At 43.6% G+C, this 142,642-nt stretch overlaps 12 protein-coding genes across 14 annotated transcripts in view; 6 read left to right on the forward strand and 6 right to left on the reverse strand.

Annotated features, from left to right (window-relative positions):
* Positions 1–19,037: 19,037 nt before the first annotated feature.
* On the reverse strand, positions 19,038–23,280 carry LOC133920468 (NAC domain-containing protein 100-like). Its single transcript, XM_062365086.1, has 3 exons — positions 22,891–23,280; positions 22,429–22,697; positions 19,038–19,645 (listed from the first exon to the last, which is right to left on the reverse strand). Exons 1-3 carry the CDS (start codon positions 23,057–23,059, stop codon positions 19,253–19,255), a joined length of 831 nt encoding a protein of 276 aa, XP_062221070.1. The 5' UTR covers positions 23,060–23,280; the 3' UTR covers positions 19,038–19,252.
* A 51,189-nt stretch (positions 23,281–74,469) lies between these two features.
* Positions 74,470–75,687, reverse strand: LOC133922967 (uncharacterized). The gene is made up of 2 exons (XM_062368466.1): positions 75,578–75,687; positions 74,470–75,505 (listed from the first exon to the last, which is right to left on the reverse strand). The coding sequence occupies exons 1-2, from the start codon at positions 75,685–75,687 to the stop codon at positions 74,470–74,472; spliced, it is 1,146 nt and encodes a 381-aa protein (XP_062224450.1).
* Positions 75,688–78,064: 2,377 nt separating this feature from the next.
* On the forward strand, positions 78,065–81,696 carry LOC133921742 (uncharacterized). Its single transcript, XM_062366744.1, has 6 exons — positions 78,065–78,478; positions 79,259–79,436; positions 80,733–80,830; positions 80,941–81,037; positions 81,121–81,206; positions 81,302–81,696. Exons 1-6 carry the CDS (start codon positions 78,287–78,289, stop codon positions 81,353–81,355), a joined length of 705 nt encoding a protein of 234 aa, XP_062222728.1. The 5' UTR covers positions 78,065–78,286; the 3' UTR covers positions 81,356–81,696.
* Positions 81,697–82,383: 687 nt separating this feature from the next.
* LOC133921743 (glycolipid transfer protein 1-like) lies at positions 82,384–86,792 on the reverse strand. Its single transcript, XM_062366745.1, has 7 exons — positions 86,612–86,792; positions 86,108–86,233; positions 84,473–84,528; positions 83,957–84,087; positions 83,724–83,859; positions 82,807–82,938; positions 82,384–82,713 (listed from the first exon to the last, which is right to left on the reverse strand). Exons 2-7 carry the CDS (start codon positions 86,223–86,225, stop codon positions 82,678–82,680), a joined length of 609 nt encoding a protein of 202 aa, XP_062222729.1. The 5' UTR covers positions 86,226–86,233; positions 86,612–86,792; the 3' UTR covers positions 82,384–82,677.
* Positions 86,793–87,455: 663 nt separating this feature from the next.
* Positions 87,456–89,180, forward strand: LOC133921745 (large ribosomal subunit protein eL14-like). The gene is made up of 5 exons (XM_062366747.1): positions 87,456–87,616; positions 87,705–87,806; positions 88,522–88,651; positions 88,748–88,860; positions 88,942–89,180. Exons 1-5 carry the CDS (start codon positions 87,614–87,616, stop codon positions 88,996–88,998), a joined length of 405 nt encoding a protein of 134 aa, XP_062222731.1. The 5' UTR covers positions 87,456–87,613; the 3' UTR covers positions 88,999–89,180.
* Positions 89,181–89,336: 156 nt separating this feature from the next.
* LOC133921744 (phosphatidylinositol N-acetylglucosaminyltransferase subunit C-like) lies at positions 89,337–91,001 on the forward strand. Its single transcript, XM_062366746.1, has 2 exons — positions 89,337–90,556; positions 90,755–91,001. The coding sequence occupies exons 1-2, from the start codon at positions 89,960–89,962 to the stop codon at positions 90,818–90,820; spliced, it is 663 nt and encodes a 220-aa protein (XP_062222730.1). The 5' UTR covers positions 89,337–89,959; the 3' UTR covers positions 90,821–91,001.
* A 1,135-nt stretch (positions 91,002–92,136) lies between these two features.
* LOC133921747 (casein kinase 1) lies at positions 92,137–98,091 on the reverse strand. Its single transcript, XM_062366748.1, has 14 exons — positions 97,581–98,091; positions 97,424–97,464; positions 96,646–96,715; positions 96,416–96,564; positions 96,162–96,257; positions 95,320–95,390; positions 94,463–94,524; positions 94,082–94,145; positions 93,917–94,001; positions 93,683–93,809; positions 93,538–93,605; positions 93,392–93,452; positions 93,160–93,293; positions 92,137–92,773 (listed from the first exon to the last, which is right to left on the reverse strand). Exons 1-14 carry the CDS (start codon positions 97,654–97,656, stop codon positions 92,480–92,482), a joined length of 1,398 nt encoding a protein of 465 aa, XP_062222732.1. The 5' UTR covers positions 97,657–98,091; the 3' UTR covers positions 92,137–92,479.
* A 2,614-nt stretch (positions 98,092–100,705) lies between these two features.
* On the forward strand, positions 100,706–104,625 carry LOC133921748 (long-chain-alcohol oxidase FAO2-like). Of its 2 annotated transcripts, XR_009910317.1 has the most exons (3): positions 100,706–101,405; positions 102,303–104,162; positions 104,291–104,625. XR_009910317.1 is itself a non-coding variant. In XM_062366749.1 (2 exons), exons 1-2 carry the CDS (start codon positions 100,842–100,844, stop codon positions 104,049–104,051), a joined length of 2,313 nt encoding a protein of 770 aa, XP_062222733.1. In that variant the 5' UTR covers positions 100,706–100,841; the 3' UTR covers positions 104,052–104,192. The 2 variants fall into 2 exon arrangements, 1 of the variants encoding a protein (XP_062222733.1); XM_062366749.1 differs by lacking the exon at positions 104,291–104,625 and having other exon boundaries at positions 102,303–104,192.
* A 1,669-nt stretch (positions 104,626–106,294) lies between these two features.
* On the reverse strand, positions 106,295–112,214 carry LOC133921749 (succinate--CoA ligase [ADP-forming] subunit beta, mitochondrial). The gene is made up of 12 exons (XM_062366751.1): positions 111,960–112,214; positions 111,719–111,829; positions 111,014–111,125; positions 110,321–110,385; positions 109,619–109,696; positions 108,732–108,806; positions 108,445–108,597; positions 108,213–108,347; positions 107,874–108,038; positions 107,547–107,669; positions 106,834–106,905; positions 106,295–106,707 (listed from the first exon to the last, which is right to left on the reverse strand). Exons 1-12 carry the CDS (start codon positions 112,059–112,061, stop codon positions 106,630–106,632), a joined length of 1,269 nt encoding a protein of 422 aa, XP_062222735.1. The 5' UTR covers positions 112,062–112,214; the 3' UTR covers positions 106,295–106,629.
* A 3,787-nt stretch (positions 112,215–116,001) lies between these two features.
* LOC133922968 (uncharacterized) lies at positions 116,002–118,279 on the reverse strand. Its single transcript, XM_062368467.1, has 3 exons — positions 118,020–118,279; positions 117,208–117,954; positions 116,002–116,026 (listed from the first exon to the last, which is right to left on the reverse strand). Exons 1-3 carry the CDS (start codon positions 118,277–118,279, stop codon positions 116,002–116,004), a joined length of 1,032 nt encoding a protein of 343 aa, XP_062224451.1.
* Positions 118,280–131,287: 13,008 nt separating this feature from the next.
* LOC133921750 (uncharacterized) lies at positions 131,288–134,196 on the forward strand. Of its 2 annotated transcripts, none has more exons than XM_062366753.1 (2): positions 131,288–132,864; positions 132,959–134,196. In XM_062366753.1, the coding sequence occupies exon 1, from the start codon at positions 131,542–131,544 to the stop codon at positions 131,992–131,994; it is 453 nt and encodes a 150-aa protein (XP_062222737.1). In that variant the 5' UTR covers positions 131,288–131,541; the 3' UTR covers positions 131,995–132,864; positions 132,959–134,196. The 2 variants fall into 2 exon arrangements, with proteins under 2 accessions (XP_062222737.1, XP_062222736.1); XM_062366752.1 differs by having other exon boundaries at positions 131,415–132,130.
* Positions 134,197–138,550: 4,354 nt separating this feature from the next.
* The window catches only part of LOC133920469 (E3 ubiquitin-protein ligase PRT1-like), a 9,646-nt gene continuing 5,554 nt past the window's right edge, over positions 138,551–142,642 (forward strand). The window contains exons 1-6 of the mRNA XM_062365087.1: positions 138,551–138,672; positions 139,928–139,956; positions 140,041–140,220; positions 140,628–140,693; positions 140,788–140,964; positions 141,044–141,247. Of these exons, the coding sequence (XP_062221071.1) occupies positions 138,551–138,672; positions 139,928–139,956; positions 140,041–140,220; positions 140,628–140,693; positions 140,788–140,964; positions 141,044–141,247 (778 nt within the window). The remainder of the gene's footprint in view (positions 138,673–139,927; positions 139,957–140,040; positions 140,221–140,627; positions 140,694–140,787; positions 140,965–141,043; positions 141,248–142,642) is intronic.

Consider the following 142,642-nt stretch of genomic DNA (forward strand, 5'->3'; position numbering starts at 1 on the left):
ATATGCTTTGATACTATAGTGCCTCAATTGTCATGTGACCGGTGATGGTCATAACTGATCTACCTAGCTAGTTCCTCTTTGGTGGAAGATGGGCCAAAAGGCAATCCTTATGACACATGTCGAACCTATTTGTTAGACCTAATTTGCTTCTCTATTTCTACCAAAAGTCACGGGGCTTGCCTTACACCAGTTGGACCCAACATGTCATTAATTCCTCAATTTGGATAGGTTTTTTTCTGATTTTTTCTAAAAAAAGTCAAAACCTACCCAAATGGCTAGCTTTTAGCTCTGATTTTTTTATAGTTTTTGGCTAGTTGAGGAAGTGACTGTGACCAAAATAAACTAGAAGCTGAGAAACAGGTTAAGTGAAGTTTTTCTAGCTAGCTTTTGATATATTGGTACGCTAAAAGTTTATTATAAAAAATAACAATTAAAATTCAACAACTATAATTACTTTCTTAACTGACAGAAACTCTAGAGATATAGTCTATCCAAACAAGACCATAGAGTTATATGATAGAACTATTGCCCTATTCCAGTTGGAGTAGTATGCTATAGAAAATCCAATGAATCGAGCCTATATAGCAGACATCATTACATGTTCCCCTTCTTATCCTCCCCGTAAGAGGGTGGGACTCGTATAAGAGCGTTTTTGGTTGCCTATATTAGGGGTATCTTGATTCTGTTCATGCATATTTTTACAAAGAATGTCTTTGATTGTCTGCATATATTGTTACTCTATGTATCTGCAGATGTAATTATACGGTTGGAGCCTAGCCTGATGGATATGTCTGAATCGAGCTTCTATATGGAGCTTAGTTCGATGGATGTATTTTATCTACTACAGTGCTGTGACAAACATACTCGTTAGTCTCAAATACAGGATCATTATATTCGTAGGTGTATGAATATTGCATTCATCTATATAGACGACCAAATACTCTTCCTTTTAGAATCACTACATACGATCAACCTGTTTCTACTCGCTCAAAGATATATACTACATCTCTACGAAAACTCATACGACCAACCAAACACGTCCTAAAGTTACTACCTCCGTTTCAAAAACTTACACTTTTGACTTTCAAGTTTTAAATTCAACCATCAATTTTAAACCAATACATATGCATACACTTAGAAGTATATAACATTTTGAAAGTATCTTTGATGAAAAATCTAACAATAATATCATCACATTAACTAACTTAATATTATAAAAATTATTGTTATCCAAAGTTTGAACCAAAAAAGTAAAAATTGCCAAGTACGAATACTGTGAAACGAACGTATGGGGTAAAACAGTAGTCCACAGGAAATCATTATTGAATCGGATTTACACTGGACACCATTACATGTTTCCCTTCCGCTCCTCCCAAGTAATATGGCTGGGACTAATAGAATAATTTTGTGATAACAAACAACCTCATGTTTCGGATGCCAATTTCCCCCAAGAGATACGAAAAGATCGTACAATGCGCACATGCCAGCAGCAGCAGGTTTGCAAAGTTCTGTGCGGCGGGCGGCCGCTGTCCCTCGCCCTCTTCCCAGCTCTCACTGAGCGCGTTTGACCGCGTGCGTGTTTGAACGGGACGGGCCCGCGGCGGCGGCAGGGCCGCGTGGGTCGCCGACTCGCCGTCCTTTGTGTCGGGCCTCGGCGACGAGGTCCGGGCGCGTTCCCAAGGGCCAACGTGCAGGCAGCCGCGGGGTGTGGGCTCCGGCTCCTCGTACGGCACGGTCGACGCTGCCGTGCTGTGTGGGTGTGTGTGGCTCCCCCCTCGGCGAGGGGCCGAGCGGCGCCGGCACCGGCACCGGCACGTGTGACGTGCCGGAGGGCAAAACTGGTCCGTTCTTTTGGCGCTTGCTGGCGCTGCAGTGGCTCCGTGGGGTGGAGTCATCGTTGTCTAACCTGCAAGGCTGCAGCTGCGAGCTGGCCGTACGTAGCAGGCTCGCATCAGAAGCTAAGCACTGCACAGCTCGTGCGCAAATGGATTTTTTTTATTTTTATTTTTTAATATTTATAAAATTACAAATTCATTTTAAAATATTGTACACCTATGTTACTGTTGCCTATTGAAAAAACGACAGTAAGGTATTACCCATCTAATGGATAATACCTTATAGGACTCATAACACAACAGTTAGAAATTAAATATTTTGACCCACGTGATATCAACATCAACATATCACCCCACCAATACAACACCTTTGATTATTGGTGCCTACTGAAAAATGTGTCGCTCGAGATTGGGGCTCACAGAAAAAAGTGTCGTCTGTTGTTTTTCATATACATATGTGGCTGTACGTATCTGTATCATGTCACGTAACATAGGTGAGCGCAACGGACAAGCCCGGCAATGCGGAACACCCCCTGATGTACAGCTCATTGAGGTATGAGGAGTACTCCAACATCTGCCACCTATGTTCCATGATAGGATGCATATGCGTAACGAACGATGCTTTTTTCAATGGACTCCAACCATTAAAGGTGTCGCTTGTTGGTGATATGACATGTTAACGTAAACGTCACGTTGTTAGGGTAAATTTTTGACCATTGCATCATGGGTCTCGCAAGGTGTTGCCCGTTAGATAGTCGACACTTTGCCGTCGCACTTTCAACAGACAATGATAGCTTATATGTGCAATATTTTGAAATATACATGTATTTTGGCAAATATTGAAAAATAAAAATATATATAAAAAACTCTGCGCAACTGGAACTGCGAAGCAGGGTGTGAGGCCCAAGAAGATGTGGGCTTCGTGGGTCGCAGACACCGTACTTTCTGATCAATAGTGAGTGATACCGAATCCCTCGTGATGACAGTGCAGAAGGCGACGACGAATAGGAAGCAGATCGCGTGAATACTTGATGGCGACGAGGAAGCAGATCATGTGTAGTCGCGCAGAGCGCTTCCCAAAAACCTTATTCGTCCTCTCGTGTTGCAGGATCTCAAGGATGACGGGTTTAGAAGACTTGCTCTTCCGATCACCAGTGCATATCGGTGTAGCAGGATGGAATAGTCTACTTGTAGCGGTGCAACATAGAGAGAGGGGCAAAAATCCTAACGTGATGTATCCTCATATGGCAGCGGCGGTTGATAGGTATATGTAGAGACAACAGATCAGCACAAATGTGCCACGATTGGCTTATATATATATATATATAACCGTATTGACCATTATCCCAAGCATCAAAAGAATAAAACCGTAAAAGTAGGTTGCATATGTGCAAGCAATTGGATCCGATTTTGGCGAACTATTCACGTATGTGTCGTGCGCCCACGCCTTTGCCCTGGCCTTGGCCACGATGATGCGAGGCAAGCGAGCACGTGCACGTGCTCTCCTAGTCCTCTCTTCCAGACATGCTAAGTGGGTGGAGGAGACAATTCTTTTTAAGTTGATCTCCCTCCACCTCCCTAGCAACGTGGGACTAAAAAAGTACAACATCCTCTCACTTGTTTGGCCTTCGAGATTTATTTAGAATTTTACAAACATAATGGGTCAAACCCATATATTCTAACAATCTCCCACTAGATCTCAAAGTCTCACAAGCTGGTTGTATAGTATTCTCTTTCAGTTAACCAGTAGCTTATTCTTCTCGTGTCCTAATTCACGGGATCTCTGATCGTATTGGTTGGGTTACCACTATGGTATAACTCACATTGGTCTCATACCCATCTCCTTTGATGTGTTATCTATCACATCCTGTGATAATCCCTTTGTAAATTGATTTGCCAGGTTTTAGCCATTTGGATATAATCAATCAAGAGCTCACGCAACCATTCTGCCTCGATAATGGTGATAATGGAATCCATCTTGCTACAAACTGCCTCCTTCTAGTAGTCTATATCTAGAGATGCAAATGCTTCTGAAATAGACTTGTAAGTGTCATTCACAAGGTACACAGTGAAATCATCCCCAAACTTTTTTATGGTCCTTTATCTCTTACTCCTCCTTGGAGTCTCACTGTCATCCTCCTTAAGAACTATCTCATGTGTTTGTTCAAAATACTCGAGTAGTGTGATATGTTCAGAAATTATCTAAGATGTTTAACTAGAAGTGTTATGTATATCCTTCATAGGAAAAATGTTCTAAAAAAAGTAGCATCTCTAGACTCTATAATAGTATTAACAAGTATGTTAGGTGCACCAGTTTAACTACTAAAAACTTATAGGCAATGCTATGATGGGCATATCCCAAAAAGACATAATCTACTGTTTTAGTCACAGTTTGCAGTTGCATCCCCAAGTGCGCAAATAATAAAATGATTGCTTTCTCCTTTCTCATTCTTCATACGGGGTTTTCTCCTTATTCTTAGTAAGAAATGTATTTGGAATATGACACGAAGTCAATAATATCTCCCCCACCATACCTTAGATAATCTTGTAGTGTCCAACATGACATTAATCAAGTTAGTCAGGGTGCGATTCTTCCTTTCAGCTACTCCGTTTGATGGGGCAAATATGGATGAGTTCTCTTATGAATAATTTCTTGTTCCTTACAGAACAAGTCAAAATCATTAGAGAAATACTCCCCACCACGACCTGACCTAAGCCTTTTCATTTTTCTTTCATTTTTATTTTCAACTTCTAGCTTATAGATTTTAATGTAGTCTAGAGTCTCATCTTTTGTTTTCAATAGATACACATAATAGAATATAGACTCATTATCAATTAAAGTCGTGGAATATCTTTTTCCATCATTCGTCAACACATCATTCATTTTGCAAAGATCTGAATGTATGAGTTCTAACGGTGTCAAATTTCTCTCTTGGCAGCCTTGTGAGACTTACAAGGTTGCTTAGATTGCACACAACTTTGACACTTAGAACCTTTGCCAATAGAAAGTTTGAAATTAAACTCATACTGTAAAGCCGAGAAATGCAATTGAAATTTATGTGACATAATTGTGAGTGCCAAACACTAGCCTCATCTCTATTAACATTACCACAAATATGTTTCACATATTTATTATATAAATCATAAAGGAAAAAGCGAAACAAGCCTCCGCACTCATAGTCGTTACCAATAAAGAGTCAATGTTTCAACACGACTACTTTGTTGGACTCAAACACCAATCTAAACCTGTCTCTACAAAGAAGAGAACCGCTAATTAGATTCTTATTTATTGATAGGACGTGTTGCATGTTTCTCCGTTGCACGATCTTTTATGAAGTAAAGTTCAGATCTACTATGCCAACACCATGACCCGAAGCATGTGACCGATTCCACATTAGGATAGAAGAATCCATAGCAGTCTGATAAGAAGAGAACATTGAGATATTGGTACACACGTGTATATTGGCCCCAGTATCAACCCACCAATCCGTAGATTGACTCACTAAAGAATAGTAGGTAAATTACCATACCCTATGGTTCCATCTTAAGTGTTGCGAATGGTTACGTTGACATCCTTTGAAGTCTGTCCATGATTAACCTTTCTTCATTTGCGGTTTGCATATTTCTTGTCCTAATGTCCAATCTTATTGCACACAAAGCAAGGTTTATCATTAGTATTCATCTTTTTCTTCTTGAAATTTATGGTTTGTTTGGCCTTACAATTTTTCCATTGAACTTGCCATGAGAGAGCTGGTTCACCACATTGGCGCTAGATTATCTCTCGCCCCCTTTTGCATGCGCATCCTCAGCTGAGCTTTCTCCTCAATATCAAGAGACATGATCAGACTCTTAACAGAAATTCTTGTCTCTTATGTTTTCATGTAGCGGAAAAATTCCTCCATGAAGGAGATAATTTGGCAATAATGCCTCCAGCCACAAATATGTTGGGTAATGTACATTTAAGGAGATCGAGTTCCTTTACAATGTATCGTATCTCAAGAGCATACTCGACTACATGACGATTATTATCCATCTTGTAGTCATGATATTGCTCCATATATATGTCGTGATTAGTCTCTGACAATATATTCGGGATATTCCAAACGATGAATGCGTGATCAGCGTTTCCAATGGTTATTGGTGAGTATGTGTGTGTGTGTGTGTCGAAGGAACTAAAAAACACCAAGGTTTATCTAGGTTCAGGACTCCCTCAGGATAATAACCCTACGTCATGTGTATTTTTTTATGAGTTGGATGATGAACTTCTCCAGAGTCCTGGTTACAAGCTTGATTCTCTTCCTTTATATAGTAGGAGGCGAAGTGTACATACAAGTAGACTGTATACGATGGATGCCCTATACCTGACAAAGATAGCTACTCCTAGGTCATTATTACGGAGTGTGAGCACACCTGACCTAGCCTGGTTGTCCTGCATACCCTGTCTCATCTGCCAAACACTGTCATGCCTGCTGCGTGCTCGTCTTGCACGTCTGCCAGGTTGTCACGCGCGCCTACCAGGTCGTCCCGTAGCATTAAACGCTACGGGATGGGTCACACTGCCACTGTGCCGGTCCATGACTTCGCTCGATGAAGGGTGCCTGGGGAAAGAAAACACACAAGTGGATGATATTAAATGCGATTAAATTGGTTATGTGAGTATTTGTCCCTGCTGGTCACGAGATTTCCATCTACGTCCAGTGGATAGGTCGCATGAGCCCCGTCTGGTCGTGCGGGGGGGGGGGGGGGTTGAAAATATCAACTACCAGCTAACATCTACTGACTTGGGCCCTCCTGACAGGGGACCCCCTTATTTTTTACATCAATAGTAGCTCCCAAGATCTACTGCGGATGGGGTGGGCTGAGTGGTTCACCGTATGGTCCTGAGGTCGTTGGACTCCATTTTGGCCGTGGTCGGCTTGGTCGGATCACTTGGGCCCCGTGTGAACATAAATTCACCGCGGGAGTGGTTGTTGATGTGGCCTGCTTTTGTGGTCGACTCAGGAAACCCATGCTGAGTGGAGGTTTAAATGTCTGGAGAGAGAGAGAGAGAGAGAGAATGTGGGGGTGGGAGAAAAATGTGAGCGGGAGAAAATCATGAGAGAGAGAAACATTAATTGCCATTGGACCCGAGGGAATTTTGGTTCCTCACACGCATCCTTTTGAAATTTGTGGCGGCTGGACTCCGCAATAGTTGGGATATCGTGTCAACCATATAAATTAGAAAGTCCAAGGCTCCCCATCCTTTCACCACCTCACATAGCCTCCATGATTTTTGTGCTCAGATCCCTTCGTCTCTGTCCCTGTTCTTGCACCTACAATGGTGCCGTGCACCGGCAACGAGCCAGATTTCCCCAAGTCCAAGTGCAATATGGCGAGGCTGAAACATATGCGCGACGCCTGCTTGCTTCCTCATCATCTTCTGGGTACCATTCTGAGGAAAGCGTGCCTGCTCCTCTCTTGTGGGAGGTCATCATGTTTGTTTCCATCTTACCGGCCAGCCTCATGCCGACCTTCTTCGAGTTCTTTAGCACCATCATTACTTTCTATGACATCTGCCACATCTATCTGAACCCCAATTCCATTATCATGATGAGCATATTTACTCACATCTCTAAGAATTTCATTGGGGCCGAGTCGTGTCTCGATCTCTTCTGATTTTTCTACTAGGCCCGGTCGATGACCGGACTGGCCACATGAAGCTACGGGTTCTGTCTCCGTGATGGCATCATGAATTCCTACCTCGAGATAGGCCTCAAATTGTCTTGGTCAGGCTGGAGGGAGGATTGGTTCTACTTATCAGCAGACAATGCCTAGGACAACCTACGCGCACCAAATGCACTGTCATTGGTCATCAAAAATTGGGGGAGCGCCTCAAAGACAACTCCAGAGTTATTGACCCTCACCACTTGGATCAAGCGGCATAGGGAAGCAAGGCTAACGAGATCAGACGTCATTCATGATTTCATCAAGAGCCAGTTGTGCCTCTTGCAAAGGAGGGCTCATCTGGCATTCCTGTACACTGTGAGTGACGACGACACCTGGGAGAGCTCCAAGGGTAACATCACAGTTGCTTCTTTGGCATTTCTCTCTCTCTCTCTCTCTCTCTCTCTCTCTCTCTCTCTCTATTTTGCTAGGTGCATGACCCTTTACATACTCCTACTGTCCAGATCTTATCGATGAGGCTGTCGATTCGTGGGTCTGAATCCTAATGTCGGCTACCCCGAGAAAAGATGGCTCTCTGTGCGGCACCCCTCCGCTATGTGACCTTCCTTTGTTAGAGAGGGTTCGACTCAGACTAGTAAGTTTAGCTTCTGTCGTAACCCTCATCCTAAATCCTTGTATCGGGAAAAGGGGGTTTGTAGCAGGGTCTTCCTAAGGTGATGTCTTACGTCCGATAATAGACGAGGTCATGGAGGTTGTTCAAGACATCAATCCAATTACCCAAACGACCACCCCATCGCCCTGCACCACCCCGGCCGACCACTAATTTGGTTGTGGCACAGAACAACCTTGTCGTGGCCATAATCAGACTGCTCAGAGCCAGCCAGTGGCCACTACTGGAGATTCTACAATCAATGTCAGACGATAGAGGGTTGACCGACCCTCCCCTGACTAGGCCAACTCCGACCCGACATGCTCTGACTAGGCTGGCACCAGCCACACCCCCTCTGACCAGGCTGGGGACGGTCAGGATGCTGCTAGCCAAGGCCTTACGCCAGCAGGGAAGAGAGCGGCAGAGGATTTGGCTTTTGTGAAAGCTTCCAAACATGCCTGTGGGACACCGGCCACCTGTGGCTTCACGAGGACAAGGCTCGTGCTCACCCGTCTGCCCACGTAGTATGTTTTTCCTAGTGAGGTGTAGATGTTTTTTGGAAGTTTTCTTTCTTTCTTGACTCTGTAGTCTATTTCCACTAGAGGTCCTCGACTCCACCATAGGCCCCTGTTACAACTCCTTCGGCGCCTCAACAAGATGCTCTAGCCCCCTAGCTTCCATTGGCTCTGACATTGGGAGCACTAGTCATGACCTCCACATTTGTAGAGCCGGTCATGGAGCCTGCTCCGGACTTCGATCTGCTTTCCTTGGTAACCAGCCTCCCGCCTTTGTCTGAAGATTGATCACCGAGAGGGAGGCGATGGACAGCAGATGTGCCGAGCTGTAGGGGTTGGTGGCCAAAGAGAATGAGGCAAGACACCTACTTTAGTGGGAGAATGCCAAGCTTCAATAGGAAAATGCCACGCTTACTGTTGTACATTCTCAGCTGAAGGAGGATGAGCAAAATACCTATGGTATTCTTAAGGAAGCCTTTAAAGCAATCCGGTGACCCCTAAGGAGCGTCGGACTGGATGTCGTCGACTCAAAGGATGACAAGGTCACCCTGCGCTAGGCCTACGCCGTCCACATCTTGACGAAGAGGTTTGCCCAGCTCTCGGGCATCCTGGCGATGAGGACCTCAGAGGACGTGATGACGATGGGGAAAGCCATGACAGCATACGTTCTCAAGTGCTACCGTTGTCGCGACCCCAACTTCAACCTCAATACTGTCTAGGAGGGGGTCATGCCCACTAGTCTCGCAGCCATGGAGAGGCTGGAGGCAAAGTGTCAAAGGTCGATGGATTTTGTAGGGCCTATGTTCCAAGTGGAGACCATCGAGGATGCCGTAGAAGAAGAGTAAAACTCGAACTATAATTTAGGATTGTATTATGCATGAATGAAGCTTTTAATTTCTCCGATGAGCTGTGTCGCTCTGTGGTCATAAAGTTCCTGAACTGAAAACCTCTCCTGCCCGCTCTGAGCCCTTGACCATGCCTCCTATTCGCTCTGAGGCCTCGACCACACATGTTGATAACACCGACAACCAGCGTAGTCTGGAAGCTGTGGCCAAGTGCGAGCTTATGTTTGCGGTCGAGCGAGAGATCCTGCAAAGTGATCTTCAAGGTGCATTGTCCCTACCATCATTAAGCCACGTGTAGTCCCAGGCTAGCCAAGTGAGACTTGACCAGCTGACTCCAACATGTTTTGCAACCTGTTTCTATGACCAGCTTGTCAAGAGGAGCTGTTGACGGTGAAGAGAGATTTAGAGTGAGTGATGAGGGAGGATGACCAGCGGTGGGAACGTTTCTACGATTGTCTTAGTCAGGTGTTCACCTAATATTCAGATTCATCCCACTCCTGGAGACACCGTTGCTGGTCATATCGACTGGTTCTTGGTAGCCTCCGAGGAGGCAGGTGCACTCGAGCAGAGGCTACGCGGGAACATCACCAACCACTTGTTTACGATTGTACTCCACGACGCTTGCCTTGCCTTCTCTTGTGTCAGCGAGCACCGCCCTGACCTAGACCTTGTTCCAGTAATCACCGAAGGCTTCGTCGACGTCCGGAAGACCACATAGGAACTTCACATCCTTACAGGGTCATTTTATTTTGCAGCTCAATCTTTGCTCTCGTTTGTCCTGTTTGACACGGAGAAGGGTACCTTCATATCCTAGGAATACTGAGTAAAAACTGTTAGAAATAGCCCCCAGATATTACCCGAGCAGTTGTTTTGGACCTTCTTTTACGTAAACTTTCCCTATGTCCATGTGCCGAGCAAGATCTGAGTGCACGTTACCTTTAGTGAGGACCAAAACTATCTGTGCCACTCACTAGTTAGGTTGCCGAGCAGGTGGTCAAGCCTTTGAATCGAAAAATCTTACAAGCCAGTGGGAGACTATTCCTTTCCGAAAAATCCTGCAAACAGAGAGTCTGGTAATTGGAAAACTAACAAGTCATGTTCCACGCTCATCTGGAAGATTCTGCAAAATAGAGAAACATGCTTATCTTTGCGTAACCCTAGACATAGAACTTGCGCAATTGAGCTATGTTCTAAGAGTTGTGTAATTCACGGTCGTCCTCCATGGCTAACTTGATGGCACCAAGTCGGGTAGCTTCAACCACCTTGCAGGGCTCCTCCCACTTGGAGGAGAGCTTATTCCAACCTGCCTTATTTTTTATTTGCCTAAGGGCGAGGTCGCCTACGACTAATGTCCACTCCCGCACCTTGCAGCTGTGATAGTGTCTGAGGCTTTGCTGATATCGGGTTGCTCAAAGTAGACAACGATCGCGGAACTCTTCGATGAGGTTTATGTCATCCTCTTGTTGTGCCATCTAGTTGTCGTCCGAGTAGCTGGTCACTCAAGGAGGCTAAAGGGTGATCTCGAAGGGGAGCATTGCTTCCTTCCAAAGACTAGGAAGAAAGGAGTTTTGACTGTGGCCTTGCTGGGGTCATTTGTAGCGACCAGAGTACTGTGGGGAGCTTGTCCACCCAACGTCTTGAATAGCTCTTAAACTGATCAAGGGCCCAGGTTTTGACCCCTTGCAATATCATCTCGTTTTCCCTTTTGACCTATCCGTTCCTTTCGGGGTGTGCCACCGACACGTAGCAAACCTTGGTTCAAATCTCTTCGCAGTAGTCCCAGAAGGCACTACTGGTAAATTGAGTCATGTTGTCTGTAATTATGTGGTTTGGATTGCCAAACCGCTCCACTAGCCCCCATATGAACTTAATCACTGTTGTGGCAGTAATTTTCCTGACGGGCTCGGCTTCGATCCACTTAGTGGATTTTTTGACTGCCACGAACAGGAATTCAAAACCGTATGGGCTTTAGGGAACAGTCCCACAATATCAAGCCCCTAGACAGCAAAAGGACAAGAGAGTGGTATGGTTTGTAGTGCTTGGGCTGGTAGATTGGTATGTCGGCCATGGTACTGATATGACTCGCACAGTTTCACCGGCTTGTAATCATCCTAGAGGGTAGTGGGCTAATAGAATACTTCTCGGAATGCTTTTCCGACCAGGATGCAGTATGAAGCGTGGCTAACACATATGCCTCCGTGGATATCACAGAGCACCCCCTACCTAGCGCGCCAACTTGTGTGGGTTAATACCTAATAATATATTCAGGATATGCTGCACGATGGGTGTGTGATCAACATTTCTAGTGGTTGTTGGTGAGCATGTATTTGTTTATGTGTCGAAGGAACTCAAGAATAACACGGTTTATCTAGGTTCAGACCTCCCTTAGGATAATAGCCCTACATTTGGCGTATTTTCTTATGGGTTAGATGATAAACTTCTCTAGAGTCTTGAATACATGCCCGATCCTCCCCCCTTTATATAGTAGGAGACGAAGTGTACATACAAACAGATTGTGCCAAAATATGGTGGTTGTCCTATATCTGATAAAGATAGCTACTCCTAGGTCACTTTTATAGAGGGCGGGCATGCCTGGCCCAGCCTGGTCATCCTACACGCCTTGTCCCATAAGCCAACCACCATCATGCCCGCTGCACGCTCGTCATGCCCGTCTGCCAGGCCGTCACGTGCGCCTGCCAGGCCATCCCGTAGCATTAAATGCTATGGGATTGGTCATACTGCCTCTATGCTAGCTCATGACTTTGCTCACCGAAAGGGTCCTTAGGGAAGAAAAACACATGAGTGGATGACATTAAACACGGTTAGATTGGTTAGGTGAGTACCTACCTCGCGACCAGCAAGGGCTGGTCATGGGATTTTCATCTGCGACCAGGGCACTAGTTGCACGGGGGGGGATGCTTTTGAAAATATCAACTGTCAGCTGGCATCGGCTGGCTTGGGCCTTCCTGACAGGGGACCCCTTATTCTTTACATTGACAATATACAGTTCACTACCTGCATCTAATGCATCAAATTTAGTATCGAGTGCACCCCACAACTTCTTTGCGTCTTTTATGTGCATGTACACATATCAAAGACAATCAGCAAGAATACTAAGAATGCATCCTACAAAAAATATGTTGGCATTCTCGAACACCTTTTCCTTTTCAGGAGTAAGGGTTCCTTCAGGTTTGCTAGACACAACCTAGTAGACATTCGTAGCTATAAGCCATATAGTGTCTTTGATCTACTATCTTTTAAAGTGCACACTGGTAAATTTTTCTGGACTCAAGTGCATCGGCAAAACCAATCATAGTTAAACCAATGTGCCTAACATAAGGTTTTGGATATTTGGAAAATGCACAATTTTATGTTTAATTTAATTCCTAGAAAAATCATGAACAAGAATTGATATATCATCATTATTACGCAACAAGAGTATAATCTAGACAGGCATGTAACAAAACTTGCCATGTCTGAAATAACAGAGTGAACATACCAATCAATAGCGAGCGACGCCAAAGCCCTCGTGATGATGATGAAAAAGGCAACGACGAACATGAATCAGATCGCACGAACAATTGATTGCGATGGGGAAGCAGAACATAAGCAGTCGCACAGAGTGCTTTTCAAAAACCTTATTCGCCCTCTCTCAGTGCATGATCTCAAAGATGACAAGTTCTGGAGACTTGCTCTCCTCATCATCAGTGCAGACTGGCACAGCGGGAAGGAATAATGTACATACGGCGACGAGAGAGAGAGAGAGAGAGAGAGAGAGAGAGAGAGAGAGAGAGAGAGAGAGAGAAACCCTAACGTGTTGTATCCTCATGGGGTGGGAGTGACTGACAAGTATACGTAGAGAACTGATTAACACAGATGTGTCACGATTGGTTCATATATATATATATAACCGTGTTGACCATTATCCCACGCATCAAAAGAATACAACCGCAAAAGAAGGCCGCTGTCAGTGAATCAGGAACCGGGGGTCCCCGAGTCCCGAGGCTAGGCCAGCAATCCGCCACGTGGCACCTTCCCGCGGGTTTCATCTCCGCGAGGGACGAAAAAGACTAAGTCCCAGGAGAGGGCGCTCAGGTCCATAAACAGTGGTCCCCGAGTACCCGAGTTCCCTGATGATCTGCGAAGACTAAGTGACCGGGAAGAGAGTGCTCGGAGAGGTGAATAGTGACCCCCGAGCACTTAAGTCCCCCGACAACCAGGAGAACCGAGTACTGGGAAGGGTGTGCCTGGGGCTGCGAACAGTGGCCCCCCGGGCACCCAGGTACCCCGAGGACCCAAGGAAGGTAGTTCCGGGAGATAGTGCTCGGGGTTGCGAGCAGCGGCCCCTGAGCACGGTTCCCCGAGGACCCGAACAGTCAATTCCGGGAGAGAGTGCTCGGGGTCATGAACAGTGGCCCCCGAGCACTCGGTTCCCCGTAGATGAAGAGAGGATGTTCCCGGGAGAGAGTGCTCGGGGAGGTAAACAGTGATCCCCGAGCACATGGTTCCCTGATGGCCCAAGAAGTCTCCCATCGGTGGTCCCCACAGAGGCCAGCAATGAGGTGTCAGCCTGTGAAAGGCCCGATGCCGCATTTAAGAGCGTGCGTGGCCTGACACCTCCAACTGCTCCCGCCACGCTCGGTGTCAGTCCCTGCCACATTCTGGCAGAAGGGCGTGGGGGATATTTAATGCACGGGTCCCATCCCGTGTCATCTGGCTCGCCTCGGGATAGTGTCGCAAGGCCCGAGGCGCCCCGTCTGCCGCCCTGCTGCGGTAGGCGTACAAGGTAGAACGGGCACGCCGGGCCGCTCTGCGGCTGCCCGGTGGGCCCTCTCCACGGCGCCCGTTGCCATCGCCATTATGGCGACCAAAGATTGGGCGGGGGGGGGGGGGGGGGGGTTTCAACCCCCGTCACTTCGCGCAGGGGCCATGATGACTCTCTTTCCATTTATGGCGCCTTGGAACTCATGCCCTCCCTTTCGGGGCACGCTATCGTCGACGGGTGTTTAAAGCAGCCGGCAGGCACGGACAAAGACAATCGAGATAGACAAGTTGAAGCAAGACAAGGTGAATCTCAGTGAACCAAGAACAGAGAAGAACATCTTCGTACAAGCATAGAAGCTGAGACCACCGAAGAACAAGAAGCCCGAAGCTCTAGGATAGACAAATATTCTTGTAACCAGCACATTCCTGAGAGACATTCTCAGGGCATTTATAGCATCCACACAAGAGTAAGGTGTTACGCGCAGTGCGGTCCAAACCTGTCTAAAATCCCTCCAGTGCATTTACTGCGTTCTGCATTAGATCATTTCACACCACCTGTCATTGCATTCATACCCATTTATTTCTCCAGCAAACATATTCAGAATCATCCTCGGTCGAATCTCTAAAAAGGGGTCCCTCAGGATCCCTGCGATAGGAGTTAACCCTCCGACAGCCGCACTTGCGCAAACAATTGGACTTGATTTCAATGGACCATTCATGCAGGTGTCATACACCCTCTTCCAAGCGAGCGAGCTCGCGCGTGTTCTCATAGTCCTCTCAGTGGCACATGCTAAGTGGGTGGAGGAGACAATTCCTTTTAAGTTTGTCTCCATCCACCTCCACTAGAAAGGTGGGACTAAAGAACTACAATCTCCTCTCACATGTGATGGGGACGGGGTGCCTGATCTTCTGAATGTAATATGATAAGTTAATTTGGTAGAGTTTCAACGTTGATGATCCAAAGGCTCTGACCAAAATAGATCAAGAACCCTCGCAACCACTATACCAATACTTTGTGGTTATCAACCGTGTCAAGACACGGTTAGCCTCGTCAAGAAGGCTTTTTCTACAAGTGAATTGAGAATACAAGCAAAAATAGGTAGATGCAACCTGAATATTACTGATTACCAATGAAGTGCTCAAATTTGGGGTTCTACAAATTGATATACGGTGAAATTGTCTAAAACAGAATAATCTAAGCAAAATTCAAACCTAAACAATGATAACTAATGTATATTTATAGGGGGGAATATGATGAGGTCAGCCTAAGGGTTGTGTAATCGTGGGAAGATGTGTACACAACCTGAACTCTGACCTCAATACGCTTGCAAGACCCAACAAGGCCCAAAACAGTGACACAACACCTTATTTCATCAACTATGACTAAACTATAAGAGATTTTTGGTTTAGGCTTGATCCATTAGAAGGGTCTCGTTATAAGCTTTCCAACAAGTTCAAGATCACATAAGACTTCATATGTGAGAGTTATGTTTGTTTTACTGACGTGCTGTCCTGGGACTCCAATTAGACTTTGGAGTTCGCTTAGGACTTGACTTTGACTTCAAGTAGACTTGACCTTCAAGTGATGACATCTAGATGAGATTGTGGTGTTTCTCCCAGGCTCGTAATCAATAAAACAACACAAAATCTTAATAGTATTATATTCTTTACGAAGAAAATATGAACAATGAGGAACGAATTTATCTTATGTGTATCCAAGTGAGGCATGCCCTTTTCAACATGTTAGGCCTTTGAGATTTATTTGAAATTACACAAATATAATGGGCCAAGCCCACATATTCTAGCATTTTCGAAAATATTGGGATCTAATTAGAATATAAATAAATTTAAAACTTCTCGTACTTCTTATTCAATTATCTGTGTTTTTGAATATTCTTATTCAGTTATTCTTTTTGAAACCGGACATGGATTATATTAAATAATTACATTGATTACAATCCTAGTATCACGAAAAGGATCTCAGAGATTGACAAGTTACACAAACATATGCGACAATCCATCTCCAAGTTGACATGTATCTCCATCACCTCAAGATCTTATCATATCACCGTGAGAGCATATGGAGACGATGAACACTAAGGATGAGGCACACAAGATCTACTAAAACAAAACAAAACAAAAAGGCTCCAAACCTTGGAATGCCAAAAGAGGTGTCTGCATAGGATCACAACCTTAATGTTGGCCAACTCCGACACATGCAAGAGTATATGAAAGCTCATCGGCCACCATCTTCGTTTCTTAGGAAGATCAACAAGCTGGCGACAAAGATCTTAAAGCCGATGCCACCAGTTGAATAATTGACAAACCGAAAGGAGAAACACTCGATCAAATAAGGATAACATATATTCCTAGATGTTCATTGGAGAATTCACATAAATTGTTGTCATTGCCGATGATGAAGGGAAAAAAAGTCACCAAGCTCACTCATCACAATGGGAAAACCAAACCCAAACCTTAGTAGATCAAAACTAACATGAGACTTTATTTGAGGATCAAACTATCCTAATCCAACTAGAATAGGAAGAGCAACATGCCGCCTTCCTTCTTGCCACCTGTGAGGACGCCCGAGATGGAAGAGGAAGGGGACCAAAGGGTGTGGCATTGGTGGAGCACTTTCCGGTGTCCCGTGAGCCCCTGAGTATGTGTCTCTCTTATTCAACTATTCAAACACTCCTTTAAAGAAAAAAAAATAGTACCAATAAGTGCATAGTGGCTATCCAGATGTGATGGTCAACTTCCTAGCTAAAATATTGTTCATATCATAACAAATAGCATAATACACAACCTCTATAATAGACTAACTATGGCATATTCTTCAAAATTAATATGAGTCCACGTGTAATAGGGCTATAGAGTTTACATGTGTCTTGTAATACGTTATAAACTAATTACTTAGTAGCTAGTTTTTATCTCTCATCCCTCATTCTCTCCTCCATCTAGGACAAATGGTGACATTGATGTCTTATAGCTAGCAACCTCACCTTTGTTGGAGACATCCTTACTAATTTTTTACGGCTAACTCTGTTTCCTTTTGTTTTTTCAATTTGGTACCACTACTACAGAAAGGGTCATCCATGTCCTCCTTTCACTGCCAGTTCAGAAATAATCGGTATTGATTAGGTATCACTAATTGTTTATAAGTTGAACCAGTAGATCTAACTGTGAACCCTTAAAAACTGAAGTGAAAATTAATATCGCTGTCGGCTCATAGGTAGAACTGGCAGTGATATGTCATTGTCGATTCGTATTACGAACCGATAGTGATAAAAACTACCAATGCCAGTTCAAAAGCTCATCGATAGCAATAATTAAGCCAATATAAATCGGTAGTAATAATCCTTATCTCTGCTAGCTCATATTCCAAACTGGCAATGATATGGATTATCACTGTCAGTTCATATGTCCACCAACAGAGCGATAATTGAGTGAATATAAATTACCGGTGTTAATTATTATCACTGTCAGTTCGTATTCTAAACTGGTAGTGATAATGCTTCTATAAATCCCGAGCCTGTCTCCCTCAGTCGCTCCACATCCCCTCCCAATCTCCATAAGCCGTTCCCGAGGGGTAGTGGCGGTCGAGGTGGTGTGATGGTCACCATCGCCATTGTGGTCGTCTCTACCCCCTGTGCCCGGCTTCCAAATCCTTCGAGCTAGTTGCCGTCTCTCAAGCTCGAACCACCTTGTGACTCCCTTGTTTCCCTGAGCCACCTCACGATCGTCGTCTACCAAGCCCAAAGTTGCTCCCAAGGGGTAGTGGTGGTCGAAGTGGTCGATGGTCACCGTTGCCACTGTGGCTGCCTCTACCCCTTAGGCCTAGCTTCCACATCTCCCATGCTCATCGTCATCTCGCCAACCTTGCCGTCTTCCATGTCTCGAACCCGTCACTCCATCTCCTGAAGTCGTAGCCCCATCTCCCCATCCGTGGAGCTCATCATCCCGTCTCCCGAGCCTGTCTCCTATCTCCTGAGCCCATCTCCCTGGCTAAATAAGTGGCAATTTAAGTATCTAGATTGTGGCAACAAACAGATCTAAATGAGTGGTAGAAAATACATTTGCTTTAAGATAATTGTATTTTCGTCATTCATTTAGATGTACTATTATCATTCAGATAGCACAGGATGTAAAATGAATGACACAAGGCGGTTGTACCAAGAGCTCTTCGACATATGGTGCAATACTACATGCCTAGATCCCAAGCCGAAGAGCTCATAATACAGCAGCTTTACAACATATGTTCCTATTTATCTAAGTTTAAGATGTAAATACTCTATCTCAAATATTTCGATATGGGGTCTCTGTCTAACAAACTTAGGCAGATCCCTATTCTAAAGAGTTCACGGTAGAGTATTTTTTTTATGTGAATAGATTATCACCGTCGATTCTCGGTTTGAACCGGTAGTGACAGTTGGATTATCACTATCGGTTCTTACCTTGGACCAACAGTGATAATTACTATTACTATCGGTCACAAATCGACTGTAATAATTCATGATTATCACTATCACTATTTCACTATCGGTTCTAAAATCGACAATGATATCAATTTTAAACCTACAATGATAACATATTATCTAGTTGTGTACTTATGATTTTTTTTGCTGAATCCAGGTAGGTGGAACATTTTTTTTCATATGAATTCCAAAGTCCTCGTTACAAACAGGCCCTGAGCCTTAGCAATGACAGTGGGAATCAATCACACATTTATTTTGCCATAAAGGGAGCTTAAAGAATATTGTGCGAAAATCAAGACGGCTCGGTTGCATACATTTACATTAACTAAGAAAGTATTTCCCAAATAATTTACACATGATTTCACGTTCACAATTAATCATCTCAATCGCAACATTTCCAAACCCAGGCTAGTCTATCTTTCAATCCCCATGTGTATATAAACAAATAATAGAATTAATTAATCCAATATCAATAATCTCTTTAAAGAAGGCAGGGCGTGCGCGATCAGTTCCACCCTTGCGGGAACCCCATGCCTCCAAGCCCAAGGCTCGCCGTGTCGTCGAAGCCACCCATGTCGAAGTAATCAAACCCGTACTCGTTTCCACCAAGTCCCCTCGCGCCAAGCCCGAACCCCGGCAGCGCGCTGCCGGCGTCGTCTCGCGGGAAACCGTGGTGATCAACTGCCGTTCCGCCGTAATACTGTGGCGGCATGGCCGTGCTCGTGAGCACTGCCACCTCCTGCTGCGGCGCAGAGCCGGGGCCGTAGTAGTCGCCTGACGCAGGTTGCTGATACGGCATGACGTGCGACGAGCCGGCGAAGGCGGGCGAGGTGGCGCCGTCTTGGCCGTCGCCGTCGCCCTTCGTCTTCTGAAACACTCTGCAGAGCACCCAGTCCTCCTGCACGTACGCAACGCGTTCAGAGTTTCAGACTTGAGAGGAGCGAAAATGCTGACATAATTGGCCAACGTCACAAGCAACTTTATGTGGGAAGCCATCGAATTAATGCACGCTGGCCGTAGCTAGGGGCTGTCTCAACTGTGTAGCCCACGAGGAGAAATGACCGGTCAAGAAATGTATGCACCAATTATTGTCCCATATGGACCAGCCAAATGGTTGGTCCAGTCTCTGCACTACGCATTTAGTACGGTGCATTTAGTTACCTCCAACCTAGCTAACCTTGGATGCAGGGATTAGCTGTGGAGTTGTCTGCATGTAATTTTGGTCTCATGTGAGGTAAAAATGTTTTCTCGGTTTACTGAGTGGAAACGTAGAAATTATCTATTTCTCTGAAGCAAGACTCACGTAGAAATTATCTATTTCTCTGAAGCAAGACTCGCGGATACAGACATATACTTAGTTAATTATGGCATTATTATATGATTAAAATAAAGCTTAATATGATAAATTAAGTACTATATAGTGTATTTATGTAAAATAAATATCATATTAATACTTACTTTTTTACTTCAATTTCATACAATATGTACTCACTACTGCAAAAATGTATATCAGCGCTGGTTGAAAAATGACTTCACTAATAGATTTTTAACCAGCACTGATAGTCACCGACTATCAGTGACAGGTCTGGAACCGGTACAGTAACTCAACATCAATATCGGTTCGAGATTTGAACCGGCACTGCTGGTATTTTCGCAAACATAAAAAAAGAAAAAGATGACCCTCAGGCGCGGCGTTGCCGCACTCGCTCGTCATCGCGGGCACGACGGTGGCTAAAATGCGGCGGCTCGAAGGCCGCCGTCACAGATCCACCACGCCTAGGATCCCGCAGCGAGCTGAGCCTAAGCCCTCGCCAGCCACGGGCTCATTGCGCCAGCCCGAGCTCCCTCCGCTGTCCATGAGCTTGCATGGCACCTCATCCCAGCCGGCAATGGCAGCAGCAAATCAAAGTTTTAGGGTCCTTGAATTTTTTGCAGCATTGAAGCTAGGAAGATCAATTCATTCAGAGAGTAGGCAGTCAAACAAGAAAGAAAATCACCACATTTCAACAGTGGATTAATGAGAATAGCAGCCTAAGCAATGAGGGCTGAGATCAATGAGCCACCGCGAGCTCCACTACTCCAAATCAGCTCCCCGCGCAGAGCAACATATGCCAGCCACCGCGGAGGGAGCTCGATGCCATCGCCACGCGCACTGCAACCCGTCGATACCTTCATGGCTGTGTGAACAGTTGGATTCCCATTACAACTTGGGAAGCTACCGGCCTCTATTGCTTTTCGGAACCTAGGTTGCCGCCGTTGATGAGAGCAAAGAAGAGGAATAGGAGGAGAAAGGCGATGGGAGGGAAACGTCAACTCCACTGGTGGGAACAAGAGAGAGGGGTTGGGAGAGAGAGAGCACCAGTCAGGAAAAGATAAGGTTGTCTTGTGTGGTGTGAACGGGAGAGAGAACACTGGTTAGGAGAAGAGATAAGAATAGCACCAGACGTGAGGACTGATCGGAGAAACAAAATTGCATTGAACGGTGATTTTGGGTCTGGCTATGTTTTAGTGCCGATTGGGAGTTATAACCGGCACGGATGATCGATATCAGTATTGGTTCGTAGTTAGAAACGACACTAATAGTAACTATCAGTATCGGTTTTTAACGTCTCTCTTATTGTTCACGTACGGAAGATTGATAGGATGCTACTTTTGACCTGTTCTGTAGTAGTTACTCATACAGCTAACTAAACACAATCTTTTATTAATCAGACTAAACATATACCATCAACTAAATAAAATAACATTACATACCTACAATCTAACTTAAATGAGTCTAGCTCACTACTACAAATCAAGTTAAGCCATTCAAATAACCAAACATACCCTACGTGCTTACACTCCTCGTTCGTTGGATGCTCCTCGGCCACCTTGTGGTTGCTAAGTAAGTTCTTTACGAGCGACTGTGAAATGCAAACGAGCTTTTTTTTACCGTCACTAAAGAGCACCAATAATGGGAAAAATTCGGCTCAATGCAAAAAAAAAATAAAATCGAAATATGTGGATTAATTAATGATACTACTAGTCTCTTTTGGTGAAACCAACTCGAGACAGTACAGAATTTGGCGTAGCTAGCGTAGCAACGCGAAGTAGCACTTGGTGTGGGGTAAGAGTTAAGACGGAGACAACAGCAGACGTTTCGTCGCGTGCTGGTGTTATGCATGCGAATTAATAAGTTGATGGTGCAATTCATGAATGGTTGTTCGTTAAGAATCTGGCGTCGCTGTCTTTCTTGTGTACTTCCCACAATCCCACGCCTAGTGAAAGGTATTGCTTGCCATCTAGTTTCAGTACGTTCACCCCCCGTGATTCACGAGACCGATCAGCTAGCAACGGGTAAGCTGTCCTTGCCGAATGATCAATTATATTCTGAAGAATGATACTATTTTCTTTGAATTTTTCAGCTTGACAACTAGATCTAGTGCTGTCCCCAGGAAAGCTCTGAACTCGATCTGCCACACACTAGATAAACATTCTCTAGAACGTCGTTTGATAAGAATGAACAGTCAATAATTGAGTAATCAATATGCTGAACTAGGAGTACATGTATGCAGCAAAAAACTAACAAAGTCGTGCGTGGTTATATATCGATCCTTTGAACCCGTTGATTTCTAAGGATGCATCGTGCCAGAAGCAATCAGATAGAGAAATTATGGTGGCATACATGTGTTGGGTACATACCCTTGGGGGAGAATACGGGGTGTCGAGGCGGAACTCATGCATGACCCAGCCGGTCTTGACGCCGTTGGGGGCCCTCCCCTGGTAGAACACGAGCGTTTTCCGCATGCCGACGACGGCGCGCGCGGCACCGGGGCCGCGCACCTCGCGGTCTTTGCCCGTGGCCTTCCAGTAGCCCGTCTTGGTGGCGCGGTTCGTGCGCGACCCCGTGGCGTACTTGCGATCCCGAAAGCTGAAGAAGTACCACTCGCTCGCCGTCAGCTTCGCCACCTCTGCATCCAAACCAAGCACCCATAATACGTAATGTTAGCTAGGCTTCCGGTGGTTATCAGTTATCAGATCGAGGTTGAGCTTCGGTCGAGTATATATATATATATGGCCGCGCGCGCGCGATGCGTCAGAGATGAACAGACAGACATGTATTGGCATGGCGTGACCATGGTGGTAGGACCTGAATCAACTGACCTGGGAGCTCCCACGGCTCGCGCGCGTGTAGATCGACCTCGACGAGCGTCCCCTGCGCGATGCGCTCGTTGGCCACCTTCTTGTGGAGGTAGTGGCACACCAGCTCCTCGTCGCTCGGGTAGAACTTGAACCCCGGGGGCAGCGTCGACTCGATCTCCCTCAATGCCATCGAACCTAACCACGCGAGCTAACTAACTGCTCGACCCAAGTTGCTAGCAACCGATCGATCGAACGAGAACCAATTGTATATCTGGCTATATCAAAGTATTTTTCAGCTAAGGATTCGGACTGTACCAGTACCTTGATCCCCTGGACTCTGGATTGTTGCTGGAGTTCGTTGTGAGACCTCCGTTTTATAGAGAGGTGCGAGACTGAAGAAGGCGTCGTGCGGGGGCGGGGTCCGACCTGTCCGCCTGTGTAACTAACTGTATTGAAACTGATCGACTGGCCGTAGTAAGCTAGATGATGAGCCACCAGGCCGTCCAGTCCCTATCTGCTGAGGCAAATTAAACACGACTGAAACTGATCTAGCTGTAGCTGTAGCTAGCCAGGTGGAAAGATCATTCCAACACCTTGTCATACCTGTGCCGCAAGAGGGAGTAGTACGTAGCAACGAGACCCACCCCAGCAAGTTACCAATGTATATATGTTCACGCTTCCTAATGATGAGACGCCTAACACTTCAGAATCGTTCAGTCGACAATGTGAAAATGTGTCGAATAAGAAAAATGGCTGACAATGAAATTAGGGGAGGGTTAGGGTTCGGGGTGGGTTCATCAGGTGCCGAGCTTAGAGAGATGCTGGGGGAGACGACCAGACCGGTAGCGAGCAGCAGTGTAGTGGTACGGCGAGGAGGCGGTGGCGCTGTCGGAGCCGCGAATGGCCTGAGGGCGGTGCTGATGCTAGAAGAGCGTGAAAATGGATTGGTTTGCACAGTGACAGAGTGATGGGAGAGCCACCGATGGGAGAAGCAAGCGGTGCGAGGGAGCGGGCACCGGTGTCAGTGTGGTGACGAGAGAGAGGGTGTGCCTTGATGGGAGGAAGAAGAAAACACGAGATTCATTGAATCGAGATCTAACAGATTAAATTCGTCACTTAAAAAAAAACAGGTACCCGAAAATAACATCTCTCATATATAAATATATATTTATATATTATGTCCACCGCAATATATATGGGATCATATCACTCGTGAGTTTGAGGATAAGCTAGCTACTCGTGGAAGGTGCATGCGTCCTGCTAGCTAGAGAACTACAGTACCTCAGTCAGCAGTGGCCCAGCGTGACACGCGAGATATATACTAGAGTCCGCGTTTTTCAGTCCCGCCTTGGTGTGAGGTCGTTTTACGTGCGTGCATGCTTAATTCCGGGGGGAGGCAAGGCGGGCGAATTAATGGCGCGGGAAAGGGTCGATCAATCAGCTTATTGATTGAGCTCGTTAACTAGTGGAGTGCTAGCTACCTAGGTCGATCGCGTAGGCCCGATCGTCACGTGAGGTCGTACGCGTCGACGGAGGCGTGCGAGCTCGCCTTCGTTTATGCATGATGTATTGAGGGCGCATATATATATATATATATATATATAATGGATTATGCTAAAGTATTGCTTAACCGAGTTCGGAAGATAATACGATAAAGAGAAGGTCGGAAGAAAGAGAAAGAATTACAGAAATAGACGTCTATGCTCTTCGAAAGAGCTGGTTGTAGTCTTTTAGAGAACGGTAAGTATGTTACGGTGGTACGGATATCCCTTACCGTCCTCTCGTTCTCTGAGAGGGCGGTTAGGGTCCATCCCTGTCTACCGCTATGTGCCCTTTCGGTTAGGGCTTATCGCCCCTTAGAGGGTGGGTAGGTTTCATCCCCGAGCGCACCGCGTCACACCGTCTGTACCTCCCATATCGCTCTCTAAGAGGGCGGTTATGTCCTTTGCTGCCCTCGTAAGAGGCGGTTAGTCCCCTGCCACACCTCCACGCTATAAAAGGCTAAAATTAAACCAAAATAATCATTTTAATCCAAAAAAAGAAAGAGAGGAGGGAAGGAGAGGGAGGAAGAGAGGGGGAGGAGAGGAGAGGGATACAGTACGATGCAATTATACTGTTTTTAGTCTACAAATTTTGGATCCCAGTTTCCGCAATTTTTCTATACTTATGTTTTTATTAGTAATTAAAATACCACTAGATCTTGGGTTTAGCGACATAACAGTAGTTATATTATATGAGATCTAGGGTTTAGCAAGGTAATTAGAAAATAAGGCTTTTCTGTCTTTTGTAGTATATTGTAAAGATCTAGTTCAACATTGTAGGACAATCATCAGATATATAGTTATAATTAGAGTACAATAGTTTCAATTATCTAGATTTTACAAAATAATGATATAGGTAATAATTATAGATAATTAGAAAATTTATTAAGTAGATGGTGGTCTAATTAGTTTAAATTGGTTAGTTTGCTTAGGAGCAATATTGATTTTAGTAAACTAAATGAATAGTTAGGTGACCATCGGTTTTGGTAATTTTGTTAGAGTTTCAATAATCAGAAGTATAGGTTTTCGGTATTAATATTGGACGTATTTTTGGATGTTTCTAGGTATATCCGATAAGCTATATTTTAGATATATTATGATGAATGTCAGATTGGTTATAGTTCTAGCGGTGTAGATCTCTTTGGATTTTAGCATGTCGTCAAGTGACTTAGTAGAACTAATGAGAGGACATAGTAGGTGTGTGCAAGTGGCTAATGCGTCATTTTCAACTGGAGCCCTAGCAACATGAGCTTAAGCTGAGAGCTATGCTAAGTTGTGCTACTCAGGGGTACTTTGGTGAGCTCATCCTGATTAATACGACATCTACTTGGAGGAACTACGTAGATATATCATATGAATATGGTCTAGGCGTACTAGAAGGATCTAACAGAGATAAATATTGAGGAAGCAGTAGTAGAAACAAGTCAGACAGTGGTGGATGAAACTAAGCCGACAGTTGTGGGGGACGAGCAGGACATTAAGGATACGCAGGAGATCCAACTGAGGGGTGTAGCCGATAAGGGGGAGCATATCTCTAGCATAATGGAAGAGGTGGAGAGGGAGGATTAGGATCTCAAGGAAGCCCTTGTCGATGAGGATTAATCCAACGAGTAGGAAAGTGCTCATGTTCCTGCAGAGTGGAGGAATCAAGAATTTTCAAAGCTAGTGGTCAGTGATGGGCATTGGACACCGTAAGAATATCATGAGAACAAGGTGTCCCAGGTACTATGTACCATAATAAGGAGGCTGTTATTGATGCAGTAAAATACTGGTTGTTGTCTCTTCAGAGGCAATTTAAGGTTGTGAAGTCAAGCAAAATGGAGTATGACATTAAGTGTTTGGTGCCTGATTGTCCATGAGGGGTGCACGTATTCAAGGGAAAGTGAGTTGACCACTGGGAGTGCTCAATAGTTAGGGAGTATAACTGTCACATTGAGAAAATAGAGTTCTCCACCGGAATCTGTCATCTACTTTTATTGCCAATATTATGAATGGAGAGATTGTAGACAACCTAAAGTATGAGCTATGATCAATAATCTATGCTATTGAGAAATGTTTCAGTACACAATAAACTACGCGGAGGCTTGAAGGGCGAAACAAAAGGCTATTGAGGTGAGGTTTGAGTCATACGAAGCATCATACGACAACTTACTATGTCAACTAGCCATAATATGTGCGAGAAACTCTGAAAGTTACTTTAATATCAAGCATTACTCATTGAGTGAAAAGCCTAGAAAGCGAGTATTGTAGCGTGCTTTCTTTGTATTTGTGGCAACCATAAAGGCATTTAGACACTATCGACCTATCATTTGTTCGGACGGGACATTCCTCACTAGTAGGTATAAATGAGAGATATTGTCTACAATTGGGGTAGATAGGAACAACCAAGTCATGCCACTAGAGTTTGCCTTTGTGGAGAGCGATAACAGGATAACTGGTATTGGTTCCTTAAGAGGGTGAAGCATGTTATTGTTCTGGATCAACCTAATATATGTTTGATTCATGATAAACATACAGGGATGTTGTAGGCTTTGCTGAATATGCAATACGATAGTGTTCGACGATGTGTATAGCAAAATGGCTCGACTTGAAGAGCAGGTGGTGCATGAGGCATATGGGCACAAACTTTTACATACAATTTTAAAACAAGTACTTGATGAATCTTTTCAAAAAATTATGTAGCCAAAACCAGCAGAGAATGTTCAACGCACTATGGGCAAAGCTAGACGAACTAACCATAAAATAGTCAGTCGAGGTAGAAGACACCGGAGAGGAGCTGGTTGCTCTTGGACCCATCCCAATAGGTACTCCCCAAAATAGTAAGGAGGCAAGCGTCATTTGTTAGGAACTTCCTGCAGTGGATAAAAAATGAGCCAAGAGAGAAATGGGTCTTGATGTACGACAAAGGAGGGGCAAGGTATGGGATAATAACAAATAATATTGCTGATGTCTACAACTGGGTTATGCAGGGTATGAGGTCCCTCCCTCTTGTTGGAATTGTTGAAGGGATTCTACATGGAACTTGTAAATATTTCATTGATCATTACGCAGTTGCCTCGATGGCAATGACATGTAACTGTATGCTCTATGGATCAATGCTATGTGATTACATGGAGAAGCTACAAAGAAGGCACATATGCACCATGCAAAGCAGGAGGGAACTACGGAGCACAAGTTCACTGCCTTGCACCGGAATAAGGGTCGTAAGGGTTGCAAACGTGAATGCCATGTGCAAGAGTGTGTGCTTAGAAATGGAACGTGCATATGTTTGTGCCAGAAGCCACAATTGCTACATAGGCCATGCACACATGTCATAGCTGCATGCAGGGAGTCCAATATGCTACCTGACAATATGTTTCCTGCTACTTTATGAAGGATCAAATAATAAACACATGGAAACATGAGCTTTATACATATGGCATTGTTGATACATTTATAAGTGATCCAAATCGCTCATGAATCTACATGCCAGACTTCGCGAAGATGAAGTATAAACCGGGACATTGACAAACAAGGCAGATTCGGAATGATATGGATGAATCTGAGGCGGGTCTAAGGGTGAAACAATGCAGCAAGTGCAATAAAACTGGTCACACATACAAGAACTATCCGAAAAATGCACATGGTGTGTAGATGGGGTCATGACAGCGGTTAAGTGTGAATGTGTTTGTCGTATTTGGATGTAATATTTGTAATGTTTCCACATAACCTATGTACATTGTATTTGGACCTTACATTTGTATTTGATTATGGACCTTACATTTTTATTTGTAACTGTGTGTACATGTAATCTGTTCATGTATCTGTGTGTACATGTAATCTGTTCATGTATCTGTGTGTACATGTAATCTGTTCATGTATCTGTGTATACATGTATGTTATACGTTGTTCACATAACTATATATATATAGTACGAAGTGCCTATATTTGTTTTTAATGCAGATATGATGGACCCACCGACCTTGATCTTCTTGACCCTGTAGTGGATAAGAAGCACTGCAGCTTCTTGTCTTTCGTTCACTAGACCGAGTTAGAAGCTTTTCGACAACATGGCTCTAGAGAGCTACTTACGATCGACGATCGTTGGAAGCACCAGTATGTCGCGAGTTAGCTACGTACATTCTTGGTTATTTATTTATTGCATGTGCTACATTCACCTAATATTCCAAATTATACAGATTGACAGCATCTGGACTCCTATCGCTGTGTCGTTTGGTGGAGGCTCGAGCAATAGATAACCCTGAGGTAGCTGTGACGCAATTCTTTTTCGATCGCTCATTGATCGTTGCACTGGTCGACAGGTGGAGGCCAGAGACCCATACTTTCCACCTCCCATGCGGCATGATAGCTTTGACGTTGTAGGACGCAACCTACATGTTAGGCTTACCTTACGCTGGAGCTGTCGTTGGAGTCATTGATCTGGATGCAGACTGGAAGAACGTCATGCTCACGTGGTTCGGCTCTGTTCAGCGGAAGGACGACGCACCAACCTATGTACCCGAGTTCCTATCAAATCTGCGTGGGCCCATGAAGAAGTGAATCCTTCAGTTCTAGGTACCTTGCAATTTACCTTCATATTTTCTTTATGATTTCCAATATATTTTACTAATCATGATTTGCATTACTTCAAGCCTGCATACATCCACCCAGACGTCGGTGTGTACGCGGTCGCGAGGCACTTAGAGTGCTACCTGTTTTGGTTGTTCGGCTGGATTATGTTCACCAACGACCAAGGCCACCTGGTGTTGAGGACCCTTCTTCCGTACTCGAGGGGGATCACAGATGCAGAGCCCGATGAGGTCCCCCAGGTCAACTGGGCCTCCGCTGTCCTGGCGGCGATGTATCATGCCTTGTGCGATACGTGCACGAAGAAGGAGCCACTACCCACATTTGCTGGGTGCTCACTACTGCTGCAGTTATGGTCGTACGAGTGGTTTGCGATCGGTCGGCCTGTTGTGGACCAATCCACATACCCTGAGGAATGGTACTGGGAACCCGAGGTGGATGAACCCACCATGGGCTCGTTGTGGTGTTGACATCGGGTACGTAGAAAACATAGCTCTGCTTTACTACCTATATGTTTTTAGGCTAGTTTCTTACTATTTTGCTCCATGATAGCATTGGGCGCACGAGCAAACCCACAACGCGTACGAGCTTTTTAGGTCACAGTTCGACCGTTTGCGTCCAGAGGACATGGTCTAAACCCCTTACAACCACTGAAAGATACAAGACCATGCGCCTATCAGTCTGTCTCCATTGTGCAGCCGCGATGAGGACTACTAGCTTACGAAGAAGCCGCTCATCTTTGACATCTACATCGAGAAGTACTCACCCCACCGCGTCATGAGGCAGTTCAGATGTTTCCAGGTGTTCCCTCTCATCAAAGTTCGCATCGTTCCATCCCACATTCACAGGTAACTAAAATCAAATATATGATCCGTAGCATTCGCCTCATTTATAGTCTATCTAATGTTGTTGACCTATAGGTATACACGTAAGGACCAATTGGGTGGCAACCTCTAGGCAGATCTCTTGACGCCATATGTCTCGGTGTGGGCCTATGCCCTTGAGGATGTCATCGAGGAGCCTTGTCCTTTCCCTGACCTAGCCTACAAGGAGTATCTGCGGTGGTATGTCCCGTGTACACTTACACGGGTCACCTACACCTCAAATACTGTCCAGCTGCACGTCACTTCGACTATAGAGGCCTACCCAAGCCATTGGGACGAGGACGCTGCATTAGTGGTATGTTTAATTAACTTATTATTTTTTAAAAATATAATCCCATACAGGTACAATATTGCATTTTTACTAATACATTCATTTTCATATTTACCATATTTAATAAATTCATCCGTTCACAGGCCCCGCGAGTGATTATGCATGGACGACGGTGGCAACACCATAGTAGTCATACCTGAGCCAGGATGAGCTTGGGTCGGACCTCGCTTTCGACATCGTGAGGGACTTCTTCAGGGGCACACCATACTATAATGTTGTCACACAGAATCAATTGGCCAGTGCTCCACTACCAACGCAACAGACTCAGGAGGAGGCCTCGACACCCGTGATCGCCTACGAGGCCTACCAGGTAGGTTGTTCCACCGAACAACCTGACCGACTCTAGGGGACATATAAGGGCGAACCAGCAGCAGCAGCGATGGGACCATGATGGTGGGAGCAGTTGACGCCAGCAGGAGAGACAGTAATAGGAAGTTATCTTTGCTTTCGTAACTTAGATGTTTGTTTCATGATGTATCTTCGATTCGCAAACTAGTATTACATATTCGGATGTATCTACTTTCTATGTGCTACATGTTCAGACATTACTACTTACTATGTCACTAATGCATTTTTTAATCCCATGTGACCGCATGCTAGTGGCTTTTCAGATTGACAAACCACCTTTTATGAGTGATGTGACCACACGCTACCAACTACTCAGCGTCCACTGACCCCTCGCTGCAGGAAGGCATCCAATGCATTCACAATACGCTTTAGTGCATACAGATCGAGTACTTCATCTCCCCCACAATCTCGATGTAGGTTAATTATCAAACTACAACAACCCATCAACGCTTTGCACTGCAGCATTAAATAATGCACATGTTTTTTTCTTGCCGCTACAGTAACGCACGATGACAAGCCATTCTTCGATTTGCTAACTAGTCTTACATATCCTTACATGTCTACTTTCTATGTATTACATATTTCAGATGTTACTACTTATCATGTCATTAATGCATTTCTTAATCTCATGTGACATCATGTTAACAGCTTCTCAGAGTGAATTTACCTCTCGTTGCCACCTTTTCAGGGAGATGTGACCCCTCGCTGTCAGCATTTCGGATTGACGTAACCGCTTGCTGCCACCTTTTTAGAGCTATGTGACTGCACAGTGCCAACTACTCAGAGTCCAGTGACCGCTCGCTGCTCGAAGGCATCCAATCCATGCACCATCTCCAAATTACATACAACACTTGGTCCATACTCCATCGGTCCCTGCTTATAAAATGTGAGGCGGAAGCAATGAGAAGGTCATGACATCGTAGTTTTTTGAAACAACACTAGCATCTGATAACTAATACCACACCATGGTTGCCTACTAAAGTAGACATTTCTCATGGACATCCAAATTATCAATGATATCCCTACAAACTATGAGAGAGACACATGCAAAAGGTGACGATGTGTTCCAGGAGGAGAACTTGAAGAAAGTGATGTCAAAATGGCAGACCATGACCTGTTGTCCCTGTTTCACCAAGAAGGAATGACGGCGAACGATAAGCTTTGTGACCTCCATGGATCTTAAGATGCACTTATTAGAGTACCGTCAGAAATATATCAAGGTGTGCAAACTAGTTGACATAGCAAAAGTATTTTAGCAAGTGAGCACACACCATATTTATGCATCCTCAGCAGTACGAGGAGCACATTAAGGTACATTCATTGTTATTACATGTCTCGGTTATTTGTTAGGTTGCACTTCTAAGGCATGTTTATATTTTCATATGCTCTTTTTGTATACTAGGTATTCCCTCAGGATGAAAAGTTGTTGAACAACCCCATTGATAACTTTTTTGGGCTGCATCTAATCTTCAGTGATGGCTACCTACCAGGACATAATTGGAGATGTAGAAGTGGTCATTCGAGACCTTCACACCATTGCGAAAGAGGCGGTGGTTTGAGCCATCGTGAAATAGGTGGTTGTTCGACAACCACTACAAGAGGACGTGCTGCTACCACTTCAGCCACAACCGAATGGGTTGGTTCGGACGATGATGACTTCGTGCTTACTCCTCAAAGAACTCTATGTTGTTGCAAATTCTCTAAAGATGGAGCAGATGACTGGGATCCTAACTTTGATTATTTTCCATATACACCAGCACCCATAGACAAAAATCCCTAGAATATGTTTACCATTAGATGGCCCTAGAGATAAGACACAGATAAGTTCAAGGGTCATTTCATCCATAATCTTTATGCTATTAATTGTTGTACTTGTTGAATTCAAAGTGGTTCTATTGTTTTTAATCTATCAACTAAGTTGTGTATGTATCTTAAATGTAGCCTACATACTATTGGTAATGTTTAAATTCCATGTACTCATCTCAAGTACACATTTTATCTTACATTCAATGTGATTTTATCATTTAACTTACATGTATTTATTCTATCTTCACTTAAATATTTTTTAGGATTTTTATTTTTTTATCTTACATAATTTATGGTATTTTTGTTATTTTCATAAAAGAAATAGGACTAACCGTTCTCTAAGAGGGTGGTAAGAGGAGCGTGTGTGGCAAGAGGCTAACCGCCCCTTCAGAGGGCGACAGGGGCGCTAACCGTCCTTTGAGAGGCGGTAAGTGGGTATGGGACGGTAAGATAGGGGTGGGGTCTAACTGCCCTCTCATAGAGCGATAAGGGATATCTGTGCTGCAATGACAAGCTTACTGCTCTCTGAAGTCCTTTCAGAAGGCGGTAGACGTTTATTCTTACAATTCTTTTTATGATGAGTATACTTATTTAAATATTAATGTTAAACAATATAATAAAAAACTCCCGATCGGCAATGTCCGGTAGCCGATAGGCCCAAGAGGCCCAAATCGGCCAAGCCTTCATCTCAAAGGAAGATCTGCACCGACACAAATATCTGGGAATGATTCCTCGGAGTACAAGCCAATCGAGGAGGATTCTTCACAGCTAAGACCATCCCCAACCGATTAGCCGAGAATCCCTTCACGAAAGGATTTTCGTTCCCTTCAGTGCTCCAACGATTTCCATTCACGGTTCTCATCACCAAGAGATTTCTAAGGTCATTCCCTTCAGGACGTGATTCTCTCTTCTTTCCCTTCACGAATCCCTTCGAAGAGAAGCTGTTGGAGATGTCAAAAAATAAATGGAATGAGAATGAGGAGGAGAATCGGAAAGGGAACGAAATGAAAGGAATATGGTTGGGATGGTCTAAGAAAAGACCTCATTGGAGTGTTTTGGTTTATTTGGTTGTTTCTAAGTCACCAACAACCAAATAAACTAAAACACGAGGATAATCTTTTGGAGTAGCAAAGCGCAGAAAAAGGAGCACATTTTGGTCAAATATAATTTCAGAGATGCATAAGATATGCCCGATTAAATCATCATTTTGATTTTTGTGAACAGATATGAACAATACAAAACCAACAATTTTACTGAATATATTTCTAAATTCAACAAAATCCCATCTGAACTTTCAAGTTCAAACTTAGTTTTGTGTTAGAGTGTAAATTTGAAATTTACTACTGCAGAAATCCTCATCAGTGTCGGTTTAAAATCATCATAAGTGGCGGATTTTAAACTGATACTGATTACTTGGCACTAATAGTCATTGATTATTAGTATCGGGTATGGAACCGGCACTGAAAATCACTAATAGTCAGTCCTGATTCAACATTTTTCGGGCTGAAAAAGCTTCAATTTTTTTTTCGACCAAAGGCTGCTCACCCGACCGTGCCCAATATTCGCAAAGTCACGCGATATTCGCTCACATGCGGTAACCAGAACTCGAACTCACAACCTCACAGCAGGTGTGCACATGTGACCTCTCTAACCATCTCAGCTATCGTTCATTCGTGAGTATAGTAGCAAAATAAATTCTTTTGACATCTTCTGATTGAACATTTGAATGGCTATTTGGACATCTAAATAACCTTAAATGAAAAAGTTTTCAACTAAAAAGTTATACATCTCGTCGAGTTCTACAATGTTCATATAAAGTTTGTCTCCATCCAACTCCGTATTTCAAGTTTGTGTCCAATCCATACAGTGTTCAATAAAATAACCATAATTTTTGCATACGGAGTTCAATTTTGATGTTCGACGTCTACTTTCAAAGCTAACGAGGAGACACATCTGAAAAAATATAGGTCTTTATACCTCTACACTTCTTGACTCCAAAAAAGGCTCGAAAGACACTCGACATGACCTCTAAAGTTTTTCATAAAAATTGACATTCTTCGACATGCCACAAATTTTTTTTGAGACATAGTTCTTCATCTGAAAGTTAGTGCTACGCAGATATTTCATCAATCCAATTTACCAAACTCATGATAAAAACCTTTGAATTTGTGGTTTTCATCTTTATGGCCAAATATGTGGCTTTTTCAATGATTTTTACTGGGTTTACACTAGATCCAACACTTTAGTTCGTGACCCTGTGCTGGTTCCTTCGTCAATCTTTATTGGTTTCTTTGTGCATCTATATTGTTTCAAATAAAAACGTGATCAAATACAAAGTTATAGATCTTATCGAGAGCTACAATTTTCATATAAAGTTTTTTCCCATTTGAGCCGTGTGAAAAAGTTATGAATTTTTTAATGTGAGCTATCATCGACCACTACTGCAACTTTGTTATAATTATTTGGGCATTTAAATGACCTCAAATTCAAAATATTTCAACTACAAAGTTGTAGATCTCATCGAGAGCTATAATTTTCATATGAAGTTTTTTCCATTCAACTACGTGTGAAAAAGTTATAAATTTTTAAGAAGAGTTGTGACGGTCGCAATCATCAGTAACGGTTCGTGACTAGAACCAATACTGATACTTACTATCAGTGGTAGTTTATGGCTAGAACCGGTAATGATGCTGATTATCAGCGTTGGTTCATGGCTAGAACCGGCACTAATGTATCCGTGTTAGTTCGTGTGAAGAATCGGCACTGATATAGTTACTATCAGTGCCAGTTTGTGACTCCTCAGTCGTTGTTCATGCGCAGAAGTTTAAGAACCGGTACTGATACATCTTCAGTAACAGTTACTGTTGAACTATTACTGATAGTGCGCTATATATGTGGTGTTGTATAAGTAGTGATTCAATGTAATACTCAATTTGACTTTTTCCTCCTATTTTTTTGGAAAACAGGGATCTAACCCCACCTATATAGAAACTGTAACCAGTGTCAAGGTATAGCTATATCTCCTCTAATTTTATTTAATGATCAAACAAAAAATGTGTTTAAGTACGCATCCAAATGATAGTCACTAGTGGAAACTGGAACTTTACAAACAGCCATAAAAATTTTCCTGATGCATATTTGTTCTTTTTTATTTCTTTCTGTTGCTTGCTTAATTTTTTTTGTCGGTTTTAGTGAATCTGCCAGGGAAATGAATCATTCCTGAATCCTGACAGGTGAACCGTTAATGAATTTCCTTCGTCGAATCTCGCGTGCGTGATTTTTTTGTATTTGTCAGGAATAAACTTTCTTGTCGATTACTCGCCAGACAGTTGGAATTTTTACGTCATTCTCATCCTTTACGGTCAACTGTCAGAAAGTAATTCTCTGAAGGTTTCATAAGTTTTCCTGGAAAGATGCTTAAGATATGTACATCCCCGCATAAATACAAGGCACGCACTCCATCCAAAAATAACTTCTTAGAGCCCGTCTAGGGTACCGCAATCCCCCTATCAAGCATGCCCCTTAAACATATCTTACGTACTCAGAGAAAGTGTGGGTCGGAGTCAAATCTGGAATACTAGTATAATGGATGAATCGTAGCAAACTCGGGGATTATCCAGAATTCCAGAGGTAGTGATCTCATCAATATGCACTGTTGCGATGTGCAGCGTGGACTAAACCTCGTCGTACGATTGATGCAGTAATCTGAACTGGGACGTATCCCTAGCGACTTTCCAGTGATGCATAATTGTCGACATAGTGAGGTCTCGGTTCTTGAAGGCATTGCATCAAAACAGCCGCTGGCGGCCACCTGGAGAGATCAATGATGAACCGTTAAGGGTCAACTTCTCCATGAGAATCTGCGGAAAGATCAAATCCGTATGGCTAGGCTCAATCATGTGATCTGTTCGACGCCAAAAACTTCAATTCCCAGTCAATTTAGGAATCTGGACATTGGATTTTTTTTTCTGAGAAAAGGAGATTATTTGCTTTTATTGGAAACAGACATTCAAATGGTCAATCATAGAGTTAAATCAGATTGAGATCACATGCTTAGTATGTTTTGCTGCCACACTGAAAATGTGAAAGCACATATTCGCACGGTCATGCATGATTAGCTTCGAAGTTATGCGCCTTGAGAGATCAAGCTAGCATAACTATTTTTTGGCGCGCACACAATGCATGCCTTGCGTAGAGCTTCTAGAATCGATGCATGACCTAATATCCTCATATATACTAGCTTATGCTATTGCATTGCATATATAATCATGTTATTTTCTCATTTCTGCCTTGACATTCTGACACGTATTACATGCTACTCCTAACCGGTAATAATTTTCTAGCTAGCATCATAATCACATCAATTTCCTTGAAAGACATATATTCCATCATTGATTAATTAGCCCCATCCAGAACCCTAAATACACACACACGGCACGTATACGCCACCATGAATCGTATCCATGATAGCTCATAGCTCATGGACCCCGTCCCCTGGTTCTCAGGGGCCTGACAACTACTTGCATCGATCGAGATCGACAATTGCTTGCCACCACAGGTCCACTGCAATGCAAATGCGACACAGTGCATGCTGCCAACCACGCTCAAGTATAAGGCCAGATCTTAAGACCACCTTTTGGCTTAGGACCCTTTTTACACACTACGGGTGAAGCATAACCCATTAAATGTACTAGTAGCACGCTTTCACTAAAAAAGTGTTTGCCTACAAGGGTTTGCACTGTTTTAAAACCACCGTATTAATTGTAGGGTCTAGCTATCGGCGAATTAGATGGACATGGATTATACATTTGTCGTTGCGGCAGCTGCTACATGTGCAATTGTTGTCGTCGCCGAAGATCGTCTGCGTGAGGAGAGCGAGCCAGAGCTGATGCTGGCTTCACGCGAGGCTGTCTGGCGCGCACTATAAAAAAGATCTACGAGTATCAGTTGAAAAATAGTTTCAGTATTAATTTTTTAACTGTCACTTTTTATTTGATACTGATACTTAATTAGTATTAGTACTAGTTTTGAAAACAACACTAAAAATTCTTTTTAGTGTCGATTTATACCCCCAACCAACACTGAAAAAGGTTCTCTAGCTAAAATTGAGCCGGCTCGACTGCTGCTCCTTCTGCCGCCACCGTCGTGCTCTTGCCACCGCCGCAGCATGCTCAAATCGACTCATAGATCCTATCCATACAAACACTTCTAACAATCCAATCAACTCATCTCAGACTCAAATCTTCTCATCTCATCCATTGGAACAAATTAACTCGAGAACATCACACAAGAATAAATCAATTTAATGTTATTTTGAACATTTCAGTACTCTATCTTATACATCAGAACAAATCAACACAAGAACTGGATGACTCTATCTCCAGGGCCGACCCTCTCGAACGCATCTCTAGTGCCCCTTCTTCCCTGCACGTCAAACAAGAAGAAGAATCTATGCACAGGAAGCAGTTGTTCGCGCGCTCGTGATGCGCCTGCAACATCAACCACTCATAAACACACAAGTAAGAACAGAGGTACTAGTAACCAAATTGATAGATCATTACTGCACAACAATTGAAACAACAACCAAAAATTATTTCACAGAGCAAGTAACAAAAACACAGAGGCAGCGGTACACTCAAGTACTCAACAGCTCAATATTTTTTTCATAGGAGTAAAAACTCACTAACTTTTCCATTGAAAAAATTAATGTTTTAACAAACTTTTAACTGATAAAGTCAGTACAAGCAAATAAGCAGCAGCAACGACTTCCATTTAGCTAGAAGAGGAGGGGTTTCTCCTTCGGCAGCACCTACGCCTTGAAGAACCAGTAGAAGAGTGCCCTCCCGTGTCGCTCATCGATGGTGATGTAGCCAGAGAACTGTGACACACTTGGGCTCTCCGACTGGCTGGGGAGGCACTCCATCCTATCGGTGTCCTGCTCGTGAGGCAAGCGTGGGAGCCTCGCAGCAGCGGCGAGGCGGGAGTGAGGGAGGGAGAGAGAGGAAGAGATAAGGTGGAGAAAGATAAGGATTTAGGAGTGAGGACGCGAGGTGAGAGACCAAGAGGATAAGGTCAAGCCCAACTGTGATTGAGCCGAGCGGACACCATGATCCAAAATTCTATTGCATAGATATTTTAGGTCCGAATACATCTGTGTCGGTTATGTTTGGAACCGGCACTGAAAATAAACTATTAGTGCCGGATTCAACCACAAATCGGCACTGATAGAGATTATTAGTATCGGTTCTTACATCTTAGCCATTGTTCGTGCACAGAGGTTTAACAACCGGTACTGATATATTTTTAGTCACGATTATTACACAACCGACACTAATATAACACTACTTATAATTTATTCTGTAATCGTGGCGATTTATTAGGACAGAGAGCGTACTATGTTGAGGTCATAAGTGCGGGGTGATCTACTTGTAATTAAAACCTCAGCCGGTTTGCACGACAAAGCGTGCGATCTTGCATTGTGACAGGCCAACACGGATTCGCATTTTGCTTGTAGCCAGCGCACGTCGTGCTGATCTAGATCCACGTCGATGGGCTCTTTTGTATTATCCTAACTCCACTGGACGAATTACGTTGCTGTATGCTCAAGTGTGAATGCCAGCACACACACTCCACATTTCTAAGATATTTATACTTCTTTATAAACGAAGTATATATATATATATATATATATATATATATATATATATATATATATATATATATATATATATATATATCTCTTAAAAAGTGATATATTTATATAAAAAATAGTACATACATCTTTAAAAAATAGTATATACTTTACTTATTAAAAATATATATATCTCAAAAAGTAGTACATATATCTCGAAAAATAGTATATACTTGAATCAACTATAGATTCAGCTGAAAGTATGTACTAGTTTTCTCTCTCTATATATTTCTCTCATCTTGATTTGAAGGGCGAATGCATGTATCTTGGAGCGAAAAAAAATACTGTGTTGCAAGATGCTTGTGATGATTTGTTTTTAGATAGGCATGTACTTAACTGTGACCCAAGTTGGGGATTATACTCACGGGACCAAGAGGATAATTCTGTGGTGCCCCATTGTGGTGCTGAGAATTGGATTTCTTCCCCCCACTTGATCCTATAGGAAACTTGTGGAAAGTACGCCCAGATGCAAATCATACGTGTAACTGATTAACTATAATCGAACAGTTAGTACGTACCAACGGTACTATATATTCTCTATTGGCATATATCATATGCAGGTGTGAAGAGAGAGCCCATGGCCGTTTGAGTGCAACTTCTGGAGAACAAGGACTTGAAATGAAAGCGGATGTTTGGACGGTTGCCAGGACCTGCGCATGCGTACATGTCGGCTTCGAGTTCTGCTACGTCGCCATTGCAGCCGCTAAGCTGTTAAAGTAATAGCGCAGCAAAGCAGGCTGAAAGAAGCTAATCTTTTATGTGCGTGCCAAGTTTGAGTTTAGGGCATCCTCTAATCAGCTAATACATTTTGATTCCATCTCAAACGGTTGATCTTATTCGGCTGGCAGGAAATATGGCGCAGAACGTACCTGTACTATATATGTAACGTTTTGGCACCATTTTGATTAGGAGTTTCAACTTTGAACTGTCTTCTCGATCCACTCTTGTGTACAAGAATTAGCTAGGCTAGTAGATTGAAGGCAGGTCGAAGAGCTACCAAAATTTGGTACACTGATCCGGATGTATTTTTGTTCCAAACGCCAAATTAAGCTTGAGAGGAACACGCATGATATATATTGCTTATAACCTAGTGCTTAAATTAGTCTAGCTACTCATGCATGTGAACTGCAAATGCATGCACTATATAGCCCGCCCACGTGGGCCACGTCGATGGAGTAGTCGATTATAGGGAGCTACGCAAATAGCAAAAGTATTTTTTATAGAACCGTGGAGATCCTCGGTGGGACAATTAATCACAAGGAATTGTGCGCAGGGAAGCCTCCAAGATCGGCACACAGCTTACAAGATTCTCGCTTGCCAAATTGCGAATCTGATTTGACGGGCACTTGAGTTTTTCTGAGTTCCCGGCTGGGCCAATGTTTGTCCGCAGGAGGCCGGACAAGTGAACGGAGGGCGGCTTGGTTTGCACACCGGCGGTTAGGATGGGATAGCTAGCCTAGGGGGCCATAGGGCTGCCAGGTGCCAACGGCCACCCGTGCCGTGACGGGCAACCCGGCGAGACAGGGCTGCTAGCTGAGCTCCCCCTGATGAGCCAACCCGTCTGGATTTGCACGGATCCAGCGTTCTTTCGCGTGGATCTCTGGCACTCTTTGGGCAGATTATTAATTCAATTGTCTCGAACAGCGAACGATGCTTTTGGGCGCAAACAACCGGATCCAGATCCTCTGCGGTTGAGTGCTCAATGCAGATGATAAACAGCCCTGAATTAGGACCCTCCTGCAGCCGTCGAATCTGAAAACAACGCTCCAAAATGACCGCCACAGTGGCATCACTACAGTAATTTCGCTACAGTAAACCAAAATACTGTTATACCAGTAGGTACTAATTAATTAATATAGATGACTGTAGCATCACATTATATTGTTTGCACAGTGAACCTCTATATCTCGGTCATTCCTGCAGAAGATCTGGATCCAAACAATCAGCTATTTCATGGTTATGAATAGAGATGGAAACAGACATAATATCCATAGGTAGAAGCTATACAAACATATACTCACGTCTGCACTCATTACTAGTCATGGGTAAGAACTGACCCATATGGCTGTCGCTAGCGGGCATCACATGCCCACAGGCACACCCGTATACGAGGTGAGGCGAAAGGGGGCACTCACGGTGAGCGTAGTGGGGTGGACAGGAGCAACGGATGTGGGTGCCAGTTTATATATCACCAAATGACTTTGATTATATGTCATATCCTTAGAGCAGATATACGGGCGAAGTGTACACGGGTACGACCATTTCACACTCGTTTCTCTCTATTTGTTGCATTTAATATCAAACCCGCACTCAGACGCACAGGTAAAAAATACATCTCAAACCTGCACCTATTAAAGTTTTTACAACTATGTACACGGATAAACTGTGCACATTGCCATCTCTAGATGTGAATACATGTCAACAGGCAATCTACTCATGGTACACGAGATGCTCCTTGAACAAGGGCTTTGGCGCGACAGGCGGTGGGCTAATGGCTAAGGGTAAGAGTAGACACTGAAAACCTGCTCGTGTCTTGCTTTGCTCCTGCTGAACTTGTGGAGAACGCCAAAACATGGCGAACGACCACTGCAGTAGGCCTACGGGTCCACTAGATCCGTGACGAATATTTTATTTTTTAATATTTGTAAAAATGCACGTTAATTTTAAAACATTACACATCTGGGCTACCGTCGTCTATTAAAAAAGCAGTAGCAAGATATAGCCTATCTAACATGTGACACTTTATAGACCCACGATACTGCAGTTAGAAATTAAATACCTAACCGACTAATGACACTTTTACTGCTGGAATCCATCAAAAAAGTGTCACTGTTGACCGTTCAACCGGCGACACAATTTTGGCTTGCAGTGTCGCATGCATGCACAGCCCTGATCTTTGTCGCATGCATGCATGCAAAGCTAGCCTAGGCCTGATAAAGTCGCATGCATGCATGCAACACTAATCCCGGAACCTTTCCCTGCATCTTCAAGAGCAGGCAAAAATTGCATGCATGCATGCATGCTACAACACTTGCAAAGTCGGTAGAAAGAAGTGTCGTATGTTAACGAGCAACATCTTTTCTACTGGGCTCTAGGAGAGCTGTGTCGCCCTTCTGAAAGGGCAATAATATCATTTAGAGAGGATAAATTGGTGTTTTTTTTTAAAGATTACTAGAAATTTGATCATCTATGATGAAGCAAAAATGTCATAGAAGGCTGTATTTTCACCATAAAATAAATTTTATGATGATTTTTTTTGCGTCATAGCGATCATCACAGAAGTTGCGTCACAAAAGGTACTTTATGACGATTTTATTCTGCATTGTCACAAAACTTAGGGCAGGCTGCTTGGCCAGGCAGCTTGGTTTATGACGAAAATCGTCGTTGATAAATTTTTTGGGCAAAAAAGAGGGTCACTGCAGATAATTAATTATGTGATATTATTATATTTCTCATAGCAAATTCATCATGAAATGCAAAAGGCATCACATAAACCTTCCATGTAACAATTCTCAATTACACAATGTATTAATCTTAACAGATTGTACTCATATACACTTCCATCGACACACATTTTTGCTATCTCTAACAATTTTTTTTTCCTAACATTATGAAGAAATCAGCCTTTTGCAATGAAGAAAACTCATTGCAATTCGTGGTTATAGATGTCTACCACATCAATTATCTACTTACAATGTCTACAAGCTGGGAAAAAATCAATTGCATGATAGTGACCTACAAAAGTCCAACAAAAACACAACATCCAGCAAAACAGAAAACAAAATGCAACTCAGATTAATTCAAGTATCTATATCATAAGAATAACTAAATATTGACTCAAATATTACAATAAATAATAACTAAATTGAGATATTTTATTAATATAGTAATATATCAACACAACAGCCCCTGCAATTTAGTTCAGGAAGTTATATGTGTATCTGACCACAATTGAAGTGATACCAAGCAAGACTAGTCTGTAGCGCTTGCTAGCATCTTCAAATCATGTTTTGCCCGCAAGCCAGACAATTTTTATCACTACATAATGCACATAAGGTAAATTGAAACACATTAATTGAATGTGTTGACAACCTCACTTTAAGAACTGCACTGTAGAGAGAAAAATGCAGCAACCTAAGCTAAAAAGAAAAGCACAATCCACACACATAAACACATCCATCTATCCTTCACCTCAGCTACCATGCACGATACATATTCATTTTAGTTATAAAGGAACCCTCGTCCATGCTTCAAAAAATAAACGGAAATATTCTTTGCATCACACAAATCTTAATCCTAACTACCAAAATAATCCACCCGTGCAGGTCTGGAATAGAAATCGGAACTCAGTGCTCATTTCCATTCTCGTCCATCTCCATTCATCACAAATTACCACTTACTATGAAACTCTCAAGCATCCAGATGTGGATTTGTGAGCACAGGGGCTACGAGAGCTCATCTCACCTTGACCAAGTTGGGGAATGAGAGGACGAAAGGAGCCAGGCCACGGAGAATCTCGTTATGTCAAGAGCCACCGTGCTGGGGTTGGAGGCTGTGCGCATCGAGCGAGGCCACATGTGCTAGATCTGGAGGGCCCACATTGCTGGAGGTGGGTTCTAGGCGGGCAACAGATGGGTAGAGCATCAAGCAGATGGAGGTGGAGGTGGATGTGCAGAGAGATAGAGGTGGGTAGGTGCAAAGGAGATTGGGGAGTGGTGAGGTGGGGACGACAGGCTGAAATATTGAGTATGAGAGAGCACACACGGATGAAGGGAAATTTAGGCTATTTTTGAGCTGGGACGGCGGGATAACAAGCTCGTGAACTTTTGTCTCTAGCGGTTTACGGGAACCGTGGTTTAGTTATCCAGTTTAGGGACACCGCTTGGCAATTTCTGATTTGCAATTTTGCATTAGCCCATTTCATAAAGATTTCATTTCTTTAGGGGCACCGAAAACAAAAACATCAAGCTTCTATTAAAGGGAGGCATCAAATAAGAATTCAAACTCTGGTAGTGCATTACATGTCATGTTAGTTAGAAGGCAAAATCGTGTTAAAGGACTAGCAAGGCTTTGGACGGGGAGACCAAAGGAACCATTGTTTAGGACATGGTAGCATTGCTAGGATATAGGCAACATTGGTGGCTGTAGGGATTGGTGACGTCCTAAGAGGGGGTGAATTAGGACACTTAGAGCTATTTTGGCTCCAAAAACAACACAAGATAAACCTATATCAGTATCTAAATATGCTTTAGATTTATCTAGTGTGTCTACTCTACCGATCAAAGGAGCTTGCAACCTATCTAAGAAAGTAAATTGCAAGAATGTAAATGTGGAAACGCAAATAAGGTAGAGAGAGTAAACTCGGCACAAGGATTTTTTCTGTGGTATTGATGGCATGAATGCCACCCCTAGTCTGTGTTGGAGCTCTACAAAAGATATACTTTCGATCAGCACCCAGTCACGGCTCTTGAGCCACCAAGTCACAAAGACAAGGCCTCCACCCAGATGATCCACCAAACCACCAAGGTAAGGTCTCACCACTAGCCTCTCTTCCAGTTCTTTGCCTCCGTGATCACTTTGGAGCTTGAGCCACCAAGGTAAAGGTCTCCACGTCCCCGTACATGCTTCTCGTCACTGCTCCACACCAAGTCGGAGGGTCAACAAGTTTGTCGGCGAGTCACCAAGACTCCAAAATGCTAACGTACCAAGAGGTACAAGCTTAGATCACTCCTTGATCCACTCTCTAGGCAGCAATCACCTAGCAACACACTCTCTAGGCCTATAAGCACTAATCACTCTCTAATCTTGTGCTTAATTGCCTTGGATGATCACTTTAAGCACTTTGGTGGCTTGGATGTCTTCTCAGATGTATATGAACTTCTCTAGACTCCAGCTGCATATCACACCATCAAATAACTGAATGGATGGGTATTTATAGCCTCAAACCTGCACACTAGCTGTTAACCTAACGGCTCTGAAAAGCTGTTAACACCGGATGATCCGGTAAGAACAGTAGTACTAACACTAGTTCATCCGGTGGGTACACTCTCACAAACTAGCCGTTGGAACCCCACTCAAACCACTGTGAACACCGGACACTCCGGTGTATATTGCAACATCATCACCAGATATTCCAATGAGTATGCCTTAGCCATCCGAGCCAACATCTTCTCCGGTGTTTATCAATTCATCACCAGACTATTCGGTGAGCAATCCTCAGCCGTTCGAGCCAAATGCAACTCTTTCTGAAAAATATGCTTCGGTGTACACATGACTTCATCACCGGACCATCCGATGGCTTGAGCTTCACCTGCCTCTTTGTATTGTTCATTGTCCGATGTATTTATCTGTTATACTCTTGCTTCATCACCGGACTATCTGGTGCCTTCAAAATCTTCTGCCCAGAACCAAATGCTCCGGTGTGTATTGCTTGTTGAACATCGGATCATCTGATCAGTTGATCTTCAACTTCAACTCTTGAAACTACCTCTGCTGGAATTGCTCCGATGCTTTTGCCCATTTGACACCGGACCATCCGGTGAGGCAAAACTGCCTTTGTCTGTTTGCATTGCTCATTGTCCAGTGTGTGCAACACATTCAACACTGGACCATCCGGTGAGAACAAAACTCCTAGGACTTCTCCAATTCAATCAAATTTTGTCTCTACTTTGGTGGCTTCTTCATGTATTGCATTCATGAGACCTACTAACATATATTCTTGACAAACATGTTAGTCACATTGACTATGTTGTCATTAATCACTAAAATCACAAACATGACATAATAGGACCATTTTCCCTACAGTGGCTCCTATGGCAATAGTGAGGCCATGGGTTATGACAATTAGGGTTTGGCATGGAGCAGGGAGGAATTGAGGGAGATTTCAAAGAGGCCCATAATAAGGCAAGGAGAGCGGGTGACTGAGGAAGAGTGAGAGGGTGACAAGAGAGAGGCAGGCAGGCAACAGAGTAATTATCATAAAATGCTCTATCTTCCATGATGAATATATAGAACGTGATAAAATGTTACATCTTTGGTGATGAGAAACTAGGCTTTGTCACAAAAATAGCTACCCAGGCTACACCGTTATAGGGTCATGACGAAAGTGTCAGGATCGTCACTAATGATTGATCATCTATGACATTATAGGTTTTTGTCATGATGGTTTTTGTCACATAATGCCACATTTCTTGTAGTTAAAGCTTCGTCGACTTTTTATATGTGGACTAAATTTGCAGCAAAAATAAAACTAACGAATTTTTCACAAGTGAAAAACCTAAATATGCTAGGCTCAACTATTGAACAATTACCCTAAACAAATAAGAAGGTTACAATCATAGGGTGACAAAGATTATTCAAATCCAGTAAGAGATGCAACAAAATTCAAATTGGAAATTCTGACATTACTGTTCATCGATTTTTTTTTTATTTTACTATTTATCAAAAATTCTACATCTCTGTTGAGGAAGCTCGGTCATACTTGAGCTGGGTCTTTTTCAATCCTTTTCCTCATGAGATTGCACACATGCACTTCTCACCTACACTATGCCCAACTCTTCTTCCACTCCAGAGATGGTGAGTTCCGCAACCATTTCTAGACCTCCTCACAATCTTTACTTGAGGAGATCACCAGCAATCCACCACCAAACTGTCTAGGAGATGGTGGTCTCCAAAAGTAACAAACTTCCAAACTCACGTACGATCAACACCAAGTGCTCAAACACACGCAACTAATGCAACATGTGTGAACAACCCAAGCTCCACACACCTCACTCTACCCTCACTAAGCCACAAATGCTTGATTTTCACAAATTCTTGATAAAGAGGGGAGGGGAGCACTCAAAGGTGGAACACCAAGTTTTAACACCACTCACAAGCATCACAAAGGCAGAAAAACCACTTTCAAAGCTTTGCCCCCACAAGGAGGCAAAGATATATTTATACCTCACTCTGAAAAACTAACCGTTAGACAGATGCTACAATGATCGAAAATTCCGATCCCATGTATCCCAACGGTCGAAGCCTGGCAAAACTCACTCCCAGGTCTGCTAAAACCACACATCGGAACTTCCGATTAAAAACCATCTGAACCCGATAGCACCAGATTTCTAAAAATTAGACTTTCTGACTGACATCGGAACTTCCGATCCCCAGATAGGAACCATCCGAACCCAAGAGCACTAAGTTTCTGGAAATCAGACTTTCCGATAGATCAGAACTTCCAATCCCCGGATCAGAATTTCCAATCAGTACAACCGAGACTCAAAACAACAACGATAACTTTTTGACTCTGATGTCCGATTCAGTGATTTTAGACTCTACGGAAAGCTTTTTCATAGGGCTACACATCCCTACTGAATTCATTATCTCAAACACATTGAATCAAAACTAGAAACACTCTGAAATACGATTCCAACACTTCCTCTCATTGTACAAAGTTTAATCCCCCAAGATTAAACTAGGTACCATATAGATCATGTCAAACACCACTAAGGCTTGGTTACAACTACTTTTCACCATTAAGGCCTAAAACTCAAAGGGTTAAATCTAAAACACATTTTAGATACCCCAAACTCTAAAGTCGAATTCTCAATACAAATCCATCCTGCACTAAGCACATGGTTTGAGCACTCAACATAACAATCGAGCAATGCTTTCGGTAGTTATACCTTTGCCTTGCGCAATACCATCGGACTTGATGAACACATCATCCAAGTTTTGATGCTTCTCATAGCTCTTTAAGGCTCATCATTAACTCCTCTTCTTTTGATGACGATGATCATCCTCGCTTCCAGTTGGATCTTCACTTGATCTTTCGAAAGTTTGATGAAGTTTACTTAATTGCTTCCCATGCACCAAGCATGGAAGACTTACTTCTTTTCATTATCTTCATCTAGTCCACCACGTAGGCATAAACCTCAAGCATCAAGCACACACGTTGTCCACTAAGCTTATCTTGATCTTGCTCTTGTAACTTGGCATATTGAATATCTCAATTCAACTCATGCATTCTTATAGAACCTAACCCCAACTCACTCTCAACAATAAAACACATAGGTTAGTCCATAAAAGCTAATTGATAATTTTATACCTTAAGTCACTTGTTCTTCACAAGTAACTTTACCTTCACTTTTTATTGTCAATCTTCATATAGAACCTAACCCCACTCGCTCTCAAGCACATAGCACATGAGTTAGTTTATAAAACTCAATCGACTATCTCATACCTACAGTTACTTAATCTCTACAAGTAACTTTGCCTTCATACTTATTGTCAATCTTATTGAGACCATTCTCAATCTCTAAGATCTCTTTCACTCTAGCTTCTCCTTAATCACATGAGCATCACCTAGAGCTCATTGATCTTGATGCACCTCTCTTGATGTTCATGACATTCCTCAATGAATATATGATCTATCAATCATGCATCGTCTATGGAACATACTGCAAATAATTCTCAAGATAATTGTTAGTTCATAGGCATTGTAATTAATTACCAAAATCATATTTAGGGGCTAGATAAGCATTCAATCTTCCCCATTTTGGTAATTCATGACAATCTCACTGGATGATTATATTTAAAAAAATTAAATTCTAAGTATACATCTAATCCGAAGATGAATATATATTAAGGACACATTTTGAAAATATCAAACATCACAAAGACATTTGAGGTTACCAAAATTAGTTTTACTATCATCAAACAACACAAAGGTTTTAATGTTAGTAAAAACAAAACTAAATGTACTAGCATCAAACACCACTAAGATTTTGATGTTAGTAGAACTAAACATATGTATATAGCAAACCCCCCACAATCTATGCATGTGTGAATGAATTTTGAATATCATTGCATATATTATCTATCTCAAATTTCAGATGGAGTTTCCTTTATACATATGAAGTAAGCATGATAATATATATATCAAAGTGAATATACAATGCAAAGCAAAATCATGCAACTTATGCATGCAAAAACATTCATCTCATTTATCGAAGTCATAGCTTTTAAAATCCCCCATAAGCAAAACCCCCTTATAAATATAACATCTAGTAAAAATTCTCCCCTAGTTGATATTAGTACTAAAATGGAAGAATTTTAGAGGACTTGACAAATAGAGAGGATTTGTCCAAAAAGAAATTCTCCCACAAAGACATTAGCCCTAACCCACAAAACAAATCATCGAAAACTAATGCACAACCATGTATATAATGATCTCTCTTAACAATTTGTGCATTTCTCATTATCAACTTATGAATAATTTAGAGAGATCATACTTATACAATTGATCAAATGGGTGTAAAAGGATGCCAAATAAGATTTCAAAATGATAAAAAAAATATATATCAAATGGAATTGCAAAGGATACCAATTAAAAATTCAAGGTAACCCCAATGAAATTGCAATTTATATCAATTAAAATTCTAAAATATATCAATTAAATACCTACATGAGATACCAATTGAAAATTCAAGACAATCGATATCAAAAATGCCAATTGAAACAAATTCAATGGAATGCAAGTCAAGCATTAGTCCAAAATCAATATCCAATACACAAGTACAATTGGTTAAGATCAAAATTAAATATAGCAAAATTATTGATATTATAATGTATTTTTCGTTTATCATAAATAGTCAACTTTTTATAAGCTTACATATTTAATAGAACCATTTAGCACATCTCAACTTAGCAAGAAACAGAAATGAACAAAAGTTGAGATGTTTTTAACCAAAGCCTATAAAACACAAGAAAAAGATAGATTTTACCATTTTCATCAATATTATATATAAGAGCAACTTAAGCATTTTATGTGAATTCTTTTACATATTTGGTATTGGATGAATCATAAATGTAATTATAGAGTTCCTACAAAAATATGCTACTTTAAATTGCTCATATTGCAATAAAAGGTTTTTAAACATTTGTGTGAAAAACAATTTTTTCTAAGTTATTTTAATGCTATGATGCAACTTACACAAGGTTGAATCTATAGCATTAAATGCATGAATTAGGAATAAGTTACCGAGAAAACATTAGATTGATATAGTAGATCATTGTTCAATCTTGCTTGGCTTTACTTTGATATGATCCTTCTTTATGATTCTTATTTAAGTTGAAGTAAATGATTTTCTTTATAAATATCAATTGAAAGATGAATACCTTCTCATGATTTTGATTGAAATGATCTTCTTTTCAGAATGGCCTCCATTATGATTAACCCAAGCATTCAATACATCTTTATTATACTTAAACTCATTCAAGTATAATTGGTACTTAAATTCATTAGATCCGAAGAAGTTAGCGAAAATCTACCACATAGAACAAACTCTCCAATAAAGCATACCAATTGAATGCAAAGAAAACTCTATGCACTTTTTAGCCATTACGAGCTTTTAAGAGGAGCTTACTCTATATGTTGGATCCAAAAAAGTAAACATGCTATAAATATCAACAATTAAATTAAACAAGTATGCTCATTATTTTTAAAATCCAACAAAGATATAATTTAGACAAAATAGCATATAAGTCATAAAGATACTAATTGAAAGGTAAATTTCATAAATGACGTCAAAATTACATCTAAGATAAAAGATAACAAATGACAACTCTCAAAGTTCAACAAATGAACTAAATTAAAAAATTGAGCAAATGAACAAGAGTAAGTTACAAACATACTTAAAACTTATTTCAAGCAAGTATATTGAAAATTATTCAAGCATTGAGATAGTAAGTTTCTATAACTTCAAAAGGTAAGTTTTCTTTAAGAAACCAATTTTATTAACATATGAGTTATATGAAATCTTTCACAAAGAAAGAAATTCCAAGAAGCCAAAATTGAAATAAGATTGATCAACAAATATTACCACTTGTATCACTACCAATTATAAGAAAATAATGGTATATGCAGATATCACAAGTTGATAATTACGACAAGGCATATATCAACTTTCTTTCAAAAAGGCATGGGAAGAAAGGTATAGGAATTAAACACCATGCTTCAAATGTATTTTCACAAAATCAACTATCACAAATAAACACATAAAAGTCACAGTTGATTTAATCTGAATGAGAAGGTGATTCAAATAAGATCTAGAGATTAAATGGATTACTAAAGAAGTAATAAGAATTTCAAATTTCAATTTAAAACCAAATGTGAATCAATTAATGGATATTTACGAGATTGAGCTTTATATGAACTTAACATACCACATATATGCTAGATAAATAATAATATCAATTATAAATGGTAATGCTCAAATATTCACAAAGCATAATACTCTGTCATTATATGATAATCCATTAATTTCTTCAAAGATTTAAATAGAATTCAATAAAAGACGAGTAAGATCAAATGAGACTCCAAAACCACACTCAACACATGAACTAGAAAAATGATAGGATGATAGCACACTATATTGACCCGTCATTAAAAAATACTAACATTAGGGAACAACATACAGCCATGACTACCAGAAATACTCCCCTTTAATGAAATGGAGCACCCAAATTTAAAGAAATAAGCAACTAAATCAAGCACAAATTGCATAATTGCATAACTGATCAATCAATGTAGCGGGTTTACAGCAACAGGTAATAAAAGTGATATATATATATATATATATATATATATATATATATATATAGTCTGTACTCCTGGGAGTATGTACTCCCTACTATGATATACCACATAAATGAACTGGATATACTCCTTTATCACTATGAGTATACTTATATACTCATTCTAAGATGCTCCAATGTGAACTACATGAAAAAAATAGAAAATAAGTCCATCAATTTATTAGATTTTCATAATACCTTTGTATTTGTACATAAATGTAATATACTAAAAAAAAATATGTGCAAACTACATAAAAAACTATACATTCCACTTGGATGATCTTATATACTCACATGCTCCCCGGGAGTACCAAATATGCTTCCTACATATATATATATATATATATATATATATATATATATATATACATATATATATATATATATAATACAAAAACGAGAAGTGTTTCTCATAAAATCGTATGGTGTCGTCATCATCCTGTGGTAGTGCTTTGCGTTTCATCACCAGCGTGTGATATTTGGAATGTGAATAGTACTTTAGAAGTTTTGCATGCATGAAAACAAGTTTAAGAAATTGTGATGTATTTACCTACTAGTTCGCGGTCTGAATTATAATCATAGTAATCATATTACATGTCATTACTCGGTCCTCGGTCCTTTTGCATAGCTAAGTATGGCAAACACAACGTCCTTTTGCACTGTTAAGTATCCCATATTTGTTGTAGTTGTTAAAGTTTGAGAGTATGCTAGTGGATAAGTACATATAAGTTTTATTACAAGAGCAGCGTTGCTAGAGATATATACAGAAAAATGAGTTTCCCTAGTGGGATAATTTTATTTCTATAGAAAGCTGAACACAGTGCAATTTATACATCAAAAGATATGCTACTAGAACCAAGGTTAAACACAGTGCAATTTATACATCAAAAGACATGATGCTCAAGCTTGGTACTAAATTTAGTAAGGGTGTGTTTAGTTGCTCGAACAAAGTTTTGTAAAGTTGTATCATATAAGCAAACTGAACAGAAGCAGACTGAGTAAAGTCATATATGCTGAAAAGAATATTGTTTGGTTAATCGTATCTGTTTAAACAGACTAAACTATTTTCTGTTTGATTGACTGAATCTGAGGCTACATGAGCGAATGCAAGAGTTGAGATCATGATTGGTTACTTGTATGAAGATAATTTTGTAACACTGACAAGTGACCCGCCTGCATGAATAGATACAGAGCCAGTCTCCGCTCAGCCAGGATGAGGAGTGAAGCCAGGATAAGGTCGTATATTTGCATCCATTCATACAGACGAGACAATAGATGCAGACAATCAAATACGCTTCTTCCTAAGATTATATGCATCCATCGAGCTAAACTGGGAGAAATTCAGGCAACCAAACACACCCTAAAGAGCTAAATACCTATTGGTTTATTGTACATTGTAGAAGCATAGTGGATTCTCGAAAGTCTTCATATTGCAGTAGCATTTAGCACCAAAATATATAGTATTCCTATAAGGAAAAGGAAAAGAAAAGAAAAATAATCATCAATTAGTATAATATTTAAGCAGATGTAATAAAGGATTGTAAAAAGTTTTACTTTAGTGGGCATGTTGTAGGGATGAAATAAGATAGAAGTCACTAAGCTAGAATCAGCATACTGACATCCAGGAATGAACAAGTAATGAATTTATAGTTCCCTATATTCAGCTAGAGCGTATATCCTGAAATATCGCCAAAACATTTCTTATGTAAAGAATAGATATTATTAATAAGTAATTTACAACAGGATAAGGCGAAAAGCAAATGCAAACAGGATTACTTGGTTAGAATGAAAAATTATTATGAGATGCACATGCGTCAGTAAATAGGTCGGCACCGGTCCCGCTACAGGCATCGACCTAGCTAGTGCACTGTTCAATTACAATATCCTGGTAGCGCCGCTGCCACTCTTTGGTTATTCCATATCTATCTGTATTGTCTCATTAATAATCAGATAAAACAAAACAGTCTGCTTCTATCATGGTTTGCACCATTTTCTTTTATTCCATGTGAACATGAAGAAGATACTTGAATTAACCAAATGCCATCAAAATCATAAATTTTTTGGGAAACGTAGTTAATGGAGGGATATATATATATATATATATATATATATATATATATATATATATATATATATATATATATATGGAGATAAAGATGATTGGCCATTATAGTACACTGGTGAAACAGCCTACATTTTATTTTTAGTCACCTTACCGCTTCTCTTTCTTCCTGTAACCAGCTACATACTTGTTGCTTTCAGGATTTTTGTCATCATCTCCTAATATTACAAATGTATTAGAACGATAGTATATAAAGCTGCAAAATAGAAGGTAAAAGCATATGGTTGTTGTACATTACATTTTGTTCCATGTTTTTGCGAGGTCTTTTGCTCTTGATAGTGATGTTTTGGTCTTGATATTTGCATCTGCTATTTTTGAGCAAATATGAATAGTGAGTGATTTTTTTGGGAAAAAATGATAAAAGATCAATCAATATAGTTTCCAACGACGGTCAATAATAATATATTGCGATGAAATGCAATTATAGTAACTACAAAACATGGGTAATAATATACTGTTAGAATTATATATATTGTAACATAAAGATAGCAAGAGAATAAGGTAGCTCTGCAATTAATTATGAAATATTAATATTAGAATGGCACGAATATATATATGCAGATACAAATGAGGTTGCTATCAAAGGTAGCTCTGTATGCGTGACAATTGTTCTAATAACATCACTGTATTAATTGATATAGCATCTTTGTAATTTATTTAGAAACATCCACTACATGAAAAATGGACAAAAAAGACACACATAAGTGACAGCACGACTCATCATTTATATTGCCTCAGGTCGGGACCGGGTATTTAAAGACCTAGATCTGTGGCATCTTGTGATTTGAAGTTTGAATTGAAGCTAGGTCTTTAAAGGTTTGCATCTCCCCCTTTCCTTCTGCTCTAATCCCTATTTGGTAGATTTGTTGTGCTTTAAGTTATAATCGATCATTTTGCATCTTTATCTAAAATCTTAGTACAAGTAAGTTATTTTTATGTTAGATTTAATACTAGGTTTGCCCGATCTACCACGAGATGCCACCGATCTAGTGTATTTATATAAAATTTTTAATCACATGCTTAACCACAAAAATAAGGTAATTATTAATGAAGAATGAATATTTTTACATTAATTCTAGATGACAGATAAAAGTTGGATGTACCTTGAGACCCGAACTTGTTCGAAGTAACTAAGCAGGGTGAAGCATTTCACCTTGCTGCCTTGGCGGATATGAAAGATTGTGGTAAAATGGTAATGTATTGTCCACGTTGCGACTGCATGAATGATAAGAAGTTCTCGAAACCAGACAATATCCATACACACTTGGTCATGCGTGGATTTAAAGAGAATTATACATGTTGAAACAAACATAGCGAGGAAGGCCTTAACGAGGGAGAGTTGGATCGAGCCCTCCATGCCGACAGTGTGGATCAAGGACTTACACCTGGTGAAATGGATCATGATCTTAGGGATGAGGACATATTAGGTTTCAATGAAAATGATCTCGAGGATTTTGTGGAGAATGTGGACCAGATGGTGAGGGATGTCGAGCGACACGACGAGTATAATAATGTGAGTTTGCTAAATTCAAGGACTTTATACGGGATTCCAAGACGCCCCTTTATCCCAACTGTAAGCAGAAGTACACGCGGATATTTGGAAAACTAAAACTTCTACAGTTGAAGGCAAACCTATGGTTGGACTGGCAAGAGTTTTGAAGCATTGCTGAATCTATTAAGGGACATGCTACCGAAGGGGAACTTGGTGCCCGAGGGCGTCTACGACGCAAAGAAGATAATTTGTCCTTTAGGACTGAAAATAGAAAAATGCATGCATGTAAGTAGGATTGTATCTTGTTTCATGAAGAGTATGTAGAGCTAGATCAATGCCCCGTTTGTGGAACTCATTGATATAAGCGTAGAAATGACAACGGTGATGGGGATGGAGGCAAGAAAAGTAAAGGTGGTCCTAGGAAGATGGTGTGGTATTTTCCTGTAATTCCCCGTCTGAAGCGTCTGTTTTCCAACAGAAATAAGGCACAATTGTTGCGTTGGTATAAGGAGGGTCGTAAGAATGATGCAATGATACAGCACCCGATGGATTCCGCTCAATGGCGAATCGTTGATTCCACATTTGGTTGGTTCACTGAAGAATTGAGAAATATTAGGTTTGCTATGAGCACAGATGGTATGAATCCATTCGGTAACATGAGTACCTCATATTTGGCAAACAAACTCCTCAAACAGGGAATTATAGGAAAATACAACACCACCTTCCTAGGACCACCTTTACTTTTCTTGCCTCCATCCACATCATCACTGTCATTTCTATGCTTATATCAATGGGTTCCACAAACGGGGCATTGATCCAGCTCTGCATACTATTCATGAAACAAGATACAATTCTGCTTACATGCATGTATTTTTCTATTTCTAACTCTAAAGGATAAATTATCTTCTTCGCGTCATAGACGCCCTAGGGCACCAAGTTCCCCTCTAGTAGTATATCCCTTAATAGATCAAGCAATGCTTCGAAACTCTTGTCAGTCCAACCATGGGTTGCCTTCAACTGTAGAAGCTTTAGGTTCCCAAATATCCGCGTGTACTTCTCCTTACAGTTGGGATAAAAAGGTGTCTTGGAATCCCACACAAAGTGCTGAAATTTAGCAAACTCACCATTGTTATACTCATCATGCCGCTCGACATCCCACACCATATGGTCCACATTCTCCACAAAATCCCGAGATGATTTTCATTGAAATCTAATATGTTCTCATCCCTGAGATCATGATCTATTTCACCGTGTGTAAGTCTTTAATCCACACTATCGACACGGAGGGCCCGATCCAACTCTCCCTCGTTAAGGCTTTCCTTGCCTTGTATATTCCAACATGTATAATTCTCTTTAAATCCACGCATGACCAAGTATGTATGGATAGTGTCTGGTTTCCGGAACTTCTTATCATTCCTGCAGTCGCGACATGGACAATACATTGTCGTTTTACCAGGATCTTTCATATCCACCAAGGCAGTACTCATGAAATGCTTCACCTCGCTTAGGTGCTCCGAACAAGTTTAGGTCTCAAAGTACATCCAACTTTTATCCATCATCTAGAATTAATGTAAAAATATTCATTCTTCATTAACAATTATATTAATTTCATGGTTAAGCATGCGATTAAAAATTCTATACAAATACACTAGATCTGTGCCATCTCGCGGTAGATCGGACAAACCTAGTATCAAATCTAACATAAATACAACTCACTTGTACTAAAATTTTAGATAAAGATGCAAAATGACCAATTATAACTCAAAGCACAACAAATTCACCAAATAGGGATTATAGGAGGAGGAAAAAGGGAGATGCAAATCTTCAAAGATCCATCACCAATTCAAACTTTAAGTCAATAAGATATTAGAAAATCTCAAGCGGAGTCGATGAAAACTGCCAGCAATGTGTGGGATGCACTATTGAGTAACTATTCACCCATACAGTGGCTGGCCAGCTCTTTAAACAGAGCTAAGTAATAGTTGTGGGTGCTAATGTTACTTGTCACTTATTATTTATTATAAGTGACGGGTTATGTTACGACCCATCACTTATAACTGACCCAGAGAGACCCGTCACTTATGCCAAGTCATAAGTGGTGAGTCGTCACTTATGACAGGCCTAGAGAGACCCATCACTTATGACCAAGTCGGCAAAAAGGAGAAGGATATGCGAACAAGACGGCAAATCTGGCATACCTCAATCAGCTGACGAAGAAGGTCTCGATCTTTGAAGGCACAGAAATCAACTAGAGTGCACGAGTTGGAGGCGACACTGGAACGAACAATTTGCCAGACTGGTGGGAGATGAAGAGATCGATTACTGACTCTGCCTTTTTTTATCGACTGCCTGGAGGAGCCGTCCCGAGAGAGAGAGAGAGAGAGAGAGAGAGAGAGAGAGAGAGAGAGAGAGAGAGAGAGAGAGAGAGAGAGAGTTTGACTGCCTTCGTGTATTGTTTGCTGGTCTCCAAATTGCGCACGCACACCTGCCCTATCGATAACGGCAGAAAATTTTATAAGATTGGACCTTTTTAAAAGGCCCGCTCTTCTCACGTGGCACGTATCTCTACTCTCTTTTTGCACACCTGTCGGTTGTTGGATCAGAGGAGAAACAGCATGGATCAAGGTCTCGTGAGGGTCTTTCGCATGGGGTCTTATAAAATTTCCTTCAACCAATAGCAGCTACCCACACGTCAATCACAGATCGACCGGCCCTAGTTAAAAAAAATGATGTGGCATATCTCTTTTGGCGAGAACACTACCGCGTTTAATTTAGAGAAGTGCAATTATCCTACCTATACTAGTTATATAATCTACATATATTAGTAGATAAGTAAAGTTAGATATACTAAAAATAAATTTATAGCACACTCAACAAATAAATAAGATATACATGGATAAAAAATATAAGCATGGCAAAATTGTAATAAGGTCTACACATGCTAGTATAAGCACAAACTCTAAATTATGGCATAGATAGAAACCTACACATGCAAAGAGTTAGGAACCTAACAGTTTCTGAGCATATCGGATGTTCCAATTTTTCAATTGGAAGTTTCGATCTATGTAAAACATCATATTTAGAACAACTTAAAGACAACATCGGATGTTCCGATCTATGTAAATTACCAAAAATCAAAGTTACGCTGTCGGATATTCCGATTTTGCAATCGGATGTTCCGATAGTGTAAATTACCATGTATTCTACAGCCCAAAACAAATCGGATGTTCCGACCTAAGGATCGGATATTCCGTTATATGAAAAATTCTAGAAATTGTGTAGAACAATAAATCTAACACAATGATAAAGAATATGAATTAGGGCATTGTGATAGAAAGTTACCTTCATAGAGTGATATTGGATAGGTAATAAAATATAATTTCACATAACTTGGCTCTTTAATTAACTAGATAAATCTTCAAATAATTTGTCAAGTCTCCAATGCTCTCCACTTCACTTATTGATCAATTTTAAGATTTTTGGTTCTCAACATTGTTGGGTCCTAAGACGTTAGTCACAATAGGCTTGGTAACCCAACTGATATTTTAATTCTTCAAGTCACATTCAGTACCAATTAATTTGACAAACACATTATCAACTTTGTCCTTCCTAAGCAAATAATCATTATTGACAATTTGAGTCTTAGGATAAATACATTAGGAACATGATAAAGATAAATGTCTCTTCTTGCAGCATGTATAGCATATTTTACCGCCTAGCCTCTTCACTTGAGGCTTTAAACCTTGATGAGTATTTGTTTGACCTCTTTGCTTGAGTGATCTTGATATAGCTTGGAGCCTCTTCTTTTGTCGTTTGTCATATCGATGAGTATTCGCTTAAGTACTTGATGGTGATGGAGCTTCTTCCTTCATTGACTTCTTATCTTGTTGCTTCTTGATCAAAGCTCTCTTCTTCTTCTTCAAAGGGCAATCCTGGATATGATGACTTTCTTTCTTGCACTTGAAGCAAGTGATGAGTGTGGTGATCTTCTTTTGACCTTGACCCTTCTTGTTGGTATTGTTGGACTTGCTCTTCTGGTTGGAATTGAAACCAAGTCTACTTTTATCATTTTGGTGTCTTTGGTCAACAAGCATCTCATCAAAAGTGGTCTTCCTTTTAAAGCACATAGTCAAATCTTTCTTTAAAGAACTGATTTGTTCCTTGAGCTCCTTAATTTTCTCTATAAGATTAATTTCACAAATAGAACTAGAGAACACATTATTGTTAGAACAACAAGGAATAAATGATAATTTATCCTTTGATATAGAATTTATAATAGATGAATTGTTCGCCCCACTTTTGGAGACATTGTGACCGATCACATCGACTGGTTTTTGGCGGCCTCCGAGAAGGTAAGTGGCCTTGAGGGTAGGCTACACGTGACGATGGGCAACCACTTGCTGAATGTCAGAACCACCGGCGCCTGTCTTGCCCTAGCCTGCACCCACTAGTACTTTTTGGATATTGACCTTATTTCGGCTGTCTCTTAGGGTTTTGCCATATCCATGAAGACCACGGAGGAGCTCCATGACCTCGCTGATTCATATCTACCTGCTGTTTGCTCCCTTCTTTTGTTTGTTCAGTTTGAACCACTGCCCTATATTTTTGGGTCCCGTGTGTACTGAATAGACTATTTAGAAACAACCTCCAGGAGCTGCCCGGGTGGTCTGGTCACTTTGTAATGAAAGGACCAATCTTCATATAAATTTCTTCTTTGTAGTAGGTTCGAGGTGCTCTCTAGCAAGGTTCCTAGTGCTTAGGATGGCCCTTAGCACGACAAGCCCATCGGGGACGACCAGCGCTCGACCTGATCTAGTGAGGCCTCGTGGTTGTCATCCCTAGGACACACATACCTTTGACATTGCGTGAACAACAATTTTGAGTCCCACTCAATCAATATGATCAATCAGGTAGAACAAAACCTGTATGCTGCATAAAAACAAACTACAGATCCTAAAAGCTCTAGACCCTGACCGTCTGGTCGGCCAAAAAACTACCAACCAGGCGGTCAAGCCTATGAATCAAAAAAACTTACAATTTGGTGAGACTGTTCATACCCGGGTTATCCTGTAAAACAGAGTCTGGTTTTTGAATTTGAAAAAACTTACAAACCATGTTCTACGCTCGTCCAGAAGATCCTGTAAAATAGAAAAATAGGCTCGTCTTCGAGCAACCTTACACATAAAACTCGTGTTCTACGAGTTTGTGTAATTTGTGGCCAGCCTTTTGTGGCTAAGTCGAGCATGTCAGGTCGGGAAGTGCATACCACTTTGTAGGACCCCTCCCACTTAGGGAAGAGTCTGTTATGACTTGCCCTATTCCTAGACTCGTCTGAGGTTGAGATCATCTACGACCAGTGTCCGCTCCCGTACCTTATGATCGCGATAGCACCTGAGGCCCTATTGGTATCGGCCTGCCCAAATTTTGAGCACGTTTGCGGGACACTTCGCTCAGGTTTGTATTGTCCTCTCGCCGGGGTTCCTGGTCGTCACGTGAGTAGTTGGTCATTCGAGGCGACCAACATGCATTCTCCGACTCACAAATTGAGTCCCATTTATTCATAATTATGCGGTTTAGATGGCCAAATCGCACTACCACCGCTCATGTGAACTTAACCGCTGATGTGGTGGCAAATTCTTTGACATGCTTGGCATTGATCCTCTTATTGAATTTGTCGATTGCCACGAACAAGAATTCAAAACCGCCTGAGAGTTTTAGGGAACAGTCCAACGATAACGTGCCCCCAGACAGTGAAAGGACAAGAGAGTGGTATGGTTTATTATGCTTGGGCTGGTAGTTTGGTATGTCGGCCATGGTTCTGACATGACCCGCACCGTTTCACCAGCTTGCAAGTATCTTAGAGGGTCATGGGCCAATAGAATCCTTACCGGGACGCTTTCTGACCAGAGTGTGGTACGAAGCGCGGCTACCACATATGCCTCCAAGGATGTCGAGGAACGTTGTGCTCCCCTGTTCTTGAGTGATGTATTTTAGTAAACAGTCGTTGCTCCTTTGGCGGTAGAGGCGTCACTCTACCCAAGAGTATTTGTGGTCCTGCCACTTGACCCATTCTACTGACATATCATAGTCTAGGGCTGCTTGATTCTGAAGGTAGTCTAAGATTTGATCCATCCAGGACATACTTGAATTGAGTAGGTCAACCACATGATGGCCATCTGAGGTCGATGATATCGAAAGAGGCATTGCCAACAAAGGTGTTGCCTCTGGTGCGCCGTTTTCAAGCGAAGCATCCCTTCCACATTGGCCCGAGACCACGATGGGTAGTCGTGTGAATCCTTTTTCAAAGACTCCAACCGGGACAGGTGCATAAGATGAGACTAGACGGGCTAGCTTATCGGCTAGGAAGTTGTCCTTGCAAGGGACGTGCTTGACTTCAAAACCGATGAAGCATCGCTCTAGCTTCCTCACTTCGGAGAGGTATGTCACCATCGTCTGGTCCAAGCACAAGAAACTTTTGCACTCGGTTTACAGCCAGTAGCGAGTCCCTTATCGCTAATCAGAGTTTTACCCCTCGTGCGGATGCTACTCATATTCTAGATAAGAGACTCTTATACTCTGCAACATTGTTTGGTGGCCTAAAATTTTAATTGAAATGTGTACTTGAAGGTGTTCGCTAGATTGTGGGGTCGAGATTGCTCCATTCCCTAGTCCATTCAATGTGAACGCCCTATCGAAATGTGTGGTCTTGTGCCTGTTCGTCTCTGGTCAGAAACCCTCACCGCTCGATGACCAGAACCGCTCCCGTGACCTGTGGGAGTAGCTACAAAATAGGGCAACGACTTCTTGTCTGGTCGTGGAGTGGTCAGTACAAGAGGAGAAAAAGGTCACTTGTTGACATCCTGGAAGGCTGCCCGCCCCTGTTCTTGGTATCCGTCGAAAGTGGTCATTCTTTCTATTAGAAACTTGAAGAGCGGAAGACCCTTTTTTTCTATCCTCGAGATGACCCTTCCCAAAAGGCCACACAACCGATTAGTTCCACAGTACCCTCTTACCTATTTGGGCATCTTGCCTGGCCAATGACTCTGGATCACGCTGCTGATGACGCATTGGTGAGGAGAAAAAATGCACAAGTCTATGAAAGGTCTACTGGATGACGTTGTAGTAGCTCGGGCAAGCTTCCCCAGGGCGTACGGCCTGAAGCCTACCGCCGGTACTCTGAACATGAGGGCCTCCGGCACCCCTACTTCATGGTCGGGCTCTTCTGGATCGTGCCTAACGGCGAATACCTTGCAACGGCCAGGGTCCTTGGAGTGGGGTTCGTCGGTTGCCACGAATCCAACCATGAGTAGCCCAAATAAACTACCAGAACTTACCAAAACATGAAAATGCATCTCCTACCTGGCGCACCAAATGTCGTTGGTTAATCCCAGACAAAGATTCTAGGGTGTACCAAATGATGAGCGTGTGATCAACATCTTGGACGGGTGTGTATCTGCTAGAACTCAAGAACACACAGGCTTATCCAGATTTAGGCATCCCTTAGGATAATAGCCCTACGTCCTGAGTGTTTATTGGTGGTGAGTATGAACTGATACAAGATGAGCTTCTACCGAGATCCCCACTCTCCCCATCTTACAAGCCAGGTCCTCCTCTCATTATATACTATACTAGAGAAAAGAAGAACTTACAAATAGACCCTAAAAATAGTAGATCCATGCCTAGTTAAACCTTCCACCCATAGGCTATTATAACGAATGATGCAGGTACCGCTCTTGCTCTGATGACCTTGCTGAGCCAACCCATCCATTAAACTCCTCCATGCTTACCTCACCCCGATTAGTCAGCTGCCCTGTCCCATCAGCGGTCTCGCATGCGCACCTATGAAGTAGTCTGACATGCCTGCAAGCCCATTCCGTAGTGTTTAATGCTATAGGACAAGACACGACACATCTGTACCGGCCACGACCTGTCCACCGGGGAGGAGTGCATGTCCCGTGATTAGCGAAGGTTGGTCATATGATTTCCTTATGTGGTAAGGATCCTAGTCACGAAGGCGCAGACTAGTCACGCGGTGGGACCCTAGTTTGAGAAAAAATCTTCTGCCAACTGGTATTGGCTGGTGTGAGCCCTCTGAACAAGGGACCTCTTATTCTATACACCAAAAAAGACATTAGTTGAATTGACATATTCAATATGCCAAGTTGAAAGAAAAATATCGAGACAAACTTAGTGAAAAACTTATTTAAGTTTTCTGATTCAAAGGCTTGACCACCTGGTCGACAGTTTTTTTACCAACTAGGCGGTGGGGGCTAAAGCAGTTTAGATTATATAGACCTTTTTTCCTATTTTTTCATGCAAAGTGCAGGAGGTTCTCAATTGGGCTCAACCCAAGAATGTCATCACATCTGGAGTTTTCTTGGACTCACGGGTTATTACCGCTGGTTCATCGAGAATTTCTTCAAGATTTCTAAGCCTATGACAGAGCTATTGAAGCAGGAGAATGTATTCAAATGGTCAAGTGAATATGAGTTAGCCTTCCAAACCTTGAAGAGACTGCTCACGACCGCTCCCGTTCTGGCTCAACCCGAGGTGGACAAGGGTTTTGACGTCTATTACGATGCTTACCGCATAGGCCTCGGATGTGTCCTCGTGCAAGAGGGTAGGGTTGTCGCATATGCCTCACGCCAATTGAAGCAGCATGAAGAGAATTATCCAACTCATGATTTAGAACTTGCGGCACTAGTACACACCTTAAAGATTTGGTGATATTATCTGCTAGGAAATCCTTGTCGTATTTATATGGATCACAAGAGCCTTAAATACATTTTCACTCATGATGATCTGAACATGAGATAGCGAAGATGGCTTGAGCTGATCAAAGATTATGAACTGGAAGTTCATTATCATCTCGGTAAGGCAAACTTTATCATCGATGCACTAAGTCGAAAGGCTTGATGCAATTATCTCTCGCTTCAGCCTAGAGTAATCACGCTTTGTGATGATTTTAGGAGGCTTGGGCTCGAGATAGTTGCGGAGTGATTTCTTGCAGTCTGAGAGATCAAATCCACTATCTTCAACCAAATTAAGGACGCTCAGAAGATGGACAAAGGAAGATCCATGACAAGATCAAGGAGGGGCAAGCCAATTGCTTCGCCCTGGACGATGAAGGTGTCTTGAGGTTCAAGAAAAGGCTGGCGGTCCCTAAGGTCTCGAAGTTAAGAAGGAAGATTCTAGAGGAAGCTCATGATTCTTTATTGTCTATCCATCCCCGGGGTACCAAGATGTACCAAGATCTCAAGTCTAGATTCTGGTGGACTCGCATGAAGCGTGAAATCGCTTGATATGTTGCTGAATGCGATGTTTGCTGGAGAGTGAAGGCCGAACACTTCAAGCCGAAAGGTACACTCCAACCATTACTTATTTCCCCCTGGAAGTGGGAGGAGATCGGATGGACTTCATTACTAGTTTTCCTAAAACATCTCACGAGTGTGACTTGATTTGGGCTATTATGGAGCAATTGACCAAGTCAGCTCATTTCTTACCCATCAAGACAACATACTCAGTCAAGCAATATGCGGAGTTGTACCTCACTCGAATTGTTTGTCTTCATGAAATTCTAAAGAAGATCATCTCTGATCGAGGCATTCAATTCACCTCTCATTTTTGGAAGAGCCTGCATGAAGTTATGAGAACCGAGCTTTTCCATAGCATCGCATACCATCCCCAAACAGAGAGGGTAAACCAAATCCTCGAAAACATATTGCAGACTTGTTCTCTCACATATGGGGAGAAGTGGGAGATTTTCTTGCCGTTCGTAGAATTCTCCTACAATAATAGTTATTAGTCGAGCATTAAGATGTCGCCATTCAAAACTTTCTTTGGCCGAAGGTGCCGAACACCGTTGAATTGGTCTGAGTTCAGTGAAGGAACTTTCCTACACCCAGATTTGGTCAAAGAGGCAGAAGAGCATGTCTTAACCATTCGTCAGCATCTACTCATAGCTTAGTCTCATCAGAAGAGCTATGTCGATCGTCGTCAACATGAGCTGGAGTTCAAAATTGGAGATTTTGTCTAGCTTAAAGTATCTCCTCTTCAAGGAATGCAACGCTTCCAGATGAAGGGAAAATTAGTGCCCCATTATTTTGGCCATTTTTGGATTATTGGCTGGCGTGGTGAGGTGGCTTATCAGCTGGAGCTACCTGCATCCCCCTCCACCGTGCACAACATTTTTCATGTCTCGCAATTGACGAAATGCCTTCGAGTCCCCACCGAAATTATTGAAGTGGCAGTTCAAGAATTGCAATTGGATCTATCTTATTGCGAGCATCCAATTCGCATTCTTGATGAAGCTGAACGGAAGACGCGCTGTCAATCAATTAAGTTCCTCAAGGTTCAATGGAGTAATCACTCCGAAGATGAAGCGACGTGGGAACGAGAAGACTAGCTTTGTGCCGATTATCCTGAGTTCTTCTCCAACCTGTGAGTGTTATTTTAGTATTATTCCTCATAGCACAACATATTGATGTTCCCTGAATCTTTTTCGCTACTGCGCAAAACAGGAGATCCCTCAAGTCACCATACTCTTCTCCGCTCGTACCGAATCTCGGGACAAGATTCTTTTAGCGTGGAGGTTTTATCATGTCCCAAATCCGTAATCATGTGATTAAGCCTAATCGTGTGTCATTAGCATCGTTCCTAAATTTGGGCAATTTATTTTGGTACACTAGAGCACTTTGTTTTGAGTCAATCGGATGAGAGAAGGAAATTCGAGAGAGAAAGGAATAGAATTCATGTTGGAAAATCTTCCTTCTCTTGCATGTGGGACCCATTTGAGTGGACGAACACCCTATCTCCTCTTGGGACAGTAGTCCCTACCAACTCCCTCTCTCTACCTCACTCTCCCAGCTCTCTCTCCCTCCCACTGTGTAGCCCGAGCTCCCCCTCCCTCTCAAGCCCTCTTTCTTTCTCCCTCGATTCCTCCCTCTGGAAGCCGAATCGAGGCACGCGTGTGGTATTCACGCGATCACTAGCTCATAAGCTTCTCATCCATCCAATTCATTTGTGTTTTCCCAAAAAATTTGAGACGTTCTTGACGTTCTTGGTGTTCTTGCTTCAAGCACGAGGAACCGCGATTGGACTCCTCTTCCTGGATGATTTCTTCTTTTCCTTCATCACCTGGTGGTCACCAACCTCCACAAGCACCCTCACCTGGTGGTCACCAATGTCCACAAGCACCATGGGTAAGTCTCTTAGGCTTCCCTCAGCAAGAATGCGTGAATTGGTGGGTCGATTTCGAGTTTGGAGCTAAGTTTGTGGAGTTCTCGAGTTCTTGAGCTTTGGAGCAAAAAGAGAGGATTTGGATGAGATTTGTGCTAGGAATCTGTTGTTAGGTTGATGAGTGAGTTCTAGACTCTATGAACTATCTCAAACATATTTTCCCTTTGATTTGGAGAGACTCACAAATCAAACTGGCCGAGTATTGCCCGAATGTTCCAGGTAGATGAATTGTGCTCAACAAATCGTTAGGGTTTAGGGTGCAATTTGAGTCTAAAACCTTTTGTGTAGCGTATATCCATGTTTAGGTGGAATGGATTTAACATGCGAATCAAATCGATCGAGGAAGATCTTCAAGAAGTGCAAGTCTGCCCAACCCAGATAGTCTAGGTTAAACCTAGAGGATCCGGGTTAATTCGATTTAGATTTCATAGAGAACCCTTGCTCGGAGCCTCACCTGGACATTTCGGCCTAATCCGGAGATTCTGGACTCAGCCCGGACCTTCCGGGTTAATTCAAATGGCTAACCGAGAACCCCTATCTGGAGTACAACTTGGAGGTTCCGGAACCTGAAGGTTCCGAGTCCAACTCAGAGTCTCCGGCCTCCTATTAGCTTTCCGAAGTCATTTAGATCGCAAAGTTTGCTATTATTTAGCATGTTTTGCACTTTTAGCTTGTTGTTATGCATGTTATAGCATACATTATTGTACCTTATTCATGCTCATCATTGCATATGTTCTTCTTTGGTGAACGAAGAACCGGAGCCTGACGCGAGAGTGGGTGAAGGCGACGCCAATCTACCAGAATTTTGCGCGTGTTACATGGGTAGCATTAGGTGGTCACCTGAGCAGCAAGACAAGCATCTAAGTATGTTTCTCCTATTAATTTAGATCATTTGCGTCTAATGTGATAAAATATGTTTTATGTATGCTATGCATGTTATTGAGTCCATGTCGGGTCTTATATGGGTAGAACCTATGTTGATGCATTACACCTCATCTTGAGTTATTGATGATCCATCTCCTTGTAACCAGGGTTTAACTTGATGATGGTCTAGTTTAAAAGTTAACCTAAATGCTTAGCCATGAATAGATTCTTCGGTAGAAGTCGAGCGGTGGTTCAACCTCCGTTCGCGAGCTATAGGCTTTAATTACCGTCACATTAAGGATAATGTTGGGTTGATGGTGTGGGTTCGATGAGTAGTAAGGATGTATAGTTCTCTTTTGTCTAGGAGTTGATTAGTTTCAGTCTCCTCCTACCTCTCTTTTATTGTAAATTATAAGAAATTATAGATGCTTAAGAACTTATAATATAATTAAATTACTTTCTCTTTGTTAAGCTTTGTTATCATGTGATATATTGGAAAGACATGTGTTCCGATCTTAGGCACAAAATACATGCCGAGACTACCGAAACGGTATTCTAATTCATCATTGAAGTCGTGATTAAGTAAATGATCAATTTAATGATTAATTAGAATATTATTTGGATGGTTCCTTACAGCAAAGGATATAGTAGTTGTCACGCATTTGCTTCATTCTCGTCGTGTTGCACTTGGATTTGGGGAAAACTGGCTCGTTGCCGATGCGTGGTGCCATTACGGGTGCAAGAACGGGGACGAAGAAGAAGGGCTCTGAGCGCAAAGGCTTGGAGGCTATGGGAGGTGGTGAAAGGATTCATGGGAAACCTTTTGCTTTCCAATTTATAGGTTCGACGCAATATCCCAACCGTCGTGAGTTCAGCAGGTTCGAAATTCAAAAGGATGCGCGTGGGGAACCCAAATTCCCTCGGGTCCGGTGATAATTAATGTTTCTCTCTCCCATGATTCTCTCCCACTCCCATCCCCCCCCCCCCCCAATGTTCTCCCCCCCCCCTAGACGTTTAAACCTCCACTCGGGATGAGGTTTCCTAAGTCGACCACAAAAGGGGGACGCGTTGACGAACACTCCCTGGGCAAACTTATGTTCACACGGGGCCCAAGTGATTCGACCAGGCTCGACCACGGCCAAAGGGTATCCACTATCCAGCGACCTCGGAACCATACGGTGAAGCACTCAATCCACTCCATCCACAGTGGAGCTTGGGGCTATTGTCGATGTAAAGAATAAGGGGACTCCTATTAGGAGGGCTCACACCGACAGATGCTAGCTGACAGTTGATATTTTCAAAACCATACCCCGACACAACCAGGTGAGGCTCTTGTGACCAATCCCCTGGTCGTAGATGGAAACCCCACGACCAACCCTTGTTCGTCGCGAGGCAGATACTCACCTAACTGATCTAATTGCATTTAATACCATCCACTTAAGCATTTTTCTTCCCTACGCACCCTTTTGACAGGCGAAGTCATGGGCCGGTACAACGACAGTGTGACCTGCCCCGTAGCATTTAATGCTACGGGATGGCCTGGCAGGCAAGCGTGACGGCCTGACAGGTGAGCATGATGGGCTTGCAGCGAGCGTGACAGCATTTGGCGGATGGGATAGGGCATGCAGGATGACTAGAGCGGGTCGTGCATGCCCACCCCCTATAATGATGACCTAGTAGTAGTTGTTTTCATCAGGTATAAGACAACCATAGTATTTAGCATAGTCTGCTTGTATGTACACGGTACACCTCGCCTCCTGGTATATAAAGGGGGGAGGACTGGGCTTATAAAAGAGGACGCTCTGGATAAGTTCATCCAACTCATAAGAAAATACACATGATGTAAGACTATTATCCTAAGGGAGGCCTGAACCTAGATAAATTTTGGTATTCTTGAGTTCCTTGATACACACCAACAATCACCAAAAACGTTGATCACGTACTCATCGTCTGGCATACTCCGGATACATTGTCAGGGATTAACCCTTGACAGTTGGCACAACAGGTAGAAGACGTGTTTTCACGTTTCTGTAAGTATTGATAACTCGATTGAGCTACCCATGGCCGGATCCACGACAACTGTTGAGTCTCATTCCGAGAACCCCGGTCGTCGTGAGATATTCGTCATGGAATACGACCCAGATGAGCTCGGTGTACTACAAGTTTGAGATACTGAATCTGAGTTCCGAAGGCTCTGAGGCTCAACGTGAAGTGTGCATGGCAGACCATGCAACAGGGGGCAATGGAGGCTCTCATGTCCTGGGCACGTTGGTGAGCTCCATGCCTTACGCCTAGAGGAAAACCGGTCTGGCACCTAACACGGAGGCACTTCGATACAACCCCCGCATAGGGTGTGGTCCTTGGAGACATCGTCGTCTAAGTCATCACACCACGCGAGCACTGGGGACTCCCCTCTTCGCGACATGTCACCGCTCCGCGCTCAGTAGCTCTACTATGAGGCCTTGACGCCCACGTAGAATCTGCAAACCATGCGAATGCTTCTCAGCCATCCATCGGCGGCAGTGTCGGAGGGTCATTTTGTTGCATCTCAATTTTTTATCTCATTTTATTGCATTAATTCTAAATAACAAAGTGGTTCTTCAAAGATTTTACTACATAAAATAGGAGTTAGTCCTATGTTCTCCCCTGTCAGCTTCCGTTCCCCGTCTAATAAAAAACTGGATAAACAGAAAAGCTCTCACAAAATTAAAACCAAAGGAAAACTGGGCCGAGTCGTGCTCCTTCTGCACCCACTCTCGTCCTCTCCTCCGTTGCCTGAAGCCGCAGCGACAAACACGTCCTATCCGCCCCACACGCAAACCGTGTCGTCTCACCACTGCCGAAACATTGCACCGCCACGGCTTCAAAGGAAATGAGAGATGCAAAATACAAGTACAGCATAATCAATTGCAATTTTGCAAACCTGCACCGTAGAACAATCTTGCAATATGACCATCAGCAATGTGTCGAGTTTCAGCATTAAAACTTCCTAAAATCTCCTATTACTTTCTTTTTCTTTTCTTTGATAATGATGCCAAGCCTGGATCTTCGGAAGGGAGTAAACAAAGTATCCGAGGACCGGGGAGCTAGCACTGAGGAGGGTCATCCCCGCCAACCCCCACATGAAAGCCAAGAACACATATCACTAATCCATGGCCTTTTGTTTTTTGGTGCTCGTCAGACTTTAGAATTACTAATCCATGGAACTGTTTATGGCACATGCCTATTCTGGGCGTGGTGTCCTTTTCATTGCTCTTCCTACATATAGAACTCTTGTGCTCTTGGTACAAATTGCAATGGATAACAGGGAGGCAATCTTGGGAAGCATAGCTGCAGAGCACGTGGAGGAGGGTGCCAAGCTATATACTTCGCTGCTTGAAGAGAAGGTAAATGCGAAGATGGCAAAATGTAGTTCATGTAAGACTGAACCCAACGGGTTCCCGTCCCGGGGATCATTCCCTTCGCGATGGGAAAACGCCCGAGATGGGAACGGGAGAGCACTCCCAACCGCATCCCCTCCCGACGTGGCGCGGGACGGGAAAGGAGAGAGGTTCCCTCCGCCATGGGAACCTCTCTCCGTTCCCTTCGTGCAGAAGGACAGCGGGGAAGGGTCCGACAGTTGGCGTCGCGCGCTGGTGCGGAAGACGCGGAGAGGCGAAGCGGAGGCGGCGCGAGCAGGGACGACGGAGGCGCAAGGGTCGGCGGGCCTTCGACTCGGGCGAGGGGGGCAGTTCGACCGTGCGGGGATGGCAGCGTCGACGTCGACGGAGGCGGCCAGGCGGTGCAGAGTGCAATCGACGGCAGGTACGCCCTAGCAGCCCTATGCGTGCTATAGATCCGAGGAAGGGTAGGTTCGAAGAAGGGATCTTAGGTGAATGGATCAGGTACGGCGTTGATTTTAGGTTAGAAGGGTCGTCGGCCCTTGCGCCGCGGGGGACGGAGGGTCCGGGGCCTCAGGGGACCAGAGGAGGGGGGGAGGCGGCGCCGGCGGTCGATTGACCGGTCGTTCGACATGGGGGAATGGCGCAACGGTCGTCGGTTTGTCCACCGAAGTCGGAGGTTCCCTGAGAATCAGTGGACCGGCGGAGGGGTGGGGAGGCGGCGGCGTCGGTCGATTCACCAGTCGTCCGACATGAGGGAAGGGCGGACGGGGTGGGGTGATGGGGGCGTTGCAGGGGGTGGTGGGTTCTGTGCAGCACCCTACGGCGGAGGAGGTGGTGGGAGGGTACATGGGCCTACTGGCCCGGGGTCACCTTGCGTTGCCGGTGGTGAAGGGTTGTCATCGGCCTCATGGTATTGCCGTGGTGCATGATGTAGATGGACGTGGCAGCTCTGGCGGCACTTGTCTCCTTGATGCAAGACCATGTTCAGGAGGCGGCGGACGCGTTGAAGAAGTTAGCGAACGACAACATCAGCCCAGAGAGCACACTAGCGGCCGTCGATCTGAACATGGCGCTGCTAGAAGTGGATGATATTGCCGGCGATTTGGGTCAACTCGTCTTCCAGGTGGAGGATGCGCTGGGCCGGTGCTCTCTGTCCGTGTCTACTGAGGAGGTGGACAGGAGTAGCGTGGGGGAGGAAGAAGAGGCATGGCCTTCCTTGAACATCGCCGGCGATGACATGGAGCATTCTGAATGGAGCACCGATGAGGTGCTATGCTCCAGTAGTGATGATTGCGGGTCCGTTGAGTCCGATAGGTCGTGGCGGCTGTAATCTGGCGGCCGGTTAGGATGGAAAGGTGTGATTTGGTGTCGTCCTCTTATGCGATGTGCGTCTGCTGGTAGTAGTTTGGTTGGTACCCTTAAAATTAGGTTTGTTGTTGGCTTAATCTATGCAATGAACTGAACTGCAATCATGTATTAGTGTTGGTGTGCTGTGTGTCCATGTGAACGATGGAGGTATGTCTGTCCATTTCATGTTGGCACTCAAAAAAAGCATCTGCTTTGCAAGATTGTTGTCCCCATTTTGTTTTGTATCAGTATGGCAATAATATTTTATCAGTATGGCCTCATTTTAATTGCTTTTAGTGGTCCATGAATACTACAGCAATTTGTTTGTGAGGACATGCCCTCTATGTTTCTGTGATGCTTCAAGTGGAACAAGCAATGGGCCACTGCAGCTAGGATTGTATGCCTATAGTGTGCTTTGAGTAGCTTCCTCATGCCGGTTTCCAGTCTTGGAGACAAATGGTTCATAGAACTGCAATGTGTTTGTGAGCCCATGCCCTGTTTGATTCAGGGGGGTTGCAGTGGCCCTGTACTCTTGTTTGATTAGGTACACTTGCTGGATGCAGGTGTTGGTACCCAAATGGCCATGGGTGTGATAGTCTTGGACCTCAATGCAATGTTGGAAAGGGCATGATTTGCCTAAATTCTGGTGCATGCAGGATTGCTGTAGTGTAGGACAATGTTTTTGATTGTTCGGTTTACGATATTTCAGTGAAATGGTTCATAGCATTGGGACAGTACCTTTGGTTCAGTACAAACTTATGTGATTGTTGCCCTATTAAGTGTGTGCTTTGTCATAAATTCTGAACCTTAACTTATTTGAAGGGGCGGTATGGATCCTTTTTACGAGAGTATCCTTCAGGACAGTTTCGACCGTATGACTTGGGGGGTCAGGACATGGGTACCCAGGGGGGTCATCCGACGTTCCCCAAGTAGAGTTCTCGCAGTTCTCACAGGCTACGAATCATGGAGGGCACTCGGATTTAGGGCAGTTCAGTCTTGGGAGCGATGAGAAGGGTAGGAAGAAGGTTACCTCGAAGAAGAAGAAGAAGAAGAAGAAGGTGGACGCGAAAACTGATAGAACCAAATGGACTGACGAGGAAGATGAGTTGTTGGTGTCGGCCTGGCTTAACATGAGCCAAGATCCGGTGGTGGGCACGGATCAGTCCAAAGAGACCTATTGGGGCCGTATCGCAAAGTACTTCAACACTTACAAAAAGGAAAGCATGATGTTGAGGACCGATAAAGCACTCATAAATCATATGAAGCTAATCACGGATGCCGTGACCAAATTTACGGTGCATTACAGGAAGGTGGAGCAGCTGAACCCGAGTGGCACCAATGAACGTGACAAGGTAACTCTAATTTGCAATGGTACTGTCCATGCATGTAGAGGCAAACCCGACTGACATTTAAGTGTTTTGCAAATGGCTCGAGCGTGCACCGCATATAAAGCACTTGAGGTCAAACCATTCGCGTACACGCACTGTTGGGTGCTGCTGGCCGAGCACCCTAAGTGGCATGCACACGAATCGGCAAAGGCGCAGAAGGTCTTGGATCTTGCGGAAGCTCAGTGCAGCCAAGCTGCAGGCAACGACGTCCCTAATGATGCGGCTTCCAACGCGTCGACGGACCTTCCCCGTCCTATTGGCTGTGACCAAGCGAAAGCTTCCCGTGCACGCAAGTCTCCGTCCCAGTCTTCAGTTCCCACCGTGTTCAGAGGAGTTTATGAACGACAGTTGCAGGACATAAGTGAAACAAAGAAAGTGATAGTGGAGCTTAAGAAGGAACAGCTCGAGGTGATGCGGCTCCAAGCCACTGTCCGAGTCAATGACCAAGACGAAAAAATTATAAAGGTTGATTTGGACAGTGTTTCAGGCCCACTGCGCGAGTACTATAGGAAGCGCCAGGAAAACATAATGGCGCGGTGGAAGCTCCTAGAGGACCAAGAGTAGCACGGTTGTAATCGTCACATATTTGTTATTCGGACTGTAATACTGCTAGACATGTCTGTGCACTGTTAGTGTGCAACGTTGGAACATTGAACTTTGCTTTGTAATATTTGTCAGATTCAAGTGCTTTCAGTTATGCTACTGTTGTTCAACCTGGTACATTCAGGACTGAAATAGTTGTGCTATTATTCATTCGCTGGTACATTGAAGATGGTGGCTTGCAATAGTAGCAGTACAATAAGTTGTTCTGATGGTTCGATGACCTCCATCTCGGTTTGCACTAGCTAACCATGTTGCACGATGCAGACTTACTACCCTGCGAAGCATACACCGAACTACATGCATACTAACGACCCTTCATGCTTAAACCAAACTAAATGCATGAACCTAACTTATGGAATACATAGTTTCATAAGTCTAGTGTGCTCCATGAATACTCCAAAGGTGCTCAACAAGCTCATCACGCAATTGGAGGTGCATTGCACGGTTGCGGATAGCTTGAGTTGTTTCGACATATTGCAGGACACTTTCATCAGCACTTCGATGGACTTGAGTTGGTTCCCCCATGAAGTCGAACACCTGCACCGGGGATGCGCTACCGCGCTCGTCCTCAATTATCATGGTGTGCATAATAACACAGGCGGTCATGATATTGTGCAATGTGGACTGATCCCATACTCTAGCTGGTCCGCGAACAATAGCAAACCTAGCTTGCAAGACACCAAATGCACGTTCCACATCCTTGCGGACAGCTGCTTGCATCGCGGAGAAATGGATGCTCTTGTTGCCTCTTGGTGCAGGAATTGCCTTCACTATAGTCGCCCATTCGGGGTATATGCCATCACCGAGGTAGTATCCCATGTCGTACCTGTTACCATTTATGTTGTACGACACAGGCGGGGCACTCCCATCGGTAAGCCTGGTAAATAAGTTAGAGCGGTGCAAAACGTTTATATCGTTAAGACTCCCAGGCATCCCAAAAAAAGCATGCCAAATCCATAAGTCATACGACGCAACCGCCTCCAAAACTATAGAAGGCTTGCGAGTATGGCCTGTGTACGCGCCATGCCATACTTTTGGACAGTTCTTCCATACCCAATGCATGCAGTCAATGCTCCCGAGAATCCCGGGGAACCCACGGCGCTCGCCTTCTGCCAGGAGGCGCGCAGTGTCAGTTTCATTGGGAGCACGAAGATATTCTTCTCCGAACACCTCCACAATAGCTTGCACATATTTTCGCAATGCCAGCATCGTTGTGCTCGCCCCTATCCGCACGTACTCGTCAACTGCATCGGAACTGACACCGTATGCTAGTTGCCGTATGGCCGCTGTCATTTTTTGCAATGGGCTAAGGCCGAGCTTCCCCGTTGCATCCCTTCCCTGCCTGAACCAGGTGTCATGGTCCTCCACAGCGGCCGCAATACGCAAGAACAACCACCGCGACATACGAAACCTGGTTGCGGGAACATACATGACTCAGTGTACACAATGAAGGTTACGGCTTGCATTACGAAAACGCACTTACCTTCGACGAAACAGGACATCACCGTACACAGGGTTGTCGATGAAGTAGTCGTTGTACAGCCTAGTAGCACCTTCGCGGTGTTGCCAGTCTATAACCGCATGGCCGGGCATCGCCCCATGCTGACGGCTACGACGCGCAGCTCCTACTTCTTCCTCCTCGATGGCAATAAGCACAAGCAGCTCGTCCTCTTCGTCACTCGAATCCAAGGAGAACATCATCATTTCCTCCGAATCTGAAGAGTTCATTTTGTATTTAGAAAACGAGGAACTAGTGTGAGTCCGCTTTGAGGATGCAGGCCCTTTTATAGTGCTACAAATCTTCCTTGAGAAGCCACACTTCAATAGCTTCCATTGCAAGCCGCTTGAAAAGTCTAACGTTTCCTTCCACCACAAGCTGTCTACACAATCGACACTCTAACCCGTACTGCATATGCCCGTACATTCGCCGTACAAACGCATTCATCGTAAAAATACAGATTCGGTACCAAATATATTACAATATTAAAAGTCTGTTGGGGAAGAGAACGAGGAAGGGAATGCTGTTGAAGTGTAGGATCCTGAAGGGAATGAATCTGGAAAGGGAATCCTGCTGGGAAGAGATTTTGGAGTGGGAGGGGAAGGAAATGGTTAGAATTGGTCTAACAAAAACAAGCTCAGTGTACACTCATTCTCTGACATTAATCATTATCACAGATGCATGATAGCTGAGCTATGTTTGCATCGTCTGCGGGGAGGTTTGCAAACTCTTCGAAATATATATAAAGGAAAATGACCCTGACAGACTTCCATAGCACTTGTGTCCTCTCTTGATACTGTTGCTGAACTAGAGTTGTTACAGGTACCTCACTGAACCCATAAACCATTGGATAAAATTTAAAAAATGCTTCGAAGAAGTTAATTCGGTTCCAATGGTTCATGTTTGTAGATTAGAGTTTTTTTTTTTTTTTTATGTACAGAATGAGATATTTGTGACTATTGTGTTAAGGAAATTTATGTGTACAGATCAAACAAAACTTGTACAAATTATACCTTTGTGTATAGATATATTTTTGGTGTAATTTGATGATTATCTCAAACTTAGTTTTAAGATGTTAACTCTTTATAAGATTGAGTAATATGCTACATTAAGGATACGAGTTCTAAAAAATATATATGAAAACAATGTGTGTATCAGCATCTTTGTGTGGGAAGAATATTTTAGGGCACTCAGCTAGTTATAAATCTACAGATGGCAATGGGTCAGGTCAAGATTGGGTGGAGCAAAACCACATTCAATCTGAAATCCAACATTACCAATCTGACTTGAACCTGAAATGGCAAACAGGCAAAATTTAAGACCCACACCCGCACCCGTTGAGCGCTCGTCGAGTTTTGAGCACCCGTCGGGTTGGAGAGCCTCATCCTACTGTGGCTGCGAGGAGGTCAGAGAGGGGCGGCGAGGAGGCGGTGCAGGATGACCCGGAGGCCAGGGAGGGGCGATAGGGGCGCGATGGCCTGTGGAGGCGTGGCGCCGTGGTTAGGTGTGGAGGCCAGGGAGGAGGGTGGTGGTGTGGAGGCGGGGCGACTGGGTAAGGAGGCTGAGGAGGGGTGGCAGGGAGGTATTGTGGGTGGCGGGGAGGCCAGAGCGGCAGGGCGATGGCGAAGAGGTGGGGCAGTGTCGCGTTGGCAGGGAAGCAGGGCAAGGAGGCCGGGGAGGGGCGGCAGCACCATGGCAGGGAGGTGGGACGGCGAAGAGGTCAAGAGGGCGGGAGGCGGTGGAGGCGGGGTCGTCGGATCGCGAAGGGAGGTCAGGGAGGGGCGCCGTTGCCCAGATTTGGAGAGAGCGTCGCCACCAATAAGAGAGATAGAGAGAGCGCGCTCAAAGAGAGAAGCGAGAGAGTAAGGAAGGTGAGGATCTGAGAGATATTGGGTCGCGTGACGAGATGAGAGAAAGAAGAGAAGAAGATGATCGTGTACCCATAGATCACCCACGAAGCCAAGTAGAAATCCAAATCCAACCTGTCAAACCTGTAAACAAAATTTTTACACTAATTTCATACCCGTCAGATGCAGACCCACAAAACATAAACCCACGAGTCTAACTGTGTCACCGTATATAAATCACATAACTCACCGAACCCATCTCGCCAACCAACAAGAGCGTGACACGTGACAGGCAGTGCTCCTCCCACCTCATCCCGCGCATGTATCGTCCCCGTTCCTTTCCGTTCTGCACGAATCTCAAAGCGTGCTATTATACGTAGCGCGCCCTACGTATAGGAATTCCCACTGGATCCTCTGCGCGACCGCGTACGCCCACCCAAACTCGAGCGGCCACCTCCGCGAAAAACGGCCCGCGCCCGCGGCGTCGATTGGCAGTCGCACGCGTCAATTCTGGCTCGGTCCACATCCACTACCCGTGGACGTCAGCCCAACCGCTCCGGCTCCCGCGGATCTCCTCCCTCTCGGCCTTCGTCCCCCAGGCACCAGACGCTTCGAGAGCGTTCTACACCCTTCCCCCGCGCGCCACCTGTCCAACATTCCACGGCCAAGCACCAGTCTCCTCCAAAGCTCCAACCTTTTCCCAATCGCAACGCAAGCGCGCACGGCCGACCCGGCGAATCCCTCGGCCTCCCCCCTCACGCCACCGTGCGCTCCTCCAGCCCAGCCGCCTCGCGTCCCGGCCTCCCCCCGCGCGCCTCCGGCACCTCGACCGTCCCCGGCTATCGCGATGTCGACGCAGTCCATCTCGCCCGCCTTCGCGTCCGCGCAGTTCTCCTACCCTGCCACGACCGCTACCCCGTCCTACTTCCCTGTGCCTTTCCATCTCCAGAACGCGCGGTACGCCGCGTGGTCGGCGGCGCCCGTCGTGGCGCCGGTGCACGCGTATAACGCGGTCTACCCCATGCCCCAGGTCCAGCAGGTATACAGGGTCTGTACCTTCTGATTTGGTGATTGCGGATTTGGTGATGGGTAAGGTGCTAGGATCCAGTTGCACTGCTGTTTCTGTGGGTTGTGGAACCCTGGGTCGGGGATAGGAATGCGTCCACACCAATGATTTGTGTGTTGTCTTGATGCGGCGATTTTTGTATCTGGTCATGTCTGGTTAGAGTATGTCGTAAAATGATATGATGCATGTTGGCTACCCCGCTACGAAGCACGGTGTATCTTATCGTTGATTGTGAGTGATCTGACCAAGGAATGCATGTTTCATCATAATTCAGCATTTTCACTGAAGTTCAGAGTAGACATGCTGAGGCAAACCAAATTTTTTTCCTCTTGCAAGATCTATTTGCTAATCTCGAATGGAAATGGAACAATCAATTTGTCTTCCAGTTCTTAATAGTACGATTTCCCGTGGTATAGCTCCTAGGCCATGAGGTTTGTACCTGAGCAATATTAGATGCATGATGGAAGGTATGTGAAAAGCAAATTCTGTGGGAATTGTTAGCGTTGAATTTTTTTAAAAAGATCTATCAACATCCAAACGAGCAAGGTCGAACTGTCCCTCATCCAAGCTTCAACTTAAAATAGTGCCAAGCTAGTGACATGGGAGAGTTTTTTTTTAATTCTGAAAGTGCATGTAATTAAGTAGAAATGGCTTAAATTCATAAATCTTAGATGTACAACTGGTTTCTTTATTCCCTTGTTGTTCTCTATGCTGCGAAATTATAAGTAACTAATCTCTTATTATGTCTCACAGGCGCAGCAGTTGTTCCAAAAGGACTCAACGATAATCACTCCTGCGGCTCTAGCCACTGTTAAGGCTGCTATTGCAAATAGTGAGAAGGACAAGAAGGTTGAAGCGACAAAAAAGGCAGTACCTCGAAAAGCAGCTGGGCAAAGTTGGGAGGATCCGACCTTGTCTGATTGGCCTGAAAGTAAGATCTCTACTGTCTTATTTCTTCACTAAGTTTCTCAAATGCTCCAATTCTGTGATGTATGGAATGTATAACTTGGCAATGTGACATTTTTTTAAGCTCTTATTGTCTGTTATCATCAAGACAACAAACCATCAGAAAAAATTACATTGTCACAGGCAAGATCTAATGCTTTATCTATTATGCTTTGGTCTAAAACAAACTGTTCTGTTTCCTTTCTCTAAAGGTGATCGAGGATGTGATGTGTAGCCCAACATGGTAAAGAGTTGATGCTTGCCACATGGGATTTAGGTGGGCTTGCAGATGATATAGTAAACATTTTACAGTTATTCTATGCTTACATGATTTGTTTCACATTCATTGCCGTATTGTTTAGTATGCCTTCATTGATATTGACATGAATTTATTGTTATATGAAAAAAAATGATGTCTGTGTAAGACAAAATTTCAATTATAGATGCAACATTTGTGTAGGCTTTTGGTTCTCGTGTGCGTTAACAAGCACACACCCCATTACTTAGTTCGTCATCTTGTCTAGTGAAGAACTATAGCTCAGAGTCAGCAGACTGTCTGGCTTTTATGGTGGCATGCTTCTGATTGATCTTCATGTGCACTATGAACATTCCATTTTAGCTATAGAGGTGTCATGTAAGACTGCTATGAAGTGTCGGTTTGTCGGCCATATAAGCATTGTCTTTGTCTGTTTTCTTCATTGTAGTTTCCACATCAGAATATCGTATAGAATACAAGTATAAAATTTGTTTAGTTTTTTTTTCTGCTTACAAGCCTGCAAGGGTGCCACACCTTGGCTGCTCCTTCCCTCTTCATATATTTGGTTTAGGCAGTTCGGGAGAGTGATGCTTGACTTTTTTTCATCTTTTGGGGTCAGGTTTAGCGACTGCTGGCTGCTAATAATTGTAAACTAGCGTATCACGCTTTGCTGCAGGTTGCTTGAATGATGTTCACTCACTCAATAGTTCTATACTGATCATAGTTTCTAAAAAGTGCCATAGAAATGTGCTTTTCATGAAAAGAATGTATATGGTTTCATTAATTTCCACCATTTCAACTAAGGTATCTAGTCGATGTATCTCTTTAAGTATTTTAATATCTATTTAATATTCGAACTGACTTTGCTAGCACTCACCTGCCAAGTGGCCATGACTTTATGTTTTGTGTTGCATCGCATTTTAATAATTATGCATTGATAATGTAACCCTACCTGATAATCTTCCAGATGGCAAATGCACTTTTAAGTACTCTCGCATTGATAATTGCCTGTTCATCCATTCACAGATGATTTCCGTTTGTTCTGTGGTGATCTTGGGAATGAAGTGAATGATGACGTTCTTACAAAGGCATTTTCAAAATATCCATCCTTCAACATGGCAAGGGTGAGTTTGACCTTTTCCATGCCATTACATAGTTTTGTCTAATCTTCCTTCAATTTTTAATCTTTTGGTTTCTTTAAGTGACTGTTGATTATGGGTCTCTTCTGCACCAGGTTATACGGGACAAGTGGACTGGTAAAACAAAAGGATACGGTTTCGTTAGTTTTGCCAATGCATCCGATCTTGCTGCAGCATTGAAAGAGATGAACGGTATGAATACTCTTGCTGCTTGGATACATTATTTTCCTTTAAGTATCAGAAGTACTGCAACTTACAAAACTGATATCACACAGGTAAATATGTCGGAAATCGGCCAATCAAATTACGGAAGAGCACATGGAAGAACAGAATAGACTTTGAAGCTATAGAGAAGGCGAAGGTTAGTTCTCATGTTTTTGTTTGGGGATGTCCTGTGCTCCCTTAAACGATTCGAGTGCTCAGCTTATTCACGTGCCTTGTGCTAAATCTCTGCAGACTCAACCACAGAAGAAAATCAAAGTGCAGAAAATAAGCGTTCTTCACAAGTGAAGCTGATAAATTCTACTTGTCCATCGTCGAAGTATCACGTTTGGGATCTTTCCTGAAGCTTTGACGGATCCCTAACATCGATTGCCATCCTGGCTATCGCACTCCATATGCTTACATTGGCTGCTGGGCGAGTAGCCAAATACTAGTATGCAATAACTTGTACCTAGAGTGTAACATGTTGGCGTATTCCAGTTTATCAAGGAAAGATCCATGTAAATACTCTATTGACTACCAGCGTGAAGTGTTCGTGGTGAACTCGTATGTGGTTCTATACAGAAATTCATGCAACACCTAAGCAGATATGTGGACGTTATGGATGAGTCCTTGTTTGTTTTCCTGCATGATTGACTACGTTTCTGCTCGATTTCTTCCATGAGATTCTCTTATGGACAATCTACTTTCTTTAGTCCTGTCTGCTCAACTGTTATCACTGGCCCCGCGGATCTTTATTTGTGGGAAACGCTACACGTGAGCTGTCGAGCAACGAGTGACGGTGGGGGTGCTCTCGAAACGATGATATCAGATTAGAATTGTAGCGAATCAGCTAGATCGGTAGTCTGTACCCAGAAATGCGTCGTCATATGGGCCAACCTTCCTGTGAAGTCTGAGGATCTAGGTGTCAACCGACAACCGGTTCAGCGGAGAACTATGGGGCTGCAAATGAATCTCTTAGACCGGAGCGGGAAATTCGCCATTTGCCACCACGAAGACTGCAATTTTTCCACAATTAACAGATAGATCGTACTTCCAAATTCATGGCTGATTGACGGAACATGTGCTTTCAAACAGGATTCACATATATCCTCCTAGGATCCCTAATAAGTTGTTTAACCTTCAAATTACTACCTGTTTCATTTTACTGCCGACAATGCTTTGACGAACTGTCCGTTTTGCAAGCATCCGGAGTGGAAGATTCCTCGTAATAACTAATGTGCATGATTAACCGTGAACTAAAGGCACATTTAGAATTTGGAATGCGAGAATTTTTCTGATTCCTGTGAGAATTCGCCTATGAGATTGTAGCAAAATTCTTGTATAATTTCATCCCAAACTATGTAAATTTCTTGAATAAGAGAACAAGAGCTTCATACATCATATGTAAATTTTCTGTAACAAGGAACGAGTTCGGAAGGAAAGTACTTCGCCATAGAGTAGTACCATTGATTCATTGTGTAGGCCATGCATATGCATGCTGACACATTTATTACTCTCCTGTATCTTTTTTTTCCCTGGAACATGACTACATGAAACAGTATATCCTCAGCAACACTAGAATTTCATGAGACATGTTTATTTTGTAGTAATTGCCCCCGAGAATTGCTCTATGAAGCCTTCATATCATCAAGACCAACACTGGCCTGCAAGAACAGCAAAGGGTAGAATTATATCACAAGCGTGGACAACACACAAAAGTACCAAACCACTGAATCTTCAAATGCGAGAGACCATACCAGAAAGTCATGATTCTCTTTGAGAAAAGGTGAAAAGGTTGTGCAAAATTTCTCAATATCAGCTTTGATGTCACCCGTTCCGCTGATGACCTCCATAAATTTGTCTCTATTAGGAGCAAGCTTCATAGCGACCTGCCATCAACTCATATGAGTAAATCACCAAAACGAGAGAGCAAATAAAAGGGATACTAACTAAAAGCATGCAATCGATCTTAAAAAATGGGCATGCTGGCCCATTTCCATAAAGAAATCCAGTAACAATATATTAAAAGATTAGAATTTTAGTTGACATTTCAATTGGCAAAGCTAAAATTAAGTAAATGACTATCTGGTGTTTGTCTTTTTCGTCTGTAGCTGGCAATTCCGACAACAGTCTGTTTTGACTCTTTAGTTTCTCGTCTTCTTTTGTAAAAGCTTTGGTTTTTATCAACCCAAATACAACAGCAGACAGCTCTCCTGCATATTCTTCACGAGGAAAAAAAAGACTAGATGGTTGAACTTGGATTGGTCAAGTCACAGATAAAAAAAAAATGGATGTGACAAGCAAATGTCTTTAAAGAAATTTTCAGAAATGGCAACAAATAAAGATGTTCTTCGGTCTATCATGCACTTTAGGTTCATGCTGAGAATGAAACATCTACTATTGTTAAGTAATGATTCATCAAATAGCCAGCATGGTTAACACACGATAGTTTTCATCATAGGTGTCTTAAGTTCGTCTATGGTTTCCCCTTAATTTTATGCCAAAGAAAATATATGTTCTGATGGAAAAGTGAACTACATGAAAACTAAACCTCACATTTCCACAATCCATACATTGATTATAACTTCTTGAGCAAAAATCATTGAGTAACAGTTCTAATTATGTTGTTAGAACTCGATTGATCGTAGGATCATCGTAGAGCGAAAGGTTGTACCGTAAAACTAGAACTGGCAAGCCAGCCATGAAATTTCTTCAGAGTTTTGGTGTAGGAATCAGTGCAAGCTTGACTCATAGCCCACTCTGGATGTTCAAGCAGGTTACGGAATAGCTCAACAAGGAAATCCATGGCCCTGACATGTAAAATTTTGAGTAAACAAAAGTCTGATACTTGGCATGCTGATCAAGTTGAAACGAAAAGTGACAAAATATGCAAAAGATTGGAAGCACCTTGTGAGCCATAGAAGTCCATTTGTGCAGCTTGAGGAACCTTTTGCAGTCTTGTTTTGAACTTCTTCCTGAGCCATGCTGTATAAGTGCTCATATTTTGATGGGTCTGAATTATACTTATTTTCCAGCCTCTGACAGGAGAGGATCAAGTCAGTTGCAAAAACAAATTAGAACTCCAAGGGCTCCAAAAGGGTTGATCAGAGTAAGCAGTAGGCAGATCTTTCAAAATTAGATATTCGTTATCACACTTTGATAACTAAAAGGTAACATCAACACCTCCCTAGAGTAACTTTTATCCGTTGAGCGACGGCCCTTCCACTCAGCACCGTCGGATCACTAAGGCCTTAGAATTCCTTTTGATGACTTATGCATTCTGTTATCATTTCCAATTGGAGGATCCCTTAATCCAATTAAAGGAGGATTCTAAATGGATAGATGTTTTCGATTACAAAACCACAAACGAAGAATGAAACATAAATCTTTCCTTAATAATGTCTTGCAGAGAGGGATGCATACCGTGATATTACCACCAATGTCACTCTTTACAATTACCATAGCAGCTCCAAATTTATCTGGTTTGCAACAGTAAAGAACAAAGAAGAGATCAACAAAAAATAATGTCTTGTTTAAGCAACACCAGTAAGGTTCAACATAAAGAAATCTGGCCACATTAAAGACTCAATGATAAAAGCATAGTTTAAGCTGAAACCGAAAGATACAAGGACTAACACAAGCACAGCACAGATGTTGGCCCAAAACCTTCAACACTTCAAAACTACCAAAGATAGTGGACTTTTCTGAACTCCCACACTAAACATTCAGGTGTTTTCAGTTTTCACCTCTAAAACACAGATACGCCACCCAGGGGTCGTATCCGTGTCGGATGTGGTGTCTGATACAGATATGCCCCGGATACGCGATGGATACGTATCCATAGAGTATCCGTAATAAAATAAATATGGATAATTCAGATACCTATACTGGATACTTCTGGGCGTCTGGGATACGTGTCTCCAATACGGCCCAGCCCAGCCCACCTCTGCTTGTCTGTGACCTAATACTACCCCGGCGATTCTATCCACCCAGTCGCTAGTCGCACAGCCGCACGCCTCCCTCACTGGCCAGCTGCCGTGCGCAGTGCCTCACCGTCTTGTCTTCTTCGTCGCCGGCCACCTCCTCGTTCTTCTCCACCGCGCATAGCGCCTCAAAGCCACTACTGCACGGCGCACATGTTCCTGTTCCAAGGGCAAGCACCGGTGCCACGCACTTCTATGTGTCCTACGAGGCCCTCCTTGACAACCCGGAGCAGCCAGAGTTGCTGTTGTTCCTGGCGAGGGGCCTCGGGATTACCGCATCGCCTCAGACCTCCTGAGGCAGGTGAGTTCTCCTCCGCCCCCCCCCCCCCCCCAACTTCCCCCTTTTCCCTACCGATTGGCTTGGCAGTAGGGTTCATTTTGTAGAATCTAGGTGTTAGACACTTTGTGTTCCTTCCGACGGTGAGAAGATGGCGTATATGTGGTTTATTCCTGCTGTTATTTGTGATTTATTATTTTTTTAAATACTAAAACGTATCTGCGTATCGGGTTTTTTGGGAAAATGGCGTATCCGCGCATCAGTATCGGCCCGATACCGATACACGTATCCGTATCCATGTAACATAGGTTTTCACATAGGAGGTCGCAAATCAGATTTACTCTCGTGGCAAGATGTGCCAGATCAGATATATGGTGCAGTACATCATGCACAAATGAAAGCGAGAGCAACCCTGCAATACACACTAGAACAGACTAGATGTTTCAAACGAGTTGTTCTTATGTTCTACCCACAAGTGGAAAGCACAATTCCAAAGCACACTGAGGGTCTGATTCACAATAACCTGCTACTACACTGTTATTACAAGCCAACCACGCTAAAGTCAAACGTAAAAGGCCCTAAAATATGTTTAATCCATAGCTTATTTAGACTTGCGCATCTCAACTTCTCAAGAGCAGCAAAACCATTCAATGCTCCACGGCACAACCGAACTAAGCATGGTAATAAATCGCAAATTCTACAAAGCAGCACAGCTACGATCTAAATCTCGTGCAGCTAACAGCCTAACGCACGTCAAAGAGAAGTGCATTTATGGCGAACACAAGCGGAGCATGTTACCCAAGACAGGCAAGATTTGCTTGCACACATCAAGGAAGGGCTTGGTGAGCATGACTCCAGTGTCTGACTTGACATGCTTCATCCCTTCCAACGAGGGAGTGAATACCGTCTCTGCCATCTCTCAACCTGCAAGCATCAACAAATAGGATCAACCCATCATCACAACAGACAAAACATGCTCACTGTGAGGCAGTAATTGCCACCCCCATACAGATCTAACCTTAAACACCCAGCCATTCTGCCTCGACATGCATCACATCAAACTAACCAAACCAAAAATTATGATCTCCCACTGAATATAACCACGAAACCTCTGGATCAGACCAGACCTCAACAGACTACACACAGCACCACCCAAGAAAGCACCGCAATGACCCGCAAATCTGGCAGGTCCAGATCCCAAACTCATTGCACAGCCACTAAGCCCATAAGAGATGTACGCGCTGATCTTTCATCCTGATTCGAAAAAAAACCATTGAAACAATCACACGGTTTGCCACTAACCGTTCACGGATCCCGCGAAGAAACCTCCACTTCTTTCACCCTTGTGTTGCCTGTCGGCGAGGAGACTTCAGGAGAGGGTGGTCCGATCGGGGGAGAGACGAATATATCCCGCAAAGGTCGCTGCTTTCACCGATGCAGGGGAGAAGATGCCGCGGCGAGGCCAGGCCACCGACGCCGTGCAGATTTTTACTGCGGAATCTCTGTGTGCCGATCCGTGTGGCTCCTACCGAGGGAATTTTTTATTTTTTATTTCTTAAATCGAATAATCGAAAAATAGGCGTCTTCCTACATGCTTAAAAATAAAAAATACTACACTTAAAAACTCTTAAAATTTAAAACAATATTGAAATTATGATGAAAAATTTTGATTTTTTTGTGTTAAGATATTATGATCTAGCTCTCAAAAAAATTAAATAAAAATATAATCTATATAATGAGAAATATAAAAGATAAAATTTATTCTACAAATATTTGTTCGAAATGATAATTTTAGAGAGTTATATTATTACATCCTCTACGTAATATATTTAAAAAAAAATCATGACTATTTTGATAGTATTTTTAATTATGATAGTATTGGAATATTGTATTTTTATTATTTTTAACCCTTCGCCCTTCCGGTGTCTAGTTTTTTTATATTTTTTTATTTAAGAAATATAAAAATAAAAATTTCCGGGAGGAGACATCTTGCTGATCGATATGGGCCCCTTTTATACGATATGGGCCTTTTTATAGAGGCCTTGAAGTGCGTGGGTTGTAACTTTGCACGGCCCGTTTATCGATTCCGAGCCCGAAGGCCTGGAAAACCCCCGCAAACCCTCTGACCTCGATCTGACGGCCAGGGCTTCCAGTCTCGTGATCTAGCGGCGCACCCGAACCCTCACGCCGCTTTATATTGAGCTCCCTCCGCAAAACCCTAGCTCTTCTTCGCCTTCCGCCCCGCCTCGCCGTCTTGCTCGCTTCCTCTTCGCGCCGCCGCTCGCCACTCCGACCGCTGCAACGATGGTACGTGGATCGCGCTATAAGCTCTTCGTTCCGGTGGGTTTTTGAGCGGCGCGGGGTCTGATTGGGGGTTTTGTGTGCTTGCGTGCAGCCGTTCAAGAGGTTCGTGGAGATCGGGCGGGTGGCCCTGGTGAACTACGGCAAGGACTATGGCCGCCTCGTCGTCATCGTCGATGTCGTCGACCAGAACCGGGTATAGACCGAGCTCTGTCTTTGCATCTCACTCTCTTTAAGTGTTCGAAGTTGTGCGATGTTGAGATGTCCATCTAGAGTTTTTACGTGTGTGCTTTGTAGTTGTGAGAAAATTGTTGACATGCGCTGTCTTTCGTTACAAATGTAGGATTCATTTTACTGTATTTGGTAGCATCTGTTGGAATAGCAACCAGATTTGCCGAGTAGCAAGGCCTCCCTCTACCTGTTGATCTAGAACTTTAGAACATGCTCTGTAGTTATAATAAATTGATTATTTGCCCTGTCCTTGTTGAAAGATGTAGGAATCTTTTGACTGTATTTTGTAGCATCGAAAAGCAATTGAATCTACCGAGTAGCACTGCTAGCTGTTAATCGCATAGAATCTTATTGTCATTTACCATTTGCTGTAGCTGCACTGTTTGGCAAACGGCGATTTGGTGCCCTGCTTGAGCATTATTGGGGTAGCTTTACAATCCTGTTTCCTGTTATGAATGTCCAGTGGATGATACTGCCATTAACCGACCATCTTACCTAGATTTAGTTAACAAACAAATGTAGTTGCTTTACAATATATATTAGTGTTGCTGGCACTTTAACTGGCAAATACTTTTACAAGTCTGATTATTTATGTTTTGCTGAATTTTCCTTTCATAGTTGCGCATGTTATTATTTTCAACATTGAATCCCTCATTGTCACGATGCTTTCGGTGAATCAGGCACTTGTGGATGCCCCCGATATGGTCAGGTGCCAGATTAACTTCAAGCGGCTTTCGCTTACTGACATCAAGATTGACATCAAGCGTGTCCCTAAGAAGACAACTCTGATCAAGGCAATGGAGGAAGCTGGTAAATATGAACTTATGCTGCCTGCCTTTTCAACACTGTTGTACTTTATGTAGCTTGTAGCTGATACTTAATTGAATGCTTGTTATCCTTTTGCAGATGTCAAGGGCAAGTGGGAGAACAGCTCATGGGGCAAGAAGCTGATTGTCCAGAAGAGGAGAGCAGCGCTCAATGACTTTGACAGGTTTAAGGTCATGTTGGCAAAGATCAAGGTGAGACACCTCCCTATCAAATGGTTAATCCATATATCCCTATCAAATGCTAGCTTACACTTGTATTCTGTCTATAAACAGAGGGGCGGTGCTATCAGGCAAGAGCTCGCCAAGCTCAAGAAGGCGTCCACAGCTTAGAATCTCTTGGTGGTTGGCATGTTTGAGTTTTGGTTCCATTTTGGATCAGCAATTGGTTTCAGTGTTCTTAAATCCAGAAAATACTACTGTATCCTGTGAATGTTTTTTGAATTTTTGTCGAGCCTGGCTATGCTCTAGAGATTGTCATGACTGCTGTGGAATACCTAAGGTAGTTTGCAACTCGTGTGATGCGTCCTCTCTGATTTTCTCGGCTGATCAGTTTCTCATTGCGGTGGGCGTCACGCCCCAACGCTCCGCTCCGCCCCGCGAAATGGCATTGGTGTGCGCCGCTTCCTCTGGATCTCAGCGGTTCGCATTGCGGTGGGCACCCGCAGCCACCTTGCCCTCTAGGCTCCAGCCCCTCCTGCCCTTCCCCTCGCGGCGGCGAGGCCTCCGATCGTCGCTTCCCGTTCATTGAGACCTTCCCGCCGAACACGCACGCATCTCTTCGCCGGAGCGAAGCGAAGCCACCTCCAAGGAATCCGTCTCCTGTAAGCCTCCCTACCCATCCGCATCTGTACTGGGCTGGCATGGAGAGGAGATCCATCCGGACTTGATTGGTTTCTTCTTCTGCTGGTAAGAGAGCCCTAGCTATGGATCGTTCCAAGAGTGAGTTCTGTTCTGCAGTATTTCCTTTTCTTTGCTGTGAGCTATTCAAGTATTCAAGTCCAAATCTTTCCCAGTCTGCTGGAGCATCGAATCTCATAGCAGTTTATATTTCAAAAAAAGAGAGGTTAAACTGCATACCTGATAGCCTGATACATCTTTGGTACTTAATTGTGAGTGATCCTTATCCGCTGTAATACCAGAGTGAATAACAATCCGTTTTGATTTAACAGTGAAGAACTGATGCCGGACAAGTGCAAGTTTGAGTGCTGAAGATGTGGTGAGGACCACCAATTGTTGATTTTTGGCGCAGGTAGCCAGTTCGTTTTGGAGCAAAACATTGCGTTACATTACGATGAGCGATGATGGAAAACGGATCAGGTTTCAGCCAAAGTGGAGAAAAGTTGCCTATGGGGGAAGGCAGCCAAGCTACGACGATAGCTACACCGACGAGTCATTCCTCGTTATGAATGCCAATGTCGTCAAGAGGGACCTTCTGAAAGTGATGCTCGACTCTGCCTCCATATCGCAATATATCTGCATCGTCGCTCTTGTGGTTTCGACATGGACCCATACTCTGAACTTGGTCATTGATGAAACCACTCTCTTGAAATTAGATGTTGGCCTCGTGCTTGTTGGGTTTTCAGCCCTCTTGCTCACGACATGTCCGTTCTCACTGAAGCTCCTCTCCAAGTATGTCCTCAATATATCATTCTTCATCAGTGGTCTCTATGTTCTAGCGCCAATTTATCATACCCTCACTAGGTCCATCAGTTCAGATTCAATATGGGCACTTGCTGTGTCTCTTCTTCTGGTTCATCTCTTTCTGCATGATTATTCTGGCTCAACTATAAGACCTCCGGGCGCGCTCAACAATCCAGACACAGCTCTTGTGGCTTCGCATCTGCCATCTAGGCTGCACGTCTTTGTGATCATGCTCTTCTCCTTGCAGGTCTTCCTGTTTGCGCCCCTCATTACATTCTGTGTCAAGAAGTACCACTTCATTACATTCTGTATGCTATTCTCCTTTGCGCTGATGGTTGTGACCCTTAATGTCACATACCAATTGCACCGAATGTGCTTCATTCTACTGTTGGCTCTTCTTGTTTTTATCTCAATTGTGTGCCCTTACTGGCTTATAATGATTCAGGAATACAAGTTTGAGATCAATGGCCCCTGGTATGAAGCAAAGCTGTGCTTTGATGTAACTGAATAGCTGTTCCAAGCCTGGTTTAGAAACGACATGTGCAAGATTGGATAGATCATATCTATAGCTGATGTCCTTCTAGTCTTCTTTTAGTGGATTCATGTGGATGTATATACTCTTGACAAATTTATTTTGTTACCGTGACTCTAATATACTACATGTCTTTTTTGCTCGGATCTCTAATGATCTATAATTATTTCTGGTGTTACTAAATGATTCAGACGCTGATGCACTGCTTTGTAAGCAAGAGCTTCATCCTCACTCCCTTTTGCTGACTGACATATCAATCGAGATGAAAAGTTATTGCTTTTATGAAAATTATTTTTGGTTGTTTTTCTTATGTTGTGTGCGCGAACATGGTGATAACTACGATGATTGCTGTAAGAGAAGGTGCGACTAGTTCCGGAGCTTCTTTTGTGTTCCCAGGAACTCGACTCTGCAACGCATTGAACAATGTTCTGGTCGCTGGATGATACTGTGTTTCCTGCAAACTGCGTTTTTTTTTTTAATAAGATCCTGCAAACTGCGTTGAAGCCATAGTTGAAAGAGTGCAACGGAGACAATTGTGAAAAGTCTCAATTCGTGTCTAGTCGCGAGATCTGTGTCAAATGCTGTCCCTGGAATAACGAATATTTAAAAGCATATTTGTTTGTGGGGTCAACTATTACCTATATTGCGTGGGAAGACATGGTGATGCAAGGAATGGTTCAGGCTTGGACTAGCTCATTCATCGTACCCAGGGATTTATATCTCGGTGTTCGCTGACACCGATAAATTTGGTATTTCGAAGTTTCAGACCTTTGCTGAAAATTTCCGAATTCAAACTAATACAAGCACTTGCTTCTGTCGTTAAAAAGGCGGGAGAAAGAAAGGGATACTAGTATTCAATAGTGAAATAAAAAGCTACTACTATTACGGTGATTGTAGAAGTTGATGTCATGTTTTTTTTAATGAAGATGAAGCTAGTCGAAACAGCGCTATATGATTAATGATTTCGTGGTCCAGAGCTAACAACCTAAAATCTTGTTTTGTTAGGAAAGATAGAACAAGGATAACAATTTTTTTTAACCAGTCCCCAACTGTTAAACGCGCATACCTCTGCGCTCTCTTATTAAAGTTGTCCAAACAAAGTATTCTGTAAACTTATTGCAACAAAACCTGAACTCAGTTTTAGTAAAAAAAAAAATCATAATAAAACATGTTGTCTGAAAACTTATTTCCAATCCACATGATCTAAACAACCTCCAAAGGCATTTGAAAAGCTTACTAGTCTTTCACCTCATTGCGCAGACGAAATGCTGCTTTCTCAAATAAATCACAGTTAATGCCGGTCTAGTGAACTGTTTTATTTTTATGACATCTCTACAGATATCTGAGTCAACATCAACATCATTTGGACCAGCACGGCTAAACACTGCAGCCGATCCCGGGTCCCTCATAATGGGGAGTAAAATGCTTCTGTAACCATTTGAAAGAACAGTTTCATTGAATTAACAGAACTCAATCTTCTGTGCCAAGATTCGATGAGAATCGCTATGTTCATATCTCAGCGCCATGTATAGCACAGAATCATTTAACTTGCTGATCAGTAAGCATCATCTGGAACTGAGTGAATCCTCAGCACCCTTCCACGTAACAGCAACTCGGATCTTTTGCTCTTGTGAAGTTTCATTTCCTCCTGTCTGCACTAATAGTAAGGCGTTCAAAGGTCCTCATAGTGGGATCATCATGGATTCTTCCAGGTTTTGACAATGATGAGGTCCTGCCCTCAACTCCGGTTGACTGGTGAAGCCTCTGATTAGTTGATGGGCGGCTGCTGCCACTGCTGGTCGGGACTAGGTGGCTACTGCGATTTGGGTCACTGGGTTCTCCAGAACCTTGTCTGCTGCTTGACAAAAGGGCCTTCCTTGATGTGCTCCCATTCCGAGATGATGAAGGCCTTCTTCTATCCGAATCAGCAGCCTAGAATACATGGTGAAAATGTTGTAAGCCTTTATCACTATGGGCAATATGCCATCTCATAGCAACAGAAGGGACTGGCCTTAAAAGCAAGACTAAAGATGGCAGAACCAAGAATTTACTACTTGAAACACTCCATCTTATTATTCTGCTAAATAGAGCTACAGCAAATGTTTCAGGCACAACACAAAAACTAAAAATAAAATATCATATTGGTCCTCTCCTACCACATTTCTGAGCATTAGCCATCACATGTTCTCCCAACACACATTAAAAAAACACTATCTCATGTATCAACTAAACATTAACATATTGCATGAATACATACATGATCACCAAGTATCCAAAATAAAAATAATAACAGTAAAACTTGATTGAGAATTTCTCACCGTCTTGGGTGCCAAAAGTGAATCTAATAGAGTTCTGTGCTTTGCGTGTTCTCCATAATGGCCAGAACCAGAGCCAGCTCTTCTAGCAAATGGATCAACTGGACCGGAGAATCTATCCGGAACATCCTGTCTTGCTGTTAAAAAAGAAATAAGAAAACTTAAGGCTCTTGGTTTCCACCTAGCTTATTTCATAAATTTGAAAATTCCGCAAATGTGCAAACAACTAACAAACCTGCAGCCCGTTCAGCTCGGTCTGCAGATGGTCCCGCCAACCCGCCTGTCCTCCCACTCAGCTGGCAGTAAAGAAAAATTCGTACACATTCAGCACAGAGAAACTTGCACTGCTAGGAACTTCAGAAAAAGAGGCAGCAGACATACTCGCAATCTGTTATTGTCCGCAGCTTGCCTCGATACAGTCCAATCAAATACATAATCAAGCTGGCACCCTGTAAGAATCCAAAAGAAACCATGTCAGCAATATGTGGATGTGCAAGAGACTTTAAAGTATTATATTTACACACACCTTCACGGATGAATAAATCTCGGAAGAGTTTCTTCAAATAGGTATAGTCTGGTTTATCTTCAAATCGCAAAGATCGGCAATAATGGAAGTATGAAATGAACTCTGATGGATAAGATTTACAAAGGACCTACACAAAATTGTGTCAAACAGGGCAACAAGATTAGACTATAACCTAATCAAACGATAAATCAAGTTGTTAAAAGAATTGTTTGTCTGTGGGATAAAATCAATTACCTCAACTGGTGTTAGCATTTTCTTCTCACTAATTTTGTCATACTTCTGTTTTTTTGTGCCAGCTTTTAGACCTTGCCAAGGAAGGCTGACATGACAAGTATTCAGTAAAATATATTGTCAAACACAAAAGATAATTTAAACATTAGAAAGCAACTGATGCCTCACCTTCCTCTTAAGAAATACATTAACACATAACCAAGAGACTCTAAGTCGTCTCTCCTGCTTTGTTCTGTAGGAAAAAGAAAAACAGAAACAACACACAGCAGCAGTCAGAATAACACACCAGCATATACTTAACCAAAGCTTACAAAAAAAAAAGCCTATTGGACTTCTGGTGAGGATTTTCTAGACGAGTGACATTTGTTGTTGGTTAATTCTGTGGCAAGGCACATTTTTTTTGGGTTTCAGAAGAGCTATGCTTGTAGATAGATAAACAGTGCAGCATTACTATCTTTTGTCCCCACTAAACCCTGTTGATTTGTGTTATTTCAACTTTACTATATTTTGACCCTCTTAGTACCTTTTAATACAGGTGGTGACACTCACCTACTCCAAGATGGGTGTTTACACTAGCATACCGTGCTGTTCCTGTGAGATTTTTGTTCTCCCTATGATAACAAGAAAAACATGTAAGATTTGAATGTGTATCCAAAAATGAGTATGAAGCGTAATTGTAAGTAACAGACAAAAATATCTCATTAAAGAAATTAAATTAGTTTTTACAGAATGAAAGAAGTAATCACATGCCATCAGTAGTCCTTTTCTTACAATGTTCACAATGATGCAACTCATGTTACTGGTCCTTTTCTTACAATAGGAACAACAATGTAACACAAATTGGTTATTACACTCATCGATCACACTGTATTCGCAAATCCATATAATTCTGAAAAAAAAAAGATAAAGTGGCATCGATTTGTTTTAAATAGTAAATTTGCATCGAGACTGTAGTTACAACTTCCTCGTTTACTAGGATTGCATAAGAAAGTTCAGTTTCAACATCCTTCATTTTTCATTGAACTGTTAACCAATTAAGATTCCAGGTAGATTGCACAACATGGCAGTAGAAATATAGTTTTTGGAACCAATACATTTACTAGCAGATGTCATGCGCATGTTGTGTGCCAAGCGCGGTTATGGTCATGTAAATTCTAAAGCAAGGTTCAGTAAATTAGATAACCATACAACGAAGCTATCAACAAACAGGCAAAACAATGCGACATGTGTCATACAGAACAATATGTGAAGATACTATATTGCAAACCTTGCTGCTACAGAGTACACAATAAGTGTTTTGAATCAAAGATACGAAGCAAATCACAAGCTAAGTGCCATACTAGAACAAACTTCCAGGTGTAAAGAGAACTTCTTTCATAGCATAAATAAGAATCATTTCTGATTACCTGTAAGGTATGTGTTTATGAGTTTGGAGGTCCCGGTACTTCTTCGCAAGGCCATAGTCAATGACATAAACCTGTTACAGTGAGTGCACTCATTTTTTTAGCAGCTATCTTGGTCACACTTGACAGTAAACACAAATTATATCAATCGTTTAAAAGACGTGCTCATTTCTTAGTTGTCATTGCAAGAAATATATAGGACGGTAGTTGGAATGCAGGTCTCTGCTCCTAAGAGTTATCATCGCTAGAGGAAACTTCCATGCACAATAAGTACTTTTAGCACCTCCAAGACTTGATATGTTTACATACATAAATTACAAGAAATGTCTACATTCAAAACCAGTTCCCAGTTTTTCATCTGTTAAACACAAGGATTTCCCGCAAGAACATTACCAGTCATGTTTTATAATAACAGTAAATGAAGTGGTGCAGTACAATTTCAAGCTACAGCCATTAAAATGCATATGTATCAACTGAAAAGCTTATCAGTTGGCAAAGAATCTTGTCATAAAAAAAGAAGGAATTAGGGTTTTAGTGATTATGTGCTGAAGCGAAAGAGGCCTATAATTAGCAGACATGAGAACAGTTAATGGCTGCTGTGATAGAATTTTAGCCTGTCTTGTGGGTTATGATTGGAAGATTTAATACAGCCATCTTACAGAACATAGTCTTTGGATGAATCACGAAACTTTGTAGCACAGCCATTGCATGTAGCAACCAGACCAAAAAGTAAAATCAATATGTTGTCACCACAAAATATGCAATAACCAAGCAACCAACAATGTCCCGAGCTAACGCAGTTACTGAATCAGTTGTATCAGTAAATGCTCTTGAATAGCACCAACCTGACTTGCTTTACGGCCTAAGCCCATAAGGAAGTTGTCTGGCTTGATATCACGATGAAGAAACCCCCTCGTGTGCATGTACTCTACCCTGGTTATCTGTATGAAAACAACCGGAAGACATTAACTTGGTGGTGAAAATCCACCAAATAAGGACTCAAAATTTAAGATCCTGGGTCATCATTTTCATTAGTATGCTGCCATACAGATAACAAAATTAACAACCAACATGATATGACACCATAAGAGAAACTTACCATCTGATCAGCAAGCATAAGTACTGTTTTAAGAGAGAACTTTCTGTTGCAGTAGTTGAATAAGTCCTCTAGACTTGGACCAAGAAGATCAATGACCATGACATTGTACTCCCCCTCCACTCCAAACCACTTCAAATGAGGAATCCCAGCTGAAGTTTGGAATCGAAAAATAAATTAAAATCGGTGAAAATACATGAACAAAGGAACCATGTACTTGTATTGATACTTACTTCCCCCTTGGAGAAGCATGTACAGTTTTGACTCATAATGAAGCTGAGGATGCCTTGATTTGACAGATTCCTAATAACAAGAGATGAAGGAAAATGTCAGGTAGCAGATCCTGATGCTAAAAGGGGGATTAACCTGACTTACACTGACAAATCGTATTGCTGCAAAAAAATGCTTAACCACATACTGTCTCAGAGTAACAGTAAAGGATATGTTCAAGCTACGAAAATCATTTATTATTACATTATAACCTACATCTTCAGTCAAGCTGGTAATCCAAGGCATACATGGGCAAAAAAAAAAATCGAATTTAAGAATGTCTTATCATAGACCACCAGAGATTAATTTTCAGTGAGTACTTGACAGCATTGACATCCAAGGTAAGAAAGGTGTTATTGGTTCATTTGCTCAACTGTATCCGCAAATATCTTCATTTTTTTCTTACTTCCCTAATTACTGGTTTATCCAATAGGCCAGCTTGCTAGGAGAACCAGGAAAATGGTTGGAAGTCTTGTTATCATTCATTTGAAAAACACACAGCACTAAACGAGAAGTCATGTCATTCTTTTCGCAGGCAATAACGTGTGGAAAACAATTGACATTTACAATTAGGTTGTTCCACAAAATCTACACGAGAATTCTTCAAATAAGTTTAACTGCTTCTCGCGATGGATGCCAAATGATATGTTTGCATTGTGCGCAAAGAACTGATTACCGCCTAATGTCACATATAAACTTTAACGAGAAAAAGGTATATAACAGTATCAAATTATCTCGTACCAACTTGATAGCCACCTCCTCGCCGCTTTGTATGTTCACGCCTGAACAACGCAACATAAACAACCACATCATAAACAACGCAGACTAGTGAACAATACGAATTAGTTTCCGGTAGAAACCGACAAAAACACATGAAAGATTCAAGAACCGGGCGAACCAAGATAGAGCTCCCCGAAAGATCCGCTCCCAATCTTCCTCCCAAGCTTAAACTTCCCTCCGATCACATGCTCCATCCTCACGAGCTCCCCTGCAAGATTCACCCAAGAACCGCGCCTCAGATCGTCCCCCGGGAGAGACCAATCGCATTGCCTGGGAGCCCCAAGATTCAAGCCCGAAACACCCAAGAATCGGGGCCCCGGATCTCCGAACCCAAGATTCCGCGCCGCAAAACCGCCGCCTGGGACGGAGCAGGCAGGTGGGCGGATCGAATCGGCGAGCGAATTCGGAGGTTTCGGGTGGGATTTGGGGGGTCAGAGGGCTAGGGATTTGCGCCTCTGATTTCTGGGGGATTTTTTCCCTTCAATTTCGGAGGTGGAAGCGTGGGGCGCGTTGATAGAGGGCGAGGCGATGGATGGTGGACGCGGAAATTGTGGGAAACGGACGGCGGCCGGACAAGAGAGGAGGATGGGGGGAAGTGAGGGAGAGATGGGGGATAATTACGACCGAGACCAAATGGCCAATTGGCCAGTGGTCATATTACCTGTACAGTTACGTCAGAAATCGCTTTCGTTACGGGCCACGGCGATGCTTTCCCTTTTCTTGATGCCTATGGTGTCCAATTTCTTGCACTTCGTATGCGTGTGTTTTGCCTATCCCCGATTTATTTATTTTTTTTGTTGCTTGTGTTTCTTTCTTGGTTCTTCCGTCGTATTTCTTTTTTTATGTTTGTGGTTTTGTGAACTGCAAACTATGAACGTCCAATTCGAAAGGTATGGATACATTTGTTTTGAGTTGGCAAGTCATTTTCGAGAAGCATGGATACAATTGTTTAGGTTGACATGTCGTTTTCAAAAGATTTATGCATAATCTGTGTATGCGAGGTGTGCAACGCAGGGCGAACGTACTTTTGCAATGTAGTCATCCACATGTACGTTTTTAGAAATAAATATCAAAGAATGCACATTGATATTTTTATGGAATTAGTACTTTTAGAACTTTCTCAACTGCACCAGAGGCTAGTATCGTGCATAACTCCATAGTTCATGGACAGTAGTGCTGGCTATTTATTTCTAGAAGAAAAGCAGTGGTGTTTGGCCATACATCGCTAAGGGCATTTGTGTCTTTAAGGCCCATTTTGGAACATGAGAAATTTCTCCGATTCACGCCGGTACTGTTTTCATATATAATCCACACAAAATTATTGTACAATTGTTGAGTTCCAAACCAGCAAAATAAGATTTCTATTTACAATGTGACAATATATGCGTGATAATTGTCCATAACCTTAGATTGCGTTTGGTTCGGCTTTTCTGCCTCCTGGCTAGATCGAATCAAACAGTCCAGCTGTTGAGCTGCTTTTAGAAAGCTGAAAAGTTGACTTTATGAGAAAAATAAACAAGAACATGAGAAGTTAGTTAAGAAGAGATTTTTGGCTTTTGGTGTTTTGATATATTGAGAAATTAAAATTTTATTGTAAAGGTTAATAGTAAAAAAACCAACCGCTAGAAGCTAGAAAAATAACTTTTCATCCAAAAACCAAAAAATCCCAGTCCAATCAAGTATGCCTTTAGTATAAACACAACACAAATTTAGCCTATATTAAATGGAGCTGCATGGACATGAACACTCAATTTGAATGGCATATGGCCTAAAAAGCATGGGTGAGCTACATAAGTTGTTTTTGGTTACTCACGTGAGTTTTGTAAAGCTACATCGTATATCTAAGATAAGTAGAAATAAGCTGAGTGGATGCAATGACTCTAAAAAGAAGAGAGTTGTGTTGCCTATATATGCAGATGCATGACTCTTCACTTCGGGATACAATAAACATGTAAAGATATTTGGTTGACTATATGAGTGAATGTAATGACCCTACATCTAAGATTAACGAGTGATCTCGTTACGTATAGCAAATACAATACATGCATCGGACCAAACTCTACAAAGAAGCTTGATTTGGACATATTCACCAGATTAGATTTCAATCGTATAATTACACCTGTTGATATAGAAAGAGACATTGCATGTGGACAACCAGATAATCTTCTCCATAAAAATATATGCACATGCAGCGGGCATCCAAACATACACATATTGGTTTCACTCACCGCCATGTTAGTAATGCCATCGCATACCATGGTGCTATACATACTGCATGTTAGTGCTTGTACTAGCTAACATGCTGTTTTCCTTACGTGTGATCAACCACTAATTGCTGCCATCCATTCTACGCCCCACGATCCTAAGCCAAGCCAGTGTCGTCGAGTGCCGTATTGGGTTGTGCATACGCATTGTCTTGTCTCTGTCGCTCACACTTCCGTAGATCCAAAACCACTGAAATGTCAGGTGGCACGATCCTGTTTCAGTTTCAGCTACCTGACATCCGTGGCGACGCTGACAAAGTAACTGACCTGCAGTCGATGCAATTAACCTGTTGTTTCAGCCACGGTTTAGCTCTCAAGGAATCACGCACGACAGTGTCCAGTAGCCAGCGATCAGTAACCGTGGCGCCAGAAGGTTAGCTCGGTGAGAACCAGGGTCAGAACACTCTGTTTCTTCGTTGCAACTGCATTCCCTTCGCTAACAAAGTTGCAGGCTCGCGATGCATGCCTCCTGGAGCCCGGGGCGCCGCACACGACGCAACCCACGAGCTCGTCGTCGCAGCATCCGAACCGCGAGAGTTGGACATGGGCGCGTGGCTCAGCCGGTGAGCACCAAGCGCGGCAGCGTGCCGTGCCGGGGGCAAGCATTCCAACCGCCGCCGTGCGCTCGGGCCGGCCGGCCGTGGCCGGCTCCCTTCGGGCTTCCACCGTTCTAGAATCAGTTTGGGACAGAGGAAGGAACAACTGACGTCTGACGAGAAGCGTTTTGATTAGGTTAGGTACTCTGTATCTCTCATTCAGTTAATCAGCTTCTCTGTGTTTAGTGTTAACTAACTGCCATTCTCACAGATAACATTAAACTAATAATCAAAGAGTCAAAAAAAATCCGCTCTGAAAATTACAGCCGTGCACTGTACATAGCTCGCTTTCGCTGACCTGTTCTCGCTGTGCCACAAGCCTGCAACTGCACGATGTGACCTGATCACCCGAGACCTCGTCGTGTTATAAGCCTCGGTGCCTCCACAGCTCCACTGTGCTTGTCTACTCCCACTACCTCAGCCCAGCAGCCGCGCCCACGCTTCATTATAGAGGAGCCTCCCAGTCTTTGCCTGCACCGCGCAGACCAGCTGACCACCGCGCACCACTCGGAAGCCGCCATGGGAGAGGCCAAGAAGCAGGGCCACCCTCTCCTGAGGGGAGGAGACGGCGCGAGGAGGGAGGGCTACACCCACGGCTTCTCGGTGTCCCAGATGGCGGCGCTGACCGCCCTGTGTGGCGCGCTGGTGCCGTCCCTGCCCCCGGAAACGGGCAGCAACGGCCATCTGCAGCGGCAGGAGGATGCCGGCGGCCGCGGCAGCCGGGGCGTCCCGCCGGATGCCGGCAAGAAGGCCGCCGCTGTCGAGGAGTTCCTCCTCGCCTCCGCGGCCGACCCGCCCGTCCCGGACGAGGTGGCGGAGCTGATGTCTCGGATGTGCCTGCCCGAGGCGCTGGTGCTGGTGCGCACGCTGCTGTGGCTGCTGGGCACGCGGTTGGGGACTCTGGCGCTGTGCGGCGCGCGGTGCCTGTCGTGGCGGTTCCCGTTCCTGCGCCGGTTCGACGAGTTGCCCCTGGACGCGCGGGAGTGCGCGCTGCGGCGGTGGAGCCGCCAGACCCTGCTCCCGCCGCTGCGCATGTTTTTCCTCATCACCAAGGTCTTCTGCCTCTACGTCTTCTACTCCTGCGTAAGCCACTCCATTAAGCACCGCTCCATTAAGCGCCTTATTGATCTCCTCCGCTAATCGAGTGATCCGCGTTAAAAAAAATATAGATTTTTTTCGCGTTAATTAATCTCTGACTCTCTGCTAGCACGGGACGAACTGACCACTGATCGATCGATAAGGTCTGTGCGTGCATGAGCGGCGCACGTATTCGGCTCAGCGGCTGACGTCTTCCGTGTAGACCATGCTGTGAGCCTGTGACGCTGGGCACTCCGCATGTGCACGAAGGACCACAGCATGCGCCTTGTCAGATCTTCTCGGCGGATTCGTCTCGTCGACCTCGTTCGTAGAAACATTGACGACTCGTTAAGCTCCCTAGCATGGACAAGCCGAGCCGAATGTACGAGCTGTTAGTAGCTGGCTAGTTGCTGCGTATGTTGTCTGCTGTGCAGTGCTCACTACGAATTTACGACATCGTAGATGACGAAAGAGATCGTACCAGTAGCTCATTCCATCGCTGAGATTTTTATGGAATTGTGACTTCAAAGAATGAAACTAGCTAGAAAGTGTCTCCGATTAGTGGCTGTCAAGGAGAAAATAAATCAGAGTATAGAGTAGTCTAGAGTTGAAGCAGAGGAAGGGGATTGGAGTTGATGCCAAAAGGATACTTTCTGGGGTAGATTGTGTTTAGATGTGCTTCAGCTTTACCAACTTTGATAATGCCAACTTGGATAGGAGCATGCTATGATTTTGTCTTCAAGATCATGCGTAGTGAACGTAAGCAAGAATTCTAAGAGCAGTAATGACATCAACTGATCAACGAACTCTAACGGAGACGCATATGTGTTCATGTTGTCAATGTGTCGTTTTTTGTGTTGAAACGGTGAAACCACATGTTCCATGCATGACATTGCCCTGCAGACCGACGAGAACTCGGAGAATCCTCAATGGCGCGCGATCGGGTACAGCCCGCCCGCAGCGCCGGCGGTGGAGGAAGGGCCTCCCAAGAAGCGGCCTCTCGACAACGGCGTCGTGGAGATGATCAATGAAACCGACGCGTCCCTGCCGGCGTCCCTCTCGGAGAAAGGGCTCGCGCTGACCGAGGATGCGGCGCGGAACGTGTGCAGGATTGAGTGCGACGTCGTCGTCGTCGGGTCCGGCTGCGGCGGGAGCGTGGCCGCGGCGGTGCTCGCTGGGGCAGGGCACAAGGTGGTCGTCATCGAGAGGGGCGGCTACTTCACTTCGCGGGACTATACGGCCGTCGAGGGGCCCTCGATGAGCCAGCTCTACGAGGGTGGCGGGTTCGTCAGCTCGCTAAGCGGAAGCGCGCTGCTCCTTGCCGGCTCGACGGTCGGAGGCGGCTCGGCCGTGAACTGGTCAGCGTGCATCAAGACCCCTGAGGACGTGCGAGGGGAATGGGCGCGCGAGCACGGGCTGCCGCTGTTCGTCAGCCCCGAGTATGTCGCCGCCATGGGCAAGGTGTTCGAGCGGCTCGGCGTGACGGACGGGTGCACGGAGGAGGGGCTCCAGAACAAGGTGCTCCGCAAGGGGTGCGAGAAGCTCGGGTACAAGGTGGAGTCAGTGTCGAGGAACTCGTCGGAGGGCCACTACTGCGGCAGCTGCAGGTACGGCTGCCGCACCGGGGACAAGCGCGGCACGGACACGACGTGGCTAGTCGACGCGGTGAGCCGCGGCGCGGTGATCCTGACGGCGTGCAAGGCCGAGAAACTGCTGCTGGAACGTAGCAGCAGCGCGGCCGGCAGGGCAAAGCGTTGCGTCGGCGTGGTGGCGAAGAGCTCCAACCCGGCGATCACGAGGACGCTGGAGGTTCGCGCCAGGGCGACCGTCTCAGCGTGCGGCTCGCTCCTCACGCCGGTGCTCCTGAGCGGGAGCGGGCTCAGCAACCACCACATCGGCAAGAACCTCCACCTCCACCCAACGGCCCTGGTCTGGGGCTACTTCCCGGACACCATGCCGGACCTCAAGGGCAAGATGTACGAGGGCGGCATCATCACGTCCCTGCACAAGGTGGAAGGGCCGCCGGGCGCGCCGGCCCGGGCCATCCTCGAGACGCCGGCGATGGGCGTGGCCGCCGCGGGGACGCAGTTCCCTTGGGTGTCCGGGCGCGACATGAAGGAGCGGATGCTCAGGTACGGTCGGATGGTGCACCTCTTCTCCATGGTCAGGGACCGCGGGTCCGGCACGGTGCACGGAGAGCGCCGGATCGCGTACCACCTGGACGCGACGGACAGGGAGAACATGCGCGAGGGCCTGCGCCGAGCGCTGCGCGTCCTGGCCGCGGCGGGCGCGACGGAGATCGGCACGCACCGGAGCGACGGGCAGAGGTTCACGTGCAAGGGCGCCACGGAGGCCGCGCTGGAGGAGTTCCTGGACAGCGTCGACGTGGTGCGCGGCCCGCAGTCGAAGGCCGAGGCGTGGAGCCTGTGCTGCACGGCGCACCAGATGGGCAGCTGCCGGATGGGCGCCACGGCGGGAGACGGCGCCGTGGACGCGCGCGGCGAGAGCTGGGAGGCCGAGCGGCTGTACGTGTGCGACGGCAGCGTCCTCCCCGGCGCTGTGGGAGTCAACCCCATGGTCACCATTCAGTCCGTCGCCTACTGCCTCGCCGCCGGCATCGCTGAGTCGCTTAGGCGCGACCTGGCCTCTTGAAAGAGCCACTGATACTACGTTCGTTAGGATTTCCTTATGTATCCTCATGGAATGGCTCCATGTCCTGCAAATAACCTCATCATGATTCATGATCGGTGTGATGCATAAGAGGTAAAAGGAATTAATTTATTTTTGGAAGAATTCTTTCAGTGCCATAAAAAAAAAGTTCCTCTTTCTTCACTGCTATAATTTTTTTTAAAGTTCCCTCACCACCATCTGTTTTATCTTTCTTTTGCTAGCTGCCACTCCGTGACTGCTCCGGCAATCCTTACGTCGAATTTCACAGTGAGTTCAGTACTGTTGATGGTACTGTTTATATCACTGTGGTCGTCTGATATCTCTAAAAATCAGTGATATCACTAAAGGAATTCTCCCTTTATTTTTTTCATCTTGCGTGTTCTGCTTGCTCGCCGTGCAGAGTTGGTCTGTCTGCTCGTCGCCGGCACAGTGACTCCGAAGAACCAATTCGATAGTTGGTCCATCTGCTTGTCATTCTGAGGAATTTATATGGAATTTCTATGAAATTCACGCCCGTTTAGAAGACCGCCAAAACGTTTGTGGAAGCTTGGAACCTGCCTGCATGGCTGGTAACAGTGACGATACCCGTCACCATGTGATGGTGTGCTCGCCTGTTGGGCCGCTAATCTCCGTACGACGCCTCCGTACGCTCATGTCGGGTCCAGATCACATTTATTCACGAAGCAACAAGCTGCTTCTGCGGCTTGCGAAGAGTTAGTCGTCCTTGAGTTCCTAGATAGGGCGAACAAAGAATAGGTTTGGAGCTGGTGCTAGTATAACCAGTTTTCCAAAGCAAAGACTATAGTCTAGACGAACTGTACCTGCGAAGGCTGTGCTTGGCTCTGCAATATTAACAAACAAGACCGTGGCACTGGCAAACGTTGATACAACCTTTTTTTTTTTTGAGATGGCCTTTACATTTGATCAGTAGAGTATCAATCATCTCTTAAAAGGATTTCCTCCAAGGTGATAATTGCCACTCACCAGGGCCTCGATCCCCAAAAAAAGGGGAAAAAGAAGGAAAAAAACCTCACCAGGGCCCCCTGAAGAGTATTCAACTGAACTCCAGAGGAAAACTGGACCGCTCGTTGATGCCTCAAGCTAAGCAGCACCTCAAGACCTACGACATCTTTGACAGTGCAGTAGTGTCTGGTGCAAACTTAGGTGCGTCGGTTATCTTCGTATGGCTCAGTCTAGCTTACAGGATACAGATAACGGGTGTTTAGTTGACTACATATTATTTTAAACTTAGCTCATGATGCAAATACATGCACTCAGCCTGACTTTGCAGATACGGGATGCAAATACGTTTCTGTTGAGCCAGATTCGCTCGATGTAGCATAATCACTAGCTAATGGTGTTATTAGTACGTGGTTAGTACATATTAAGTGATATTAATATATTTTAAAAAAATATTAAAGTTTAATAAGATAAACTAATGACTATAATAATATAATAACATAAAATAAAAGTCATAGTAACAATTATTTGTACATTGTTCTCTCACATAATATATCATCGTACAAACAATCAAACATCTCTTTTCAATCAAGCTAAACAGATTTTCAATCAGACCGAACAGATACAGATAACCAAATAAATTATTACTGTATACACGGGCTTAAGAGTGCGAGCTGGATTGACTAATGATATTTAACACAGAATGCAATATGAGAGGGTCCACCGCGTGAAATCCGACGATCCCCACATGCGGTGGCAGCAGATTTGCTAACGTTCAGTGTACACAATAGTGCCGCATTTTTTACGAAAAACAAGGCCGCGGGAAACTGATTGAGGGCGACAGCACCCTCCATGCTTTTGACCTCCTTAGCGATGACATCATTTATCATCAAGATTTCAGGCACATTGCATCTCAGGTAGTTTCATCCTAAACAATCGCTTCTTCAGAAACAGGATGCCAATTAAGAGCCTGTTTATTTAAACTATTTCTTTTAAACTTTTCTGAAAATTTGTACTTTTAGCTTATTAAAAAACTGTTTTTAAGAATAAACTATTGATTTTTACAATACATTTTTAACTTCTCAACACATAAGTTCTCAGAAAAACGTCTCTCAATTAGCTTCTCAAATTTAGTTCATTTTCCTCCGTAGAAGCTTCTAACTTTTTCAAAAACCACTTCTACGGAACCCCGTTTACAGAAACAGATTCAAAAGCAAGAAACAATCAGGACCTAAGCATCATTACCAAAGAACCACGCAAAGACATAACAGAACAAAATAAAATTTAACATATCAAGTATTTATGACTGGCACAGCCTACCCAAAATGCAACTTACGCTGATTTGGCATATCAAGCGCCATATTGCACTCACTATGGTGCTTAGAGCAGTAAAGGTGAATTGCACTTGGCAAAATCTGCTCAGTTGCGCCGATAAATGTTTATTAACATGATATCACAATGTTTCAAGGTAAACTCGAGCCAAAATAACCCTCTTCAAAAAGGTTGCAGTTTGCAACTTCGGCCCGATCCGAAATCCATGAAAGAACACTCCTCAACTTTTATCAGTGAACAAGAAACTTCAGATAGATCCGCTACAAAGTTATTTGACAGATGCTTTTACAGCTTTCTCTGCTGCATCATCAAGATCCTCTGCAGTGATGAGTGTCATTCCGCTTTCCTGCAATACAAGCATAAAGATCACCAAAAAAACATGGAGATTGAATGTGGATGTTTTTCAAACAAAACTCAGTCTCTGCACATATAAACTAAGCAAGCGTGCACTGTTATTATCACCGGTTCTTACCTTGAGAATCCTCTTTCCTTGGTCTACATTGGTGCCTTCTAACCGAACAACAACAGGAACCTTTAGGTCAACCTGACAATGGATGCAAAAGAGCATTAATCAGCAAGAACAATCGATAAACTCAAGGAACATGGTGGAAATGTGAAGAAAATGAATTGGTAAAATCAAGGACCACAATGGTGAAATACCTCCAAATTCCATTTACATATCCCTACAAAGAACTCTCCAGCAACCATACTTTACAGAACATACAAACAAGATGATAAAAGAATATATACAGGACAAAATCTAATCAAAGAACATACTTGATGAGATATCACAAATACTTAGAAAGGAAAATAAACAGTTCTAAAACAGACACTATTTTTTTCTGGTACTATATTTGTAAGTAGAGACCAAATTATCTTGTAAGAAAACTGCCCACAATGAATTCATGATAGTATTATCATGAAATATCAATAGGCAAAGAAATAGACTGAAACAAATATTTTCACTTGTACTGTATTTAAAGTGGCGAATTTCTGAAAAAAATATGCATGCAAATGAATTTAACAGAATTCAGAGAAACAAAAAGGTCCCGGGTGGAAAAGAGATTTTTTGCATGATTGCACTGTGATTATGTGAAAACAATATAACAGAAATTGTCATGTAATGAAATTACGAAGAATGAGACAAACTTATTCTATCAAACTAGGGACAGATTTAAAATGTACCTGTTTAGCAGCATTTACAATTCCACTTGCTATCACATCACATTTCATGATGCCCCCAAAAATGTTCACAAGAATTGCCTTCACTCTATCATCTGAAGTCAGTATCTTAAATGCTTCCACAACCTGGACAGAAATTTTATAAGATATGCAGTGTTGAAAGCATATGCAGCGAAGCAAACTACAATGTGAAAATAACATCAAGTTTTAAAAAGGATCTCGAGAAATTCTCAGTCTCTTTCAGGTGCTAAGATATATTTGCAATCTACGCAGGATGAAAAAGAAGGGTCAATAGCTCAAGTAAACATTAACATGCTATCCAGCTTATACCTGCCCCTCTGATGCACTTCCACCAACATCAAGGAAATTGGCAGGTGTACCACCATGCAACTTGATAATATCCATGGTAGCCATAGCCAATCCTGCTCCATTTACCATGCAACCAATCTCTCCATCAAGACCAATATAGTTCAAATCTGCTTTGGCAGCAGCAACCTGTAAAGGTGGTGGTGCCAGTGCTGAGATTAGATAACCATAAATTAAACCTAAAGTATTCGCTCAGAGGGGGTCTAATGTCTAAAGGCCAAAAAAAGAGCAAAAACACCTTCAAAGGAAGTTCAACAGAAGAGAAGAAAAAGTGAACAATGGAAAAGATGAGAAATTATATACCTCCCTAGGGTCTTCCTGTGTTGTATCGCGCAGTGCAAAGATTTCTTTTTGCCTAAATGCAGCATTATCATCGAAGTTCAACTTTGCATCAGCAGCAACAAGCTTGTTGTCGGCTGTCTCTGCGAGAGGATTTATCTACCCAAATTAACCATCCAAAATTAGTACAAATGCATAAATGAGAGGTGATAGTAAGATGAACCATCAAAATGAAAACCGTTTCTCACTGCAGTACCTCCAGCAGAGTGCAATCACTCTTGCAGAAAAGTTCATACAGCTTCTTAATCTGTTCTATAGAAGACTGCCTGTCGGCTGCCTTTAGGGCCAGACCATCAACAACTTTAGCTGCATCCTCATCAGTGATTCCCTTGAATACATCAATAGGAACCTGACATTCCAATCGATAGAATTTCAACAACAAAAATATCAGCATTTTAGGAACACAATTGTGAGGAGCAAAGTGTAAATATGATACACATCAGATGCATACACTGAGTGCAAAATCAAATTAGGGAACCAAACCTTAATAATCATATCAGGATACTTCTCTGCAAGATCTTCAATACTGGTTCCTCCCTTGCTGCAAGCAATTATGAGCTGAAATGGACGATCAGCAATGCACAATAGGAAACAAATTTCAGACAATGGACATTAGGTTACTTTTGATTTAGTTGACAGTTGGAACAATACTTCACAAGAGCAACCAAAAATAACAAAACATATGTAAAGAGATAAACAAGAGTTTATAATACACGTGAAAGGTAAGTGCCACAGAACTAGCACGATTCACAAACTTGGTTACATCACCTCAATGTTTAGCTCATAACTAGATCAAAAACGATACAAAGATGGAAAGGAAATAATGCTGTTTTTCCATAAGATTCTTAACATATAAGAGAAATATCAGATGACATAAAGATTTGCATATGAACTTTCACCAGTCCTCACATACCATGGCATGTTAAGTCTTGCTGAAAAGTTTACTAAGTACAAAAAAATCATCTTATTTAAATGACAGAGGTAACTTGATAGATTGAAAGAAACAACTGAAAGTTGGTAATGGGCAACAGGTAATTAAACAGTAATGGAGGGGGGGGGGGGCACCCATTCCTTGAATACGTCTTAGTGGAGCCATTTTTAGAACACTAATTCATGTCAATAATCTTACAAATTATCAGGATCTACGACCTAAGAAAGTATATTGAAGTCAAAAGTTCCAGGCAAGCAATTATCAAACATTAACAGCTTATGGCTTTGGTACTTTTACATGGAAAAAATTTAAAATTAAAATTAAAATTTATGGTTCAGTCACCAAAATGCACCAGCTTATTCGGAGAACAGAAGAAAAGTTCGCTAATGGAAATAAAATAAACTGCAACATAAAGTGTTATCTGTGATCAACGACATACTGGGCCAGCAGTTTTCCTATCAAGGGTGATGGCAAAGTACATCTCATTAGTAAGTGACAGTTTCTCACACAAGTAGACCTGTCCAAGAGAATGGAGAAGTGTCAGTAGTTAGATTTTTTTTTTTTTTTTTTTTGACAAGCAAGCAAATATTGCCCACTAGTACGTGCAATGTAATGATTATAATACAACATATAGAGTCAGATGACAACAGCATTATGTAAAGCTCCTTAAAATTGAAATCCATTGATATCTTCTCTTGCATTTAAAATAATATCTATAAAACCCACTGATAAGGTTATGGAAAAATCATAGGAAGAATTAGATATCATGTACACGGCATGGCCTCAAAAAGATACTTTGTATGATAATATGTCATGCTTCTGTTGTTGCTACTAATTCACATGAACATAAGAAGATTGGAGACCGAAGAGGGTTTAGATACATATGCTCCTGTGTGTTTTCACCGAAAACTAAATAGGAGAGACTCTGAACTTCCTAGTATTGACAGCAGTACAGAACCAAAGTGTGGAAGGTCAAACTTGCTGTAGTGAAAAGAAGCTCTCTTACAAAGAATCCAGCAAGATCGAGAACATTAGTTTCTAGCAGTTCTACATACAGTAACTGAAACTAATGGGTAAACACAACAATAGACCAGAAGTGAAGCGCAACAGGAAGCTGATGGCTTAAATTAGTAAATCTAACCTTGCTCACAATCTTCCCCTCTGGACCAGTTTGTTTTGTTACCAGAATCTGGCCTAGCATTTTACCTGCAGAATAATACCAGCACAAGTGTACAACTCGGTCATACATGAATTACTTGTACAAACCAATAGAGGGCACTAACGCGGAAAGGAATACCCCACACAGAACCAATAAAAATGAATAAACGATCCCTAAGTCTTACAGCAAAGGTGAGGATACAGTTATCTATCCAGGCAGCAATATAACTAATACAGATGAGTTTAGTTAATCCTGCTCAGATGAGTTTAGTTAATCCTGCACAGATGAGTTTAGTTAATCCTGCCTAGTTCAATAGTTCATACAAGTAGAATTTGCATGATAGCAAATTTCATTACTAAACCATTAAAAACAGACAATAAATTGCATAGGATCAGAAACTAAGTATGGCTTGTCTTTCATGTGTGTAGCATGTAGAATTGGTATTCTATGCATTTATAGTTTCTCAGGCAATAGTGCAAAGAAAGATGATCATAAATGAAGGAATGCAAAATCGTAACGACAAAACATATTGGTCATTATCATGCATAGCAGTAATAGATGTGCAAGAAATCTCAAGAAATCCTACAAAGAACTGCTATAGTTTGTTGTCTGCTCAAGTCGTAGCAAGCCAGCAATACATCATGAATCCAAGTACTCACTATGGCACACACTTACTTGCAATTCCTTCAGCTTCCTCAGCCTTAACGATATGAACACCACCTTTCAGTCCACTTTTGAAAGTTCCCAGTCCTCGGCCGCCAGCAAGGATTTGACTCTTAACAACTATCTGCACGAAGACATCTTTTGAGTATGAAACTGTGACTACAATGCAAACTAAAAAATGTCTCATTTTATCTTCGATTATCAACAAGATACATGCTGCTTAGCTATATCTAGTTGTACTGCTACTCCTTACAAAAAAAAAATTTGTAACTATTTCATAAGAAGCATGCATACTTCAGAAAGGTCAGAAAGATTGCACAAAGCCATAAGCACAAGCAGCACTGTAAGATTACTCAAGGCACCTGCAGCCGTGTCATAACTCCGTTTGCATTAATATACCGAGATAATTGCAACTGATTTACACCAAATATAAAATAGTATTCACCCCAGCAACAGTGAAATTCACCTTACATAATAATAGTGCCTTAACCACTTTAAAAATCCCAAAACTACAGCATCGGTGAAAATCAATCAGAGATTGCTAATAGTGCCACCTCCGACTCAGCAGAAATTCGCAGTAAACTACATTCCGGCTCCAACATTAAAATGAGTACCACATCCTAGATTTGGGCCCCAGGCATTTGCATCCATGGAACGAATTACACGAACATGTTGATGGCTCGAAACAATAAAAGATAAGGAAGCTGGCATCATCACCTCTTTCTCACTGGGGAATGCGTTCTTCAAGGCGTCCTGGAGCTCCTGCACGGACCCAGCCGCCGCGCCCCTGGGCACGTTGATCCCGTACTTCCCCATCAACTCCGCTCCCTGCAGCACCCACACAAACCACAAACCCTAAGTCGTCAGACGCGGCATCCAAATCGGCACCAAGAACTCCGCAAAAAAAAATCCAGGAAAAATGGGGGTCGCAAATGCGGGATCTAGGACGCGGGGGCACCTGGTACTCGTGGATGTTGAGGCGGCGGAGCTGCTGGTGCTGCCATCTCCCGGCGACGGAGAGGGCGCGCGACGCCAGCTTCCCCAGCGATCCGCGAACCATGGCTGCGGCGACCTTGGTGGGCGGGGCTGGCTCCTTCGATCCGGAAACCCTACAAGTTTGGAAGACGCTTTCTCTTCGCGGTTTGATTTTTTTTCTTTTTACCCGAATTTTCTTTTTCGCTTTCTTTCTTGCGGAAGCGTGTGGCGGGCCGCCGGGACAGTGGAGTAGCACACGTACTCACGTAGAAGGGTAGAATGGTTTTTTTACTGACATGTGGGCCCGGTAAATGTGGGGTACAGGTGTCATTGATTGAAGCCAGGGATGGAACGACGAACGAGGTAAGGTTTGACTGGGTAAGTTTATGGGCCGAGAGTTGGATGTGGCGTGATAGGCAGTGATGTAAGATTTGTTTGTTTTGGATTGTTAGCGGAGTCGGTATCGGCCCGGTATTTGCCTGTTGCGGGTGATTTGCGGCTGGAGGGCGCCCGCAAGCGACTCCAACGGAGTCAGTATCGTGTGCGACAGGGATGCGGGGTGGGGAAGCCGTTCGGCAAACGCAGATGTCTCTGGAGGCCGCATTTGGGCGAGCGGATAGGAGAGGGGGCGCCTGCTCCCGCGAAGCTGCGGAAGGGGATCTGGCGAGGCGCCGCGGCGGTGAGGACGGCGGGGGGGGGGGGGGGGGACTCGGGCGGAAGCGCGGAAGGTCGGGGCCCTCGGCGGCGGTCCCTGCGGAGGAGGAGAGGAGGGAAGCAGATCCGGCGGAGGCATTTCGTTCGTCCCCGCCGTCCGTGGGCTCGGCGACGGCACCAAGGACGACGTCGGCAGCAATGTAAGTTCTCCCGCCACTACTTCCAGTCCTTGCGGTGGCCGCCGAGGGGGGGGAACCGTGGTGGTTTTGTCGGCGCTAGGGATTGGGTTCGCAAACGGCGTGTAGAACCAATTTGTTGGAGTGCATTTGGTAGGAAGTAGCACACCGGGAAGGTGGGGTGTGGCTTGCAAATCATCGTCCTTGGTTCGGTTGTGGCTGTGGCTCGCTCGTAGATGCAAAGCTTGTAGCAGGGACGGCGGTTCCTTGTGGCCAGAGGTGGCCATGGTCCCCCTTGGCTACGAAGTTGATATTAGCACATAGTCATCTTCGGCCGCAAGCATAGGTTAATGGAAAAGTCTTTTTGATCCTTTTTACCGAGGAGTTTGTTGTGGTAATACTTGTTTCTGAATCTCCCAGTCTCAAACGAAAAGAAAATTGCATTTGGGCTGCGGATCTGAGATCAGGGAGTGATGTGCTCTCCTATCCTAGCTGGTGTGGCTAGTGTTGCTTTGTTTGAGCTGGGATCCAGTTAGTACTGATCTGTTGTTGTCCACATGTTCTGTTTTTGTGAGTCAAATTAGTAATGGTCGATTAGTAATGATCAAAAAGAATAATTGATTCATCTGCGGCTGGCCACAGAATGACATAGGTTCTATACGTATATGCATCGACAAATTGATTGAACCATTTCCAGATGCTTTGTGTGACTGACTGAGGTCTCTGCCTTTCCAGTTTCATATGCAGACGCACACTGAAACTAATATATATACTGTCTTTCTTATATATACACACAGCTAATTGTTACCGAGGATTTTGTTCTGCAAAATGTTTCTGAATCTCCCAGTCTCAAACGAAATGAACAACTGCATGTGGTCTGCTAATTGTTTCTGATAAATCTGAGATGAGGGAGTGATGTGCTCTCCTATCCTAGCTGTTGTGGCTAGTAGTACTGCTATTTTTGATCCAGTTCAGGTTGTCCACATTATTCATGGTCGATTAGTAATGATCTGTTAGTAATGATCTGTTACCACATTGATCCAGTTAGTAATGACCTGTTTTTTGTCCACATGATCTGTTTGTGTCAGGCAAATTAGTAATGGTCGATTAGATAGTGTAATGAACTAGAATGATTGATTCATTTTAGTTGCGGCTGGCCACAGAATGACATTTGTTTTCATCACAGTAATCATCTCATTTTTCTGCATTTTACTGCAAGTGTCAGCATATGTTCCATCTTATTATCGCAGTGCACCAGTGCATCTTCCTAACTGTATGCAAAGATACATGTAAGGTAAATATACAGAATTTATGCATGATTGGTAGGTAAAAGATTCTCAGTTTAGCCATCGATCTCATTGGTTGTAGATGGACGCCGCTTCGCTTGCCGCCCTTGTCTCAAAAATGCAGGACCACGTCGAACAAATGGCGGCAGAACTGAAGAACGTTGTGAAAGACAACTTGAGTACGGAGGGCACCCCCGCCGATGTGGACCTGAACCGAGCTCTCCTTCAGGTCGAGAACATTGCTGGGGAATTGGAGATGCTCGTGTTCCAAGTGGAAGATGCGCTGCAGACAGGTGATGGTTGCAAGGAAGTGTCCGCCACCATCACTTTGATCGAGGAAGGGTCCGGTTCACAGGATGTCGACTGCAACGACATTGTTCCTGTGGATTGGAGCGCCGATGAGCTGTTGTGTGGAGATTCAGTGGACTCTATGTCAGTAGAATCCGATAGGTCGTGGCGTCTGCAGTAAATTGCTTTATGTAATTTGCTTTACTGCAGTGGTAATAAACGTAGTGTTGTGTACTGGATTGTCGAGTTCATGGGTTGTACTGATATAACCAAACCATATGTTGCTTACTGTCTTTGTCTACTGTCTTTGTCGAATAAAGTGCCTGGTTCATGTATTTCATCGCCTTTGTCACATATTTCAGGAGCAGTATGGAGTATGCCCCATTTCTTCGGGGTGATGAAGATGACATTCTGTGGGATGATGTTGTGCCGCCCACTCAGGATGACTTCTTCGGGACGCAGCTTCCTACGTTCCAAGAACAGGCGCTGGAAGGACAAAATGAGTTGCCAGCGGCAGGTGGTCGTGGAAGCAGTTACACGATCCAGGAGGACCTTCTTCTTGTCAAGTCGTGGCTTAACGTGAGTATGGATCCAGTGGTGGGGACCAACCAAAGTATGGGTGCTTTCTGGCAGAGGATCGAGACATTTTACCACGAGCGCAAGGACTTCCCTACCACTCAGAACAAGAAGTCTCTTCAGGGTAGGTGGACCTTCGTCAACGGCATGGTGCAGCGATTCTGCGGCCACTATGCTAAAGCCCTTCGTAATAGGAGGAGTGGGATGACAGAGGCCGACACGGTAAGCATCATTAAATGCAAATGTGTAGTTTCAATTCATGATATTTAGTGTGGCATTAAATCTGATGTCGGCCAATTTCAGATTGCTGCTGCATGTAAGATGTTCCAGGCAGCTGAGAAAAGGGAGTTCACATTGATGCCCTGCTGGGTCGAGTTACGCCACCATCCTAAATGGCAATCAGAGTCGTCTCGCAAGAAGCAGAAGACCGCGGCACAGGGAACCCCGGTATCAACACAGGAGGGAGAGACCTCCCCCGGCTGCATCGAAGGTGAAGGTGCGACGGCCACGCATACCAGCGGGAGCAGCCGGCAGAATCGGCCAGCAGGCCGCAACAAGGCAAGGGACCTCGCTCGCGGTTCGTCTTCATCAACATCGGTCACAAAACCAGTGCTTGAGATGTTTGACAGGCAAATTGCGGTGAAGGAGAAACTTGAGAAGGAACGCGCTGATCGCTTTGCAGAGATGTTGAGAATTGAGGAGCAGAGGTTGCGCCTTGAGGAGGAGCGTGTGCAACTGGAAAAGGTCAAGGAGGAGAGGCAAAAAATCAGGGAGGAGAGGGAGATCATGAACATGGACATTTCGCAAATGGACGAGGACCAGCAGGCATATTACAAGAGCCTACGCCGAAGCATAATCGCAGCTCGCCGAGCTGAATCTGCCCCCTGAGTTTTGTTGCCCATCTTTGCAAACAATGTATCCTTCACTGTATTTACTTTTTATGCAAACAGAATTTTCCTTTATGGATGCAAGTGGGTATGGTAGTTTTTATGCAAACAGACTTTTCCTTTACTGCCTGGTACTTGTTAAGCAAACAGAATTTTCGTTACTGTGTGTTCAATAGCATGGACCTGCTACAATTTGTATTATGTCCATGTTTCAGTATGCAGGTTTTTAGAAGATATGGTATTGTATCCTGGACAATGAACTTAGAATAGATTGTGGCCGATCTTGTCAACCGTTGATTCGTTTGCCCTGACTACTTCAGCCCCTCTTGTCAACGGAACCGGATGAACCATTGTATTTCAGAGAGTCCAACTGAGCGGAAAGAGGGGTTGTTTTCTCAGTTGGCACATGATAAACCTCAAATAATTCATGACATTTAGTGTGGCTGATTGGCTCGGATTACTGAATTCTCCTCCGCTTCTTGCAGGTGTTCTCTGAGCCAGGGTGAGCTCCACATTCTGTTGGACCTCCTGTGCTGCCATTTCATTTCGCCGTTGCAAGATAATTCATGACATTTTAGTGCACTTTCCTGGTCTGGGAAGAGGTCGCAGGGGGCTCCAAAGATTGGCTTTTTGGGTGCTCTTGCTCTGGTCCACCGGACCTGCTTGTTCTCTTTGCCACCTGTTGAGCAAGCACATCTTTTACTGCTCGCATCGAGATGCATCAGTGGTAGGGATCTGGTCACATTCGGCCGTAATATGGAGCATGCCATGAATCTTTATGTGAAATACTTGCCAGCATTGGGCGTTTGCATCAGAATTGGTGGTGTGGAAACCCCACTGAGTTGTTTCATGAACAAACTAAAATCATTTGGTGTTCACTTGGCACATGAGAAACCTCAAATATTTCATGATATTTAGTGTGGCTAAAAGTTCACTAGGACACAATGAAGCCATGGAAGCGACATAATGAAACCATGGAGGCCACATTAGAATCTACAATGCCTAGACATATATTTTAACACGATGTAATGTGACACGATAGTACATTTATTTAAGCACATGAGGTCTATTGTCCTCCTTCCATCTGCCACAGGTGCTCCACAATGTCGTCACGGAGTTGATGATGCGTTGGTCGACTTCTAATTTGCCCGTACCTTTCCATAAATGCTTCAAGCGGGGGGGGGGGGGGGGTTGGTTCGTGAGACGGCACCGCGTCCTCGCTCGAACCCTCGTAGACGTATTCGAGAGCCCCGGCCGTTCTCTCATCCTCGATTATCATGTTATGCATGATGATACACGCTGTCATTACGTCGCTGAGGGTTTCTTGATCCCACAACCTCGCCGCTCCACGGACTATGGGAAACCTGGACTGCAACACTCCAAATGCCCGCTCAACATCCTTTCGTGCAGCCGCCTGCTGCACCACGAAGTGTTGATGCTTCCGGCCTACTGGAGCTGGTATGGGTTTCACAAATGTCGCCCACTCTGGGTAGATCCCGTCTGCAAGATAGTACCCCATCGTGTAATGGTGGCCATTAATAGAGTACTGTACCTTGGGTGCTACTCCCCCAGCAAGGTTGTCAAGGAGATGAGACCGGTGCAGCACATTGATGTCGTTCAATGAACCTGGCATCCCGAAGAAGGCGTGCCAAATCCATAGGTCCTGCGATGCCACAGCCTCTAGAATGATAGTCGGTGCATTGACATGGCCCCTGAACGAACCGGACCACGCCGTGGGACAGTTCTTCCACCTCCACTGCATGCAATCGATGCTTCCAAGCATCCCGGGGAACCCTCGACGCTGGTTCATATCCAGCAATCGAGCAGTGTCCTCCTCGTTCGGCGCCCGGAGGTACTCGTCACCGAACACCTCGACAATGGCCCGCACGAAACGCCGCATGCTCTCTATGATGGTGCTCTCCCCTAGCCGGAGGCACTCGTCGAGAGAATCTGCAGGAGCATCGTAAGCTAACATACGGAAAGCGGCAGTTACTTTTTGCAGGGGTGACAGCCCAAGCTCTCCGGCAGCGTTCCTCCTTTGCTTGAACCATGGGTCATGGTCCTCCACCTCCCTCACAATCTTGCAGTACAGATCGCGTTTCATCCTGAACCTGCACGGCAATGGATCAGTAGTAGTTCATAAATCGTCCATACGTACACCAACGGATAGTGTTACCTGCGCCAAAAAATGTAGTCGGGGTACACTGCGGACTCAGCAAAGTAGTCATTGTACAATCGATTGTGTCCCTCCTGACGATTCCTACGGATGCGCCGGTGCCCGGGGACGGAGCCGCCCCACGACCCTCTGGCCGAAGCTTCGACGTCGGCATGCCATGCGGCAAGCGTCGCTAGGACCAACTCATCTTCCTCATCGGACGAATCGGTGGAGAAGCATAACTCTCTCATGTACTGCTTCCATGCAGCACGATGCTCCATTTTGTGGGTTGCAAATGAGAGCCCCTCGTGCACCTATATATAGTGCCCGGCCGAACCTTCCAAGAGAAGACACTTGTGCTCCTTCCCTTGCAAGCCACTTCGTTGAAGGCTTCGGCCGCAAGCTTGCTTCATCCTTGCTTCACACGATTCCTTCTACTGCAAGACACCAAAATTTATGTTGCAAGAAACCAGTGCAACGGGATGCTACGTCGCCTGTTATGTCGGTCCGATGCTCAGTATATTGCAAAATAGGAAAGAGAAGATAGAGGATGAAATAAAGGAGATTCTGTTGGAGATGAAGGGAATGAGGGATGCTGCAATAGTGATAGGGGATGCTGTAATAGTATTTTAGAGGATGAAATTTTAAGGATTCTGTTGGAGATGGCCTTAGGTCCATTTCAATTTTAAAAAAATAAAATAAAGATTTATTTACATTTAAAATGTAAGTTTTATATTTTTAAGTTATTAGGTTGATTTAAAATTAAAAAATTTAAAAGCTACGAAGTGAACTAAGAAGAGCAAGACACTAAAAAAAATCAAAATAACTAAAGATTCACTTCTACTCAACTAAGTTAAAGAAAAAAATAAACTTAATACTAATCTATAACTACAATTAAGTACAACCTTGCATCTTTACCTCCGCCTAATTAAGTTAAGAAAATAAACTAAATACCGACAAAAACTGTACAGTCCGATCAGACTAACGCATGGGCTTTTGTTACGCCTTGTGGCCTGCGGGCCCGGCAGCACATAGACGTTGGTTTCTCAGGTCAAGTCCACTCTACGGTCAACAGTCTCCTCGACCAAAATCCCACGGCGCACCACCCATCGTCTCCGGCTCGGAGCGCAAGCGACGGCGAAATGCAAATCGTTCGGTGCTTTCTAGGTCACGCTTCTTGTTTTCTCAAAATCAATTTGGATTCCCCCCTTGTTCGTCGATTCCTATACAAAAAAATCTTGGCCATCAGCCTTTGTACTCCACGTCACAATTCGTGATGCAATTTTGCTAGTTTGCCCGATCGTTTTTACACCTGAACCTTGCACCAAGGGATGCACAGATTCCTGTTTTTTTGTGGAGATAATTTTGCCAATTTTTTTTTGCGAGGGAGATAATTTTACAAATTGGAATTCGTTTACGTTTGATTCAATAAACCTTTAGTAATATATCCTCGCATTTTTTAATGGCTCATGTTTATTCAATAAACCTTCTTTAATATCTCCACACATTTTTTTAGACAAATGGACAGAAAGCAAAGCACCCTCACCAGTCATCAATTCAGTGACCACTGAAGTGACTGAAGTAGTTGATTATGCCAGATATGTTCAACCAACGTCAAAATATAAACTGCAGATGCTAAGACCATGTAACTGTTTCCTTCCCTTCTCAGTCTAAAATCACTTTTCGAAGGGATTTTCTTCTCAAATTCGTTCACTTTAGATTCCTGCACTCCAACAACATTTGCTTCTCCATTCTCTTCCCCAACAGACTTTAAATATTCTATTATTTCCTCATAACTGCCACGACGCATACAATACGACTGCGTATACGTGTTGAGGAAGGGACGCATACAATAATACCATGACGCATATAATACGGTTGCGTATACAACTGCGTATACAAATATTCTATCATTTTCACCATAAATCTCTCTACCACTATCCTTTCTATGTATTGTTGTTTTTCAAAATTCGAAGAGCAGATGTGGATGCATGCTATCCATTTCATGGCGGCAACCAATAATAAACCAGCAGTATGTACATGTGTTTCGTACAATGATCTTATTTCCTAACTCATTTCGCTTTTACCTTGGTGTACAAGATTCTTCTCGTGGAAGGCAGGAATCACATGTGTCATGGCTTTATGTTCAAGTGTCTTCCCATGGAAGCAATTGACCACATGCCCAGAAGCTTGTAGGGGAAGCCAGGAGTGGGTTTCTTGCACGAGAAGACTGACGTTGTTATAAAAGAGGGCAGCTACCATAGCAAAGAAGCACAATTACCTCCACATTTGACATTGACAAAATGGGCTCATCTACGTTCGAAGATATGTTCATGTTATCATCAGACTCGAGCGACGAAGAGGACGAATTGCTATTCGTGGTCGCCATCGAGGAGGAACAACTTGCTGCCCAAGGTCGTCGCCGCCACCGCTGCTCCGTGCCACGACATGCGGTCATAGACCGTGGGCACCAGAAAGGTACTGCTAGGCTATTTCGGGACTACTTCGCTGACATCCCAGTGTATGATGATACATTGTTCCGTCGTAGGTGAGATCATCTTCCCTACTATACACATTTGTAGGTTGTGATCCATACTAACGAATGTTCACCCTCTAAGATTTCGGATGAGTCAGCCATTGTTCTTGAGAATTATCCTAGTTGTGGAGAACCACAACCCATGGTTTCGGCGGAAGAGGGATGCCACCAGAAAACTGGGCTTAAGCCCCCTCCAAAAGATGATAGCTGCCATACGACAACTGGCATACGGAGTCAGCGCAAATGCAGTGGATGAGTATGTTTGGATCGGGGGTAGTACAACGATGCTCGCCCTAACAAAGTTTGTGCAAGCTGTTGTCCAGATTTTCTCCGAGCAGTACCTCTGCGCTCCCATAGCGAAGGATACTGCTCGACTACCAACCATTGATGAGCAGAGAGGGTCCTCCGGGATGCTGGGGAGCATAGACTGCATACGTTAGGTTTGGAAGAACTGTCTGAAAGCGTGGTACGACGCATATACAGGTCATACGCACAAACCCTCTATAGTTTTGGAGGCGGTTGCATCGTACGGTCTTTAGATATGGCATGCTTTCTTTGGAATGCCCGGTAGTCTAAATGACATAAATATTTTGCACCGCTCTAACTTTTTAGCAGCCTCACGGACGGAATTGCGCCCCCTGTGCCATACGCCATTAACGGTAACACGTATGACATGTGATACTACCTAGGTGATGGAATTTACCTTGAATGGGTGACCATAGTGATGCCTATTTCAGCACCTAGGGGAACAAGAGTATACATTTCTCTACCATGCACGCATCTGTCCGAAGAGATGTTGAACGCGCATTTGGCGTCCTGAGTCGAGGTTCGCCATAATTCATGGCCCAGGAAGAATGTGGAATGAAAGCACACTGCACAACATTATGACCGCATGTGTCATAATGCACAATATGATCATTGAGGATGAGAGGGGCAGCATCGATGTGGAGGAGGTGTATGACTATATGGGTGAGAAAGCGACAGTGCGCTGCAATCCTGACCAAGTTATCCTACAATACATAAAAGTCACTGCAGCAATCAGGAACCGGGCATTGCATCACCAGCTCTGTGGTGATCTCGTGGAGAACATATGAAGTCATCATGGAGCACAGTAGATTGGCCATCACGTTCTGTCTAGATCATGTGTCGTCGTTGGCATGTTAGTCATCGTAATGTAGTGTATTGTGCGTTTAAGTTAAGTCAGTATCAATGTTTGGCATCGCAATGTATCATAATTTTTGTTTTAGTTATGTCAGATGCAATAGTAGTCACCGTTATTGTCTGAAGGATTTGTAGCGTTAATGTGTACCTTAAGTGGAGAATCGCATGCCTGCAATGAACTACTAGCTTATTTGATAACTCTAAGCCATAAATCTAGGTGAACTGATCTCAAACCAATCGGCGAGTTCTTTCCTTCCCACTCCAAAAAACTCATTCCCTCTCTTCTTTCCTTTACTAACATACAGATCGAGTTTTTCCAGTTGAAGGACGGTGCAAAAGATCTAGCAATCTAGGATACTATCGTCATGATCATACATGTCATGCATATATCCAAGCAACTTGATCATATAGGTCAACTTTCTTCCATACAAAAAGTACTGACCTAGGAATATATGGTACCCAGTAAGATGCATGGCAGGGCATAACACATAGCTAGTAATAGGAAGCACACAAGTGAAATCATTCGGGAAATTGCAGAGCTTGCAATGAAGCAAAATGATCATGTGTTGGTACTTCTGCTAAGGAAATATCATAATACACACAGGTTCATGCAACGAGCAGAATCCATGCAAAAATACCTACTGGATTACAACGACCAGGTCCATGTAAAATCATGCAAGTCCCTACAATGATGGAGACTGCAATGGAGTTCTCGCAAATCCACACACAGGTCCAAAGTTTGTGGAAATTATTACACACAGGTAGGCACTACGAAGAGTTCTCACACAATCGGCTGAAGCACCTTGCAAACACGTAATCAACGAGCGGCTACGGGATATGTCCTTTGGCTTTCCATCGCGCCAGGATCTCTTCCTGCCTCTTCCTGTAGTACTCTCTTAGGGGACCACTAACACTATCCAAGTCGATCTTCATTATACGCTCGTCATGATCATTTACTCAGACGGATGCGTGAAGACGCATGATCAAAATCTGCTCCTTCTTCACCACTATAACCTTCTTTGTTTCACTGATGTCAGCAAGTTGAGTTTCATACATCTCGCCCAACACGATAGGCAAAGATGTACTGGAAACTGATTTCCGAGCATGAGCTGCTTTAGCTGCGTCCCTTCCAATGGGCCTAGGAAGCTCAGTAGATGCGTTGGATCCTGCGTCATTCGATAATTCATTGCACGCAGCTGGGTTGGATTGTGCTTCAGCCCCCCTCTTGTATCTTCTGCGCCTTGGCGGACTCGTGCGCGTGCCACTTGGGGTGGTCGGCGACCCAGCAGTGCGTGTAAGCAAAAGGCCTCCCCTCAATCCCATTGTATGCTGTGCAAGCCCGCGCCATTTACGAGTCAAGGAAACCATGAGATTCTGATAAAGATAATGGACAATTTAAACATCAACTGGACTACAGATGCCCCTCCATAAAGCACAGTACAACATATACTTCCTGTTCTCCAATGAAAATCGGAAATCACTGTATTCTTGACCATTTGTGGCTGATTTGATTCAGTAAGTAGTTTATCGCTCTTAAAGTTCGCAACACAAACAAAACTTAACACTTATTCGATCATATTAGAAACTAGGATCCGACACAACCTTCCGTTTAGCTAGTATTGTTATGAAGTTTAGTGGGAAAACATAACTGTCGTATTAGAGCTTAACTAAAAAAATCAAGCTATATGTTGCAGTAAATTAACACATTTTAAGCACAGTTAATGTTAAGCCAAACCAAAAATCCCAATATCTGTAACTTAACTGCCCAAAGCAAGAGTATACAAGAAATAAATAATACAAGAGACAAGTTTTACAGGTGCAACTACAATTAGCACCCAATCATATCAATGTTCAGAAAATGAGGTATGTACCTTGTCACGCTTGTTGGTCCCGCTAGGATTGAGCTGCTCCACCTTTCTCACTGAAGTGCATCTAGGGCCCTAAGTGGATTTTGATGATAATGACAAAATAATTAAAGAACTAATGAGCTTTACGAAGTATGGATAGGTATAATTACATCAAGCGAGAATTTGACGAATGGTGTACCCCCCCCCCCCTAAAAGGAAAAAGGAAAGCGGCACATGAATCCTATAGCTTTTAAATTCTTTTATCTTTTTAAATTGAGTTTAGGATGCTGTATTATAAAGTGGGACATGAAATTTACTTGCTTATGTAGAAACAGTGCTCAAAAGTCTAAACAAACCTATGAGAGACATAGAACCTATGATTACACCCCAGATAGCCCCAAATCTTTTAAAACAGGGAAATGCGGAAGTTCCACAAAATTGTGCGGAAGTTTCGCATTTTGGCTGTTTTGGGTTAACATGCGGAAGGTCCGCACTTTTACGGAAGTTTCACACTTTCCAGAGAGTAACGACTAGTTTTTGGCTGTGAGGTATTTATACCCCCACACCTTTTCAATATAAGGGGAGTTAGGCATTCATTTCGATCAGTTTTAAGACAAAAAGGCTCTAGCTCCTTAAAAGCTCCTCTCTCACTCCCCTTTGTGATTTTTGGTGAGACCTTTTGCTAGGATTAAGTGAGATTAAAGAGTAGTGCTTATGAGATTCAAAGCCATCATTTGAGCATTTGTTTCTTTGTTAAATTGGTGGATTTCTTGTTTGTTGCTCTTGGTGGTTCGTCCACCTAGACAGCTAGGCGTCACTCGTTGAGCTCCCAAGCTTGTGGTGATCCCCGGGACGTCTGTGTCATCCCGAAGAAGTGAGTAAGTAACTCTAGCTCGATCTTTGTGGTCGCTTGGGTGAGAAAAGGGTTGAAAGAGATATGCCTCTTTGTGAGCTCCTCAACGGAGACGTAGGCACTTCTTTGTGGAGTGACTGAACTCCGGTAAACAAATTCTCGTGTCTCTCTTGTCAATTTCTTATATTTGGTTATATACTCTTATTTGAATTGATTTTTAGGGTTTCAACCGATCTATCTCTTTGTAAGGATTGAGCTACAGGTACTTAGATATGCAGGTTGAAAGATATCTCCTAGTGCTTGGTAATTTATGAAATTGAATCATTTTGTTCTTGCATAGGTGTAGATTCATTTTCTTTCAGGAAGTCCGGAACTTCCGCACATTTGCGAAAGTTCCGGAAAAATCTGCGGAACATCCGCACCTTATCTGATCCGCTGCTTTAGTTTGTTAAAAATTAGATTACGCCTATTCACCCCCCTCTAGGCGTCATTTCACTCATGTGCACCGCAAACCTGCTAACTGCGTCCGTGATGAGCTTCATGTGGTTGATCAAAGCCTTGTCCGACCTAGGCATCATAGTCGACTTCCTATATGTGTTGAAGTATTTGGCGATCTGCCGCAGTACATCTCCTTGGTTTGATCTGTTCCAACTACCGGATCCTGGCTCATGTTTAACTACGCAGACACGAGTAGCTCATCCTCATCGTCTGTCCATTTTGTTCTATCTGTCTTCGGCTCCGCCTTCTACTTCCTCTTTGAGGAGGTCACCTTCTCCGTTCCCGTGTCATCACTGCCAAGGCTGAATTGGCCGATCTCCTGATCCGTTGCGGGGAGGAATCCTTGACTGTTCGTAACCACGAAATGGCCCATCTCCGGTGTTGGATCAACAGTAGAGGTCCCCTTGCATCGGCGGCCCCGACCATGTCATCCACTGCACTCCATCTTGAATAAAACTCTCGTACAATGGATCCATGGAGCAACTGCACATCACAAGAACAAGAGAACATGAGCATGCATACGAACTCTCAATGTATGAACTCACAATACAATTTTTGCATACTACTCGAACACAAGGTACAGTTCAACTTTCATGCACCATCAAAATTAGACGAATACAAATGAAAAGTAACACAATATCCCCCCAATTGCCTTGCATATCCTGCTAGTTCAGCACCCAAGTGCGTTGTACTGGTAGCACACTTCATCCAGCTCTGCATTGCTATACACTTCAAAGATCACACATCAACTTAACATGCCAAATGGAATTAACAATAGCGACACTCACATATCTAGCAAAATAGGCCTCTAAGTTTGAATCTCTCTTTGCAGTAACTAATTTGGGCCCTCTTTTCAGTGACAGACAACTTCATGTGCATTAGATTTTCTATTTATTGCACACATTCCTGGCAAAATGAGAACCTTTCTTTAAGAAAGGAAATTTACCTTACATATCAGTACTGCCCCTTGCATGTCAGTTTTGAGTTCATTAGAGAAGTTGCAAGAGAAAGCACTACATTTTTCAGTGAAAATGAACTCTACAAGAGGAAGCCCTGCAAATGAGAAAGAAGGAGCAAGAAAAGGAACTCGAAGAAGAAGCAGGAGCACCCCTACCTTTTTCAAGTGGAAAAGGAATAGAGCAAAACAATCTACTAGAGTACAAGTAGCTAGTACAACAGGAGTAGGAGGCGTATGGTCTCTGATTTCTCAAGTTGACATGTCACAATAGTAGGTAGGAGTGGCTTACAGTAGGAATCATGCAAAATATAGAAGATTTTGTTCTACTACACACATGTGGACAGTTGGTAGAAGAAGGACCTGCAGGATAGCCGAAGAATAAGCACTCAAGTGAGGGCAGGACGCTAAGCAAATTTGAATTCAGAGAAGTAGCTAGAGAGAGCCAAAATACAAAACCAATTATGAGAAGTAGTTGTGATCAACCAAGTGAGGGCAGGACCATTCAAATATGTTCTTGACTAATTTAGTGTTCAACCAAGCTAATAGTATATTAACTAAACTATGGTAGCATTCACTGATGATGCACCAGTCTAACAGTACATTCACTGATGATGCAACATAGCACCAATCTAACTAAACTATAGTAGCATTCACTGATGATGCAACATACCATCAATCTAACAGTACATTAACTAAACCATAGTAGTATTCACTATGTCAGGTCACCAGAGCTTGCAGTGTTGTGTGAAGAAAACAAGAGAATTGGAGGGCCATGCATCAACCTGACAAAAAAACATTGCTGATATTTGCCTCATTGAGATAGGAATCATGCCCTCTAAATTTCATATCCATAGTGGAAAAAACACAGTGGGAGACCATCATATCTATGCGACCATTGATGCATGACATCCAACATGCCCAAAAAATACAAACCGGCAACTTCATATATACCACAATGCTTCATAGTTTATACATTGCAATCCCAAATCCTAGCAATCTGAAACTAAACAAGTCTTTAGTACATAACCTCACACAACATACAACCATCTCAAGCGTGGCATTGATACATTGAACATCTAGAGATCTTGCAGGGTTCAAGTGACAGCTAAACCCCTAAATTATCAAAAGGCCTGCTGTCCAATAGTCGACACCATATGACACTACTATTTAACAAACTCTCGACCTGACTACAACATCCACGAACGATCTGGTTCAATGGACAAGCCATCATCCGTATCAGCACAAGGATCGTCATCTGAGGTCCAATAGGTGGGAAGGACGTCGTCGTCGTCAATGTCCTTCGATCCCGAAGGTTCCTCCTCAACGGGCACGCTGCTATTGTTGGCCAAACCAATATGGTTGCCCACGACACCAACCAACATAGCATCCTCAACTTTGAAAACAAGCTGCTCCAACTCCACCGCAATGGACTTGATCTCCAGAAGTGTTCTGTTGAACTCCGCGGCAGCAGGGGTGCTGTTCGGACTCAAGTTATCATTGGCCACCTTCTTCAACGCAGATGCCACCTCCTGCACATGGTCTTGTAGGTTGGACACAAGCGCGGCAAGCATGGCATCGTCCATCTACAACCACGGAGGAGGGAGTCCATGAGCATGCAAGTCGTCGAAAACCCTGCTGAGGCCGACGTCGCATTGTGACGACACAGATCCAACCGCCTAGTGCCGCCCAATTGGCTCTACTCGAGACGCCGTCCAAACCGAGATGGCGCCCGAGGCCACAGGTCCCCTCCCCGTCACCCACCCCCCACGCTGCCCGATGCCATGGCCGAACATCCCCACTACCCGAATCGACGCTCCTCCCCCTACTGACCTACTCCGCACGATAATCCGCGCCCCTACTTCAGCCCTTTCCCGATTCAACTCGCAAATACCTCAGATCCAAATTAGTTTGAGAGAAATGTGTACCTCCCGTCGCTACTCGTCATTGCCGCAGCGCTGCCTCCGGACAAGCCGACGCTTCCCTCCACACCAAAGCGCGGATCTATCCTCCGAGAGACTGTTGCCGTCGGTGCCAACCTTCCGTTGCCCCTTCCGCCCGAGCGCGCGAGCCCAACCTCCACCCACTTCCTCGCACGGCATCTCCGCATCTCTCCTATCCCGTCCTGCCCGGCTCGTGACGGGAGTCCGTTGGAGGTCGCGAGCGCTTCTCGTCAGCTCGTTTTCCCATCGGGAAGGGAATAAGAACGGTGACGGGAATGCGTTAGGGATGGTCTTACCTGGCCTGAGCTATATATTACCTAGCTTCCCGTCAGCTCGTTTTCTCATTGGGAAGGGAATGGGAATGGTGACACGAATGCGTTGGGGATGGTCTTACCTAGCCTGAGCTATGTATTACCTAGTTTGCCCTAACTCTAGCTCTCGTTTGTCTAGTAACAATTTGTATCTTTATCCCTTGTAGGGGTACGTATGAGCACTTACCATTTACAAGGCACTATAAATATAGACCGTGGGCACATGGTGGATCCGGAGAGTTCAGTTCATTAAAACACATCTTGGTATTTTTTTTCCTCTCCACTTCTCCTCCAAATTTGAAGCTACTCCTATGAGTTGACTCTCGCTGCACTTTATTATTTTCTTTCAACAACTGTGAACATCTTTATTCGGTTTAGGGCCTCAGTCGGCTGCAGTTATGAAGCATCTCAAATTCCGAACTTGCCCCAGGCTCAACTTCGTTCAAGATGAGCCACTTCCTGGTACACTTCAAACTGTTGATATTCACAGCAATTATTATGCGCTCAGCAACCGGCTTCCATATGGATTTGAGGAGTTGCATGATGTTAGTGAGGTATGTACTAAACCTTGCTAATATTTTCTGTTTTTCGGCGTTGTTTTCCGACATCTAGCACTTGTGATTCCTGAGTTGTGAATTTGCCAATTTGGCCTCTGAGCAAGCCATAGTGAGATAAATATATTATGGTGCTTTTCAGACTTGAATGGAACGGCCTATCAAATTAATAACACAGCAATTCTGTCCCTAGCATCAATAGATTTATATATATTTCAGGTGTTATTTGTTTTCTGCTTCTGATTCTATTTCTTCCGCTGCTAGAAACTAGAAGACAGAACAAACAAGATTCTAAAGAAGTGGTTTATGAAGAAATCAGAAACCTATTTCTGAGAAAAATGAATTAAAGGTAAGAAGCTTGCTAAGAGACATTTAAATTTAGAAATCAACAAACTATTTCCAAAAACAACTTTTTAGATAAACAAAAACACTACTTTTCAAAAAAGACAAATAGCAAAAACTCAAACAAACAAGCCTCAGTATATAAGTGCCTTCACTTAGCCGGTGTGCTTTGATTGGTGAGCAAACGTTTTGTATACATGTATACCGGAAACTCATTAGGCGAAAATGCGAGGAAAGGGGTTGATGATGAGGTTATGCATGAGCCATGAAGGGAGTGTTCCATTTGCACGCTGACAGTGATATGGGTGCTCTGATGGTTATCTGAATCACTCGGGAAGGTTGCAATGGAGGCTTTATGCAGAGCACGGGGTCGACGCGAAATCTGCACTAGCTTTCTGTTGCGATGCGATGCTGTCTTCACAGTGTTTTGTTAAGAACTCCGTTTTGTTCGTCCTGTTTTTACTTAGTCAGTCGTGGGTGTTTAGACCGCTGTCTTGAAGTGTCAGTTTGAGTTTCCTGTCCTTTATTTGTTGCATCTTGATGGTTCCGAATTTATTACAGGCCAAATCTCTTTGGATCCAATGCTATCTTAATCTCTCTCTCTCTTTTTTTTAAACGAACGCTATCTTAATGTAATCTTAAGTGTTCATCAACTATCTGTGTAACAGAATAAAGACTATGATCTCGGTTCATTTTTGCTATCTTCATCATTGAATTATTCCCCTTGCATTACATGCATTTTGGTCCTCCAGCCTGAGGCGACGCTCGCAGGCCACGACGGCAACATGAGGCAACCCTACTACGCCTCGAGGCAGGCGTGGTGGTCGTCTTTGGGGCAGCAGCAGCAGCGCGCCACCGTCCCCGTGACCGCGTTCGGCAGAGTGAAGTCGTAGGCGCTGAACCCGCTGGCCCTGCACACGTCCTTGCAGAGGTGGCCATTCCACCCGTTGTTGCTGTGGCAGGGCCTCATCATGCCGGCCTCCGGCGCCGGCGCTGGCGCTGGCTGCCTAGCCGCACCTGCAGGATCAGTCACCATGGCAACAAAAAAGGCACGATCGTTGGTCACTTTTCATCGCATGCAAATCGCAAACCGGTCATGGTCACGCATCGTCGTGCGTCGCGCTGGGCGGCGCAGGGAGATAAGAGACGGGGTCGGCCGAGACCTGCGGCGACGACGAGAGCCAAGAGGCAGGCGACGGCGAGCGAGTTCGTCAGAGCTGATGCCGATGCCATCTCGGTGGGTCGGTTCTCTGGTCTCGGATCGGATGTGCAGCCTGCTGTCGCTGTTGTGCTTGTGACTCGTAAGTTGCTTGGGTATGAGAGAATGGAGCAGCGGAGCATGCTCTTTATAGGCCGTGTGTTCCTGCGGGTGCAGCATTTAAAGCTAGCGTATCAGCTCGGCTAGGAGAGCGTATCCGAAGTATGAATTCCCCGCATCCCGGCCCGGTGGGATTTTTTTAATGTAAGTCCGGTTGGAGGTAGTAATTATTTGGCAGAGCTCTCTATCAGTTTTAAAGTAGAATTAGAAGAGTTTTACTAAATATTAATTTACAGTTTTCAATTGTTAGAGTGATTATATAGGAGTTATTTGTTAAAATAAATTAGGTGTTAAGAGTTGAAAAAGCTACCTTTCTCTAATTCACTTTCTATAAAATCATTTTCTTCATAAATTTATCCTATAAAATCACTAAATAATTATTTCTAATACAAAATTACTTCTCATCCCAAAGAATTTAGAGAGCTCTGCCATACAGGCTATGGCACCCTGCTTCGGAAACCAGTTGTGTACTGGTGTATTGGGGCCGGCAGAATGCACCCGACGACCGTGTTTTTGAAGCAGTTCGAACCGATCCACGGTCCAGCGCAGTCTCGTCGTGGAGACTCCTCGTCGTGCGGCGAGGATGGGCCAAGTCGTTTTGGGCCAACGTCGGAGCTCGGTCTCTCTCTACGCTCATCCGAGTGAAAGCTCTTCGTGGGCTACTGGGCCTCGGTTGAACAGGGAGAAACCGTCCGCGATTCTCCCAAGCCGGGCGCCCACCACGACGCACGACGCCCAATGGCCCAAGCGCAATGATGATCCTGCCCTAATAATATGGACACAACCACTAAACTACCCTCGCACGGGTACCGCGTTGCTTCGCCAGCACAACCCTCCCAATGGCAGTCCAGTTATTTGTAGAACATCCAATGGCAGTCCAGTTATTTGTAGAACATCCAATGGCTACTTCTAACTAACCCCAAGATAAATAGAGGCGCCCGCTGCGCTCTCCTGGTCCCCCTGCGGCCTGCGCCATTCCTTCGCCCATCTGCCTCTCCCCTATCCTTCTCTCCTCTCTTCTTCCAATAGGGGCATTTCGTTTGAAATTCCGTGCGTGAATTTACGAATCTGCCCCCAGCTGCTCCCACGCCCCTCGCCACGCGCTCCCTTCTCTCTCAACCGTTTCCCTCTTTCATTTTCGTGCCCCGCTTGTCGCCATCGGGCGATTCCGTCCGGCGTGGCGGGGAGGCGCATCGGGGCCGTCGAGCTGTCGATCCGCGCGGAGATGCAGGCGCCACGTGGCGGAGCCTTCCTCGGGAAGAGGAAGGAACGGGAGTACTACTACCCCTCCTCGTCGTCGTCGGAGCAGGCGGTGCTGCTCGCGCGGCCGTCGCCGTTCGCTAAGCCCGACCCACGCGGCAAGCCGGATCGCCCTGCGGCTCGGCTTAGCGCCAAGCCGCCACTTGCACCGCCGCTGGGGCTGGCCCAGTGCGGTGCGGGAAACAAGCTGCTGGCCGGGTACCTGGCGCACAAGTTCCTCAGGTGCGGCACCCTCCTCGGCGAGCGGAGACTCGACCCGCCGCCGAGCCGGAAGGAGAAGGAGCCGGCCGGGACGGCGGCGCCCGAGCCGGGTAGGCGGTATGCGGAGGTGTCACGGCTGCTCATGGCGGGCCGGGCCCGCATCCCTGGCGTCGTCAACCCGTCGCAGCTCGGCCGCTGGCTCCAGATTAAGGAGTGACTGGACTCCGGAGGCAGGAGGGCACACGGCGGCGGGGCGGCATTGCCTGGTGGCTCTTCTCGCCGGCCGCGCGCGTGCACGATGCGGCGACCGATCGACCCAAAGAACAACCGATGCTTTGGACATAGTCAAGAGGGTTTGTCATGTCTTTTCCTTCTAGTTTTCGTGCAGTAAAATCAATTTCTGTCGTTAAAATGTTAATGTAGGTTCGAACGAGAGACTGGATCCACTAGCTTTTGCTGCGATATTATCATGCTTTCTCTCACTGGGTTCTTCGTAAGACAAAATTTGGTATGAATGCGCTAATGAATCGACCATCGATGTTCACGAGTGTCGAAATCTGACTCTATTCAGTGTCCAATTCAACAAAAAAAATTTAGACATGTCAAATATAATTTGAAATTCCAAACAGGTGTTTGAATCCGACTAGATTCGGTATCTGATTTGGTAAAAAAAATTAGACACGGTACAGGTAACACCCTTACTAAGTAAAGGCAGGGTAACGTTTTAGTAGTAGCGTATGAACTCATGCTGTTGATTTGGTGCGACTGCTCTCTGTTCCATGCGTCTAGATGCGTGGCTCCATATTTGGAGGAACACTGGCAATTACCACCACAAGTCCAGTGAATGGACCTTTGCTTGCAGATGTATCTCATCTTGGTGTTCCTCCGTGCTTAGTAAAGCAATAAAGACGGTATGATCTGTTAGCATCTTTGTGTTCTTGCTACTCTGCAGATCACCTTTTTTCTCCCTAGTGCCACAGTTCGGCAGGTGGCGGTAGACTTGCAGTGGTACAGCTTGGGTCATTTGATCCAGCTAGAACTTGATTTTGAATCGCGGAATTTGCCATGTTGCTCACTTCATGAACTGGTGACTTGCTGACTTATCATTCCCTCAAAGAGATGGACTAATTTATGGTTCTAGTGATCTAGATTTTGTTCTCATCCTTCTTTTTTTTCCCTAGAGGAGTCGTTGTTCTCGTTCAATAATCTGTGAAGTGTAAATAACTTCGTTCAACACTTCAACGGTCTGCGCTGCGCGTGGGCATGTCGCAGCAGCCAGGAGACTAAAAATATGCATTGTCAACTGAGGCGACTGGACTTCTTACTGGAAATCACCGAATTATTCAGGACTCTGGAGGCCCCCAATACACTTGCTTCTCTGCTAGTCTAGCTCACTGTATTTCAGCATTTCAGAACAGATGGCCTTTTGGCTTCGCCCAAGTACGAAGTATCTCTTTAATAAAAGCTCTCCACTTCGGATGCAAGCTATCTATCTATCTACTCAACTTTTTATCGGTATCATTTTCATCCAAGTGAACATTTCTTTTGCTGAGACGATTTGATCAAGCGTTGTCACGATCAGGCTTTCGATTTCGAAGCTGACAGGAGTCAAGGCAAATCTTTTCCATTTGCATCCAACCAACTCCTGATGCAAAATCACCTGACAGCACCAGTGACTAGTGATGACCGTTGCACAGGATGACAGGAGTGGTTGGCTTTGTTGTTCTTCTCCGGCAGCGACATGAGGGACGGGAAGGGCGAGAGGACACGCGTCGATACAGTAGGACGGGTGAGGTGACCGACAGCTGCTGGCAACAAGAAAAGAAGCCGATGAAGAACGGACGAAGCAAAGGTGATGCGAGAGAACTATGCCTGCTGTTCTCTGCTTACTGGGAAGCAAAGGATGTGCACGAACGATGGTCTCTCTGTGCTTTGTAGTGTCTTGCACGATGCGCAATAGTGTTTCTGCACGCACATCCACGATGTTTGCGTCGAAAAAAATACGTATCCCCGGGGAGGAAAATGTGTACAAGCAGATGAACATGGCGATGGGTTCATTCATTTCATTTCCTATGGAAGGCCTTGGCAACGTAGTCATTCGTCGGTTCGGGTTTGTTGGGCGATTGTTGGTTAGGATGGAGTAATGCGCTACTCGTTGGTCACCTGCTTAGCTTGATGGAAGTCTAGTCAATTTTTAAATATGGTTCAAAGGCTTTTTGTTTGAAGCTAGCTTGGACGCGTCAAGCAGCTAACAGGGTCTCTACCAGCTGTTTCATAATTCTCTTTCCGGGAAGCATCTTAATTCCTAATGAACCACACAACTAGTAGTACTCGATGCTTTGGCCAAGCCATCGTGATGGTCGGCTGAGTGTCTGACCCACCGGCCGGTCGCGCTCTCCTCGCTTCAGTCAGCAGATCCTTTTCCATTTTTCATTTCTTCATTTGAAATCTGGACTCTTATATCTTCGACTTATTTTTTTTATTCTTTATTTTATTTTATTTTATTTTTCTCTCTTCCTCTATCTCTACTCTCTAGGTACAACGTTTGCATCGATAAAGAATTTTTTCCTCTATATGAATTGATATTATTCCAATTTCTTTTTGAAACTTTTCAAGAAAAAATTATGAATTGAATCCAAAATTGACGGGTTAATGTGAGCTTATCTACGCGGTTAGACACTTTTTAAATAGAAATCTATTTTCTAACTGACTTTCATGCTTTGGTGAGTCATCTGAGATCCTTTCAATGACCTATATTGTGTTGAAGTGACATCTATATAATACCATCGATTGCATAAGACCCACCGTAGCAATAGAACAGGGAAACTATATACTAAAAACAGTTCTTTTCAATTTCGATTATCTATATATTAGTTTGTTTCTATTTGTAGATATCTATTTCTATATATTAATATTAGTTAGTAAGTACTATTCTATTAATTAACGATCCTAACTCTGTGAATTATTTCTTGCGTGATGAACTGTCAGTATCAGTCCTATATTTTTTCTCTGTGCTCCAGGCCAACCGGGTCTTTGTTTCGATTCTGTGCTCCTTTCAAAAGCTTTATCGGGTTCATTACATCTGTACTACACCTGCACAGTTTTGGGCATCTGCTGGTACAACACGGTAAGGTATGAACAGTCATGAAAGCAGAGACACGAGTACACGACCCAGCATCTGTTTCGTGTTTAGCAACCACATGGAGACGCTGCAGCTCAGTAGTAAGCAATTACAATTCCAATGACAAATGACAAGATGTTACCAGCTTTTCCAACCTGCGCTGCCAGGCGATGCATCCTGGACGTGAGATTTTGCAGCTCCTGAAGCCTGCTCAGCGGGAAAGGAAGAGAAGCTGGCCGGCGGCGGCCACCGTGAACCAAGACTCCCCGTTAACAAGTGCGGGTGTTGATGGTGCTTAGACGTCATGACCTCTGCCTGCATCTGCATGGGCACTCGGTCGGTTCGGCAGGTCGGGTCGCTATCTGGCTTCGCTATCCGGAAACAGGTCAAACGTACCCACTACGCGCTATCAATTGATCAGTTGATTCGGGTTGTTAGTTCGGTTCAGTGGTATATGAATTTATTTTTTTATCCCCCCTCAACTTTGGGTTATGAGCTGAAATAATATAATAAAGAACAAGGTTATATATATCTCACGATGTAAAAGACCAAAACTGTTTCCATTTTCTAAAAAAGCATGGCAAAAAAAAAAAAAAAAATCAGTCACACTACGAAAAGAGGAAAAAAAATGGTCAAAGAATATCTCAACCCGTCCCGGTTACTAAAGTTACATGGAGGGGCGCGAGATGAGAAGCACCGGCAACTGTGTAAGATGATCTAAAGAAGCTACTGTTGTAGTGCTCACCGACACCAATGTAAGAGGGTCTAGAGGAGCCACTGCCGTAGTGCTCAACGCACGTCAGATGTAGGAGTGGGGTGAGGTTAATCTATAAATGTCGTTAAGGGGTGAGGACTCAGAGCATTGGTCGAACAGGAGGCGCCTGAGCTGGCTGAGCAGGGGGGGGGGATGAGCAACATCTAGAGTGGACCTACAACTGAACATCTTTATAATCTTCTACACCTTCTCATAGATTGTGTAGAACACCCCATGTATTTCTGAGGCAGGGATATCTATCCCGTGGTCTAGCCACTGGATATTAGTACCGACCTCGACCCCTATCTACTACATGAGATCCCTCTGCGAACAAATGTTATGTAGGTTGATACAAGTGTTTTGTAAGTTAATTTTAGGGTACAACTATTGTTTGTGTCGACGAAACATACTGTCAACGATCGTGCTTGGACCCTGTGCACTGGGTACGTGTCTTGTACGTGCACTTCATGTCTCATATGTGCATTGTGCACCTTGGACAGTGTGTACGTGATTCGGGTCTGTGTCCAAGGCTGAAACTAGGCCAGATACTCCGCGAATGCATCCTCAGAGTGCAGTCGGTCCTTTTCAATGATGTCCTCCTGTGCATCGTCCCAATGCTCTAACCATGACTCAAGATGTGGTGCCTACAGGGTAGTTGATGATGTACCCTTCCGTGAGAACCTACAAGACGAGTTATTACACGAGGTATGGTTCATGAATGAAAATTGAAAATCGTAGAATCGAACAGTTTACCTATGCACATGAGCATGCACAATCCGCCGAAAGGGGTAGAGGAATTGTTGGTACCGATCAAATAGGTGCATCACCCGATGCGGCGTGTAAGCCTTGACGAAGATGTCGAAGACGATGACTTTCCTCGTCAACTAGTAGTCCATGTCCCGCGTGCACAACAAAGACATCCCCAAGCGAGCATGTAAGAGTACATCCTTGTAGGAGTACGCTGTCCACCTCACATCGTCGACCAAGAGATTGTCAAATTGGGCTATGAATTCTAGGTGCGCCCTGTGCATCCGGGTGCTGGCTCACATCAGCTGCGTAGAGAATAATCATTAGACAAATAAATTAATGGAATCAACATAAGGAATATGTGAGATCTTAAAAGATCTTACTCATTGTCAACACCATAATGAACCCATGGTGAGCCCGTCCTCGCCGTTAGGTGCAATGTTGTAGGGTCATGGTCCAGTACTAGTTAAGCAATGGCAAACCACCCATATGACCATAATTGGAGAAGTAGCGAACAACCAAAGAAGATGGCACTTGAATTCGACTTCGTGTAGGCCTCACATAGACCCTTGTAGGTCGTGGCTAGCATATTAGAAACCCAAATGTACTGGGGGACCTTTCCTAGTCTGGTGTCGACTATCTTCATGGCGTACAAGATCAAGATTTTGAAGACCAGGTTGTCATGGGTGGCGGTGAACACAATCCACCTGAACAGCAGCAAGTAGGCCTCCAAGTGCCTAGAAATAGCGGTGTCACTTGTCGCAGGGTGGATGTAATCCTCCTGTTAGTTAAAAAATGAAAAATATTAAGCATGTAAATCGTCCCTCCACACAAGAGCACCAAACTATGCCATGATGTCATCGTGCCATGTGGGAACTACATCCCTCACACCCACTGCTTGGCCTGCACTGGTAGTCTAAGTAGGAGCGCGACGTCCTCAAGTGTAGGTGACATCTCCCCCACACGCGAGATGAAATATGTGCATCTCTAGCCTTCATCTATCCACAAGCACAGCAAGTAGGGCCGATTGAAACTGGACCACCGCATGGACTCTACTCGCCCGAGCTCCCCGTCTGCCTCCATAAACCTGCAGAGCAGGAGAAGCCTAGCCCTGCATAACCTGCAAACAATATATAATGTATATGTAAATACAATACTTCACAAGCATTAGAAGCACATGAAGGGAATGTATTTCAAACATGGGGATCCAACACTTATGCAACCTCACGAGCTTGTTCAGAACTCGTGGTTGAAGTACTAAGAGCTTAGCCGCCTTAACATCAGTCAGGTAGGAGTGGTGCCTGTCATCCATACGTGGGTCAAACAGCTCCAAGTATTCTATTATTTTGGCTTACAATGATATAATAAAACAAACAGCTAATGTTACTCTAAAAGCCTAAGTCTAACTATTACTCTACGTTAATCTAATAACCTAGATATAATAATAGTACGATTATCCTTTAAACCTAGGTCTAACATTTACTTTACGCTGCTATAAAAATTTATATCTAATAACAATACTAATATCCCTAAAAAACTAACATCCAAGAGTTACAACTATCCTTATAAAACCTAGGTCTAATATCACCAAATTATAGATCTGATACATAACCAATATCCACAACTAGATTTGATAGCTAATCTAATTAGTTTGTAAAAAATACTAAGGTTAGAATATTTACCTCCAACACTGAAGGATTTCGACAGGATTTCACCCGCTTTCCTCTCCTCTCTCTCACTCTCTTTGCGCGCGCTAATGAGAAATGAACAAATGAGCATAGTACTTGGAGAGCCTGGACATAACCTTTTATAGGTAAATCTGTCACACGTTAGAAGGTCGACATAATAGCTATCGCTCTTTTCACGGGCAACAGGTGGATGCCACTGTGGCCTTATCGATCGTTGGAAGGCTACTGGCATCACCCGTCGTCCATTGAAAGTACGATAGTTTTCCAATATGGACTGATGGCTCAGGCATGTCTAATGGGTGTAGGAGTATAGTTTGCAAAATTTCAAAATCGATAGTACATATTTTTAATTTTTGGATTTAAAAAATAAAAAATCCCCTTCCTCCTCTTGGATCTGACCTCTCGCGCAAGACTCCCCATCCGTTGCTTCGGTGAGGCGAGGCGAATCGAGGAGGGAGGGAGGATGGCCTCCAACGGCCGCCAGCCGGAGCCTGAGAAGAAGGAGGAGGGGGCGGCCGCCTCCACCGTCGCCGGGCCCGGCTGCGACGATCCGGAGGACCCCCGGTTCCAGTGCTGCGTCTGCCTGTGAGTTTGTTGCCCATACGGGCGCCCTTTTTTCCCCACCGTCTCTCCTGTTGTCGGCATGGGTAGAACTTGTTTCCTGCATACACTGTGGGGGTGCATGATATAGATTATCTTGTGATTTCGCGCAATCGCTTTGGTTCTATGCAGGCCAGTGCTTGTTCGTGCTGATAGATTGCCCCTCGATTTTTGTACCAGTAATACGCTAGATTGCGTTGTTGGTAAGCTTTTGTGTCGATAATACTCTAGAACACCTTGTTCCTCGAAAACTATGAACACTTAGAGCTAGAGGTGTTTGCACGCTGCATGATGTGAAATCGTTTTTTAGGTTGATCGTGCCAGGGCCTAGGGGACACATTCACCTCCCCATAATCTCAAGAATGGTCTATCAGCAAATGTTTACATCTACGCAAAACAAATGCGTATGCAGCTGGCCCGACTCATATATAGCAAAATTCTGTATCCAGGAATACAAGTAATGCAATGTGATACTATCATTTTAGTTTGATGACCGAGCATTGTTTGGATGTGCAACGACTTTACTGGGTTCAATGCCTTGTGGAACATGAAATGAAATAAATAATTAGATTTGGCTCATGGCAGAGATGCATGATGTTGAGCCATCAGCGAGTTTGGTATTTCTTTGGTTGGTGCCTGTCATGCTCATGATAAGAAAGTAATGCATAGCAGTGGATGATGGGAGGTCTTGGGCTCTTGGTCCTGGCCTCTTCAGCCTGGAGCCGTGGTGGAGGAGGTGCGGCTGGAGGAAAGGCAGAATGCCCACAGAGAGGGGGATGCACAAGGAAGAGGCAGAGAAAGAGGATAGATGATAACTTCTTGCTTGAGTTGTAAACATAACTCCTTCCCTCTCATATAGGAGAGACTGAACTCCTAATAACAGAATTTAGTCCTCAACCAATCTTATCACTAATTCAACTAATCAAATAGTTGCCTATGCAAACTTAAATAGGATTTCTAATGACTCAGCTGGCCGTCTGTTGGGTTCCTGTGGTGTCAGACGTTGGTTGGGCACCGCAATAATGCTGACCCCCCACATTGCAGTCTTCATATAACTCTAAACAACATGGTAATGCCGAATTTTCTGTCTATACTTAAAATACGCAATGTTGTTCCCTCTTTTTTTTTTTTTTTTTTTTTTTTTTTCTGTTTTGGCTATTTGATGTGCATTGAATTGTCTGGCTTCGATTCAGCACAAATGTGCAAACGATGACATGTTTTCACTCAATTTGTTTTGCAGGGATATTCTCTACAAACCGGTTGTCATCGGTAAGAGTTTGTTTTTTACGTTCAGATAAAAGCTGCTCGACTGTGCCATACTCTCCAAAACTCATTTATCACTTACTGGTGCAGCATGTGGACACATGTCATGTTTCTGGTGTGTCCACAAATCTATGCATATCGTACGTGAATCCCATTGTGCTGTGTGTCGGCAACCCTATAAACATTTCCCGAGTATCTGTCAGCTCTTGCATCACTTGCTACTAAAGCTTGAACCTGCGGATTACAAAAGACGAGAAAAAGAAGTACTAGGTGAGTGTTGAAAGCCCAAAGATTGGTAACTGCTCGAATTGTGTTATGTGTTCTCATTGTTTCTTTCTCATGTTGGAAGTTGTTCCCTTCTATAGTTATCCCCCCTCCCTCTCCCTCTAAGAGTACACCAGTTCTACTAAGCAAGGGTGCATTACATGAATTGACAGGTCAAAATAGAGATAATTATGCTGGGTAGGAGCATCATAGGAGGTGGTATTACTTTTTTTTTTGAAGAACAGGTGGTATTACTTCTTAGTTGTAGAGAGTGGGCATGTTGGCTTAGGTTGTCTCATTGCTTTACAAGGTTAGGTTTGCCTAGCACATGTTTCCCAAATTTTACTAGTTAGTACTGTCTACACTTTCCTTTTATGATGTAGCTTTATGTTCATTTTGGGTTTACATTTCAGAGGAAGAGAAGCGTATAGAAACATACTCTCCCCAAATCATCGAGTTTTTATACTCCAAGAACAATGGTAAGAATTGTGTCATATTATTATGATTGTAGTTATCCCCATTCCCATGATAGCTCATAAGTCTTAAATACGATATACCACTTTTTTTTGTAAGAACATGGAAAAGATGGGGAGAACCAACTTCAAGATAGTAAAATGAGACCTCCACAAGAAGCTTCGTCTAATGACAACATTGTGGATGAGCATTCAAAGAAAATTAAGCTTGAGGATGTTTTATGCCCTCTCTGTAAGGAGATGCTGTATCAACCTGCTGTTCTTAATTGTGGCCATGGTAAGTTCTAATCATAGAATAAAAAAGCATTTTAACTTTTTTTTTTTGGAGATATTAACTTATGTTTGTTTTGTTGAAGTGTATTGTGTATCATGTTTGTCGTCATTGAATGAGGAAGCACTCAAATGCCAAGTATGTGGAAGTCTTCACCCAGGAGATTTTCCTAATGTTTGCTTGGACCTTGAACATTTCCTGGAAGAATATTTTCCAGCAGAATATGAATCTAGAGGGGAGAAAGTTCAGTTTAAGAAGGATCGGTGCAATCGTGAAGGATCATCTTCAGGTATGCTTTTGTTGCCAAGCTCTATCTCACTAAACATATTTTGTCATATAACAAGGTAAGATGGCTTATTAGAAGGAAAAAGCCTATTTTTTATGGCAATTTCTAGCTGATCAGATACCTCCACTGGCAGTAACTTATATGGAGAGAATCAGAAACCCATACCATGCATGACATTGAATGGTTGCTTCTATTAAGTTTATCTGACAATGTTAAGCTACTCCCTTGCTAATCAAGCGAATGATGTGCCATTGGTTAGGCATATAAATTTCATATTAAGTTGTTTGCCCTTTGTTACCCACGCTAATGGATGGCAGTTAGTAGTTTTCTTATAATTTTATTATTTTACTTAAGATGATTACAACATGCTTAGACCTTGACAGCCGTATTGTCACTTAGTTGACCAACAAGGCTTACTATTTCACATGGTTGCATAAATACAAAATACACTTTAGTCTGTAGTTTGTGTCAGGAACTCTTCATAAAATGTGGGATCTACCAAACCATACATGCGGTTCTTAGTTTATGGTGTGACTTCACTTAGTGTTATTCCAGCAAAAGTAGTTTATTGTTTCAGTTTTGTTGGCTTCTAGCAGTAATGCAATATTCATACAATAATACCTCAGATGGAAGTTGTATAGGATATGTTTGAGATGGTTTTCTTGTGCACCAATGCTCTTTTATAAAATATGCATTTTTGTACCTGATTTACCGTCAAACCCAGACCAAGAAATCAGTCCAGATTCTGCTGGGTGTATAGCTAGGATCAATCATATACACACAGTGATGTCATAGATGAATATCATAGCAATACCAATTAATTATTATGAAATATCAGAGTCTTACAACTAGGACCTTAAGGGTCAAAATAGAAAACTGCAGTGAAAACTAAGATAAATCTTCAATTGCTCCTTGGGCTATCCCACATGCAATCGACTAAAACACGCGGTCCTAGAACGCACAACCATCTTCAATGTACTCCACGTAGTCTTCAACTCAGCAGCATTTGTTGCAGGGAAACAACGAGTGTCAGTACATGTCGTACTCCGCAAGTTGTGGTAAATATGAAAGCTTAATTCAAAAAAGTCATAATATAGGCATGTTTATGTAAATATGACATTTATTTAGAAATAACTTTGAAAGCAATAAGTTAAAAATATGAATAATTAAATATCCTCAAAAGACCAAGGTTCCCACCACCTTGCCTTATCCAGGGTTCCAACCACCCAAATCACATCCAAGGGTTCTAACCACCCAAATCATATCCAAGGGTTCCAACCACCCAACCATGATTCCCACCACCAAGGTTTTCTAAAACAGATCTACTTCCAAATTAGCTAATCATGTGTGTCATTCCACACCGCTCTTGACCATAAGAACGACTGATTAATCAGTTTT

The sequence above is a fragment of the Phragmites australis genome, chromosome 6, assembly GCF_958298935.1.
Source record: "Phragmites australis chromosome 6, lpPhrAust1.1, whole genome shotgun sequence".
NCBI classification, from domain to species: Eukaryota; Viridiplantae; Streptophyta; class Magnoliopsida; order Poales; family Poaceae; genus Phragmites; species Phragmites australis.

Bases quoted from the DNA above. Each gene is read 5' to 3' on its own strand.
- LOC133920468 (XM_062365086.1), bottom strand. From the start codon at position 23,059: ATGGCATTGAGGGAGATCGAGTCGACGCTGCCCCCGGGGTTCAAGTTC. The intron at 22,698-22,890 runs GTCAGTTGATTC...GTTTGGATGCAG, and splicing joins CGAGCCGTGGGAGCTCCCAG to AGGTGGCGAAGCTGACGGCG. The intron at 19,646-22,428 runs GTATGTACCCAA...GCGTACGTGCAG, and splicing joins CCCCGTATTCTCCCCCAAGG to GAGGACTGGGTGCTCTGCAG.
- LOC133922967 (XM_062368466.1), bottom strand. From the start codon at position 75,687: ATGCCCGGCCATGCGGTTATAGACTGGCAACACCGCGAAGGTGCTACT. The intron at 75,506-75,577 runs GTAAGTGCGTTT...TCCCGCAACCAG, and splicing joins GATGTCCTGTTTCGTCGAAG to GTTTCGTATGTCGCGGTGGT.
- LOC133921742 (XM_062366744.1), top strand. From the start codon at position 78,287: ATGTCGACGCAGTCCATCTCGCCCGCCTTCGCGTCCGCGCAGTTCTCC. The intron at 79,437-80,732 runs GTAAGATCTCTA...ATCCATTCACAG, and splicing joins CTTGTCTGATTGGCCTGAAA to ATGATTTCCGTTTGTTCTGT. The intron at 81,038-81,120 runs GTATGAATACTC...GATATCACACAG, and splicing joins AGCATTGAAAGAGATGAACG to GTAAATATGTCGGAAATCGG.
- LOC133921743 (XM_062366745.1), bottom strand. From the start codon at position 86,225: ATGGCAGAGACGGTATTCACTCCCTCGTTGGAAGGGATGAAGCATGTC. The intron at 84,088-84,472 runs GTATGCATCCCT...CTCTCCTGTCAG, and splicing joins ACATTGGTGGTAATATCACG to AGGCTGGAAAATAAGTATAA. The intron at 82,714-82,806 runs GTATGGTCTCTC...CTGTTCTTGCAG, and splicing joins AAGAGAATCATGACTTTCTG to GCCAGTGTTGGTCTTGATGA.
- LOC133921745 (XM_062366747.1), top strand. The intron at 87,807-88,521 runs GTATAGACCGAG...TCGGTGAATCAG, and splicing joins ATGTCGTCGACCAGAACCGG to GCACTTGTGGATGCCCCCGA. The intron at 88,652-88,747 runs GTAAATATGAAC...ATCCTTTTGCAG, and splicing joins CAAGGCAATGGAGGAAGCTG to ATGTCAAGGGCAAGTGGGAG.
- LOC133921744 (XM_062366746.1), top strand. From the start codon at position 89,960: ATGAGCGATGATGGAAAACGGATCAGGTTTCAGCCAAAGTGGAGAAAA. The intron at 90,557-90,754 runs GTCTTCCTGTTT...ATAATGATTCAG, and splicing joins TCATGCTCTTCTCCTTGCAG to GAATACAAGTTTGAGATCAA.
- LOC133921747 (XM_062366748.1), bottom strand. From the start codon at position 97,656: ATGGAGCATGTGATCGGAGGGAAGTTTAAGCTTGGGAGGAAGATTGGG. The intron at 97,465-97,580 runs GTTCGCCCGGTT...TGCGTTGTTCAG, and splicing joins TTTCGGGGAGCTCTATCTTG to GCGTGAACATACAAAGCGGC. The intron at 93,810-93,916 runs GTAATTGATTTT...AATTTTGTGTAG, and splicing joins AAATGCTAACACCAGTTGAG to GTCCTTTGTAAATCTTATCC.
- LOC133921748 (XM_062366749.1), top strand. From the start codon at position 100,842: ATGGGAGAGGCCAAGAAGCAGGGCCACCCTCTCCTGAGGGGAGGAGAC. The intron at 101,406-102,302 runs GTAAGCCACTCC...ATTGCCCTGCAG, and splicing joins TCTACGTCTTCTACTCCTGC to ACCGACGAGAACTCGGAGAA.
- LOC133921749 (XM_062366751.1), bottom strand. From the start codon at position 112,061: ATGGTTCGCGGATCGCTGGGGAAGCTGGCGTCGCGCGCCCTCTCCGTC. The intron at 110,386-111,013 runs GTAAGTGTGTGC...ATTATTCTGCAG, and splicing joins GGAAGCTGAAGGAATTGCAA to GTAAAATGCTAGGCCAGATT. The intron at 108,039-108,212 runs GTATATAATTTC...CCACCTTTACAG, and splicing joins CACAGGAAGACCCTAGGGAG to GTTGCTGCTGCCAAAGCAGA.
- LOC133922968 (XM_062368467.1), bottom strand. From the start codon at position 118,279: ATGGAGCATCGTGCTGCATGGAAGCAGTACATGAGAGAGTTATGCTTC. The intron at 117,955-118,019 runs GTAACACTATCC...ATTGCCGTGCAG, and splicing joins GACTACATTTTTTGGCGCAG to GTTCAGGATGAAACGCGATC. The intron at 116,027-117,207 runs GTTTCCCATAGT...AAATTGTAGCAG, and splicing joins TTTGGAGTGTTGCAGTCCAG to GTCCATGCTATTGAACACAC.
- LOC133921750 (XM_062366753.1), top strand. From the start codon at position 131,542: ATGCAGGCGCCACGTGGCGGAGCCTTCCTCGGGAAGAGGAAGGAACGG.